At 53.1% G+C, this 124942-nt stretch overlaps 5 protein-coding genes and 1 long non-coding RNA gene across 14 annotated transcripts; 5 read left to right on the top strand and 1 right to left on the bottom strand.

Moving 5' to 3' along the window:
- The first annotated feature begins 4017 nt into the window (after positions 1-4017).
- MAJIN (membrane anchored junction protein) lies at positions 4018-37697 on the top strand. 4 transcript variants are annotated; one of them, XM_058438909.1, is made up of 12 exons: positions 4040-4239; positions 16245-16291; positions 17228-17345; positions 20629-20674; positions 25335-25410; positions 25902-26027; positions 27910-27941; positions 28265-28356; positions 29567-29630; positions 35285-35357; positions 36165-36270; positions 37353-37697. In XM_058438909.1, the coding sequence occupies exons 3-12, from the start codon at positions 17245-17247 to the stop codon at positions 37399-37401; spliced, it is 765 nt and encodes a 254-aa protein (XP_058294892.1). In that variant the 5' UTR covers positions 4040-4239; positions 16245-16291; positions 17228-17244; the 3' UTR covers positions 37402-37697. The 4 variants fall into 4 exon arrangements, with proteins under 4 accessions (XP_032009251.1, XP_058294892.1, XP_058294890.1 ...); XM_058438907.1 differs by having other exon boundaries at positions 28148-28356; XM_032153357.2 differs by lacking the exon at positions 16245-16291 and having other exon boundaries at positions 28148-28356.
- Positions 37698-40012: 2315 nt separating this feature from the next.
- GPHA2 (glycoprotein hormone subunit alpha 2) lies at positions 40013-41448 on the top strand. Its single transcript, XM_032153362.2, has 4 exons — positions 40013-40072; positions 40446-40548; positions 40735-40919; positions 41044-41448. The coding sequence occupies exons 2-4, from the start codon at positions 40446-40448 to the stop codon at positions 41143-41145; spliced, it is 390 nt and encodes a 129-aa protein (XP_032009253.1). The 5' UTR covers positions 40013-40072; the 3' UTR covers positions 41146-41448.
- On the bottom strand, positions 41444-50994 carry PPP2R5B (protein phosphatase 2 regulatory subunit B'beta). Of its 3 annotated transcripts, none has more exons than XM_032153355.2 (14): positions 50646-50994; positions 49740-50203; positions 48765-48961; positions 47771-47872; positions 47516-47608; positions 47255-47385; positions 45515-45574; positions 45307-45415; positions 44414-44467; positions 44290-44340; positions 44031-44150; positions 43005-43132; positions 42656-42757; positions 41444-42222 (listed from the first exon to the last, which is right to left on the bottom strand). In XM_032153355.2, the coding sequence occupies exons 2-14, from the start codon at positions 49936-49938 to the stop codon at positions 42075-42077; spliced, it is 1494 nt and encodes a 497-aa protein (XP_032009246.1). In that variant the 5' UTR covers positions 49939-50203; positions 50646-50994; the 3' UTR covers positions 41444-42074. The 3 variants fall into 3 exon arrangements, with proteins under 3 accessions (XP_032009246.1, XP_058294888.1, XP_032009247.1); XM_058438905.1 differs by having other exon boundaries at positions 41450-42222; positions 49740-50197; XM_032153356.2 differs by lacking the exon at positions 47516-47608 and having other exon boundaries at positions 41450-42222.
- Positions 50995-58760: 7766 nt separating this feature from the next.
- On the top strand, positions 58761-81794 carry ATG2A (autophagy related 2A). Of its 4 annotated transcripts, none has more exons than XM_032153353.2 (41): positions 58761-59031; positions 61458-61620; positions 61725-61877; positions 62035-62137; positions 62557-62692; positions 62823-62921; positions 63537-63633; positions 63707-63871; positions 63964-64104; positions 64671-64908; positions 64992-65139; positions 65238-65330; positions 65759-65914; positions 66029-66272; positions 66583-66679; positions 66800-66959; positions 68189-68331; positions 68415-68554; positions 68664-68824; positions 69264-69414; positions 69546-69745; positions 69906-69986; positions 70235-70341; positions 70428-70520; positions 72452-72522; positions 72748-72824; positions 73421-73585; positions 73728-73854; positions 73938-74140; positions 75327-75535; positions 75790-75925; positions 77585-77791; positions 78065-78166; positions 78257-78341; positions 78453-78588; positions 78684-78756; positions 78933-79015; positions 79810-79931; positions 80063-80217; positions 81226-81378; positions 81463-81794. In XM_032153353.2, the coding sequence occupies exons 1-41, from the start codon at positions 58861-58863 to the stop codon at positions 81697-81699; spliced, it is 5781 nt and encodes a 1926-aa protein (XP_032009244.1). In that variant the 5' UTR covers positions 58761-58860; the 3' UTR covers positions 81700-81794. The 4 variants fall into 4 exon arrangements, with proteins under 4 accessions (XP_032009244.1, XP_032009243.1, XP_032009242.1 ...); XM_032153352.2 differs by having other exon boundaries at positions 73421-73591; XM_032153351.2 differs by having other exon boundaries at positions 68640-68824.
- Positions 81795-83238: 1444 nt separating this feature from the next.
- On the top strand, positions 83239-88563 carry LOC131383421 (uncharacterized). Its single transcript, XR_009213428.1, has 3 exons — positions 83239-83277; positions 83861-84266; positions 87680-88563. It is a non-coding gene; the product is annotated as an uncharacterized LOC131383421 (long non-coding RNA).
- Positions 88564-97438: 8875 nt separating this feature from the next.
- On the top strand, positions 97439-123592 carry EHD1 (EH domain containing 1). The gene is made up of 6 exons (XM_058438903.1): positions 97439-97539; positions 98704-99130; positions 102873-102970; positions 117107-117519; positions 122201-122365; positions 122829-123592. The coding sequence occupies exons 1-6, from the start codon at positions 97521-97523 to the stop codon at positions 123351-123353; spliced, it is 1647 nt and encodes a 548-aa protein (XP_058294886.1). The 5' UTR covers positions 97439-97520; the 3' UTR covers positions 123354-123592.
- The last annotated feature ends 1350 nt before the right edge of the window (positions 123593-124942 follow it).

Raw genomic sequence — 124942 nt, 5'->3', positions numbered from 1 at the left:
CAGTTACAGAATGTGACAGTGTGACCAGGGCCCCTCTGAGAAGCCTTTCTGGGAGTCCCTGGGAGAAAGGGGCCAGGAGAGGGCCGGGCACGGTGGCTCACACCTGTAATCCCAGCACTTTGGGAGGCCAAGGCAGGCGGATCACCTGAGATCGGGAGTTCCAGACCAGCCTGGCCAACATGGTGAACACCCATCTCTACTAAAAATACAAAAATTAGCTGGGTGTGGTGGTGCACACTTGTAATCCCAGCTACTTGGGAGGCTGAGGCAGGAGAACTGCTTGAACCCTGGAAGCAGAGGTTGCAGTGAGCCCAGATTGTACCACTGCACTCCAGCCTGGGCAACAGTGAGACTCTGTCTCAAATAAATAAATAAATAGCCCAGGCACAGTGGCTCACGCTTGCAATCCCAGCACTTTGGGAGGCCGAGGTGGGTGGAACACCAGAGGTCAGGCGTTAAAGACCAGCCTGGCCAACATGGCGAAACCCCGTCTCTACTAAAAATATAAAAAAAATTAGATAGGCGTGATGGTGGGTGCCTGTAATCCCAGCTACTTGGGAGGCTGAGGCAGGAGAATTGCTTGAACCCAGGAGGCAGAGGTTGCAGTGAGCCGAGATCGTGCCATTGCACTCCAGCCTGGGCGACACTGGAGTGACACTCTGTCTCAAAAATAAATAAAATAAATAAATAAATAAATAAAGGGACCAGGAGAGGGTAAAGTAATCCCGCCTCCAAGTCAAAGGAGTGAGACAGTAGTCAAGACCAAGGACATTCCTTGAAGGGTCAGGTGGTCAGATGGTTGTGATAAAGCACAGGAATCATGGTCCCTTGAGAGTGTCCCCGCCAGAGCGTGATTCTCAGAAGCACTTGAACTGTACCCACAGCCACGTGTAGAGAATGTTTCATCCAAAGTTTATCTGAGTATGGTCCCTTCCGCCAGCAGCAGCAGCACCTGGGAACTTACTTGTTCAAAAGGCAAATTCTCAGACCCCCAGATCTACTAAATCGGAAACTTGGGGGCTCGGTCCAACAATCTACAAGCCCTCTAGGTAGTTCTGATGCATGCCCAAGTTTGAGAACTAATGCTGGTGTAATCTGACAGGACTCCAGAGCTGGATTGCCCAGTAAACTTCCTTCATTTGAAAATTCATCAACATTGGCCGGGCGCGGTGGCTCACGCTTGTAATCCCAGCACTTTGGGAGGCCAAGGCGGGCGGATCACGAGGTCAGGAGATCGAGACCACGGTGAAACCCCGTCTCTACTAAAAATACAAAAAAAATTAGCCGGGCGTGGTGGCGGGCGCCTGTAGTCCCAGCTACTCGGAGAGGCTGAGGCAGGAGAATGGCATGAACCCAGGAGGCAGAGCTTGCAGTGAGCCGAGATCGCGCCACTGCACTCCAGCCTGGGCGACAGAGCGAGACTCCGTCTCAAAAAAAAAAAAAAAAAAAAAAAAAGAAAATTCATCAACATTCATCAAACATGGATTAGCACCTTCCATGTGCTAGATCCCTTGTCAAGCCACATAAGAAGCCCAAAGTGGCCGGGAGCGGTGGCTCACACCTGTAATCCCACCACATCGGGAGGCCAAGGCGGGCAGATCACGAGGTCAGGAGATCGAGACCATCCTGGCTAACACGGTGAAACCCCGTCTCTACTAAAAATACAAAAAATTAGCCGGGCGTGGTGGCGGATGCCTGTAGTCCCAGCTACTCAGGAGGCTGAGGCAGGAGAATGGCGTGAACCCGGGAGGCGGAGCTTGCAGTGAGCCGTGATCGCGCCACTGCACTCCAGCCTGGGCGACAGAGCGAGACTCTGTCTCAAAAAAAAAAAGCCCAAAGTGGTGTAAATTGCAGTTCCCACCCTCCAAGCAGACTGGCCAGTCAATACAAGAACAGGCAAAAAAAAAAAAAAAAAAAAAAGGATCTGATCTTCTGGCTAGGGGGATTACAGAGGGCTTCTCAGAGGAGGTGGCATTTGGGCTGGGCCTTGAAGGATAAGTAAGAATAAATAGGCAGAAAATGAAAATGAAAATGAAGAAGCCAGGTTCCAGGAACTTTTTTTGGCGGGGAGGGCGGGCTCGATCTGTCCCCCAGGCCAGACTGCAGTGGCATGATCACAGCTCACTGCAGCCTTGAACCCCTAGGCTCAAGCAATCCTCCCCCTCAGCCTCCCGAGTAGCTGGGAATACAGGCATGCACTTCCATGTCTGGCTAATATTTTAATTTTTTTGTAGAGATGGAGTCTTACTATGTTGCCCAGGCTAGTCATGAACTCCTGGCCTCAAGAGATCCTCCTGTCTCGGCCTCCCAACGTGTTGGGATTACAGGTGTGAACCATCACGCCTGGCCTCAGGAATATTTTTCTGAAACCAAAATCCAACTTTTAAAAGCATCTTATTGCTGTAGGGATAAATTCAAGTACCTCAGCACAAGCTTCTTCGTAGTCTAGCCCGTGTCCCCCCTCAACCCTATCTCCTGCCACTCCACACCTGTTGCTTTCTTTCTTTTCTTTTCTTTTTTTTTTTTTTGAGATGAAGTTTCACATTTTTTGACCAGGCTGGAGTGCAATGGTGCAATCTCAGCTAACTGCAACCTCCACCCCCCGATTTCAAGTGATTCTCCTGCCTCAGCCTCCGAGTAGCTGGGATTAAGGTGCATGCCATCTCGCCTGGCTAATTTTGTGGTGTGTTTGTTTGTTTGTTTGTTTTAGTAGAGACAGGGTTTCACCATGTTGGCCAGGCTGGTCTCGAACTCCTGACCTCAGGTGATCTGCCTGCCTCCGCCTCCCAAAGTGCTGGGATTACAGGTGTGAGCCACCGCACCCGGCCACTTGTTTCTTATAGTTAAGTAACACTGAACTTCTTGGAGACAGACACACACAGCGGGCTATTTTTTGTTGCCAGGCTTTTGCCATGTGCTGGCTGGCTTGACAGATCTGGTATATATGCTTTGAATTCTGTTGTCATCTGCGAGCGTTGCTGTTGAAATGTTCCAGTATGGCAGGCTAAGTCTGAATCCATACAAGTCTCTTTAGCACTGTAAATTGTTTCTGAGTTAGGGTATAGGTTTATTAATTCTCAAGAATCCCAAGGGCCCATAAAAAGGTGCTCAACGTTATTAGTCGTTAGGGAAATGCAAATTAAATCTATAACTAGATACCACTACACATCTATTAGGATGGCAAAAAAATTTTAACTGAAAATATCAAGTGCTGGCAAGGATGCAGAGCAACTTTCACACTCTGCTGGCAGGAGTGCAGAATGGTACAGCCACTCTGGAAAACTGCTTCGCAGTTTCTTTCTTTTTTTTTTTTTTGAGATGGAGCCTCGCTCTGTAGCCCAGGCTGGAGTGCAGTGGCGTGATCTCAGCTCACTGCAACCTCCGCCTTCCAGGTTCAAGCAGTTCTCCTGCCTCAGCCTCCAGAGTAGCTGGGATTGCAGGCACGCAGCCACCATGCCCAACTCTAATTTTCGTATTTCTAGTAGAGACGGAGTTTCACCATGTTGCCCAGGCTGGTCTTGAACTCCTGACCTCGTAATTTGCCTGTCTTGGACTCCCAAAGTGCTGGGATTACAAAAGTGAGCCACCGCGCCCGGCACCCCTCTCCCCCCGCCCCCCGCTTTTTTCTTCTTTTTTGAGAGGGAGTTTTGCTCTTGTTGCCCAGGCTGGAGTGCAGTGGCGCGATCTCGGCTCACTGCAGCCTCGGCCTCCTGAGCTCAAGCGATCCTAAATTTGGGACATTAATGCCTGCTGCAGAGCATGTCGCCGAGGAATAAAGGAAGGTACCCTGCATAACGCCTAGCACACAGTAAGGACTCTGCAGTCGCTAGTTCCCGACCACACCACGCGAAAGCAGGCGCGAAATAAACAATGGGCTGGTAAATCCAGGAGGGACCTGAAGGCGCCAAGGCGTCCGGTGGGTGGGGCTGCGCGCGTCCTCCCGGCGTCGACAGTGAAATGCGCACGCGCAGACCGCGGCCAGGCCTTGGAGCTGCGCCCGAAGGGGCGGTGGGAAGCGCACTTGCGCGTGCGCAGAAGGCCTGACGGGTGCTCGGCACGAGCCCCGAAGTCGCTCAGGAGCGGGCGAGCCAGTCCCTCAAAACGATTTCGTTCGAAGTTGGCGCCCGCCCTTTTCAGAGAGCACTTCTTAGTGGGTATTCCGTCCGGTGCCACTTTTCTGAGGCCGAAGGACCCCTAGTCAGTGTGTGAGACATAGCCTGGGAACCACCTGGGGCTGAGGTAACGGCACACGACGGCCCCGGGCGCTCGGGAAGTTGTCTTCGCGTTTCTGTTTATTTCTGAGGGAAGTTTCCGGGCCGGGCCCCACCCACCGCCCCCGAAGTGCAGTCCCCCCTGCCCCCTGAGGTCCCTTTCTCAGCGCCGGGCTCCCGGGACACCCAGCAAGCTCGCCCAGGGTGCAGGCCGTGCCACTGCAGGTCTCCCACAGGGAGGCCGCGGGACTGGAGCGCGGGTCGCAGGTCGGGAGCGTGCGAGGGAGACCGGGGGGCTCCAGGCCTGTGTCCCCTCCCTCGGGCGAGTGACTGGCACAGAGTACGGGATTCCTGCTGTCGTCCGCCGACTCCAGAGACTGCCCTTTCCCCACTCCACACCCGGCGCCTCTCCCTCCTCCTCCTCCTCCTCCTCCTCCCCCGCCCCCCCCCCGCAACTCCCTCCCTCTTTTTTATTTTTTATTTTTTTTGAGACGGAGTCTGGCTCTGTCGCCCAGGCTGGAGTTCAGTGGGGCGATATTGACTCACTGCAACCTCCGCCTCCTGGGTTCAAGCGATTCTCCTGCCTCAGCCTCCTGAGTAGCTGGGATTACAGGCATGCGCCGCCACGCCTGGTTAATTTTTGTATTTTTGGTCGAGATGGGGTTTCACCATCTTGGCCAGGCTGGTCTTGAACTCCTGACCGCAAGTGATCCACCCACCTCTGCCTCCCAAAGTGCTGGGGTTACAGGTGCCCGTCATCACACCCGGCTAATTTTGGCGTTTTTAGTAGAGACAGTTTCACCACGTTGGCCACACTGGTCTCGAACTCCTGACCTCAGGTGATCCACCCGCCTCGGCATCCCAAAGTGCTGGGATTACAGGCGTGAGCCACTTTGCCCGGCCACACCCCACCTTCTTACCACAAACTTTCCCCAGGAACTAAAGGGCTCCTCTGGTCTATACCCACCCTCCAACCCCGGCCTAGCAGTTGCCATGAAAACAAGATTTTTTCCATTGAAACATTTCCTGTCACATCATGTCTTGATTTGAATGAGTTTCTGGCTTTCAAATGCCTGATTGCACCTTGCAAGTAAATATGAGTCATGGCACTGAGATCTCTGTGCCGCTCCCCAGAGCCTTGATTGAATCTTGGCATCTGGGCAAGTGGGCAGAAAGATGCCAGCAGGTATACTTTGCTGAACATCCTTTTCTTTTTCTTCTTCTTTTTTTTATGACAGTGTCGGCCGGGCACGGTGGCTCATGCCTGTAATCCCAGCACTTTGGGAGGCTGAGGCAGGTGGATCACGAGGTCAGGAGATGGAGATTATCCTGGCCAACATGGTGAAACCTCGTCTCTACTGAAAATACAAAGATTAGCCGGGTGTGGTGGCGGGCCCCTGTAGTCCCAGCTACTCAGGAGGCTGAGGCAGGAGAATCACTTGAACCCAGGAGGTGGAGGTTGCAGTGAGCCAGGATTGCACCATTGCACTCCAGCCTGGGCAACAGAACAAGACTCCGTCTCAAAAAAAAAAAAGACGGAGTCTTGCCCTTGTCGCCCAGGCTGGAGTGCAATGGTGAGATTTGTGCTCACTGCAACCTCTGCCTCCTGGGTTCAAGCGATTCTCCTGCCTCAGCCTCTCAAGTAGCTGGGATTACAGATGTCTGCCACCATAACCGGCTAATTTTTGTATTTTTAGTAGAGATGGGGTTTCACCATGTTGGCCCAGCTGGTCTCGAACTCCTGACCTCAGGTGATCCACCCACTTTGTCCTCCCAAAGTGCTGGGATTACAGGCGAGAGTCACAGCGCCTGGCCCATCCTTTTTTGAACTCTAGTTCCTTCATGTATGCATCTGCAGGTAGGAAGCCAGTTTCCAGCAGTCTTATCTAGAATCTCTCTTTGGCTATCTCATTGGCATCTCAAACTTGAGCATCTCCAGATACAGACTCAACATCTTGCCCTCAAAAATTTACTTTCCAAGGCTCCTATTTTCAGAAAATGTTGCTTTTACCTCTTCAGTTAGTTGCTCAAGCAACCAGGAGTCATCGCTCTCCCTCACCTTATCAAGTCACCAAGTCATTACTGAGGCAGGAGAATCACTCGAACCCGGGAGGCAGAGGTTGCAGTGAGCCAAGATCGCACCGCTGCACTCCAGCCTGGGCAACAGAGCAAGACTCCGTCTCAAAAAAAAAAAAAAAAAGACGGAGTCTTGCCTGCCTCAGCTTCCCGAGTAGCATCTTCCAAATCAGTCCACCTTTCCTCATCTTCACTTTTATCACTGTAGACCAGGCTACTACCAGCTTCTGCCTTGAGCTGTAGGAGGCACCTAGCTGGTCTCCTTTCATCTGTTCTTGTTCCGGATTGTTACCCACATTGCAGCCAGGAGGGATTTTTTTATTTTTATTTATTTATTTTTTTTTGAGTCACAGTGATCTGGTCATGTCGTTTTTTTATTATACCCTTCGGTGCCTTCTGATTGCTCTGACAATAGATTCCACAATCCGTAACCTGGCTTATAAGGAAGGCCCTCATCCCTTCTCTATAATTTCTCCCTGGATGATCTCATCATCTATTCCAGTAGTTTCACATACCATCTAAACACTGGTGACTCAAATGTATATTTCCGTCCTGATTTCTGTCCCTTACACACTAGGAGACTGCCTCCTCGGTATATCCACTTGGATGTCTCATAGGCCTCTTAGACTTGAAACACAACTACTAATTTTCCCTGCTCCCTCCCACCCCAAATCTCTTTCCCTAGAATTACTCCCCATCTCAGTAGAGTATGTACCATTGTCTACCTAATTGCAAAGGCAAAAAATCTGAGAGCCATCCTTGATTCCCACATCTAGTCCATTAGTTAAAGTATATCTCAAATCTAACTATTTATTAATTTCTAAAATCCCAAGTCCAAATCAGCAGCATCTTTCTCCTGGACAAGTATAGAAGCTTCTTAACTGGTCTCCCTTCTTCTCCTCCTGTCCCCTTACAGCTCACCTTCCTTTCAGTCACCAGATATTTAGATATTTTGGACCAAGCTTGGTGGCTCATGCTTTTTTTTTTTTGAGACAGAGTCTCGCTCTGTGGCCCAGGCTAGAGTGCAGTGGTGCAATCTCGGCTCACTGCGAGCGCCGCCTCCTGGGTTCATGCCATTCTCCCACCTCAGCCTCCTGAGTAGCTGGGACTACAGGCGCCCGCCACCACGCCCAGCTAATTTTTTGTATTTTTAGTAGAGATGGGGTTTCACCATTCACGGGATGGTCTCGATCTCCTGACCTTGTGATCCGCCCACCTCGGCCTCCGAAAGTGCTGGGATTACAGGCGTGAGCCACTACGCCTGGCCTGGTGGCTCATGCTTGTAATCCCAGCATTTAGGGAAGCCGAGATGGGCAGATCACTTGAGCTCAGGAGTTTGAGACCAGCGTGGGCAACATAGTGAAACCCCATCTCGGCAAAAATTATCTGGGTATAGTGGTGGGCACCTGTAGTCCCAGCTACTTGGGAGGCTGAGGTGGGAGGATTGCTTGAGCCTGGGAGGTTGAGGCTGCACTGAGCTGTGATTGTGTCGCTATACTCCAGCCTGGGCGCCAGAGAGAAATCCTGTCTCTAAAATAAAATAGATATTTAGATATTTATAAAGCATATATCAAATCATTTATCTCCCCTTTATAAAATCCTTAGCATAAAATCTGGACTTTTTACAATGGCCTACAAGCCTTACACGATCTGGTCCCTGCCTAACACCCCATCTTCATCTCCCTCCTCTCTGTCTTCATTCTCAATGTTCTAGCCACACTGACCTTTCTGTCCATTAAACTCATCACAGACATCTGCACTTGCTGATTTTTGTGCTTGGAATGCTTTTCCCCATGATCGTTGCTCCTTTCCATGAAGGCCTCAAGTCAGTTGTGTTTCTTCTGAAAGGCCATCACTGGCCATACTAGCTAAAGCAGCCTTCTAGTCATCCTAAATAAAACCACATATTATTTTCTTCATGCTATTTAGAGTACCTCAATTTATATTTATTTATTTATATGTTGAATGTTGCTCTCCACACCTCCTGAAATGTAAGCCCTTAAAGACGAGGGATCATGTCTCTCTTGTTACTTACCAAATTAGTGCCCAGAACAGTGCCTGATGCACTGTAGGGTCTCAGATATGTGCTGACTGACTCAGTTATCTGTATAGTCTCGCCTTGTAGCATTGTCTTTCTTGCCCACTGTGTTCGGGTTACTGTACTTCTCTCTTTTGAAAGTGCCATGCTTTTTCTCAACTGAGTACTCTTGTACCTGCTATTTCCTCTACCCACCCTAGACCCGCCATTCACTCTCCATTTGTGCCTCACTAGCTCATATTTTTCCTTTAGAAATTAGTCACTTACAGGCCGGGCGCGGTGGCTCACGCTTGTAATCCCAGCACTTTGGGAGGCCGAGGCGGGCGGATCACGAGGTCAGGAGATCGAGACCACGGTGAAACCCCGTCTCTACTAAAAATACAAAAAAATTAGCCGGGCGTAGTGGCGGGCGCCTGTAGTCCCAGCTACTCGGAGAGGCTGAGGCAGGAGAATGGCGTGAACCCGGGAGGTGGAGCTTGCAGTGAGCCGAGATCGCGCCACTGCACTCCAGCCTGGGCGACAGAGCGAGACTCCGTCTCAAAAAAAAAAAAAGAAATTAGTCACTTACTTTAGAGTGGGCTTCCCTGACATGTTACAGGGAAACCAGCACTTAGTTTCTTTTTCTTTTCCTTTTTCTTTTTTCTTTTTCTTTTTTCTCTTTTTTTTTTTTTTTGAGACAGAGTTTTTCTCTGTCCCCCAGGCTGGAGTGCAGTGGCGCGATCTCGGCTCACTGCAAGCTCCGCCTCCCGGGTTCACGCCATTCTCCTGCCTCAGCCTCCCGAGTAGCTGGGACTACAGGCGCCCGCCAACACGCCCGGCTAATTTTTTGTATTTTTAGTAGAGACGGGGTTTCACCGTGTTAGCCAGGATGGTCTCGATCTCCTGACCTCGTGATCCGCCCGCCTCGGCCTCCCAAAGTGCTGGGATTACAGGCTTGAGCCACCGCGCCCGGCCTCCTTTTTCTTTTTTTTTATATGATACAGACGAGGGCTCACTGTGTTGCCCGGGCTGGTCTCGAACTCCTGGGCTCAAGTAGTCCTGCCTCAGCCTCTGAAAGTGGGATTATAGGCATGAGCCACAACACCTGGCCAAGTATATCTTTCTATAAACCTAGCAAGTACATTTCTTTTTTTTTTTTTGAGACAGTCATTCTGTCGCTCAGACTGGAGTGCAATGGTGTGATCTCAGCTCACTACAGCCTCCATCTCCCGGGGTCAAGTGATTCTCCTGCCTCAGCCCCCTGAGTAGCTGGGATTACAGGCACTAGCCACCATTCCCGGCTAGTTTTTGTGTTTTTAGTAGGGACTGGGTTTCACCATGTTGGTCAGGCTGGTCTCGAACTCCTGACCTCAAGTGATCTGCCTGCCTTGGCCTCCCAGAGTGCTGGGATTACAAGGCGTGAGCCACTGCACACCTGGCCATGAGTACAATTCTTATCTCCTCAATATCTCACCAGAATCGGACTAAGGTTAGTAAAATTTGCCCTCTTTATATAAAAAGTCATTTTCTTTCCTTTTCTTTTTTTGAGATGGAGTCTCACTCTGTGTCACCCAGGCCGGATTGCTGTGGCAGAATCTTGGCTCACTGCAACCTCCGCCTCCTGGGTTCAAGCAATTCTCCTACCTCAGCCTCCCGAGTAGCTGGGACTACAGGCTTCCACCACAATGCCCGGCTAATTTTTGTATTTTTAGTAGAGACAGGGTTTCACCATGTTGGCCAGGCTGGTCCTGAACTCCTGATCTCAGGTGATCCTCCTGCCTTGGCCTCCCGGAGTGCTAAGATTACAGGGGTGAGCCACTGTGCCTGGCTGTATCAATTGTTAAAGTTGCTTTCTTTGTTTCCAGCTAAGGATATTCTCTCCATCATTTGCCCTTCTGAAACTACTGTTGCTGCTTTTTTTTTTTTTTTTTTAATCTTCTTCCTTACATGTACTGCTTCTGGGCAGCTCACCCAATGGTGTAACCAAAAAAATAAAATGGCCGTCCTTGCCTGCAGTTTTACATCCAAGTGCTTTTTGGGTTCCTGCGGTTGGTAGGATATTTAGAGTGCTGCAGTGAATTCAGCATGATGTGAATTCTTTTTTTTTTTTTTTTTTTTGAGACCGAGTCTCGCTCTGTTGCCCAGGCTGGAGTGCAGTGGCGTAGTCTCGGCTCACTGCAGGCTCTGCCTCCTGGGTTCACGCCATTCTCCTGCCTCACCCTCCTGAGTAGCTGGGACTACAGACGCCTGCCACCACGCGTGGCTAATTTTTTGTATTTCTAGTAGAGACGGGGTTTCACCATGTTAGCCAGGATGGTCTTGAACTCCTGACCTCGTGATCTGCCTGCCTCAGCCTCCCAAAGTGCTGGGATTACAGGCGTGAGCCACTGTGCCCGGCCGCATGATGTGAATTTTAATGGACAGGTTAATCTTCATGTAACAAGCCACAACTACTGGACAGGGTGGTGAGGTGAGACACTATTGCATTTCCAGAATAAGGAGCACATCCTGGACTTACTGGCCAAAGGTAGTTTTTCGTTAGCTGTTAGGATGGTTAAGGTGAAAAGGGAAGATGCATTTTTGTGCAAAGAGTAACTTAAGAGTAACTTAAGTGAAAAGAGTAACAGAGAAACTAAGTTAACTTAAGAGGTTAATTTAGACTCCTTTCTGGTTTATTGAGTTACCCACTGAGGCCTTTTCACTTCACTTCAGAACAGCTTCCTAATTCTCTGTTAGGTTTAGTTATCTCCCCTACCCCCAAACAACGTTTAGTTATTCCCCCTACTCCCACCAAACAAAACAAAATTAAGTCTGACACAGCTGTAAGGGCAAATCCATTCCTGCACAAATGGCATTTTAAAGGTTGCATCTTACCAGAAAGGGTAGGAAGAAACCTATGAGAAAACAGAATGACGTCAATAAACATGAAAGTATTCTGGGTAGTCTTATGTCATTAGTCTCTTCCTGTTCCATATTTTAACACTTATAAAAAAGACTTTATCCAGTAATCTGTGTACTAAGTACTAGAAAAAACAATTATACGTACATTATTTCACTAATCATCCTAATCACCGTGCAAGGTGAGAAAACAGAATAGATAATAGAGCTTTATGATAAACAAATGTGGATGTAACCCTTTATGTCCAAAATTACAATTCTAAGAACTTTTAATCAAAAAGCTTACATTAGGCCAGGTGCAGTGGCTCACACCTGTAATGCCAGCACTTTGGGAGGCCAAAGTGGGTGGATCTCTTGAGCTCAGGAGTTCGAGACCAGCCAGGCAGCAGAGTGAAACCCCATATCTACAGAAAATACAAAAATTAGCCAGGTGTGGTAGTGGGCGCCTGTAGTACAAGCTACTTGAGACGCCGAGGCATGAGAATTGCTTGAACCTTGGAGGCAGAGGTTACAGTGAGCTGACATCATACTGCAGCATGGGTGACAGAGCGAGACTCTGTCTCAAAAAAAAAAAAAATTAAATTTTGCTTTGATGTCTTTGTATCCATAATTAATTGCCTTTGTCACGCAGAGTGGTAAGCGTGACCAGGGTTACAGTTTGGTAAAATGACTGACCGAATGATATGTTGTAATGAAAAACGTGTGTGCCAAAGAAGTCAACAATCTTGAGGGGCTAATCCTGGATTATGTAACTTTGTGGAAGTCATTTCCTTCTTTGGAGAAGTCACTTCCCTGTCATCCCCACCAAAATGGAAGGCGTTTCCAGATATAGGCGTTCATGAGTCTCTAGTTGGACATACAGACTGAATCTACTTCAGCAAAGGTGGACAGACCTCTGAGACCAGCCAAGGACTTTTGAAAGTGGAAGGAGGCTGGGCGCAGTGGCTTACACCTGTAATCCCAGCACTTTGGGAGGCCGAGGCAGGTAGATCACCTGAGGTCCGGAGTTCAAGACCAGGCTGGCCAACATGGTGAAACCCTGTCTCTACTAAAAAAAAATACAAAACTTAGGTGTGTTGGCACATGCCTGTAATCCCAGCTACGTGGGAGGCTGAGACAGGAGAATCACTTGAACCCAGGAGGCAGAGGTTGCAGTGAGCTGAGATCATGCTACTGCACTCCAGCTTGGGCAACAGAGTGAGACTCCATCTCAAAAAAAATGTGGAAGGAGCAGCTAGTCATCTGTCCTCAATCTCATTTCTAAAACATGGGTGTTGGATTCATAGCATCAGATTTTAATATTATATTTTGTTACCTACACTCATTAATGGTCTTGAGATGGGGTCTTGCTCTGTTGCCCAGGCTGGAGTGCGGTGGCACAATCTTGGTTCATCACAGCTTCCACCTCCCCAGGTTCAAGCGATTCTTTTGCCTCAGTCTCCCAAGTAGCTGGGATTACAGGCGCCCACCACCATGTCCAGCTAAGTTTTGTGTTTTTAGTAAAGACGGGGTTTCACCATGTTGGCCAGCCTGGTCTCAAACACCCGACCTCAGGTGATCCACTCGCTGCAGCCTCCCAAAGTGCTGAGATTACAGGCGTGAGCCACTGCGCCCAGCCCAGTCACTGTATTTTGAATAAGTGCTTATGGAAGCTCTTTTATTTCTCAACACTGTGAAAGACTTTATCAACTGTCACCAGACATATTTAGTAGCAGAGTGCTAAATCATAAGCTCCTTTTGCCTCAGTAGTCAATATTATTATCCTCATATAACATTTGGCCCTGCTTCAGGTTCTATGTACTGACCCAGATGTTTATGTGAAGCAAATTACCAAAATCTTGAAAAATAATTTTCCTTCAAACATCAGTCCCTATGTGTCATTTACATCTAATTCTTGGGTATTTTCAAGGAAAAGTTCTTGGTTGGAATTTTTCAGATTTTGCATTGAGATTAAAGCTAATCAGTTTTGCACATGTGTGCTCTCTGTCTCAAGAACTGATTTCTTGGAAAGTACTGCTCTCTTGAATTTGCTTTTTTGTTTTTTGGAGTCTCGCTCTATCCCCCATGCTGGAGTGCAGTGGCACGATCTTGGCTCACTGCAACTTCCACAACCTGGGTTCAAGCAATTTTCGTGCTTTAGCCTCCCGAGTAGCTGGGATTGCAGGTGCCCCCCACCACGCCCGGCTAATTTTTGTATTTTTAGTAGAGGCGGGGTTTCGCCACATTGGCCAGACTGGTCTCAAACTCCTGACCTCGGGTGATCTGCCCACCTCAGCCTCCTAAAGTGCTGAGATTACAGGCGTGAGCTACCGTGCCCGGCTTTGAATTTGCTTTTCTAGTGAAGCATTTAGGGAGAAACTCTTCAAATCTATCATAAGGGCTAATGTTTATATAATACTCTGGAATTTACAAAGTAGCTACTTACAGCATTATCTCATTTAATCCCCACATTCCAGGGGTCGTTGGAATCCCCATTTGTAGACATAGAAACTAGGAAATGAAGAAGTTAAGTGTGACTTGCTCAGGGACTAATGACTAATAGAAGCAGAAGCAGGACTCAAGCCTTGGTCCTCCAATTCCAAATCTTACGTCTTTTGCACTATCCCATACTGCCTGTAAGTTTTCTTCCTTTGTTTTAAAGCCATGATTTGTGGTCATCTAAAAATGCGTGGAGAGTCTGACCCTTCATATGCAAGATCTCATCAACTTAATAATAGTTACTGGGACATAATATCACCATGGCCACAGTACTCAATGTTGGAAAATAACCCTGTGAAATATTTGAACCATTACTCCTATGTGGTTGTTTGGATACACTGTCTAATCTTTATTTTCAAATGAGGTAATTAGTGTATGGTGTTTGTTTCTGAATTGGGCAGCCAGCAATTAACAGGAACAGGCCCTAGCTAGAAGAGGGCTGTTTTTCCTTCTTTCAGACAGCCAGCTGTGGTACAGCACATGAAATTTCCTCTTTGGACTGTCATTTCCAGCAAATGTCCTTCATTTCCTTTGCTGTGATGCCCCATCCCTCTGTTGGGGGTGGGGCGGGAGGCAAGTTATTGCATCCTAGTAGAATCCCCTGGCCAGATGGCAGTGGCTTATGCCTATAATCCAGCACTTTGGGAGGCCGAGGCAGGAGGATCACTTGAGGCCAGGAGTTCGAGACCAGCCTGGGCAACATAGTGAGACCCTGTCTCCAAAAATTTTAAAAATTAGCTGGGCATGGTAGTGTGCATCTGTAGTCCTAGCTAGTCTGGAGGCTAAGGTGGGAGGATCCCTTGAGCCTAGGAGTTTGATGCTGCAGTGAGCCATGAGTATACCACTGTACTCCAGCCTGGATGGCAGAGCAAGACCCTGTCTCTTAAAAAAAAAAAAAAAAAAAAAGGAAAAGAAAAAAAAAAGCCAGGCGCAGTGGCTCACGCTATAATCTCAGCACTTTGAGAGGCCGAGGCGGGTGGATCACGAGGCCCGGAGATCGAGACCATCCTGGCTAACACGGTGAAACCCCGTCTCTACTAAAAATACAAAAAAATTAGCTGGGTGTGGTGGCGGGCGCCTGTAGTCCCAGCTACTCTGGAGGCTGAGGCAGGAGAATGGCATGAACCTGGGAGGCAGAGCTTGCAGTGAGCAGAGATCGCGCCACTGCACTCCAGCCTGGGAGACAGAGCAAGACTCTGTCTCAAAAAAAAAAAAAAAAAAAAATTGCCGGACGCAATGGCTCATGCCTGTAATCCCAGCACTTTGGGAGGCCGAAGCAGGCAGATCACCTGAGGTCAGGACTTCAAGACCAGTCAGGCCAACATGGTGAAGCCCGTCTCTACTAAAAATACAAAAATTAGCTGGGCGTGGTGGCGTATGCCTGTAGTCCCTGCTACTCGGGAGGCTGAGGCAGGAGGATCACTTGAACCTGGGAGGCAGAAGTTGCAGTGAGCCGAGATCATGCCACTTCACTCCAGACTGGGTGACAGAGTGAGACCATGTCTCAAAAAAAAAACCACCACAAAAACAAAAAAAGAATCCTTGTAAGAATTAAGAGTTAAATTTCTGTGGCAGCAATGTAAGTCTCACCAGGTGGGCTCACCACCTACTGAGAAGAGTCATCTGGCACTAAAACATCAAAACTAGCCTGGGTTCCTGCCATGCCTTTGGTGTGGGGCATCAGTAAGTTTTTTCTCAGGATATGATCAGTATTTCCCCTCTGGGGACTTTGCAGTTGGCACAATTATTTCTTTTCATTTTTGACTGCAATTCTAGTCTAAATAATCTCATGGACTCTGGCTCCAGTCTCATGTCATTCTAATCCCAAGCAGCCAAGATCAGACACTGGGGTATCTCTTTACTGGCAGCCCCAGACTTGAACTTTGGAAAATGTGGGAAATTCCATTCTTTGGGCACATAGAACTTGTGACTCTACCGTAGAAGAGTTTCTACCATAGAAGAGTTTTCCCTGCTGAGTAGAAATGGCATCAGAATAATGTGGAGAAAAGCATAATGAAAATAGTCCTTTATGTGTATATGATATTTTACTGCTTAAAAAGTGATTTTATGTTTATTATCTTGTTTTTTCTTCCTTATAACCCCAGGAAGCAGACTGGCAGAATGGTTAAGAATATCAATTCTGCATCTGTATTGCCTTAGTTTAAATTCAAATTCCAACATTCATAGCTATGGGCAGTTTACTTCATTCCTCAGTGCCTCAGTTTCCTGACCTATCAAATTTAGACTTATAGGCTTGTTGTGAGGATTAAGTGAGATTAAACTTAGAATAGGGCATGGCAAAAGTTGTTATTGAGAATTGTTATTGTGTAAGTAAGAAAACCAAGGCTCAGAGAAATTAAGGACATTGGACTGAGGTTCAAACTCAGATTCTCCTTATTTTGGGCCTGTTCTGTCGACTCCGTCTCAGCTGCCTCTGAAACCAATACCATGTATATTTGTATACTTGTACTGATGTATATAACTAGTTTTGATCCTTAGGAACTCTGGATCTCCTCTAATTATTTATTTTTATTTTTTCTATCTCTCCCCTTAACTCCCCACAGAGATGACCTTAAGTGGACAGAGATTCTAGAACAGGAGAAATAAAACAGTAAGTGCTAGGGGTATAGTAGGCACTCTTGGAACACAGGGAAGCCTCACAAGTGGGGGAAAGGAAGAGTAATTGATAGATCTGGAAAATAAGCCATTCCTTGGTGCCACTCAAAAACATTAGTGTACATCCTTATTTGCTACATTGGTTGTGGCAGGAAGTTGTAGTAATACCTTAATTTCATCTAAAATTGATACCAAACGTCCTCCTAATTGGCTTGTAATTGGTGTATCCTTTGGATTGTGTCATTATTTAACTTGCACCCTCTCTGTATCCACTGAGATTCCAGTGAAAGTGGGGATGGGAGAGAAGAACAGATTCAAGAGATAACTTGGGAGAAACATTTAATTCTAACAAAGATTCTGAGTCATCAGGGCAGATAACTAGTATCATTAGTCTTCTTTTTTTTTTGAGACGGAGTCTCGCTCTGTCGCCCAGGCTGGGGTGCAGTGGCGCAATCTCGGCTCACTGCAAGCTCCGCCTCTCAGGTTCACACCATTCTCCTGCCTCAGCCTCTCCGAGTAGCTGGGACTACAGGCGCCTGCCACCATGCCCGGCTAATTTTTTGTATTTTTAGTAGAGACGGGGTTTCATCGTGGTCTCGATCTCCTGACCTCGCAATCCGCCCGCCTCGGCCTCCCAAAGTGCTGGGACATTAGTCTTCTTGAAGAGAAATGATTTACACAAGGTCATAAATGATCAAACTTGAATTCTGGGCTTTTGACTGCAAGCATAAAGCTTATCCCAACACACTGTATTTTCCCCATGCAGGTAGGAGAATGCTACAAGTGATGATCCTGGTACGTAGGCAGTAGTGCTGAGTGCTGGACATTTTACTCACGAAGAGATGTTACAGATTGGGCAGCTTCCCTTTCCTGTAAATAAGGAACAATCGTTAGCTTTTTAGTAATTCTCTAATATTTCTATTTTATTTAGGCTATCGTTTGGGGGCAATGAGTTTAAAACCCTTTACCTACCCGTTTCCAGAGACGAGGTTTCTTCATGCAGGACCCAATGTGTATAAATTCAAAATCAGATATGGGAAGAGTATCAGGTAATTTCAAAGGTAGGAGGGTAGCCTGTGCAAACACCAGTTAGTGCTACTGCATTCCCACAGGTCACCTCTTCTTTACCTTCACCCAGTTCAGGAGACTGGTAAAGTAGCATCTTGCAGGGCTCTTTCCCAGGAATTTTATATTCAGTATATATATTATTCATATGAGTTTCTAAATTAGAGACAACTTTTTTTTTTTTTTTGAAGAAGCAGATCTCGCTATGTTGTCCAAGCTAGTCTCAAACCCCTGGCCTCAAGCAATCCTCTCACCTCTGTCTCCCCAAGTGTTGGGATTATAGGTGTGAGGCACCACACCCAGCCTAGGACAACATATCTTTGAAGCAGTGTTTCTCAAAATTTTACATCTCAGGGATGGGCATAGTGGCTCACACCTATAATCCCAGCACTTTGGGAGGCCGAGGTGGATGGATCACTTGAGGTCAGGAGTTCAAGACCAGCCTGGCCAACATGGTGAAACCCCGTCTCTACTAAAAATACAAAAATTAGCCAGGCATGGTGGTGGGAGGCTGAGGCAGGAGAATTGCTTGAACCTGGGAGATGGAGGTTGCAGTGAGCTGAGATTGTGCCACTGTACTCCAGCCTGGGCCACAGAGTGAGACTCCGTCTCAAAAAGTATATATATTTTTCATCTCGACTGCCTTGCAATTTTTCTTTCTTTTTTTTTTTTTCTCCCAAGACAGGGTTTCACATGTAGTAGTGTGATCACTGCAGCCTTGACCTGCTGGGCTCAAGGGATCCTCCCACCTCCGCCTCCACAGAAGCTAGGACTACAGGCATAGTGCCACCACACCAGGCTAATTTTAAAATTTTTTGTTGTAGGAATGAAGTCTCACTATGTTGCTCAGGCTGGTCTCAAACTCCTGGGCCCAAGGGATCCTCCCTCTTTAGCTTTCCAAAGTGTTGGAATTCCAGGCATGAGCCACCCGCACCCAACTTGCACTCTTTAAAATTATTAAGGACCCCAAAGAGCTTTTGATTAATCTGTCAATATTTGTCATAAAAATTAAAGCAAAAATTTGGCCAGGCACAGTGGCTCACACCTGTAATCCCAGCACATTGGTAGGCCGAGGCAGGCGGATCATCTGAGGAGTTTGAGACCAGTCTGGCCAACATGGTGAAACCCCATCTCTACTAAAAATACAAAAATTAGCGAGGCGTGGCAGTGGGTGCATGTAATCCCAGCTGCTTGGGAGGCTGAGGTAGGAGAATCGCTTGAACCCGGGAGGCGGAGGTTGCAGTGAGCCGAAATCACACTGTACACTCCAGCCTGGGCAACAAGAGTGAAACAACGTCTCAGAAAAAAAAAACAGCTTATATGTATTTGTAGTTTGGAAAGGTAGGACTATATTAGTAGCCCTCTCAGATCATTGTGGATATTCTTTGACCCTACGACAAAACTGGACAAATTGTAGTTTGGGTTTTTTTTTTTAATTAATGGTAGTTATTTTTAAGATTAGTTGCAATGTGGAATCTGAAATTATGTCATGAACTTTTTGAACTCTGTTACATTAAAATCCACTGGTCTTAGTTGTTCTTTGAATGGATGTTTGACCTAGGATGATTTTTGTTTTTGTTTTGTTTTGAGACCGTGTTTCACTCTTGTCACCCAGGCTGGAGTTCAATGGTGCGATCTTGGCTCACTGCAACCTCCACCTCCCGGGTTCAAGTGATTCTCCTACTGCAACCTCCCAAGTAGCTGGAATTACAGGCGCCTGCCACCACACCCAGCTAATTTTTTGTATTTTTATTTATATTTATTTATTTATTTTTTTGAGATGGAGTTTCACTCTTGTTGCCCAGGCTGGAGTGCAATGGCACGATCTCAGCTCACCAAAACCTCTGCCCCCCGGTTCAAGCAATTCTCCTGCCTCAGCCTCCCAAGTAGCTAGGATTACAGGCATGCACCACCACGCCCAGCTAATTTTTTATTTTTAGTAGAGATGGGGTTTCTCCATGTTGATCAGGCTAGTTTCAAACTCCCAACCTCAGGTGATCCACCTGCCTCAGCCTCCCAAAGTGCTGGGATTGCAGGGTAAGCCACCGCACCGGGCCTTTTTTGTATTTTTAGTAGAGACGGGGTTTCACCACGTTGGCCAGGCTGGTCTCGAACTCCTGACCTCAGGTGATCCACCCGCCTGGCCTCCCAAAGTGCCAGGATTAACAGGTGTGAGCCACTGTGCCCGGCCTGACCTAGGATGATTTTGTAACATGATGTGTTTCATTGGTCATTTGGAATATTTTGGTTCACTGAATTATGCACATCCTCCAAATATTGATACATTTCATTATACAGCATCAAAAAATATTTGTTAATATCACCACAATCTTAAAAGTGTTGACATATTTGGAAACTGTCAAACTCAAAATGGTGGACGGAAATTTTCCAAAATTTAAATTTTCACTTGAAAGCCCAAAATTTACTGTTGACAACAAGTATTGTCAGTTCTTTTCCTTGAGTTGACATGCCTATTTTATTCATTTTTAAGAAAGTGTCTGTCAAACTTCCAAGTATGAATAACAACCATAGTTTGTCTGTTAGCTGATCATTCAAGTAAAATATTCCATGAAGAAAAGCAGACAGTTCAGTTTGCAGCTTAAACAGTCACACAAGTGAGTTTCCCTAAAATAACTATCATATTTTGGTATGCAGCAGAAGTGCTTTGTGCATACTTCGTGTTTTATCACATAACATTTAAAGAGACGTGTAGTTGAAGATTGAGATTTTATAAAATGATTGCTTTTTTTTTTTCTGCTTCCTCAAGGATATTCAGTGAAACTGGATTTTTTTTTTTCCTATGCAGCAGTAAAGATTACTTTGACTGATAGTACAGCCTAGTGCAACTGGCTAGATTTGTGCTAAGGCACTGGCAATTTTGCCCACCATTGCTTTTGCAATCATGGTTACAAATATTAACACAGTGAGAAAGGCAAATAATACCTTAGTATTATGAAAATGGTTTTACCCTTGAAGACCCATTGAAAGGGTCCCCAAAGCACACTTAAAGTACAACTGTTCTAACAAATGATTAACTTTCACAGTGGGAATTTCAGGTCTTGGCAGGTTGAGAGAAGTCATTTTATGCCAATGTTTAGACCATACTACCTAGGTGATCTCTTCTTCTCCATGAGCACTGGGTCAGCATACACAGTTTTACTTATGTTTCTTTAGCTCAGTGGAAGTGTTATTTTTGCCCTAGTAGAGTCTACTCTCTCCAGAGCTTTCCTTCATGTCTTACTTGTCTCTTTTCTGTTTACCTTCTAGAGGAGAAGAGATAGAAAATAAGGAAGTCATCACCCAGGAGCTGGAGGTAGGGAAAGAAGCATACGACTTCTGGAAAAGTTACTCTTTCAGCTAAGGATGCATCCACATTCAGGTTTTAATTATTTCCTACATACTGAGTCACAACCTCCACTCGGTAACTTGGCTTCTTCCTGCTACATCTCTTTTGCAAAGGAACTTTATGTTTTTCCATGGGAATTTAAAACCTGTATTCTTGCTCAGTTTTCCTAGTTGAAGTGTCAGCACCTTTGAGGCTGAGAGCTTTTTGTTTTCAACAGTTTCCAGCCTTGGGCAGCTCTCTTTTGTTGCAGCTGGCATAGAGAAAGATTCCGGAGGACTGCCTCCTTCCAGGGTTCTGGGAAACGTCACCATCCCAACCACTGCCTGGTACTTGACGTTCAGGAAACTCGACTGTAAATACACAGACAAGGCTGCTGTGTCTTCATTTTAATTGGAAACATTTGCAATTGCCTTATTCTGACTTCATTTTCATTCCTTTCTACCCAGTTCCTCTAGCTTTAGGTTTTCCTACAGAAGAAGACTGAGCAGGTGATCAACTTTACAAATTGGTGGAAGCAATGGACAAGGAGTTAGGGTTCTGGGGGTTGGCCCTGGATTCCAGTCCTGGCGTAGCCACCACTTAGCTGTGTGACTATTGGCAAATCATATATCAACTTGGATCTTAATTGCCTCATTTGGAAAATGAGAGGTCTAAACTAGCTTTTCCTCTTCTGACTTCACAATTCAGTGATTTATGACTATTGTGATTTCTTAAGACATATGCCTCCACATTTCAAAGCAATTAAATACACTTAAACACAAAACTCGTGAAACCAAAACTGAGTCATACCCTTAAGAAGGTACCTCTTTGGCTAAGTGTTAAAAGATACATTAGGATCTTGCAGGACCCTCAAGGATATCATTATGAATAAGTTATTTTAACATAGGACCAAGAAAATGTTCTACCTGTTTTTGTTTTGTTTTGTTTTGTTTTGTTTGAGACGGAGTTTCGCTGTGTCACCAGGCTGGAGTGCAGTGGCACGATTTTGGCTCAATGTAACCTCCATCTCTCGGGTACCAGCGATTCTCCTGCCTCAGCCTCCCAAGTAGCTGGGACTACCGGTGTGCACCACCACGCCCAGCTAATTTTTGTATTTTTAGTAGAGACGGGGTTTCATCGTGTTGGCCAGGATGGTCTCGATCTCTTGACCTTGTGATCCACCCGCCTCGGCCTCCCAAAGTGTTGGGATTACAGGTGTGAGCCACTGCGCCCGGCCCTTCTACCTATTTTAATTATGAGCAGAGTAGGCTTTTTTTTTTTTTTTTTTTTTTTGAGATGGAGTCTCGCTCTGTCGCCCAGGCTGGAGTGCAGTGGCACAATCTCGGCTCACTGCAAGCTCCGCCTCCCAGGTTCACGCCATTCTCCTGCCTCAGCCTCTCCGAGTAGCTGGGACTACAGGCGCCCGCCACCACGCCCGGCTAATTTTTTTTTTTTTTGTATTTTTTAGTAGAGACGGGGTTTCACCCTGGTCTCGATCTCCTGACCTTGTGATCCGCCCGCCTCGGCCTCCCAAAGTGCTGGGATTACAAGCATGAGCCACCACGCCCGGCCCAGAGTAGGCTTTATTTCACTTTGCTTCAGTTAACCTGAGCAGTGAAAAGCTCACAGAAGCATAACAGAGAGGAGGGAACACAGACTTTAGAGCCAGTCAAACCTGGATTTGAAGTCTCCATAGTAGGATAGTGTCTAGCTTCTAATTATAATAGCTAATATTTATTGAGTAATTACTATGGGAAGTGTTCTGCCATTCACAGTTTGACTCTGGGCAAAATACCTACCCTCTCTGAGTCTGTTTCCTTACCTGTCAAATGAGGTTAATAAAGAAGGCCTGTTTCAAGACTGAGGATTAGAAATAGATGTCTGCAATGCCTGCCACACAGCTCAATAATTAGTAGCTCGAGGGTGTTTACATTCAACATATGTCATATTTCCAAGGTGCATTTGATATGCATATATATCTTTCTGTTATGCTCACTAGTTTGGGGTCAGATGTTATCATTCTCTTTTCTTCATTTAGAAAACACTTACTGAGGCTAGGCGCTGTGGCTCACACCTTTAATCCCAGCACTTTGGGAGGCCAAGGCAGGTGGATCACCTGAGGTCAGGAGTTTAAGACCAGACTGGCCAACATGGCGAAACCCTGTTTCTACTAAAAATACAAAAATTAGCTGGGTGTGGTGGCACATACCTGTAGTCCAAGCTACTCGGGAGGCTGAGGCAGGAGAATTGCTTGAACCTGGGAGGCGGAGGTTGCAGTGAGCCGAGATCGCACACTGCACTCCAGCCTGGGCAACAGAGTGAGACTCTGTCTCAAAAAAAAAAAAAAGAAAAAAGAAAACATTTACTGAGAAGCAGGCTAGCCTAGGGGTTAAGACTAGGAGCTCTGGAACCCCGCTGCCTTGGTTCAGGTCTTGGGCCCGCTAGTTCTAGTTATGTAACCTAGACTACATTTTTTCACCTCTCTTTGTCTGTTTCCCCGTCTGTAAAATGGGAATAACAGAATTGCCTATCTCACAGGGTTTTTGTGAGAGTTAAATTAATTAATATGTATAAAAACACAGCCAGGCTTGGTGGCTTACGCCTGTAATCCCAGCACTTTGGAAGGCCAAGGTGGGCAGATCACTTGAGGTCAGGGATTCATGACCGGCCTGGCCAACATAGTGAAACCCCATCTCTACCAAAAATACAAAAGTTAGCCAGGTGTGGTGGCAGGCACCTGTAATCCCAGCTACTCGAGAGGCTGAGGCAGGAGAATCACTTGAACCTGGGAGGCAGAGGTTGCAGTGAGTGGAGACCAAGCCATTGCACTCCAGACTCCAGCCTGGGCAAGAACAAAACTTCATCTCAAAAAAAACAACAAAAAAAGGCCGGGCATGGTCGCTCATGCCTGTAATCCTAGCACTTTGGGAGGCCAAGGTGGGTGGATTGCCTGAGCTCAGGGATTTGAGACCAGCCTGGGCAACATGGCGAAACCCCATCTCTACTAAAAATACAAAAAATTAGCTGGGCATGGTAGTGCGTGCCTATAATCCTAGCTACTTGGGAGGTTGAGGTATAGCACTGCTTGAACCCAGGAGGTGGAGGTTGCAGTGAGCCAAGATTGTGCCACTGCACTCCAGCCTGGGTGACACAACGAGATTCTGTCTCAAAAAAACAAAAAACAGTAACACTTCCCATAGTAATTACTCAATAAATATTAGCCAGTATAATTACAAGCTAGACACTGTGCTACTATGGAGAATACAAAGATAAACAAGACACAATTTCTTTTTTTTTTTTTTTTTTTTTGAGACAAGGTTTCGCTCTGTCGCCTAGGCTAGAGGGCAGTGACGCAATCATAGCTCACTGCAGCCTCGACCTCCGAGGTTCAGGTGACCCTCCCACCTCAGCCTCCCAAGTAGCTGGGACTACTGGCATGTGCCACTACACCCAACTCATTTTTGTATATTTTGTAGAGATGGAGTATTGCCATGTTGCCCAGGCCAGTCTTGAACTCCTGGGCTGAAGCAATCCACCTGCCTTGGCCTCCCAGAGTGCTGGGATAACAGGCATGAGCCACTGCGCTGGCCACAGTTTCTATCTTCTTTGAACACAAACATGAGAACACTGAAGCTTAAGGGTGAAATGACAAGGCTGGGACTGAAATTGAGACTTTTTTCCCCATAGAAATTTAGTAGTCTTTATGATGCCAAATTAATTAGTATAGACTAATAAGCATATAGCTTAATTAGGGACTAATCAATTAAAATTTAAAGTGAGTGAAAAAAAGGTTTGACTTAAACAAAAGCAAAATACTGTATATCAGTTAATACCAGTATTATTCATTCATTCAATGTACATTTAGTGAGGACTTGTTATGCATTATTCATGATGGTAGACACCATAGAAGGGATACTAAGATAAATCAGGTGTATATTCTACTTCAAGTAGATCTCCCGGTAAGGAATATAAAACATTTGTATGTGGAATGTAGTAAAGACTCCAGGCTAACTACTGTGAAGTTTGATACTAACAGTTAATTATAACTTGGTAAATCAGGGAAAGATTTCTGGAGGAGATGGCTTTTGAACTATGCCTGAAAGGATAGGTCAGATTTGGACAAGTGCTGATGGGTGGAAAGGGCATTTCAGGAAGAGAAATTCCCTTTCTATGCAAAAGCATAGAAACGGAGAAGCGGGCTGGGTGCAGTGGCTCACGCCTGTAATCCCAGCACTTTGGGAGACCGAGGAGGGCAGAGCACTTGAGCCCAGGAGTTCAAGACCATCCTGGGCAACATGATGAAACCACATCTCTACAAAAAATAAAAAAATTAGACAGGTGTGGTGATGCACGCCTGTAGTCCCGGTTACTGGGGAGGCTGAGGTGGGAAGATCACTTGAGCCCAGGAGGCAGAGATTGCAGTGAGCAGAGATCACGCAACTGCACTTCAGCCTAGCCCACAAAACAAGACTCTCTCAAAAAGAAAAAAGAAAGAAAGAAAAGAAATGGAGAATTAGAACACGTGTTAAAGGAACAGCAAATAGTTCAGTTTTGATACTGTATAGGGTATGTGAGTAGCAGTGACAAATATAAACAAAGATTGGCTGAGACTCAACAATGTTAAAGTCATTTCAAATATGTTTTTCAGGATTCTGTCCGCGTGGTCTTGGGAAACTTGGACAATCTTCAGCCCTTTGCTACAGAACACTTCATTATATTTCCCTGTATCCTTTTTTTTTTTTTTTTTTTTTTTTGAGATGGAGTCTTGCTCTGTTGCCCAGGCTGGAGTGCAATGGCATGATCTTGGCTCACTGCAACCTCAGCCTCCCAGGTTCAAGCGATTCTCTTGCCTCAGCCTCTTGAGTAGCTGGGATTACAGGCATGTGCCACTGCACCTGGCTAATTTTGGTATTTTTCGTAGAGGCGCTATTTCACCATGTTGGCCAGACTGGTCTTGAACTCCTGACCTCAGGTGATCCACCCGCCTCGGCCTCCCAAAGTGCTGGGATTACAGCCATGAGCCACTGCGCCCAGCCTATCCTTTCTTTTCTGGCTGGAAATGAGCTACAGCTCACATTTTAGACTCAAATGGAAGTAGCAAAACCATAGGCAGTTTGGAGGGTAGATCAGGGGAAGGAGAGAGAATCTCATCCCTAAAATGGTACTTAGGAATGCATACTGGCATCTTTCCTTACTCCTTAGCACCATTTTCCAGATAAAAGCAAATGGGAGAGAGTTTCCCACCTGAAATTCAAACATGGGGAAATTATCTTGATCCCCTACCCATTTGTTTTTACTCTATACGTGGAGATGAAATGGTTCCATGAAAACCTGTCACCTGGTAAGTGGAATGATGTGAATGTGGATGGCAGAGAAGAAAATGATTTAGCCGTGCCAGCTGGGTATGGCGAAATGGGCTACCAGATTGGGCTCCAGTCATACAGTGCACAGGTCAGGATCATGTGCTCCAGGCCAGAATGACCAGTTCAAATACTGGTGGTCCTGCCACTTAATAGCTGTGTGAAGTTAGATAAATTAATCTTTCTGTGCCTCCGTTGTGAAATGGTGAAGAATAATATTACTACCTATATCACTGAGTTGTTAAAAGGATTAAATAAATACTAGTAGATGAAAAGTACAAAGCCTGACTTAATCACTGAATGAAAGATAACTATTATATAAACCCTTCCATTAGAGAGAATTCCATGATTTTCTCCTTAGAGCTGTCTTAAAGGTATCTCCCAATTTTATTTTTATTTAGACAGGGTCTCACTCTGTCACCCAGGCTGGAGTACAGTGGTGTGATCATAGTTCACTGTAACCTCTAACTCCTGGGCTCAAGTGATCCTCCTGCCTCAGCTTCCCAAGTAGCTAGGACTATAGGTGTGTGCGACCACCCCCGGCTAATTTTTTTTTTTTTTTTAGTAGAGAGAGGGGTCTGACTGTATTGCACCGTTGGGTCTCAAACTCCTGGGCTCAAGCGATCCTCCCACCTCGGCCTCCCAAAACACTGGGATTACAGGCATGAGCCACTGTGCCTAGCCCAAATTTTTATTCTCTGAAGGCCATGGGCGTTTTTGTTGATTGAGGGACAAGTAAACACCTACCCTTTTGATTTGAAAAGGGGTGCAGGCTGGGCATGGTGGCTTATGCCTGTAATCCCAGTACTTTGGGAGGCCAAGGCAGGAGGATCACTTGAGGCCAGGAGTTCAAGACCAGCCTGACCAATATGGTGAAACCCCATCTCTACTAAAAGTAAATTTAGCCAGGCGTGGTGGTGTGCACCTGTAATCCTAGCTACTCAGGAAGCTGAAGCAGAAGAATCGCTTGAACCCGGGAGTCAGAGATAGCAGTGAGCTGAGATCACGCCACTGCACTCCAGCCTGGGTGGCAGAGCAAGATGACATCTGAAAAAAAAAATATATATATATATATGTATATGTATATGATGTAGCCCGGCATGGTGGTGGTGCATGCCTGTAGTCCCAGCTACTCTGGAGGCTGAGGGAAGAGAATTGCTTGAACCTGGGAGGCAGAGGTTCTGGTGAGCCAAGATCACACCACTGCACTCCTGCCTGGGCAACAGAGCTAGCTCTGTCTCAAAAAAGGAAAAAGAAAAAAGGGGTGCAAAGGCCTTGCCTCAAAATATCTCCCCTTTTCATTTGTCACAGGTAGCTGAAGTTCTACTTTTTTTCTTTTTTAGTAAGGATCGTCCCCTTCCTTTTCAAACCCTTTCTAGCTTGTAGATTACAATCATTCTGAAATGGGAGGAAGAGAGTTTGAAGACACTATTTTTAGGGAAAATGGTACCAGGTAGAAGGGAGAAGGGCACATGAGGAGTCTGTGTCTGGGGTCAGTTCCAAGAAATAAATAGTAGCCAGAAATCCAGGTAAAACAGCATTGTGGCTAGGCCTGGTGGCTCACTTCGGGAGGCCAAGGCAGGTGGATCACCTGAGGTCAGGAGTTTGAGACCAACCTGGCCAATGTGGTGAAACCCCTCTCTCTACTAAAAATACAAAAATTAGCCAGGTGTGGTGGCATGTGCCTGTAGTCCCAGCTACTCGGGAGGCTGAGGGAGGAGAATCGCTTGAACTCAAGAGGCGGAGGCTGCAGTGAGCCGAGATCGCACCACTGCACTCCAGTCTGGGGGACAGAGACTTAATCTCAAAAAAAAAAAAAAAAAAGTCTTAAATCTATTATGACACTCAAATTTCCTATTGTAGGGAAACCAATAAGTGACAGTCCTCTTGGGTTGGTAAGTTTACCTTTTCCGTACAAAATGAAAATTGCCTTTATCACCTTCTTTTGTCCAAAAAGTCCTGCTCTTGCCTCTTCCCCTTACTTTGCCCCTCAGTTGCTGCCCAGGTCCAGTCAGAATTGTAAACATAAGACCGTATTTTCCCCCTTGGCTAGATTTCTGAGACCATGTCTGTAATAGAATGTCTATTCTTACTTGCAAAGCTGGTGTTCAAAGTTGCCTTTGGCAGTTTAAGGATGGGGAGTTTTCTTCACTGTGCCTTCATGAACTGTGAGCAACTCTGGAAAGGAGGAGTCACAGGCATCTGCTTCCTCCTGAAGGTCCCAGCTGAGAAGACAGCAGTAGGAGCTGTGATGAGGAAACGAAAACACATGGACGAGCCCAGCTCCCCCAGCAGGCCAGGGCTGGACGGGTCAGTGGTGCGGGGAGAGAGGCTCGCTCCTGCGTCCTAGTTAGGCTTTGCCAGCTATTACTGTTGGTTGATCCTGTCCTTGGGCGAGTCACTTTCTTTTGCAGGACTTCATCAGTATCTGCCTATTACAGTGGGTGGACTAAGGAAAGGGAGCAAGTTAATATTTACAATATAATTTGAACACAGTCCCTTTTTCAGCAAAGTATGATTTTTCTTTTCAAGATGAAGGCTGAGAAGAAATACAATCTGATCTAAACAATTGAATTCAGCACATTCAGTAATACTATGTTAATGTCACCAGAAGGCACAAGACTTATGAAGTCTCAGAATATTTACAAAAACATAGGGAAACTCTTGAAAGAGTAAGAACAAATAAAATATAATTCTATTTTACCCAGTGAGCAGTTAGCTTTTGGAACCTTAAGATGCAGTCCAGACTAAAATATAAATGTTTGCAAGAGGGTATGTATCAATCATTGGGTGGAGTGCTGTGATATTAGGGGGAATGTTGAATACATCCCTAACATATTGTGGAGGCCACTTATGTTCTTCTTTCAATTCTCTATCAGGGACAAAATGAGTCAGTAAGACAATTCAGTCATTCTTATTAGCACCCTAGAAAGCTAATAACAACGCTGCTGGAATAATCCAAGGTGTGGTTTGTTCTCTAGCCCAAGATGCTTCCACCCTGGGCCCACAGAGAACAGCTACCCTTTTCCTGGGACTCTGTGGACCCCTAGACATACAGGAGAAATAAGGTAGACCACTAGGAAGCTGACCCCATGCTCTCCAGATGCACATGTAGGTGAAGAGGTAGGGAGCTCCTTTCCAAGCTAGGTGGAATGTGAGGGTACTTGGAGGTATGAAGCTTTGCTCTGTTCCATTCGACTGAATTTTCCATGCAAATTAGGTCTCAGATCTTCCCTTTCTCTGGGTTTTGATGCACAATCAAGTATTTCAAAATCTGATACCTGCTTTCAATCACATTTTCACTTTCTCAAATCCCAGATCCCTAAGTGTCTCAAACTGGGATTCTGCTGTGAAGTAAAGCAGCACCCAAAGAAAATTTGGCCACCCAATTTATTCTGCCAGCCAGGAGTAGTATAAAAATAGCCAACCTGCTGAAATATTCATTTGGGCCACATTTGCTTGAATGTAGTGATATTGCCTCTGCCAGTAACATTTCCTGCATATTTTCCCCCCACCTCAGGGCCAAGATAGGGACTTCCGGCCAAGGACCCAGCAAAAAGAAGCCCCCTGTGGAAACCAGGAGAGTAAGTACTAAAATGGAGCCTTAGAGGCTGTTAGCTATTCCTGTTCCATTACAAGTCAGGATTCCGGTTACCAGCACATCTTGGTTTTTCGTGCAGATTGAATTGACTGAACTCATTCTTGGATTTCACTGTCTGCAGAATAACATTCAACTATTATGCCCTTGTCACAACGCATCCCAAAGTGACTGCATAATACATGCATCGATGAATTTTTTTGTTAAAAAGTCCTCTCTTTGCCTGGTACGGTGGCTCATGCCTGTAATTCCAGCATTTTGGGAGGCTGAGGCGGGCGGATCACCTGAAGTCAGGAGTTCAAGACCAGGCTGGCCAACCTGGTGAGACCCAGTCTCTACTAAAAATATAAAAAATTAGCCAAGTGTGGTGGTGGGCTTCTGTAATCCCAGCTACTCAGGAGGCTGAGGCAAGAGAATCTCTTGAACCCAGGAGGCAGAGGTTGCAGTGAGCCGAGTTTGTGCCACTGCCCTCCAGCCTGGGCAACAGAGTGAGACTCCATCTCAAAAAAAAAAAAAAAATCCTCTCTTCTCAGCTTAAAAAGCTACTTGTACTCTGCAGTTGAAATAAGAAAATATGTCTGTATAGAATTAAGGTGGGATCCAGTATAGAATTTTCCCTTTAGGAAACTTTGCCTTCATCTACACTGGGGTCTGAGTCTGGGAACATCTAGTTTGTCTTTTTGTTTTTTTGTTCTTTGAGACGGAGTCTCACTCTGTCACCCAGGCTGGAGTGCAGTGGTGCGATCTTGGCTCACTGCAAGCTCTGCCTCCCGGGTTCACGCCATTCTCCTGCCTCAGCCTCCCGAGTAGCTGGGACTACAGGCATGTGCCACCACGCCCAGCTAATTTTTTGTATTTTTTAGTAGAGACGGGGTTTCACCATGTTAGCCAGGATGGTCTCGATCTCCTAACCTCGTGATCCACCTGCCTCGGCCTCCCAAAGTGCTGGGATTACAGGCGTGAGCCACCGAGCCCGGCCAGAACATCTAGTTTTAACAAATGAGCTAGGCATGTATCAGCACTGATAACTGGTAAGAGAAAACTTCTAGAGCAGTGAAGGGCTGGCCCCTGATGGAATTAGATTTCATTTATGGGGTATGTTTCCCATTTAGATATTCATATATCTGATACCCTTCCTCCATTTCAGGACTTCTTTTCTGTATATTCTCTAAAATAGTGACTTTTTCTTGTTCTCCACTCTTTAAATAGCTGTTAGCTGGTATCCATGCCTTAAAGATCCTTTCTTTTTTTCTGTATGTCTCCAAAGTTGCTGTGACCCTAAGTATCCAAACACAAACAACTCACTTTCTTCACCTTCCCAGGACTCATAACATGAGCAGTTATCGAGTAAACATTTACATATGCATTCATTCAACAAATTTTTTGTTTTGTTTTCTTTTGAGATGGAGTCTCACTCTGTCGCTCAGGCTGGAGTGCAATGGCGCGATCTCGGCTCACTGCAAGCTCTGCCTCCCGGGTTCACACCATTCTTCTGCCTCAGCCTCCCGCGTAGCTGGGACTACAGGCGCCCGCCACCACGCCCGGCTAATTTTTTGTATTTTTTAGTAGAGACGGGGTTTCACTGTGTTAGCCAGGATGGCCTCGATCTCCTGACCTTGTGATCCGCCCGCCTTGGCCTCCCAAAGTGCTGGGATTACAGGCGTGAGCCACCACGCCCGGCCTTTTTTTTCTTTTTTGAGACAGGGTCACACTCTGTTGCCCAGGCTGGAGTGCAGTGGTGCAATCTTGGCTCACAGCAACCTCCACCTCTCAGGCTCAAGTGATCCTCTCATTTCAGCCTCTAGAGTAGCTAGGACTACTGGCATGTGTCATCACACCTGGCTGATTTTTGTATTTTTTGTAGAGATGGGGTTTTGCCATGTTGCCCAGAATGCATTCAACAAATTTTCATTGAGTGTCTACTATGTGCCAAGTACCAGGGATACACCAACAGTATACAGCTAGGCAGACAGTTACTGATAGATGTGTCATGTGCAGGGGTAGAAGGAAGCACAGGATACAAAGGGAGCATAAAGTGGCCAGGAGGGAAGGATTCCCAGAATAGCTTAAAGTCCAGTGCTGAGAAATGTTACTGGAGAAGTCCGAATGGACTGGATCATGAAAAGCCTTGAGACTACCTTCAAGATCACAGGAATTCTGTAAAACATTTTTAAGTAGAAAAATGAAGTTATTTTCATTTCTAAAGGATTGTTCTGTCTCTTGCTCACAAGGCATTGTGTTGGGTGCTGGGGCACACACAAACATATGTAAACCCTGATTTCTTTTTTCTAGGAGCTTGTAATTTAGTTGGGGAAGGAGTATATCCTTGGGGATTTATACCTCTGCCTCTGTGTGCAGAGGAAGAGTCCAGGGCCCCAGTTGTGCTGTGGCCAGCTGGCCCACTGAGTGATTTTGGGCAGATAGTCAACCCCTTCTATGCCTCCCATCCTTTAGGGGGTAAGAAAAAGAAATGAGAAAGTACATGCGGAGTACTTGAAGCTCTGGAGAACAAAGACACTTTATACAACCAAGATAATTACTATTAAAGGAATATTTTCCATGCTCTCTACCCTTTGTATCTTCCTATTCTTAGTTTGACACATCATCTCCCTCAAGAACAGTACCCACAGCTTCTTACTCAACATAATTACCTTTTCAACCTGATTCTGGCTTTAGAAAAAACTCTAGTAAAAGGAACATGTTTATTGATTTTGACTCAAGGCCCAAAGACATTCACCATCATGGACCCTGTTCCCAGGAAGATGATTTCTCCTAAATTAAGGTGATCACAGTGACTCTCAGTGTAAGTCACTTGAGCTGGAAAAATTGAATTTGCTCCTATGGTCCATTGCTTAATATGTTCTGCCCCCTTTGCAGGGAGTTAGGGTGTAGGATCACAGTCACTGTGCATGTGCGTGTCTGAACACATTGGGAGCCTGTGTGGGGAAAGCTTAGAAGAATACAACACGTACCTCTGTTTCATAAGAAGTGTTTAGGGAGAATGCGAAGGAAGAGAAAACCCCCTTGCCTTTGTTACTTCAGGTCCCAGATCTAGAGATCCAGACTTTGGAAGGATAAAAAATGGGAGGGAGCAGATGAATGGCCCAGAAACGAAACAGAGTAACTGCACGTCGCATTTTGTTGTTGTTGTTGTTTTGCTATATCTGTTTGAACTGCACTTCTAAACAGATCTGGTCCTGAACATACGGAGGACAGTCTTGCATCAGGTTTTCAGAGTATTATGTTCTGATAGAGGTCCAAGATGATACCTTCAGTCTGAATTCCAGCTATAATATTTTTCCTCTCTTAAGACTTTTTCTTGAGAAGACATCTCTCAAGATTTTGAGAGATCACAAAAAGGCTACACTGTCTTGTGAGGAGACTCTTCCCTGGTTCAGAGGTAGGCTGTACCTCTGTCCCAAGGCCTTTGCCCTCCTGTTCCTCCTCCCACCCTTAATAGATGCTTTCATTAGGGCTACTGTATGCAGCAGAATTAAAGCCCCAAACCATAGTTTCATTAAATTTGTAAGAATCATTCCCTCAAGCCAGAAACCAGAGCTTGGCCCTCTAAATTCCATCTCCACTCTCTATAGAAAAGGTAAGAATGGTCTCCTTCCTCCCCAGAGTTCCCTGTTGCTTTTATAGGAATATGACTTCGGTGGCTGCCCATGTGGTCTGGGATTTGAGCGGTTTGTGAAGAGGCTTAGTTCAGAGATATCTGCCATTCTAATCCGAAGTTTATTCTTAGGATGGGGGCTAGTCCTAGCTTTTCTAGAGACTTGCCATGCCTCTGCCTCCCAGAACCTACCTTTACAGTCTGCAGCCCCTTGCTCTAGAACTCTTCGCCATGGGAGCTAAGCTATGAGGTTGCAAAGCCTTAAGAATGATACAATGGACTTTGGGGACTTGGGGGAAAGGGTGGGAAGGGGGTGAGGGATGAAAGACTATACATTGGGTATAGTGTACACTACTTGGGTGATGGGTGCACCAAAATCTCAGAAATCACCACTAAAAAAACTTATTCATGTAACCAGACACCACTCACTCCCCAAAAACCTATTGAAATAAAAAATAAATTTTAAAAAATGGGAAAAAAATTCACAGAACTGCACACCCAAAAGAAAAAAAAGAACTCTTCACCAGCAAAACAGCTTGAGGAGCTCCATCACTGCTGGGTAAAGCCCCTAGTTTCTGACTGGGTGAAGAGAGTAGTAGCCAGTGGCAGAGATTCCCAAAGAAAATATAATAACCATATTTCTATATGGTTCTATATAAAGCAGCAGCACATGGAGAAATAATAAGATTGTGTTATATTGTGCTGGTTGCTAATGCCACAGTCATGTTTCTACCATGCCTGGCTCTAGCCATGCTGATCCTATTTATTCTTTAATGGCACTGTGCCCTCATACATCATGTCCCTGTCTGGAATGCCCTGCTGTGACTGGCCACCTCCTCACCCCCATTATGACAACATCCCACTCATCCATCAAGGCTCCATTCAAATTTCACTTCCCCTGTGAAGCCTTCCTTGACTAATGCCACCTGCTCCATTAATGTCCTTTCAGCAACCACAGCACTCTATATGGATTCGTTGGGTGGTCTTATTACACTCTTTTTTTTTTCTTTTTCTTTTTTTTGGGGATGGAGTCTCGCTCTGTCGCCCCAGGCTGGAATGCAATGGCGCGATCTTGGTTCACTCTGCCTCCTGGGTTCAAGCGATTCTCCTGCCTCAGCCTCCTGAGTAGTTGAGATTACAGGTGCCCGCCAGCATGCCCGGCTGATTTTTTTGTATTTTTAGTAGAGACAGGGTTTGACCATGTTGGCCAGGCTGGTCTCTAACTGCTGACCTCAGATGATCCATCCGCCTTGGCCTCCCAAATTGCTGGGATTACAGGCATGAGTCACCATACCCGGCCATCACACTGTCTTGACTTAGTTTATGTCCATTTTGCTCCATAGATTATACATTTCTCCAAGGTAAATTTAAGGTCCTCCTGATTTCTGAAACCTCAATGTTCTGTCCTTGGTAATAGTAGGTACTCAGTAACATGGGATGATAAGTTAATCCCAGCTTGATTTATTCTTGGCTCTTAAATCTTATGGTTTTAGAGGGACAGTTGTTTGGATATTGAGATGAAAAAAGGACAGTCCTGGCCGGGCGCGGTGGCTCACGCCTATAATTCCAGCACTTTGGGAGGCGGAGACGGGCGGATCATGAAGTCAGGAGATCGAGATCATCCTGGCTAACACGGTGAAACCCTGTCTCTACTAAAAATACGAAAATTTAGCCGGGTGTGGTGGCGGGCGCCTGTAGTCCCAGCTACTCAGGAGGCTGAGGCAGGAGAATGGTGTGAACTGGAGAGCTGGAGAGGCAGAGCTTGCAGTGAGCTGAGATGGTGCCACTGCACTCCAGCCTGGGTGACAGAGCGAGACTCAGTCTCAAAAAAAAAAAAAAAAAAAAAAAAGAAAGAAAGAAAAGAAAAAAGGACAGTCCTATGGAAAGAAATATAGAATCTGTCTAGGCAGTCAGAAGCCAGGCCCCAGTGCTGATGTGAAATCAGTTCACCAGCAAATAGCATTCAGATTGCCAGGCAGTGTAGGAGGAAAGTTTAAGACTTTTCTTGGTCTTCTTTTTAACAGAATAGGGAAAGAAAAACCCAACAAGGATTGCAGGAGACTCTGGCCTCTGATATCACTGATGTCCAGAAACAAGGTAGGTCCTGGGAAATTTCCATTTATTCTCCTTTAATAATCACCCTTTCCCTTGTAGTTCTCTGATATGTAGAGCAGCACAGAGCTGAGTCTGGGTACCCTCAGTGGGTAATGTGCCTTGCTCCCGTGGAGGTGCTTGGTTAGCCATCCTCTGGTCTGGGGGCCTGTCCTAGAGTAATAGAAGCCCCCCAGCTCCCAGAAGGAGTGAAGGGAGGTAGTGCATGCCCTTCCTCTGCTTCTGATAGTGAAGTTATGCTCTCACTATTTCAAAACATTTCCGAGTGAGGTGATAAACTTTATAGAAATGTTGAGAGGGATGTGTTTCCCTTTTCTGTACTGTTGGAGAATGATCTCTTCCCTTTGAGGCATTAGAGTTAATATTGAAGTTACAAATGGATGCTTTGCAAGGGCTGGGAATGCATGTCGAGCTATTGCCCTCCCTACTTGCTGATCTTTTACCCAGCACGAGGATTCAATGTGGACTGCAGTTATCACAGAAACAGGGATGTAGGCCAGTGAGTCCTTCAACAACTTGTCATTTTATGTGAAGACATACCAGCCGGAGTGCATGGCTGGAACTTGAGCTGTGTAAATATCCCAGAAGCTTGACTGAAAATACTCTGAGGTCAGAATAGCATCTTACTGAGCTGAGATGAAATTGGGAAGGTCAGAACAAACAATTCACCTGACTTTAAAGAACTCTTGGCGTGAGACTGCCTCTGGCTCATACTGAGTGTTTTGCCTTCTACTCACATGAAAACGGCCTATGGACAAACATCTTGCTCCTGCCTGATTGTTTTCCTTACAGATTCTGAGTGGGAGCACAGCCTGCCAGGGCGAATTGTCCCACCCCTGCAGCACAACTCACCTCCACCTAAGGAGCGAGCAGCCAGCGGCTTCGTTGGGTTTCTAAGGTAAGACAGCTTCTGTGCGGCCATCAGACTCAAGATCCAGCTCAGAGTGGCTCACTGAGTCTTTCAGGGAAATTAGAATAGAAAAGAAAGCAGATTACTCACAGAGGCTTCTCACTTATGTCTAGGATAGATGATGGAAATGAGATTAAGAACAAAATCCCTAATTGTGCATTTAATAAAGACTGTGTTTTACTTATTTTTACACAACCCACCTCCACCCTGATGTGTCCAGGATAAAGCCAAGCTCATAAACATTAACTTGGGCCAGGCTGGGTGGCTCACACCTATAATCCCAGCACTTTGGGAGGCCAAGGCAGGTAGATCACTTGAGGTCAGGAGTTCAAGACCAGCCTGGCCAACATGGTGAAGGCCCATCTCTACTAAAAATACAAAATTAGCTGGGCATGGTGGCACATGCCTATAATACCAGCTACTTGGGAGGGAGGCTGAGGCAGGAGAATCGCTTGACCCTGGGAGGTGGTGGTGAGGCTGAGGCAGGAGAATCTCTTGAACCCGAGAGTTAGAGGTTGCAGTGAGCCGAGATTAAAAAAATAAAATAAAATAAAATTAGCCAGATGTGGTGGCACAATCCTATAATCCCAGCTACTAGGGGGTGCGGAGGCAGGAGAATTGCTTTAACCTGGGAGGCAGAGGTTGCAGTGAGCTGAGATCGTGCCATTGCACTCCAGCCTGGGCAACAGAGCAAGACTGTGTCTCAAAAAAACCAACCAAACAAAAACATTAACTTGAACAAAGTCTATTCTTAGTTTACTTGAGCCATTCAGATGATTTGGTTACCAAACATTTCCATTCTCCCCTCTGAATCTAGGTTGTGTTTGCAGAGGACAGTTAGCAAATGTCTCTCTCTCTCTCTGCCATCCCATTGCAATTCTTTTTCTTTATTTCCCCCTCCTGAGTATAATCTAATTTGGGTACCTTTTCAAATGCGATTCCAGTCTTGAATTTCCATTCAGTGGTTCCCCAGAGCAAAAATGCCCTAGCTAGTGAAGCACTAATGGGAAATGGGGAGAAGGGAAGGAGACCTCATAGAGTCTCAGCCTACTCTGTTCTCATTCTTGCAGCTCTCTCTTCCCATTTCGATATTTCTTCAGGAAGAGCAGCCATTCTTGAGCCTTCCAAATGCAGCGCTGGAAAGAGGATCATCTCTTGCAGTGACTCCTCCCAAGCCATTCTTCCTCCAACTCTATCCTTTTCTTATGACACTTCAGTCGCAGGGAATGAGGTCCCCATGCTGAGTCCTCTGTGGTTTTATCCTGTCCTTTGCCCCTTTATAATAGATTATTTTTCCCCAATTTAAAACATTAAGAATGGAACTTTCTAAAATGTTCATGTCCTGAGGGCCAGTTTAGGCCTTTTGTCTTCGGCACTTAGGATCCTAATGACAATAAATTATTTATGAAGAGTTATTGATTGAATTTAGTGGAATAGAGTAAAAGAGAACAAATTCTTCCCTGAAGATACAGAGAAAATGCATGAAACTTCCCTAGGTCTACCTGGTTACTATTCACAGGATCACTTTGGGTAGGTGCCAGAGGTTAGGGAATGGGGTCTTTCAAGACTCACTGTCCTGAGCACTGCTCACCCAAGAGACCTCTTCCCCAGTTCCAGTTTGGCCCCAAATGGTTGCCTCTCCATAGACAAAATGTTTCCCACCTCTCTATCCCTCTGTCTGACAGCAATACAGATTCGTTTATCAGATTAACTGGAAGTCAATCCAGGTTGGCACCCCTGGAGAAGGCCTGGGCACCTGAGCTGCCTTCAACTAAAGGACTGATCTGTAACAGACACTTTAGCCTTGTGTGGCCGTGGAGAACCAAAATGATCTATGGAAATGTAGGGAAACTCATTTTAGCTCACAACAAAGGAGTCACTTTTTACCTGTTAGAGATGTCCAATGTTAGAGTGGGCTACCTCATAAGGTAATGAGCCTTGTCACCCAAATGCTTTAAACAGAAGTCATCATCTGTCACATGCCAGAGGGTGCCCCTCATGAGTGGGAGAGTAGAGGCGGAACTGCTGAGTTCCCGCTGCGTCCTGTTGCTATGCTGCCTGCACCCTTGGTGGGGAGAAGAGGTGGACTGCTGTGGAGGACCTGGCAAACGAGGACCCAGGTCTTGAGGGGATGGGGGCTGATGGGGAAACCGTAGGGTGTGGGAATTTAAGGATTAGTGACATTAGTAACATCAATTCCTCTCAAATTGTGTTTACAGCCTTTACTCGACTGTCCCAAACATTGCCTGTTTTACAAAGCTGCTAAGAAGCACAGCTCCAAATCTGGAGCTGTGAGTGCCCGCCCTGACTCTGACTAGCTTACAGTGAAGCTTTAGGAAGTTGTTTTCCGCTGAGCTCTTATTTTCTCATCCAGAAAATGAGGGGGTAGGATTTGGTGAGTTATAAAGTGCCTTCTAGCTCTAGCAGTCTGTGACTGGCCCTGCTCTTTCTGAGCAGACCAGTGAGGCAATGACCCCGAAGGGGGCTGCCCAGAATCACCACAGGCTTCCTTTGGCTCTCCACCTTGCCCCAACCCCTCTGGCCACTGCTGCCTAGGGGTCTTTCTCCAACTTGCCACATTCTTGCTCAAGTGTAGTTTAGCACCATGGATGGACAGCAGATTTGAATTTGAAATCAGCCCCAACATTAACTAGCTGGGTGACTTTTAGTAACTTTCCTTCTTCGAGCCTTAGTTGCCTCATCTATAAAACCAGAGCTGGACAAATAGATCAGCTTTGCTGGGGTTGATAACTTCAGGCCCTTCCAGGAGGCAGGTCCCTGTTATTCCAGGGCTAGGGGAGCACTCCAGCTCAGAACGTTACTCTGTAGCACAGGATGCAAATCATCCACTGACACCATGGCCATGCAGCTCTGAAACAGACAGCAACCCCCAAACCCCCGGCCCTGCCACCAAGCGCATCTCAGGAGACCTCCACTGGTATAATTTCCTTTGTCCCTAAGAATCTCCTTCTCCAGTCCCTTTCCTTTGCAGTTAGAAAAAGGCAAGCAGGGCTGAGTTTAGTGGTTTTAAAATTAGGGGTGTGGCCAGGCACAGTGTCTCATGCCTATAATTCTAGCACTTTGGGAGGCCTAGGCAGGCGGATCACTTGAGCTTAGCAGTTCAAGACCACCGTGGGCAACGTGGTGAAATCCCATCTCTACAAAAAAATACAAAAGTTAGTTGGTCTTAGTGGTGCGCCTGTGGTCCCAGCTACTGGGGAGGCTAAGGGAGAGGATGGCTTGAGCCTGGGAGGCTGGGAGGTGGAGGTTGCAGTGAGCCGAGATAACACCACCACACTCCAGCCTAGGTGACCGAGCCAGACCCTCTCAAAATAATAGTAATAAATAATAATAAAGTTAGGGGTGATCAGGCCCTGAACAGGGAAATGTTCTGTCCAAGGTCACAGAGCAAAGAGAACCCAGGTGCCCACAACTCAGCCAAAAGTCTTGACCCCTGTGTCAACTGCACACACGCTGCACACTCCACCAGCTCCTAGGCTTCTCTCCACATCTGACTTTTCCAGGCCTGGGCTGTGGGTAGCTTTTTGGACAGAAAGAAGCAGAAAGCAGCAGGAGCTGCTCTCCGAGGACCGCACCTCAAAGAGCAAGATCCTCCAGGTGGGATCGCTCTGAGGCTTCAGGCAGGGGAGGCTGTTTTGAAAGCCGATCTCCAAGAGGGCGTGGCTCCAAAATGCTGGCAAATAAAAGCCTGGAGAGCCAGCACCAAGCTGGAGACCAGCAGGAGGCACAGGAAAACTGCAAGCCGCTCTGTTCCTGGGCCTCGGAAGTGGTGAGCTCGCTGAGGCAGGAGGAGCTCTGGGGAGGGTCTGGGAATGTGGACGAGGGCCCTGCAGGCCAAGATGGGGCAGATGGAGGGAGGAAGATGTTTGCGCTCCAGATGGTGAAGGAAATTCCAGGGAAGGGAGAATCACTGCACAGAGGGCTGACACACAGGTCCTTTCCAGAGACAGCTGCTCACACTCACACCCATACACACACACACACACACACAAAGGCAGATACAGGGAAAAGGCAGCACCATTCAGGCACACCTCACCTGTCAGACCAGCCAGCCCTGGCTCGCTCACCTGGAATGCAGTATTTAAAGAACTCGCCATACCACCTGCACACCCACGTAGAGACATCTCCCCACTGTGTTCCAGATGCCTATGGCGTCCCCTCAAACCCTGGTCCTCTGTCTGCTGGTCCTGGCAGTCACTGAAGCCTGGGGCCAGGAGGCAGTCATCCCAGGCTGCCACTTGCACCGTGAGTACCTCTGAGACCGGAGGGCTAGGAGGAGTGGAGGTTCTGGGTGGGAGCGAAGAGCTAATAGAGTGGATGGTGAGGCAGGCAGCACCCTAGACGGCCCCACACTGAGGCACAGGCAACAGGAGCTGGGGGGAGGCAAACCTTGGCAGAGGCGCCGTCTACTGCTTGCCTATCTCCTTCTAGCCTTCAATGTGACAGTGCGAAGTGACCGCCAAGGCACCTGCCAGGGCTCCCACGTGGCACAGGCCTGTGTGGGCCACTGTGAGTCCAGTGCCTTCCCTTCTCGGTACTCTGTGCTGGTGGCCAGTGGTTACCGACACAACATCACCTCCATCTCTCAGTGCTGCACCATCAGTGGCCTGAAGAAGGTGAGAAGGGCCCGAACCCAGTGGATGGATGTTGGGGTCGGGGGAAGACCGGGGAGATGGAGATCTAAGACAGCCCTGAGAAAGGGGACTGCAGCACGGACTCCCGGACTCCCGTCTCCCGCAGGTCAAAGTACAGCTGCAGTGTGTGGGGAGCCGGAGGGAGGAGCTCGAGATCTTCACGGCCAGGGCCTGCCAGTGTGACATGTGTCGCCTCTCTCGCTACTAGCCCATCCTCTCCCCTCCTTTCTCCCCTGGGTCACAGGGCTTGACATTCTGGTGGGGGAAACCTGTGTTTGAGATTCAAAAACTGGAAGGAGCTCCAGTCCTGCTGGTTACTTGCTATGGAGTTTTTTTTTAATAAGGGGAGGGTTGTTCCAGCTTTGACCCTTTGTAAGATTTTGTGACTGTCACCTGAGAAGAGGGGAGTTTCTGCTTCTTCCCTGCCTCTGCCTGGCCCTTCTAAACCAATCTTTCATCATTTTACTTCCCTCTTTGCCCTTACCCCTAAATAAAGCAAGCAGTTCTTGAATTTCTCTCTTTATTAAGACTACCCCCAGCCAGGGAAAGAGGGGTAGACCATGATTACTGTGAACCCCCCCTCACCCCAGGACACTGTGAATCTCTTCTTGCCTGTGCCCTCACCCTCCCCCTGCCCAATAAATAAAAAGGGGACAAGGAAGTACACAGCGAGGGAAGGGAGGAGTGTGCACCCAGGACAGTGTCTGTGTAGAGGGTGAGCTGGGCAAGAATAAATAGACCATGGACCCCATGGTGGGGATGAGGAAGGACCTCGTGTTGGCCGAGGCAGGGGCAGGCGAGGCGCTGAGTGCCCTTGCCCAAGGCCAGAAGCAGAGGGTGGGAGCCCGCCTGCAGTCGGAGCCCAGCTTTGTGGGGCAGGGGAAGATCCCTGATGGCAGCTTCCTGGTCAAGCTTGCCCTTGTCAAGTCCTGCCACGAGGGGCTGAGCATTCTGTTGCCAAGACCACCATTGCCTCTCCTTGTCTCCCCCCAGTGAAAGCTGGGCTGGGCAGGGAGTCCTCAGAAGCCACTCTGGCAAGGCCAGGGGTAGGTGTGTTTCTCTCTGGGCCCCTGGACAGGAGAAGGGATAGAGGGACTGACAGCTCTGGGTTTAGCTTCTCCCCTTCTGAGGTGCTGTCTAGCTCTGACCCCCACTGGTGGCCACCTGGGGTGTAAGCCGCTGGAGGGGGGCCTCCTTGGCCCCCTGGGTCCCCTGTAGCCGGCGTAGCCGCAGCTCCTCCAGACCTTGCCATAACTCCTGACGCTCCTGGGCCTTCTGCTGCTCCCTGGGGAGAGAGGGTGAGGCAGCTCCCTTTCCTGGGGCCCCCCACAGTCCAAACTCCCTCACTACCACCCCACCGGCAAAGGGAAGGCATGGAACCATTTTTGTTCTGTGACTCCATAAAAACCCTCTACTGAGGGAAGACAGCAGAGGACAGACAGATCCCAGCCTGCAGTCACGGAGAAGATGATGGGTGGGGCCTGAGTGGTTCTGGCTTCTGTAGGAAGCTACAGGGAGTCAGAACAAGTCTGAGCTACTCGAAGAATGACAGGAGGATACAGGGGCAGACAGTCAGGCATAGGATGGCAGGAGCATGGACAGTCTTGCAGCATCTGATCAGACAGAGTTTGGGGTGGTCCTCGGGTTCCCTCCAGCCATGGGGGTCTGATTCCTCCCTGCTCATCTCCCTTCCCCCACGCCCAGCCCCCAACACTCACTGCTGCTTTTCCAGCTTGTAGGAGGCTGTGAGCTCATCAAACAGCTTCCCATTCATCTCCATGAAGGTCTTGAGCACATTGTAGATCAGTGATACGATGGTTCTTGGCAGGGTCAAGGAGGGACGAGGAGATGAAACAGCTTCGGTTTTCCCACCTCTCCCTTTCCCTGCCCTTCACATACAGCATTCCACCTGAACACAAGCACTGCCCACTTTCCTGTCCTTTTCACCACCCCTGGGCCATCTTTTGATGCTTTCTCTGATACTCTCCAGCTAGGAGTAACCCTAGGGTCTGGACTGGCTGGCCCTGGTCCCAGTTTCTGTGAGTTAGGTCATGGCCTGGCACTCACTGGTTCCAGTGCTCCTTGGAGACTTGGTAGAGGGTCCCAAACACAGCAGGCAGCACAGTATGGCAGTTGTCCTCAATGAGGCTTAGGATATACTCATTGTTCCAGAAATACAGAGCCCGCTCTGCAACCTGGGGCAGACAAGATGGCAGAGTGATTAACTGGCAGTGGCTTCTCTCTGTGTGCAAGGTCTGGTGTCCATCACTACCTCAATACCCAGGCCCCCTGACCTTCACACACCCCACCTTCAGGGCTTATCTGAGCCCTGGAGGAAGCAACGTTGTTGAAGGGAAAAGAGTACTAGATACGGAATCCAATGCTGCGGGGTGAATCCTAACCACTACAGACTCTACTACGCCATGCGACCTTGGGAGAGGCATTTAACCTCCCAGCCTCAGTTTTCTCATCTGTAAAATGGGCTAATAATACCTATCTCAACAGGATGTTATAAGAATCAAATGAGATACTAGACTTTTAGGTGTTTAATGAACCGAAGTGCCAGAATCACTTTGAGGAAGACTTGACTTCCACTGGGTTATGGCCCATAAGAACAGGAGGAAGTCTGCACATGCTTGCAGCAGAACATGAGTTAGAGTTAGCTGGGATGGTGCGGGGAAGCCTGGCTGCATCCCAAAGTGAGTCTAATGAAATCTAAGGCCACTAGCAAAAGGGGAAAAGCGATAACAGTCCTCCATCGCATTCTGGAGCACACTTCAGTTTACCAAACACGTTTACACTCACAATCTCTTCCATCCTTATCCCCACCCTGTGAAGAGGTCGTTGGCCCATTTTACAGCTGCGGAAGCTTAATCAGAATCAGAGCGGCGCAGTGATTTGCTCAAGGCCCCTCAGCCAGTGGAAGGCAGGTCCAAGGCTTCACCCTAGGTCTCCTGACCCTAAGTCCAGCATCTCCCCATTACCAGACCCGGGATTGGAGGAGAAACTGAGGGCAAAGGGAGCTTTATTAGGTCAGCTACCCAACCCTTCCAGGCCAGCCCTGCTCCCATCCCCGCCTGTCCTGCCTCATACCTGGAAATGGGGGCTGGAAACACAGCGAGCCACCTGCTTAAAAAGGGGCTCCTGGATCTTCACAAACTGGGAGGGCTCGATGACATCAAGAATCTCTTCCATCTCCCCCAGAAACATCACCTGGGTGGGTTGGGGAGGGGAGTAGGGACAGAGGGGCAGCAGCTCACATCTCCCCCTACACATACACACACCTGACTGCCTTCTAGAGGCCGAGCCCTCCCAGCCTCCCTCTGGTGGGCATCAAAGCCCTTCTTCATACCTCCTTCTGGGTGCAGGTTTTTGGCCAGTATTTGAGCAGCCCCCGGATCACCTGTGGGAGGTGAGACAGAAAAGAGTCACGCCTGCAGAGGTGAGAGGCTGCCTTAGCCCCCAGAGGTACTCACGTGCTCCGTCAGAGTGGCATCCTTCTCCAGGAACTGCACCACACAGTATGCCAGCTGCAGGGGGTGACAGGTGGAGGGAAGGAAGACAGGTCAGGAAGGCACCAGGTGCCAAGGACTTGCTGCCCAGGACAGAATGCCAAACACTGCTCACCCACGGCCTGTTACTTTCTTACTCACCAAGCATTTATCACCTGCCTAGGATGTACCAGGCATCACACTCAGTGTGCTGGGAATACAACTATGATCTCGCGGGGAGTGGGGACAGTCAACAAACTCATCTTTATAAGTTTTGCAAAAGATTCCATAATATGGCTAGTGTGGTGGCTCATGCCTGTAATCCAAGCACTATGGGAAGCCGAGGCGGCAGAATCACTTGAGCCCAGGAGTTTGAGACCAGCCTAGGTAACATAGCAAGACACTGCCTCTACAAAAAAAATTTTTTTTTAAATTAGGCATGTGGCGTACATCTGTGGTCCTAGCTACTTGGGAGGCTGAGAAGGGAGGACTGCTTGAGCCTAGGAGGTAGAGGCTTCAGTGAGCCATGTTCCTACCACTGCTTTCCAGCCGAGGCAACAGAGTAGGGTTTTGTCTCAAAAAAAAAATTTGTGTATCAAAATCTCCCATAATAGATTTGTGTATCCAAATATTTGGGATATAGAGGGAGAAGAATGTAATTCTGCCAAGGGAGGGTAGAGAAGAAAAGCCTGGCTTCACAGAGCTGATATCTGAGGTTAGCCTTAAAGTGCCAGTGGGAATTTTCTAAGGTAGATGGAACAGAATTATAAAGACAAAAAAGGTGAGATAGGATCCCTGGAGGATCTGACCTCCAGGACCCACTGGCTGCCCTGACTGTCTGGAGCTCCTGCTGCAGCAGGGCCAGGCCTGGGCCTCACCTGGGCATGGAAGACAGACAGCGACTTGACAGAGTGCAGGGGGATCAGGACGCGAACCAGGAACTGCTTGTGCTCTGTCTTCAGGGGCAGCGCAAAGCCATTGATGATGCTGAGGAGGAGGCAGAAGAGAGGAAGAGGGCTCAGGTGACCTGGCCCCAGTCCCTCCTTCCGGAATCCTGAGCTCCAGCTGAGGCCCAGGGAGAATCACCTTCCTAGGATCTCCAGCAGCTCAGCCACACCATTGAAGTGCTCGAATTCATAGATGAACCTGCAAGAGAAGAACGCAGGTGGGTAGGCCCAGTGCCCCCTTAGGCATCCTGCCTTCCCACCCTCACCTGCACAGCATGCTCATCCAACTCTCCCCCAACCCAGAGGCCACACTCCCTTCCCAACATCCCAAATCAGGCCCCATTGAGGTCCCCGTCCCTCCACACTGAAATGCCCTTCTCAGCCCAGCCACCTCTGCACTGAGTCCCAAGCTCAAGGCTCTCTTGCCAGTCAACCAAGAGAATGACAAACAGCGCATCTACTCTGTACCATGTAAGTCTCAAAATTATCCAGGGAGATGGGGCTTATGAAATCCATCACATGGATGAAGAAATCAAGACTCAGCAGTTAAATAAAACAAACCCAATGTTAATAGGGAATCTAATGGACTCCAAGGTGCTGGAGGACAGGGATCATGGCTCACCCATTTTGTAGCTAATAACAATAACAACTAATGTTTCAGAGTCCCAGCCTCAGTCCAGGAGCTATGCTGAGTGCTTTGGAAGCAAGGCCCCATGTCACCTTGATGATGGTCCCTGAGTTAGTACAAGCAGCATCCCCATTTTTATCTTATCTTTGAGATGGAATCTCCCTCTGTCGCCCAGGCAGGAGTTCAGTGGTGCAATCTTGGCTCATTGCAACCTCCACCTCCCAGGCTCAAGCGATTCTCCTGCCTCAGCCTCCCAAGTAGCTGGGATTACAGGTGTTTACCACCACACTCAGCTAATTTTTGTATTTTTAGTAGAGACGGAGTTTCACCACATTGGCCAGGCTGGTCTCGAACTCCTGATCTCAAGTGATCTGCCCACCTCTGACTCCCAAAGTGCTGGGATTACAGGCATGAGCCACTGCACCCAGCCAGCATTCCCATTGTAAAGACGAGCAAACTAGGAGAGAGCTTAAGTAATTTGCCAAAGTTCACCCAAACGTTGGAACCAAACTCAAATGTAGGCCATATAGCTTCAGAGCCATGGTCTCAACTACAAGGTCACGTGAGCCTTGATGCCCAGTGGGTGCTGGTGCTCAGTGCATGTTTGCAGAAAGAATCTCTCTCTGGGTCCTTATGGCCTGGCATGATAAGGGTCAAATGATTTAGCTCCTAGGCCCCTGGACTGACCCAGTCCCTGCAAACCATTTCATCTCTCTTGGCCTCTACTTTCTCGTCTCTACGATGGAAATAAATACCCATTCTCTGTCAACTTCACAGGCTTTGTATAATCAATATGTAATACGTTACTGAGAAAGGGCTTGGGAAACAGAAGTTCCACAAGGGCCCCTGCAGCCCAGGAGCCTTTGCTGCAGTCTTCTTTTTTTTCTTTTCTTTTTTTTTTTGAGACACAGTCTCCCTCTGTCGCCCAGGCTGGAGTGCAGTGGCATTATCTCGGCTCACTGCAACCTCCACCTCCTGGGTTCAAATAATCTTTGTCTCAGCCTCCTGAGTAGCTGGGATTACAGGTGCCCACCACCATGCCCAGCTAATGTTTGTATTTTTATTAGAGATGAGGTTTCACCATGTTGGCCAGGTTGGTCTCAAACTTCTCACCTTAGGTGATCCATCCACCTCAGCTTCCCAAAGTGCTGGGATTACAGGTATGAGCCACCACACACGGCCTTTGCCACAGTCTTCTAACAGCCCTCTCACCCTCCCCAGGTCTCTACTTGGCAGGTAGCAGCCACTCACCGGAGGAAGATGTGGTTGCACTGTTTGCGGATGTAGGCCCGGAGACCCAGGAACTTGCCGTAGACCCGGTGCAGGATGGTCTTGAGGTACTCACGCTCCCGGGGGTCCTCGCTATCAAATAGCTCCAGGAGCTGTGGGAACCAGATTCAGGGTCAGGGTCAGGGGAAAGGTCCATCCCAGGTTGCTTCCATCCTATCCCTGGCCCCTCAGAGAGTCTGCCCCTGCCTTGTGGTACCACCCAGCCTGGGCTCCCCACTTCACCATCAGGACAAACTTTTGATCCACATATCTCTTGGCCACGGAGGGCTGGAAGTCTGGGCTCTCCAAGAAACGCAGGAAAAACTCATATACCAGCTGGGGGAGGGGGACAGACAAAAAGGTGAGTTCAGTAACAGCCTCACCCACTCATTCCACCCTATGGCCCTCATCCAACTGTCTAGGGGCTAAAGAGGCCCTCTCCCCATGCCTTGGATCTCTTCTGAAACTTGGATCTCTGTCTTCCCCAACCCTTCAGACCTGCAGGTGTGGCCATGAAGGCTCAAGGTTGGGCTCATCCTCTTCAGGGTCAAATTCAGGGTTCTCACTGGGCGGCAGAGTCCGGAAGATATTCACTGAGATCTGAGTGGAGAGTTGGGGTTCATTAAGGAAAAGCCCTTGAAGCCAGAAGCCAGGGAGTCCCTCATTCAAAGTTCTTTTCTTTTTTTTTCTTTCCCAAGACAGGGGCTCGCTCTGTTGCCCAAGCTGGAGCGCAGTGGTGCAATCTCGACTGACTGCAACCTCGACCTCCGAGGCAGGCTCAAGCGATCCTCTCACCTCAGCCTTCTGAGTAGCTGGACTACAGTAGCACACCACCATGCCCAGAAATTTGTAAATTTTTGTAGTGATGCAGTCTCACTGTCAGGCTGGTCTCAAACCCCTTGCCTCAAGTGATCCTCTTGCCTCGGCCCAAAGTGCTGGGATTACAGATGTGAGCTGCTGCTCCTGGCCCTCATTTAAAGTTCTAATGGGTTGATTTCAGCATCTGCCCCAGCAAGCAGTTCATTCCTTGGGCAGTCATCACCTGAACGCCTAGTTCGTGCAAGCTCTGGGCCAGGGGCTGGGAACCCAAGGGTGAATGGGACACATCACTGCCTTCTAGGCAGGTGCAGTCCAGTGGGGAGAACAAGGCTAGAAGCTGTGAGGTCTATGGGCAGGAAAAGGGAGATTTCCTGCTTGGGTATTGAGAATGGCTTCTTGGCAGAGGTGGCACCTGAGCCAGGCCATGGATGGTATGGGGTGTGGGGCAGGGCACTCCAGGTCTCAGGCAAGCATAAGCAAAGGTGTGGAGGTGGGGGAGGCCAGGAGGCATTCAGTGGGTGTTGGGCAGCAGCGGGTCGGGGGGAAGGAAGACGTGGACTGAGGCCAAGCCAATGAGTACAGGGTTATTCTCCACGCAGGGGTCCTGTGGACAGGAAACGGGGCTCACACGCCCTCTCGGCCGGCCCTCGGAGCCTGGGTGGCAGGTGCTCACCATGCGGATGATGTCTGGGTAGACGGGCTCGATGAGGACACCCCGGGTGCTCCCCACACACTCCACCAGCTCATTGAGGGCTGCCCGCTTCACCTCCTTCCCCTTGAGGTCGGCCACACAGTCCAAGAAGTCAAACATCACCCCACACTGGGCCAGCTTCCGGCTCAGCAGCTCGTGCAGCTCCGAAGCCGGCACATCTGGGGAGGAGAGGGCATCCTGAGCCTGGGCCCCAGCTCCCCCAGCTGCCCCAGCTCTGGGTGGGGCAGACCCTCCTAATCTCCAGGGCTGCCTCTGCTGCCCCCAGGCCCCATGCTCTTGTGCCATCTCCCGCTCCTTGCAGACAGCAAACAACTACTATCCCTTCCTCCATTCCTGGGGGTCGAGGGTTGCTTTTCTTCCTCCTAATCCAGGCTCAGAGAGTATGATGGCCTGAGTTTTAAAGGAAGATCACAAGTCCTGGATGCAGCAGCTTTCCACAGGTGCCCCAAACAGCTGCTGCCTCCCTCTCAGGTGGCACCCTGTTCTAAGGGACAGAAATGGAGAGGGGTTCAGGGCCAAGGATCTCTACGGTGTCCTTAGGCTTGGCCAGTCTGGCCCTATGGCCCAAGGCTGGGGAAGGGAGCTATGTGGTGATCCCAGGGAACCCTGCCAAGTGCCTGCTCCAGGGATCCGGCAGCTGGCTGGGCTGATAGTGGCCCCCTGGAACCCAGGTTATGGGCCCCACCCTTGGCCCTGGTCTGCCCCTAGGGTGGCACCACCTTCGGATGTCCCACCTCCAACGATGACAGGCCAGTCAGGCCATGCGTCAGCAGAGAGGGCTGGAGAGCTGGGGTCAGTTCTGATGGCGGAGAACCTAGCCTGGAGGGGTATCCAAACTCCCTCTCTTGGCAGCTGCCCGCTGCCTCCCACCCCACCCCCCGGCCCTGCTGGTCCCCTCGGGGGTTCGGTTCCCCCAGTGGCCAGCGGCCAGCTCACCTTTGAGCAGGGGCAGCGGCGTGAGCTCCTGCTGGTTGCTCTGATAGCGGAACTGAGAGGAGCTGTGGGAGCGGCGGGGCCGGGCTCTGCGGAGGGAACGGCGGGAGAAGCCGTCCACCTTGTCGGGTGGGGGCACAGGCGACAGCCCGGGGGAGGAGGGGCTAGTGGGAGTGCTTGCAGGGGGCAGCTTCGTCTCCATGGCGGTCAGGCAGCAGGTCAAGCTTTCAGAGCCCCGGGGGTTCTCTCTGGGCCTGGGAGGTGCTGGGTGAGACTGGACAGACTAACTTGGTCCCATCCTGTCCAGGCGTGGGGGGGGGGGGCACAACCACAGTCCTGGGCCCCCCCCCAGGGCCTCCTGCAACTGCCCAGTCCTGGGGGGCAGGCAGGGTAGAAAGGAGGATGGCTCAGGCCTCAGATCCTTCCTGGGGGTCCCGAAGAGTCCAGTTAGGGTTCCCACCCTGGCTCTTTTGAAAACGAAGTCAGGCAGAAAGGTCAGCAAGAAAGAGACAGAGAAAGCCCATCAGTTCCTCAGGAGAGCCGGGAGGCTGCGTGGAATGCCCAGGTCTTTTCCCTCCTATCCTTGCCCAGACCCTAAAATAGGGGTGCAGCCCCCTCCCATCCTGGACATGTCCCTCCCTTCTCTCAGACAGAAAGGCTCCAAAACAACCCCTCCCAGAACAGGGCCTATCCCCTAAGCCAGCCCCGACTCAGAATGGAGCCCCGATCGTCATCCCTGCCCCTTTCAGAATGGAACACATCGCTGCTCCACTAAACCCGGCCACTTGGGACAACCCCAAGACTGGAGGTGCTGTCCCGATGCCACCCCGCTCCTAGAACCCGGCACCCTCCCCCACCTCAGCTCCTCCTTCCTGGCCCCCCAAACCTCATGGGGTGGGGGACACTCACTTCTCGAAAACCCAGACTTCGGTCGCCAACCCCCGGGGGCTGCCCGTAGGGAGGACGACGGCCGTTCAGGGCCCCTTCGCAGCGGTTCCGCTCGGGGCGCTGGGGCTGGGCGGCGGCGCTCCTGGGTTCTCTCCCGGGCTCCGCGGGGGGCTAGAGCATGCCCCCAACTCAGCCCCGGGCCGGGACTGGGCGCTCGGCGGGCTCTGCACCGGCCGTCGCAGCGCGCGGATCTCCGCTGAAGTCCGGGGACTCCGACCCAACGCGGTGCAGCGCAGCGGGAGCCCCGGCTCGGCTCCGTGCGCACCGGCACCCGCCGCCCAGCTGCTCAGGATGACATCAAGTCACCTCCCCCCGCCCGGCCCGCACCTCCCCGCGGGCTGAAAGGGGGGCTGCGTCAGGAAGGCCCGGGGCCGCTGGGAGATGTAGTCCCCGCGCCGTTTAAAGTGAGCTGCCAGACCAAAGGGGACACCCTTGAGGGCAGACTCGGGGTGAAGACCGAAGCTTTTGCAGCCAGAGAGCAGAGTGGGATGGCCTCTAGCCGGGGGCGGGAAGCCTGGATTCTAGAAGGGAGGCTGCATAGGGAAAGAGGAGGGCTTAGGAGTTTGCACCAGGAAAGTGGGGTGATGCCAGGACACTGACAGGAAGGAGTCGCAGCAAGCTATGCCAGGCCCACAGATTTGGCCTGGGCCTTCTATGCCCTAGGCCATCACCCCAGGAACCTCACCCTCACCCCAGAACCACCAGACACTTCAGAAACCCCTTGGAAACCAGCACCGGACTAGTTAAAAGTCTGCGATGAGTCAGTGCTTGCTGGGAGGGGTGTGGTACACCCAAGCCTGCTGGGAGATGCAGTCCATCCTCAGGCCTGCAGTCCCCCTCCCATCCCTTGCTGTCTATGGTGACATCATGGTCTCCGGTTTAAAGGGCCAGTCCTGGAGTGGCAAAGCCCGAGAGGAGGAGGTTTTCTCCTGGAGCTGCCACCTCATCCCAGGCAGCCTGGCCTTCCCGGATGGACCTTTCAGCCCCCCTGGACCCTAAGATGGGCTGGGTGGGACAGTGCCTCTTGCTCAAAATCCTGCTGCTGGTATGCAAGGCACAGGTGGGAGTCTAGGAGTTTGGCATGCTAACCAAAAGTTCCCAGCCTGCAGTCCTGGGCCCCCCTCCTAGGATCCTGGACCCCAACATTCTTTATAGCCCTGAACTCCATCCTGCTACACTGCTGTGAAATCTCCACCCTGAAATGTTGCCTGGATGAGCAGCTGGTCCATGGTGAGCAGCAGGAAAGGGTGATGAAACCAGATAATGAGGTCGGGGAGGGGACTAGGGGCCTTTTCAGAGTCTGCCCCATCCTGCTTTGGGTATTGGTGACCACTCAGTGCTCCAGCGGAACCACCCAGCCATCCTCTCGGTTGCAGAGGAAGCCTGGGTGCCCAAGAAGTGCCCGCCTACCAAAGCAACAGAAGGCAGAGGCCTGCACCGAGGGCCGCAGTTCACCAGGCTGGGGTCCAGGACTCCGGCACTGGAGACCCAGCAAGTGCTGTGCTTGCTCAGGAACCTCCGGCAGGCCTTGCCCATCCAGCCCTTGGTGTCTCTGTCTGTCCAATGGGAATCCATGATCTCCCTCCTTGCCCACCTCCCAGGCTCCTCTGCATCCCTGAACAAGCTGAGGGAGGGCAGGCCCACAGAGCCTCTGCAGCCAGGCAAGGACCTGGAGCCAAAGAGAGGAGAAGCGCCTTGCCCGGTGTCACACAGCGTGTCATCAAAAGTTCGGGCCAGGGGCCAGGCTTCCACCTCCCAGCTGGCTACAGCCCACCTCCACAAGCCCCCTGGGTACCAGTGCCCTGGTCTCAAGCTAGACTGACCACACAGGACTGGTGTTTTATATAAAGGAAGTGCTAAGGCCAGGTGTGATGGCTCACACCTGTAGTCTGGATACTTTGGGAGGCTGAGGTGGGAAGATCACATAAGCCCAGGAGTTAGAGGCTGCAGTAAGCTGTGATTATGCTGTCGCATTCCAGCCTGGGTGACAGAGATCCTGGCCCAAACACAAAACAAAAAACAGAGATGTTCCATTTGAGAAATGGGGCACTGAAGAGTAGAGGAGAGGGATAAGACTCCTGGAAGAAAAAAAAAATTTTTTTTTTTTTTTTTTTGAGACGGAGTCTCACTCTGTCGCCCAAGCTGGAGTGCAGTGGCACAAACTCGGCTCACTGCAAGCTCTGCCTCCTGGGTTCACACCATTCTCCTGCCTCAGCCTCCTGAATAGCTGGGACTTCAGGCGCCCACCACCAAGCCCAGCTAGTTTTTTTGTATTTTTAGTAGAGACGGGGTTTCACCGTGTTAGCCAGGATGGTCTCGATCTCCTGACCTCGTGATCCGCCCACCTCGGCCTCCCAAAGTGCTGGGATTACAGGCGTGAGCCACCGTGCCCGGCTGAAAAAAGAGACTTCTGAAGTGGTGGTATTTGAACTGGGTCTCAAAATAGGCACAGTGTCACTTGGGGGATGCAAGGTTGAACATTCTTTCTTTTTGTTTTTGAGACAGAGTCTCACTGTGTCACCCAGGCTTGAGTGCAGTGGCACCATCTCAGCTCACTGCTGCAACCTCCACCTCCCGGGCCCAAGCAATCCTCCTGCCTCAGCCTCCCAAGTAGCTGGAACCACAGACGCACGCCATCATGCCAGGCTAATTTTTGGTTTTTTGGTAAAGACAGGGTTTCGCCATGTTGCGCAGGCTGGTCTCAAACTCCTGAGCTCAAGTGATCCATTCGCCGCAGCCTCCTAAATGCTGGGATAACAGGCGTGAGCCACTGCACCCGGCTTTTTTTTTTTTTTTTTTTTTTTTTTGCAGTGGCGCGATCCTGGCTCACTGCAACCTCTGCCTCCCGGGCTCAAGCAGTCCTCCCACCTCAGCCTCAGTCCCGAGTAACTGAGACCACAGGCGCATGCCACCACTCCTGGCTAATTTTTTGTATTCTTTGTAGAGACAGGGTTTTGCCGTGTTGCCCAGACTGGTCTCTAACTCCTGGGCTCAAGTGATCCTCCCGCCTTGGCCTCCCAAAATGCTGGGACTACAGGTGTGAGCCACCATGTAGCTTTTAAAAAAAGCACCATGTGGCTTTTACCACAATTTAAATGAAATGCATTACATTGTGTTATATGCAACGACAGATGTATGTTCAAAACAAAAAAAAGGTCACCCATTTTAGTTGTACAATTCAACAGTATTGTATTTATAGATGAAGTTCCATGTATTTATAGATGAAGTTTGCTTTTTCAGGTGTGTCCAGATCCCCCTGTTCTCCTGGTGCCCCTGAGCTACCTGGAGGAGCTCCTCTGGCCTGGACACCCAGTTCCCTGCCATCTGCCTAGGATCTCCTCCCTCCAGCTCCACCCATCCTTGAGGGATGGCCTGTCTTCCTCCATGAAAGCCCTTCCCTCTGATAAAACCCAAGCTCTCCACCCAGGACAGAGTCAAAAGCCACAGCCCCCAGGCCACCTCCGTGATCCCTTTCTCACCCCAGAGGGTGGGCCATCCCTGGGGGAAGCGAGAGACTCCTTCAGGGCCCCTGAGACCTGAAGCACACAGTTTGCCTGATGAATTTTCACTTAATCTAAGGTGGGAAGGATGCCCCCCGGCCTGGGCAAAGCCTGGCCCTCCCCATTTTCTCTCTACGGGGAGGAATCCTGACCCCAAACTTCCCCTGACCTCTTGAGTTGACTGGAATCCAGTTGTCCAGTAGAGGAAGCCCCTAAATGCAGTGCCCAGGGCCAGTGTATTTGTTAGAACTGCTGGACCTAGGCCAGGTGCAGGGGCTCACGCCTGTAATCCCAGCACTTTGGGAGGCAGAGGCAGGCGGATTGCTTGAGCCCAAGAGTTCAAGACCAGCCTGGGCCACATGGTAAACCTCCATCTCTACAAAAAATAGAAAAATTAGCTGGGCATGGTGGCATGAGCCTGTAGTCCCAGCTACTCGGGGAGGCTGAGGTGGGAGGATTGCTTGAGGACGGGAGGCAGAGGTTGCAGTGAACTGTGATCATGCCCCTGCACTCCAGCCTGAGCAAGAGTGAGGTACTGTCTCAAAAAAAAATTACATATATATCTATATATATATACAGAACTGCTGGACCTAAGGCTGGGTGCAGTGGCTCACACCTGTAATTCCAGCACTTTGGGAGGCTGAGGCAGGCAGATCACGAGGTCAAAACTTCGAGACCAACCTGACCAACACAGTGAAACCCCATCTCTACTAAAAATAGAAAAATTAGGCAGGCGTGATGGTGTGCACCTGTAATTCCAGCTACTCAGGAAGCTGAGGCAGGAGAATCACTTGAACCCTGGAGGTAGAAGTTGCAGCGAGCTGAGATCGCGCCACTGCACTCCAGGCTGGGAGACAGAGCGAGACTCCGTCTCAAAAAAAAAAAAAAAAAAAATAACTGCTGGACCTAAAGTGGGGCTTGGGGCTTCGTTGCAGAATGCCCCATGGGGTTCCCAACACCCCATTTCCTCCCAAGAGAATATCATCCCCTTTACTGTGCAAGGATTTTTTGCTCACTCCTTTAGCTCCTCCTCTGAGGCCAGGTTGGAGAATGACTGTCTCTGGAGCTGGTTTTCTACTGAGCTTGTCTGGGGAAGTATCTTTGCATCCTCTCAGTCCTGTCTAATCTTCTGCTGTGGCACACACACGGCACTGGGAACTGGGGCTCAGGAATGGACCCGCAGGCACCAACTCTTAAGAGACGGATGTGCCCACCAGTTAAGTTACAAGAGACAGATGTGAGTGCAGCCTGACCCTGGGGTCTCCCTCACTGGAGGAGAGCAAACTTCCAGAGTGGCGCCAGGGGCCTAGAAAGGACAACTTTTCTTGGACCAAGAGAATATCCCCTTCTATCCCCACTGCCTTTGGAAGGAGGAGAAGTGGTGTTTTTTCTTTTTTCTTTCCTTTTTTGTGTTTTTGAGATGGAGTCTTGCTCTGTCGCCCAGGCTGGAGTGCAGTGGTGCAATCTCAGCTCACTGCAACCTCTGCCTCCCGGGATCAAGTGACTCTGGCCACCTCAGCCTCCCAAAAATGCTGGGATTAGACGCATAAGCCACTGTTCCCAGCCTCTTTTTTCTTTTTGTGATTTCTGAATCTTAATGCTTTTTCATTCATTCGCTCCACAGCATTTAGGCACGTAGCCTTGGTCTCCTCTCCCTTAAGAATGGGGATATTAATAGAACCTCCCTCATGAGCATATGGTGAACAGCAGAGCAGATGAGATCGTGCACGTAAAGTAACAAGCCCAAGGCCTAGGACATCACACAGGCTTAATTCAGGGCGGCAATTCTATTTACTATTAATTTTTTTTTAGACAAGATCTCCGTCTGTCACCCAGGCCGGAGTGCAGTGGTGCATTCATAGCTTCACTGCAACTTCAAACTCCTGGGCTCAAATGACCACAGGCACACACCACCATGCCCAGCTAATTTTTTGAAACTTTTTTTTTTTTTTTTTTTTTGTAGACCCTGGGATTCAGCTATGTTGCCCAGGCTGGTCTCAAACTCCTAGGCTCAAGCGATCCTTCTGCCTCAGCCTCCCAAAGTGCTGGGATTACAGGAGTGAGCAACCCAACCCGGTCTATTATTATTAATGTAATAATCAGTTGGTGAGCACAGTACTGCCCCCGGCCTGGCATGGAAGAAGGCAGAGCTCTCGATTCCTTCCACAAGCAGTTTCTTTTTTTTTTTGAGACGGAGTCTCGCTCTGTGGCCCAGGCTGGAATGCAGTGGCACAAACTCGGCTCACTGGAAGCTCCGCCTCCCGGGTTCATATCATTTTCCTGCCTCAGCCTCTCGAGTAGCTGGGACTACAGGCGCCCGCCATCAAGCTCGGCTAATTTTTTTTGTATTTTTTTAGTAGAGATGGGGTTTCACCGTGTTAGCCAGGGTGGTCTCAATCTCCTGACCTCATGATCCAACTGCCTGGACCTCCCAAAGTGCTGGGATTACAGGCATGAGCCATGGCGCCCGGCCCATAAGCACTTTCTGAATGGCTGTCCTATCAGCCTGCCTCCCTGAATGGAGCCTGTTCCTTCCAGGTAATGAACTATCTCCACCTACTAACCCAACCCCAGTTACAGAGGATAAAACTGAGGGTCACAAGAGGAGAAGAAACCACCCATGGGTGGGACTGGAATACAGGTCCCTGCCCCATGGGCCAGGGCGGTTGCCCTTGCTTTAGGCTGAGTTTTGGCATTAGAATGTAGGAGTCCAGCTCCCAAGTAAGATTAAAATAGAAACAGGCTAGGCGGGGTAGCTCACACCCATAATCCCAGCTACTCAGAATCCCTTGAACCCAGGAGGCAGAGGTTGCATGAGCCGAGACTGCACCACTGCACTCCAGCCTCAGCAACAGAGCGTGACTCCGTCTCAAAAAAGATAAATAAATAAAAATAAATAAAATAGAAACACAGGCTGGGCGCGGTGGCTCATGCATGTAATCCCAACACTTTGGGAGGCCAAGGCAGACTGATTACCTAAGGTCAGGAGTTTGAGACCAGCCTGGCCAACACAGCCAGGTGTGCTGGTGCATGCCTGTAATCCCAGCTACTCCAGGAGGCCAAGGCAGGAGAATCATTTGAACCCAGGAGGCAGAGGTTGCGTGAGCTGAGACTGCACCACTGCACTCCAGCCTGGATAACAGAGCAAGACTCCGTCTCAAAAAAAAAAAAAAAAAAAAAAATAGAAACATAGGCCGGGCATGGTGGCTGATGCCTGTAATCCCAACACTTTGGGAGGCCAAGGCAGGCTGATCACCTAAGGTCAGGAGTTCGAGACCAGCCTGGCCAACACGGTAATTAGCCAGGTGCGGTGGTGCACGTCTGTAATCCCAGCTACTCCGGGAGGCCAAGGCAGGAGAATCATTTGAACCCAGAAGGCAGAGGTTGCAGTGAGCCAAGATTGTGCCACTGCACTCCAGCCTGGGTGACAGAGTCTGTCTCAGAAAGAAAAGAAACATAATTACCTGTGGCTGTTCCTGAAGTCGCCCACGATGTAAGAGGTTTTGTGTGGCCGCCCCCTACAGAGCAGTGGTTGGCAAACTTTTTCTGTGAAGGGCCAGAAAATAAATATTTTAGGCTTTGCAGGCCTCTGTCTCAAGTACTGAATTCTGCTCTTGTAGCAAGAAAGCAGCCCTGGACAGAACTTAAGCAAATGAGCAAGACTGTGGGACACTAAAACGTTAAGTATAAACACTGGAATGTGAATTTCATATGATTTTCACATGCCATGAAAAGTTCATTCTTCTTTTGATTTTTCCCCTAACCACTTAAAAAACATAAAAACCATACTTAGCTCAAAGGCTGTACAAAAACAACGCCCCCCTGCTTAAAGGAGGCAGAATCCACTCTTTGATTTTAGGACTAGAGATATGAAAAGCTATTATTATTCCAGAGAGGGGCCCAAGGCCTGACCGACGGCAGAGAGAAGGGAGGGTCAGTTAATCTCCCTCTGAGCATTCTGGGGTGAGGAGGGAAAAAAAGACCTTCCTTGGTGATGGATTCAGAGCCTTTATTTATTTTTGTTTGTTTTTGAGGCAGGGTCTTTCTCGTATCTAAATCTGTTTTTCTTACCTGTAAAGCGGTGGCAATAATCCCTACCTTGAACGATTGTTAAGAGGGCTCAATGAGATAAAGGATGGTAAAGGATTTTGCAAAATGCAAATGTTTACTCACTTAATTGTTTCCACAGATGCGCGCTTAAGATCGCGCACTGAGTTTACTCCTGTGGGGAAGGCTTCTACGAAGTTTGATGGGACACTGTCCCTTTAAATCCTCCCCAACCACTTAAAGTGGTTGGACGAATCAGCACATGCGCATTCCTTTGAGGGGCCGGCACCTGGAGCAACAGCCTTCCCAGAGCCTGTAGAGGGGGTTAAAGGTCCTCCCACACAGTACTTTACGCAAGCGTAAATCATGACTGAGGGCACTATATCATGCAGAGAGCCCAGTCCCTTTTTCGCGCCCGAAGGCTCCTCCCCGCGCAGCCAATCAGTAGGCCTCGCCCTTTGCAATAGCCAATGACAGTGAGCGTAGGGGGCGTGGCTGGGCGTCCGGGGGCGCGGCCTGGCGCCGAGAGAAGCGGCGGGGCGAGCCGGGGGCTCTAGTGAACAGCGGAGCCGGACGGGGATCGCCGGCGGGCGGCAAGCGGAGGCGGCCCAGGCCCGGCAGTCTCCGAGATGTCACGATGGCTGTGGCCATGGTCAAACTGTGTGAAAGAGCGGGTCTGCCGCTACTTGCTGCACCACTACTTAGGTCACTTCTTCCAAGAGCACCTCAGCCTGGACCAGCTCAGCCTCGATCTGTACAAGGGCAGCGTTGCCCTGCGAGACATCCACCTGGAAATCTGGGTGAGGAGCCAGGCCCGAGTCTAGGAAGGTGCGGAGGGTGGGAGCGCAGCGACCTGAGGCTCCCTGCGGCAGGATCGGGCTGGGGGATCAGGCACCGAGCGTAGAGAGGCCAGGGGAATCTTGCCCTCTCCAGGCGTCAGAGGCACCCCGGCTGGCCTCTTCAGTTCCTTACCAGAGCCAGAAACTGAGCGGGAAGGGGTTTCTGTCTCCACGGGAGGAGAAACTGAGGCTGGAGAGGGCGAGATCACCTGTCTGGAGAATGCAAGACAAACTCGTCGAGTTTGGAGGCTGAGTTAAGGAGGGTGGCTCTCGGGCTGAGGAGGGGCTGGGGAGGGAGCGTACGAACAGAGCTGGGCCAGGGCAGTGACAGACTTGGGCCTGCGCAGCTGGTGGGGGAAGCTGGTAGGGGTCTGGAGCCCTGGCGAGGACACCTGTGGATCATGTGCCCTGACCTCTTGACCCCACTGTCCTGGGCCCGTAGGTGGGATCAACAAACCACCGGATGTGTATGTCAACAACCGCGTCAGTACCAGTGTTGATCAACACCTCGTGTGCCTGGGTCGCTGCCTACTTCCTGCTTTTGGGAGAGTGGGATGGGCCAAGTGGGTGTCTAGGGAGGGACTGGATGGCCCCCACCCACATTTCCCACCGACCTGCCAGCTCAGTGTCCCTGCCTGGAGGGAGACCCTGGAGGAAAGGTGGGGAGATCTGGCTTCAAGCCGGGAGGAGGCCAAGGGAGATGCTAGGGAGGCCAAGAGGTGTGAGGTCAGAGGCTTGAGGCTGGGAACGGTGAGGAGCCCTGACGCACAGCTCAGCTGACCTGGGGAGCTTTGAAGGAGCCACCAATTAGAGGCGCGTCCTGGTCAATCCACCAGGTCCAGAGCAGCAGGGGTGGGCATGGAGGCAGGGACTTCCCAGTTTTGTGGCTGGACTCAGGGGTCTGCTAATCTGGGCAGAAGAGCTAGGCTTTGGGGGTAGGCCAGGCCCTGGTGAGCAAATGTGGGGTAGGATAACCCTGGGCCCTGAACTGGGGGCACCCCCCAGTGGCCTGCTGTCTGTGAATTCTGGTGTAGGAAGCCCTCTCTGACCTCTAACCTTAGCCTCTAGGGCCATTTCTAGGCTGCCTCTTTATTTTTATAGAGACAGGATTTCGCTATGTTGCCCAGGCTAGTCTTGAACTCCTGAAGGGATCCTCCCACCTCAGCCTCCCAAAGTGCTGAGATTATAGGCGTGAACTACCATACCCAGCCCTAGGCTTCCCCTTCTTACTTTCAGCTCCAGAAAACACCCTACTCCTGTTCCCTGCCCTCTTGTTGGGGATTGAATTGGCTTCTCTAGGGCCCTGGTGGAATGCAGGCACTTTCTTGATAACCAGCCCCTCCTCCCAGTTCAGCTTGCAGGCCCCGCTTTGAAGGCCCCCAAAGAAACTGAGTATCTGGGGCCTCTGAAGTGGCATAAGGAGAGAGAGGCCCGGATCCCAGTCTCAGTCCCTGTTGTATACTGGGTGACTAGATTAGTCCTGTCTCTAGGCCTGTTTCCCGAGCTGTGGGTCTCTGGGTGAGGAATTTGGACTCCCATCTGCCCTGCCATGTGCTTTTTTATTCTTGGATCCAACCAGTTTACTGAGGCCCTTTCTGGGTGGACCTGGGGTCACGGGGGAGGTAGATGGGGTACAGCCCTCCAGGAGCTTCCAGGTTGGCAGGGGTACAACTCCAGCATGGACATTTTAGCCAGGGGCTCAGCCTTGTGCCTCACAGAGAGGTACAGCTACACTAGGTGTTTGTGGTTGGGGGGTCCCATCTGGCATCAGGTCAGCCCCTCTCTCGGACACTGTCCCTTTGAACTCTGCTCACCCAGGGTGAACATGGGTATTCCGGACTCTGCCACACATATGCCCATGTTGTTCTGGGCACGCAACACACCACCTTCTACCAGCGCCTATTCCCCCCTCCCGTTATTCTTCAGCTTGCCCCTCCTCTGACGGCCCAGGCTGGGTTAGGCGTCTTCCCCACGGCTCCCCCACCGGCCCCCTCACCACCTCCCAGCACCTGCTCACCTCTGAGTTTCATCCTAGTTGCTCTGAGTCCCTGCCTGGAGCCTAGCTTGGCTGGGGAATGAAGACATTTTGTTTACCCATCTAGTCTCAGTGTCAGCATGTAGAAAGTGCTCAGTAAATATTATCTTGAATTAAGTGGTGAGGGAAACATTTGCTCTGGCTTGAAGGATTAGGCACCTTTGGGTGATGGGGTAGGGGGGCTAGCCTGTAGTAGGGGACAGCATGAGCATAGGTAGGACCTTGTAGATAACACGTGGAGGGACGGGCAAGCCAAGGGTGCTCTCCAAGGCACCATGGCCAGATAAAGGCTGTGCCAGCCTGTGGGATTTGGGGTTTCCCTGAGCTGGTTTTGTCTCTTGCTTGCTGCCAGTCTGTGAACGAGGTGCTGGAGTCGATGGAGTCACCGCTGGAGCTGGTGGAAGGCTTCGTGGGCTCTATCGAGGTGGCCGTGCCCTGGGCTGCTCTGCTCACCGACCACTGCACAGTGCGCGTGTCCGGCCTCCAGCTCACCTTGCAGCCCCGCCGGGGTCCAGGTGAGGGCAGGGCGAGGCTGGGGGCAGGCAAGTGGGGAGAGTGGGCCAGGGCGTCCAGGACCTGACTGGGCCTGCCTGCCTTGAGACCTCGTTTCTCCCTACAGCGCCAGGGGCTGCCGACTCACAGAGCTGGGCCTCATGCATGACCACAAGCCTGCAGCTGGCCCAGGAGTGTCTGCGGGATGGGCTACCAGAGCCCTCTGAACCACCACAGCCCCTGGAGGGGCTGGAGATGTTTGCCCAGACCATTGAGACTGGTGAGCAGGCCCCTCCTGGCCGCCCTGTCTCCTGCCCTTCAGTGGCACACAGAACAGGGGCTCCAGACAACGGCATGGCCACCCTGGTGCCCAGATGGGAAATTCTACCTCCCTTTTGCTGCTCCACCTGACCTGAGACCCCTCCCCGACTCCTCAGTGCTTCGGAGGATCAAAGTGACCTTCCTGGACACTGTCGTGAGGGTGGAGCACTCTCCGGGTGATGGGGAACGTGGTGTGGCCGTCGAGGTCCGTGTGCAGAGGTAAGGGCAGGCTGATCTGGCGTGGACTGGTGTGAAGATGGGGAGTGGGGGCTGCTGGATGGCCCCCACCCGCTGCCTAGGTTCCTGGGAAGAGGCAGGGTGGATCTGGATGGGCCTCGGTGGTGGTAGGGTTGGGGAGGTGGGCTGCATCGTGACCCTGGACTGGTGTCCAGAGGCCAGGTGATACCGGCCCAGAGTGGCCGAGGCCCCAAGAACCAAGTTAGATGCTGAGGGTCTGAGGAGCAACGGCTGGCCTGAGCCTCTGGGCTGGACATGGCGGTTCAGGACGGCCTGGGGATGATGGGGCAGCTCTGCAGGCCAGGCTTCCTGAGCCCGTGCCCCTAGAACAGAGCACTGTGTGGAGAGAGGGGCTCCAGGCCTGGGGTGGCCAGGGCACGGGCTGACCCTACACTCTCCAGACTGGAGTACTGTGATGAGGCAGTGCGGGACCCAAGCCAGGCGCCGCCGGTGGACGTGCATCAGCCGCCTGCCTTCCTGCACAAGCTGCTGCAGCTGGCAGGGGTCCGCCTGCACTACGAGGAGCTCCCTGCACAGGTGAGTGGGCTCTGATTCCCACAGCCCCTGTCTCCTATCCCTTGAGCCCACTGACCCCCCTCCCATCCTTTCTGACCATCTCTGACTCTATTTTCTCAACGTTCCCCTCTTGTATCCTCCCGCCTCCCAGGAAGAGCCTCCAGAGCCCCCCTTGCAGATCGGCAGCTGCTCAGGGTACATGGAGCTGATGGTGAAGTTGAAGCAAAATGAGGCCTTCCCTGGCCCCAAGGTGGGTCCCCAGGCTCCTGGGGACGGGGTGAGTGCCCCATCTCAAGACTCCTCCTCCTCAGCAAGGCTGATTATCTGCAGACCAGAGTGGGGGATGTCAAGTGGGAGATTTACTTCCTTCTTGGCAGCTAAAGAAACTGAGGCTGTAGGTCAGACGCAGGGTTCACGCCTGTAATCCCAGCACTTTGGGAGGCCAAGGTGGGTGGATCATCTGAGGTCAGGAGTTCAAGACCAGCCTGGCCAACATGGTGAAACCCCGTCTCTACTAAAAATACAAAATTAGCCAGGGATGGTGGCACATGCCTGTAATCCCAACTTCTTGGGAGGCTGAGGCAGGAGAATCGCTTGAACCCAGGAGGCAGACGTTGCAGTGAGCCAAGATTGCACCATTGCACTGCAGCCTGGGCAACAAGAGCGAAACTCCATCTCAAAAAAAAGAAAAAAAGAAACTGAGGCTGAGAGGGCAAGTTGTGGCCCGGTTCATACAGCTAGTTGGTAACAGAGTTTAGCTTGGCAGCCAGCATCCTGCTTTCCCAGGGCGAGGGCCGGCGGGTGGTAGCTCTTAGAGGAGCTGGGTGGTGGGCCTAGGCTCCATGGCTGCCTCCTTGGCCCCCAGTTGGAAGTGGCGGGACAGCTGGGCTCCCTGCACCTGCTCCTGACCCCGAAGCAGCTCCAGCAACTTCAGGAACTGCTCAGCGCCTTGAGCCTTACAGGTGAGGCCTCTGGGTGGCATGGGGGTGGGGTGGCTGGGAGGGCCAGCCCAGACTGAAGTCTCCTCCCCTGCAGACCACGAGGGCCTGGCTGACAAGCTGAACAAGAGCCGCCCGCTAGGTGCCGAAGACCTGTGGCTGATTGAGCAGGACCTGAACCAGCAGCTGCAGGCAGGGGTGGTGGCTGAGCCCCTCAGCCCAGACCCCCTTACCAACCCCCTTCTCCACCTGGATAGCACTGGTGGGTGTGGGGTCAGACCGTGGTTGGAGGGGCAGCTAGTGTGGGTGCAGGAGCCTAGGGGCTGTCCTTGACACTCCTCACTTCACCCACAGACCTCTTCTTCTCCATGGCTGGCCTCACAAGCAGTGTGGCCTCAGCCCTCTCTGAGCTCTCCCTCTCCGATGTAGACCTGGCCTCTTCTGTGCACAGCGACATGGCCTCCCGCCGGCTCTCTGCCCAGGCCCACTCAGCTGGTGAGTTGGAGCACCCTGGGGGTAGTCCAGGGACAGGAAGGACTGGAAGAGGCCTTAGTGCCGTGGGATGTCAGAGGCACACAGGAAATCCCCAGCGATGCCTGGATATCTACCATCTGTGACTTGGTTCCCTGGGGACCAAACGAGGTGGGAGCTGGTGATACAGTGGACAAAGCCTAGGTTTTTCAGTCATTGATCTTAGTCAAGCACTTAAACTCTCTGAGACTCAGCTTCCTCTTCCATAGGAAGAGAATGGTGAGATCGGCCTTTGCCAGGCTGTATATTTGGGTTCATGTTTATTGAGAGCTTATTGTGGGTGGGTGCTAGGCTGGGTGCTTTATCACATCCTATCCTTCCAGCACACTGTGGAGGGTTCAATTGAGCCTGGGCAGAGGGCCTGGCCTACTGGAGGCACCGGTGTCACCCCTTCCTGACCAAGCCTTCTGCCAGAGCCACATGGTGGGGCAGACTTGGCCTCCCAACCCCCAGCCTGGTGGCGAACTATTGCTCCACCTGGGGTACCCAGAATCTCTTGGGAGCCCCTGATGAAGCCTCTGTCCCCTCAGGCAAGATGGCCCCCAACCCCCTCCTGGACACCATGCGCCCTGACTCGCTGCTGAAGATGACCTTGGGGGGTGTGACCCTGACCTTGCTTCAGACGTCTGCCCCATCTTCCGGACCACCTGACCTCGCCACGCACTTTTTCACCAAGTTTGATGCCACCAAGGATGGGCCCTTCGGTTCCCGAGACTTCCACCACCTTCGACCATGCTTCCAGAAGGCCTGTCCCTGTAGCCATGTTCGGTATAAGCCCGAGGCCAGGGCCTGAGGAGAGACCATCAGAGCCCCCTAAGTGCACCTTTTGACGCCTGTCCTCTTCCCCGCAGGCTAACGGGCACAGCCGTGCAGCTGTCCTGGGAGCTACGGACGGGCAGTCGGGGCCGGCGGACAACCAGCATGGAAGTGCACTTCGGGCAGCTGGAGGTGCTGGAGTGTCTGTGGCCCCGGGGCACCTCCGAGCCTGAGTACACGGAGGTGAGGGCAGAGGCAGAATGTGTGCGAGGCGGGGTCTGGAGGTTTGGGTGGCTGTGGGGCCAGGCCTGACCCTATGTGCCTCCCGGGTCCCATCCCAGATCCTGACCTTTCCTGGTATGCTGGGCTCCCAGGCCTCAGCTCGGCCCTGCGCCCATCTGCGCCACACACAGACCCTGCGCCGTGTGCCTAAGGTAACCCACCTGCTCCAGGCCACCAGGCTGTCGGCTGCTCCCCATGGCATGTTGACCCCACCCTGGCCTCTGCCAGGGCCTCCTCTGCTGCCCAGCCCTGTCCCTCTTCCCCTGTGCTCCACATCTCACCATGCTGGGGCCCTCAAATACCTGCCTGGCCCTTCCCATGCCAGTCTCTGAGCCTGGTCATGCCCTTGCCCTGTCTCAACATGGCCCCCTGGCTGGCCTCTGTGGCTAAGAGTGGCGCATGTCGGGTGGCTTTTACAAGTAAACAAGCACATTTTGTGCATCGGGCAAAGGTGGGGCAGGCCTCCTTAGTGCCCTCGTGGCCCCTGCCCCAGCTCTTCTCCCACTACCAGAGAGGGCCTTCCTGTCCCACCCCCTGAGTACCACTCAGCCCTCACTGACCTGAACGCCCTCGCCCTCAGAGCCGACCCCGGCGCTCAGTTGCCTGCCACTACCACTCAGAACTGGCCCTGGACCTGGCCAATTTCCAGGCGGACGTGGAGCTGGGGGCCCTGGACCGGCTGACCGCCCTGCTGCGCCTGGCCACTGTACCTGCCAAGCCTCCAGCCGGCCTGTTGGTGAGAGGCCCCGCCAGGGCCAGGCCGGGGGTGGGTGCAGGGCCTGGGTCCTTCAGCTCTTGGTCACAGTGGGAGGGGCTCCGATGGCGGCTCTGACCCCCAATCCTCCTGCAGACAGAGCCCCTGCCGGCAATGGAGCAGCAGACGGTATTTCGGCTCTCTGCACCCCGGGCCACGCTGCGTCTGCGCTTCCCCATTGCCGACCTGCGGCCTGAGCGGGACCCCTGGGCGGGCCAGGCCGTGCGGGCTGAGCAGCTTCGGCTGGAGCTGAGTGAGCCCCAGTTCCGGTCAGAGCTTAGCAGTGGGCCTGGTCCCCCAGTCCCCACCCACCTGGAACTCACCTGCTCCGACCTACATGGTAAGAGCCCCCGAGTGACAGAACTTGGGGCAAGAGGCCTGGCTTCTGGGAGAGGTGGGCTTGGGGCTATGGAAGGGGCCCAGTCACAACCCGAGCAGCCCCTGGCCCAGGCCTTTACCAGCTCTTGGGGTCCCAGCACTGCCTGTCCCTGGCCTCCTCGCTGACAAAGGGTGGACCCTTTGTCTCTGGCTTTCTCTGCCCACCAAGGTGTGTGTGGAGTCGGGGGCACAGCTCTGAGCCGACCCGGGCATTGGGGAAGAAATAGGAAAAGGCAGCAGTGAGACCCCCCTAATTCCCCATCTCCCTCCAGGTATCTATGAAGATGGAGGGAAGCCACCTGTCCCCTGCCTGCGTGTCTCCAAAGCCCTGGACCCCAAGAGCACTGGGCGCAAGTACTTCCTGCCCCAGTAAGTAGGGGCTCTGGATGGGGCCCAGGAGAGGAGGGTTCTGCTGGGGGTGGCAGGGGGCCAGTTTGGAACTGGGTGCCGGGGGCCCTGCAGGCCAGTGACAGGCCTGTGCCCCGGCAGGGTAGTGGTGACTGTGAACCCCCAGTCCAGCAGCACACAGTGGGAGGTGGCCCAGGAGAAGGGAGAGGAGCTGGAGCTGTCAGTGGAGAGTCCCTGTGAGCTGCGGGAACCTGAGCCCTCGCCCTTCTCCTCTAAGAGGACCATGTATGAGACAGAGGAGGTGAGACTTGGCCCCACCTCTTCCCAGGACCCCCTCCCGCCCACCGCCCGGGTTCCTGCCATAGAAGCCACCTGTGTGGCTGTGGGCCAGGGCAGCACGACCAGCTGGGGTGGGCATGAGCTGACCCAAGACCAGTGAGGATTTCGGCTCTTCCATTCTTTCCAGCCAATCAGAGTCTTTCTGAAAGGGCACTGGTGAGGGCAGGCCCCTCGGGAGCATGGGTCCTCAATTGGAAAGATCAGGTCCCGCTCCACCTGACTGGTCGATCAGCACTGTACACTTGGAGAGGCAGTTAAGGGCCAGGCTCTGCCACTTGGTGACTGTGTCATCACCTTGGGGAGTTACCTGACCTTGAAGAGTTACCTATAGATGAGTTTCTTCCCCTGGAAAATGGGCACCATGACCTGTCTCTCTTTTTTTTCTTTTTTTTTTTTGAGATAGAGTTTTGCTCTGTCACCGAGGCTGGAGTGCAGTGGCACGATCTCGGCTCACCACAACCTCCGCCTCCCAGGCTCAAGCGATTCTCCTGCCTCAGCCTCCTGAGTAGCTGGGATTACAGGCACGTGCCACCATGCCTGGCTAATTTTTATATTTTTAGTAGAGACGGGGTTTCACCATGTTGGCCAGGCTGGTCTCGAACTCCTGACCTCAAATGATCACCTGCCTCAGCCTCCCAAAGTGCTGGGATTATAGGCGTGAGCCACCGTGCCCGGCCTAATTTTGTATTTTTAGTAGAGACAGGGTTTTACCATGTTGGCCAGGCTGGTCTCAAACTCCTGACCTCAAATGAACGCCCGCCTCAGCCTCCCAAAGTGCTGGGATTATAGGCGTGAGCCACCGCGCCTGGCCTAATTTTGTATTTTTAGTAGACACAGGGTTTCACCATGTTGGCCAGGCTGGTCTCGAACTCCTGACCTCAAGTGATCTGCCCTCCTCACCCTCCCAAAGTGCTAGGATTAGAGGTGCGAGCCACTGCGCCCAGCCTAACCATGACCTGTGTCATAGGCCTGTTGTGAGGATGAAAGGAGTTAACATACCTGAAGCCCTTAGAACAGCACAGGTGTGCCATCAGCACTGTATCCATATGGCTATCATGCATCCCCAGTAGAGAAGGGCTCCTATGAATGAATGAATGATGAACGATAGGAGGGCAGGACTGAGACCAGAGACGGGCCCCAGCCAGCATCTCTAAGATGGCCCTCCTGCTCTTTCCACCTCACCCTGTCCAGATGGTGATCCCTGGAGACCCTGAGGAGATGAGGACGTTCCAGAGCCGGACCCTGGCACTGTCCCGCTACAGCCTGGAAGTGATCCTGCCCAGTGTCCACATCTTTCTGCCCAGCAAGGAGGTCTACGAGAGCATCTACAACAGGTGGAGACGCGGGGCCAGCAGGGCGGGACTGGACACGACGTGGGCCTGGCCTCCCTTACCTGCTGTCCACCCGCCTGTCTCAGGATCAACAACGACCTGCTCATGTGGGAGCCCGCAGATCTGCTTCCCACCCCTGACCCCGCCACCCAGCCCTCGGGCTTCCCCGGCCCCTCAGGCTTCTGGCACGACAGCTTTAAGATGTGCAAGTCAGCCTTCAAGCTGGGTATGAGAGGTGCTAACGCAGGGCTAGAGGGAGGACCCCCAGGTCTGGGAAGGGCCAGGCTAGCCCTTCGCGGTCTCCTTCCCAGCCAACTGCTTTGATCTCACCCCAGACTCGGACTCGGATGACGAGGATGCCCACTTCTTCTCAGTGGGGGCATCAGGCGGCCCACAGGCCCCTGCCCCTGAGGCCCCAAGTCTTCACTTGCAGAGCACCTTCTCTACACTGGTGACAGTGCTGAAGGGGCGGATCACAGCCCTCTGTGAGACCAAGGTGAGTGCAGCCCTGGGCAGGTGGGCCCCAAACTTCAGAGCTCCCATTGGCGGCAAAGCAAGACCAGCACGAGCAGCTCCAGGTCAAGAATGTGGAGAGCAGGAGGCCTGAGTGGGCAGCGCCAGCCCACCCACGCCAGCCTGCCCACCCTATCACAGCCCATCAGCTCCTTCTGACCCCCTGCTGTATGTAAAGCACCATGCTAGGGGTCGGGATGGGCATGGAGCACCCACCGTTCCCACTCTGAGGGGGCAGACCCGGAAGAGATTATTTTTCTCCTGGCAGAAGAGGCAAGTGCCATCCAGGGCCTCCAGCAGCGTCCATGGTGGAAACTGGAGCTGACCCCCTTAGGCCAGGGCTCCAGGAGCCGCCAACCCCCCAAGGGCTTGAGGGTTGCTGAGTGCAGTTGGGGAAGCCAGGCCGTGTGCTCCTTCTGCAGGATGAGTGTGGGAAGCAGCTGGAGGCTGTGCATGGGGAGCTGGTGCTGGACATGGAGCATGGTACCCTCTTCAGTGTCTCCCAGTACTGTGGCCAGCCAGGACTTGGCTACTTCTGTCTGGAAGCTGAAAAGGCAACACTCTACCACCGAGGTGTGAGGCCTGGGGGCGGGTCACCACTGGGGCCCAGGGTTGGGGGTGGGGGGCTTTCAGGACAGATGTGGGCCCTGGGTGGAGTGGGTAGCCAGTTGGCTTGGCAGGGGGCTCATGAGACCCCTCCCCAGCGGCCGTGGATGACTACCCGCTGCCCAGTCACCTGGACCTTCCCAGTTTCGCTCCCCCGGCTCAGCTGGCCCCGACCATCTACCCATCGGAGGAAGGGGTGACCGAGCGGGGAGCCTCGGGCCGCAAGGGCCAGGGCCGAGGCCCCTATATGTTGTCCACTGCTGTGCGCATCCACCTGGACCCCCACAAGAATGTGAAGGTACGGGCTTGCCTGCCAGATACCCCTCCTGCTAGCCTGGGCTGTGGCCCCGGTGTGCGGTGGGACCCCAGTGTGTGGTGAGGCCCCAGTAAGCGATGAGGCCCCAGTGCGTGGTGTGGCTGGCCTCCCCACTGCCCTGACTGTGCCCCCCCACCCCCAGGAGTTCCTGGTGACACTGCGGTTACACAAAGCCACCCTGCGCCACTACATGGCCCTGCCCGAGCAGAGCTGGCATTCCCAGGTGAGTGTGGGTGGTGGGCAGCCACATGGCCCAGTGACTCTGGACTTCTCTTTTGGGCAAGCAGGTCTCTAGGTGGGAGGAGGCCAGTGGGAGGAACATGGACTGGGCCACAGCTGACCTTGGCCGGAGCTCCTGGGCAAGGGGTGTGGCAGACAGCTAGTGGGCAGGAGGTGAGGTGCCAGGCAGGGGTTAGAGGAGGGAAGACGCCACCTGATCCTCACTGCTTCCTCCTGCCCTGGCCTCTGAAGCTGTTGGAGTTCCTAGACGTGCTGGATGAGCCTGTGCTGGGCTACCTGCCCCCGACAGTCATCACCATCCTGCACACACACCTGTTATCCTGCTCTGTGGACTATAGGTACCAGGCTGGGTGGGCCAGGGGCTGGGGACGGGGATGGGCTCTCAGGTGTAAGGAGCCGGCCCCAGCCTGAGTATCACCCCCAGGCCACTCTACCTCCCCGTGCGTGTCCTCATCACCGCGGAGACCTTCACTCTCTCCAGCAACATCATCATGGACACCTCCACCTTCCTGCTCAGGTATGCCGGCCACCCCGCACCGGGCCATCCCACCCTCACCGGCTGTCCATCCGGGTGATAGTCCCATTCTCAGGAATGTGGATTGTTTCCGCCTTTCTAGAGGGCAGTTGGACCCTCCTGATCAGAGCCTTATAAGCATTTGTGCTCTCTGACCTGGTAATCTCATGTCTGGGGGTTGTCCTAGGATATGAGAATAAGAGAGGTGGAATTTAATGCTTATGTAGTATAAGTTAAAACAGTCAAAACGTATCAATTAAGTCACAACCCTCACAACCTGAGCAAATAAGCATGGCCCACCTAGTAGGTAGAAAACCATGCAGGGATTAAGGTGAAGCTGAAGAATCACTTCAAAATATAACAAGATGGAGGGTGCAGTGGCTCACACCTGTAATCCCAGGTGTGAATCCTTTGGGAGGCTGAGGCAGGCAGATCACAAGGTCAGGAGTTCGAGACCAGCCTGGCCAATATGGTGAAACCCCGTCTCTACTAAAAATACAGAAATGAGCCGGGCGTGGTGGCAGGCGCCTGTGGTCCCAGCTACTCGGGAGGCTGAGGCAGGAGAATCACTTGAATCCGGGAGGCGGAGGTTACAGTGAGCCAAGATTGCACCACTGCATTCCAGCCTGGGTGACAGAGCAAGACTCCGTCTCAAATAAATAAATAAATAAATAAATAAATAAATAAAATAGAAGATGCCACAGTACAGTGTTTACTCAAATAACATTGGATACAGGACTACGTATGTTTTAAAATCAGTTTATGAAGGGGTGTTTATATATGTCTTGGTGTGCAGCTGCAGAGAAAGTTTGGAAGGAGATGTGTATGGTGGTTTTCTCAGAATTAGGGACTAGGAATGATGAATGATTTTTATTTTCTTTATTCTAAAATATCTTAAAGGAGTTTTCATTACGTTACCCTTAAAATAAAGACTTTTTTTTTTGAGACAGAGTCTCGCTCTGTCAGCAGGCTGGAGTGCAGTGGTGCAATCTCAGCTCACTGTAACCTCTGCCTCCTGGGTTCAAGCGATTCTCCTGCCTCAGCCTCCCAAGTAGCTGGGACTATGGGCACCCACCACCACACCCAGCTAAGTTTTGTATTTTTAGTAGAGACAGGGTTTCACCTTGTTGGTCAGGCTGGTCTCGACCTCCTGACCTCGTGATCCGCCTGCCTTGGCCTCCAAAGTGCTGGGATTATAGGCGTGAGCCACCATGCCCAGCCCTCATTATTATTTCTTTTTGAGACGCCAAAAAGAAGGATCAACCGGATCCTTCCCCCAGGTGCTGGGGCTGGAGCTGGGTGGAAGGGGGCCACAGGACCTTACTCTCGCCTCTGCTGCAGATTATGTCTGTGTCTTGGATGTCGCCCAGGCTAGAGTGCAGTGGTGTGATCTAGGCTCACTGCAACCTCTGCCTCCCTAGTTCAAGAGATTCTCCTGCCTCAGCCTTCCAAGTAGCTGGGATTACAGGCACCCGCCACCATGCCCAGCTAATATTTGCATTTTTAGTAGATACGGGGTTTCACCATGTTGGCCAGGCTGGTCTCAAACTCCTGACATCAGGTGATCTGCCTGCCTCAGCCTCTCCAAGTGCTGGGATTACAGGCGTAATCCTGTACGCTGCGCCCAGCCAAAAATAAGGACTTATTTTAGAAGAACCACAAATGCAGTGGGGAGAAAAATGGACACCCCTTCCCAGGACTGTCGTGAGGCCCCATCGAGGTGTCAGAACTGCAGGCACTTTGAGAGCTGCAAGTGCTGCCCACCTCCTGCTGCCTGCTGTCTGGGCCTTCTCCCTATTGTGCAGGCAGGAACGCTGAGGCTGGAGGGGCCTGTCCATACCACTTCCTGTGGGCTTGGGACCCCTCTGCTCGGCTCCCGTGGAGCTGCCGCCTGCAGCGGTGCCCGGGCCCTTCTCAGCCCTGTTCCCCCCCAGGTTCATCCTCGATGACTCCGCCTTGTACCTGTCCGACAAGTGTGAGGTGGAGACCCTGGACCTGCGGCGAGGTGGGCAGGGCCGGGACTGGGCTCCCTCCCCTCTGAGGGACCACCGCCCCGGCCACACCCAGAGCAGCCAGGTGTCTCCCAGCAGCTGCTGGCCGGGTCCTTAGCTCCCACACGTAGCCCGCACAGCAGGGACTACACCTGGATCAACCGGATCCTTCCCCCAGGTGCTGGGGCCGGGGCCGGGTGGAAGGGGGCCACAGGACCTTTCTCTCGCCTCTGCTACAGATTATGTATGTGTCTTGGATGTTGACCTCTTGGAACTTGTGATTAAAACCTGGAAAGGGAGCACCGAGGGCAAACTGGTGAGTGAGGCTGTCACTCTGGCTCCTGGAGCCAGAGCAGGTGCGGGGGCCGAGGAAGTCTTCAGGGGCTGCTGCTCCCTCATGTGCCCGGGCTCCATACGCAGTTCACACCTGCCCTTCCTGGGCTGCAGTTAGCACCCCTCCTGCAAAGGGCCACAGTACAGCCCTGGGGGGGAGGTCCCTCGATGCTGGCTGAATGAATGAATGGGTTTCAGCCCTGCCACCAGAGGACGCTGCAGCCAGCGCACCAGCGAGGCCTTGGGAGTCAGCCACCTTTGTGGGTCCCCAGATTCATCTCCTGTAAGATGGAGATAACCTGCCCTGCCTCATGCAGAGCCCTGCACGGAGAGTGGGGTAGGGTGGGTGGGCACACTCCTGCTTCCGTGGATGGCCCTGGGCCAAGCCCCTTTCACCCTCTGGGCTCAGTTTGCTCATCTCTTCAGTGGAGTTACTGGGCAGGTCATCCACTCCAGGAGAGACCATCCCTGTTCTGCCTGTGGCAGGGTCAGAACTGCAGTGCCCTCCCAGCGAGTGGGTGGGGCCAGCAGGCAGTGGCCCCTGTGTTCACATAACTGCTCCCCCCGCCCCGCCCGCAGAGCCAGCCGCTATTTGAGCTGCGCTGCTCCAACAACGTGGTACACGTGCACAGCTGTGCCGACTCCTGTGCCCTGCTGGTCAACCTGCTCCAGTACGTAATGAGCACAGGCGATCTGCACCCCCCACCCCGGGCCCCCAGCCCCACGGAGATCGCCGGCCAGAAGGTACAGGTGAGGCCTGGCCACACAGGCTACCAGAGCTCGGCCAGGCCCCTCCCCTGCCATGGCCCTCGGGCCTGGGGTTGGGGGAGCCCTGGGGGCCGCCCTCGTCCTGTCTCACTCATTGCTCCTCCCCTGCCTGGCCCAGCTCTCGGAGAGTCCTGCCTCTCTGCCCTCATGCCCCCCAGTGGAGACGGCCCTCATCAACCAGCGCGACCTGGCCGATGCCCTCCTGGACACCGAGCGCAGCCTGCGGGAGCTGGCCCAGCCTTCAGGTGGAGTGGGGGTGCTGCGGGGACAGCAGACACAGTCAGGCACCCACTGTGGGCGCCTCTCCAAACTGGCCTCTCTCCTATAGGTGGCCACCTCCCTCAGGCGTCACCCATCTCCGTCTACCTATTCCCAGGTGAACGGAGTGGGGCCCCGCCCCCTTCACCACCTGCTGGCAGCTTAGGGTCGTGCTCAGAGGAGAAGGAAGATGAAAGGGAAGAGGAGGGTGATGGAGACACCCTGGACAGTGATGAGTTCTGCATCCTTGATGCTCCCGGCCTGGGCATCCCGGTGCGTGGTGGGAGGGGTGGACCAGTTTGCTGTCCAGGCAGGTGTGTTTGGGGTGGGGACGGAACACTCAGGGGTGGTTGCCTGGCCATCTGGAGCTCCTGTGGTGAGAGAAGCAGGCAGGAGGTGGCCGCCATCACTTGGGGGGCGGTGCTAGGTCTGTGCCACCCTAGGGAAGCAGCCCTGATGCTGGGCTTTGATGGAGTGGGTAGATTTCCAGAGGAAGAGGAGGCCTGGTGTTCTGGGCAGAGGGACTGGGACATTCAAGGGATGGAGGAAGAGGAGAGGGCAGTTAGCAAGAGGGATGGAGAACCATGTGGCTGCAAGGGCCGGTGGGAGTATCTGAACTCACCGAGGTCTTAGGAGGCAAGGCTGGCAGGAGCCTGGGACTCTCAGGCTCCTCTTGGACAGACCACTCAGGCATAGACTCAGGGGACAGCAACCCAGAAGTGTCATCTTTCATCAAAAACAGGGAGGAGGCCAAGCATGGTGGGTCACACCTGTAATCCCAGCAATTTGGGAGGTCAAGGTGGGAGAATTGCTTGAGTCCAGCAATGAGAGATTAGCCTGAGCAACATAGTGAGACCCTATCTCTATAAAAAAAAGTAAAATTGGCTGGGCGCAGTGGCTCAAGCCTGTAATCCCAGCACTTTGGGAGGCCGAGGAGGGTGGATCACGAGGTCAGGAGATGGAGACCATCCTGGCTAACACAGTGAAACCCCATCTCTACTAAAAATACAAAAAATGAGCTGGGCGCGGTGGCGGGCACCTGTAGACCCAGCTACTCAGGAGGCTGAGGCAGGAGAATCGCTGGAACCCAGGAAGCGGAGCTTGCAGTGAGCCGAGATTGCGCCACTGTACTATAACCTGGGCGACAGAGCAAGACTCCGTCTCAAAAAAAAAAAAAAGTAAAATTAGCCAGATGTGGTGGCACATGTCTGCAGTCCCTGCTACTCAGGAGGCTGAGGTGGGAGGATCGCTTGAGCCTAGGAGGCAGAGGTTGCAGTGAACCGTGATTGTGCCACTGCACTCCAGCCTGGGTGACCGAGCATGACCCGACCCTGTCTTTAAAAAAAAAAAAAAAAAAGGAAAAAGAAGTGAGGCCAGGGGAGAAACAGGAGCTGGGGCTGGGGGCAGCTGGGCTGGATCGAACATCTGTGTCACATGTCTCTACCTGGCCTCCTTGCAGCCCCGAGACGGGGAGCCTGTGGTGACACAACTGCATCCCGGCCCCATCGTTGTGCGGGATGGTTACTTCTCACGGCCGATCGGCAGCACGGACTTGCTGCGGGCACCTGCCCATTTCCCAGTGCCCAGCACTCGGGTGGTGCTACGTGAAGTCTCCCTTGTCTGGCACCTCTATGGGGGCCGAGACTTTGGCCCCCACCCCGGCCACAGGTGAGGAGGAGTGGGTGCAGGTGGCAGCTGGTGAAGGTTGGGGCTCAGGCTGGTCCAGCTCTGACTTTCAGCAGCTGGAGACCTTGAGCCCCATCCACCCCAGGTGGGCCTCAGTTTCCTTGTCCTTCCTTATCCCGCCTGCCTCCCAGGACTGGGGCTAGCGGGGGTCTCTTGTCCCAGGCTAAAAGGCCTGCTGAGGACAGGGAGGGAATGGGGTTCCTCTGAGTCAGCTTGGCCCCTGTCCCTCTTCCCAGGGCAAGAGCTGGCCTCTCGGGTCCCAGGAACTCCCCTTCCCGCTGCTTTGGCCCCAACCGGCCCCAGAACTCATGGCGCACGCAGGGGGGCAGCGGGCGGCAACACCATGTCCTCATGGAGATCCAGCTGAGCAAGGTGAGTGGGGTGGCGAGTGCCTACTGCACATGTGTGTCATAGACCAGCGGGCCTTGTTCTCGATGTCACGTGTAGCAATGACTAATGCAGAGGAAAACCCCTGCCTTTGTAGTGAAGGAAGCCAGGCAGGGACCAAGATGTATCGAGTGTGTCCGATGGTGAAGAGTGCTCAGGGGAAAGTCTGCAGGGGTGGAGGAGACAGGTGTGCTGGGGAGGGTCTGGAAAGTCCTCTTCCAAAGGCACCGTTTGAACAAAGACCTGAACAAGTGGGGATGTGAGCCAGGAAGAGTTTTCAGGCAGAGAGGACTGCGTGAAAGCCACAAATTGGGGCCAGGCATGGTGACTTATGCCTGTAATCCCAGCACTTTGGAAGGCCGAAGCGAGCAGATCACCTGAGCTCAGGAGTTTGAGACCAGCCTGGGCAACATGGCGAAACCCCATTTCTACTAAAAAAAAAAAAAAAAAAAAAATTAACCAGTTGTGGTGAGGTGCACCTATAGTCCCAGCTACTCAGGAGGCTGAGGCAGGAGAGTTGTTTGAGCCCAAGAGGCAGTGGTTGCAGTGAGCTGAGATCGCCCTACTGCATTCCAGCCTGGGCAACAGAGTAAGACTCTGTTTAAAAAAAAAAAAAACAAAAACTGGAAGCATCCTGGCGTTTCCAGGAGCAGCAGAGCCTGCGCATAACCAGCGACCCAGAATATTTCTTTTGGGTCTTACAAGAGACGAACCCCTCAGGGCTTTTGAGGAGAGGCCTCTGTGGGGCTGGGCTGTGCAGCAATCAGGGAGGGCTAGTGAGCAGGTTCAGGAGAGCCTAGATGGGGGCTGGCCACAGGTTCAGCTGCGGATGGGGTGTGTGTGAGATACAGAGAGTGGTGCAGGGGGTTCAAGGTTTGGGCCTGGGAAATTGACCGGGGCAGGGCAGTCCCACTTGCTTAGAGTGAGCCAGGCCAGTGCTGGGCTTCCCAAGGAGCCGCTAGAGGCAAAGGGCAGACGGGCCTCAGGCTGCTCGGGTTGGTGGGCTGTGCTACAAGAACTTGGGGGAGATGAGTGTCAGAGCAGGGCACCAGGGGCCTCTCTGAGACCTGATGGCCAGCCGGCGGGTGTGCAGGAAGAGGGGGAAGGAAGGCTTTCCACGGAGAGGGGCTACGAGAGCAAAGTCCTGAAGGCAAAACAGGCCTGGACTCTTTGAGGGGCAGAGACCAGTGCAGCTGGCATGGGAAGCAAGAGCAGGGGCAGGTCTGGAGGGAGAGGCAGGTCCCTGCTGGGCATAGAATAGAGAAGGGGTTGGGGCCGGGCCTGGTGGCTCATGCCTGTAGTCCCAGCACTTTGGGAGGGCGAGGCAGGAAGATCACTTGAAGCCAGGAGTTCGAGACCAGCCTGACCAACATTGTGAAACCCTGTCTCTACTAAAAGTACAAAAATTAGCTGGGTGTGGTGGCACATGCCTGTAATCCCAGCTACTGGGGAAGCCGAGGCAGGAGAATCACTTGAACCTGAGAGGCAGAGGTTGCAGTGAGCCGAGATCGCGCCACTGCACTCCAACCTGGGCGACAAAGTGAGACTCTGTCTCAAAAAAAGAATAGAGAAGGGGTCTGGGGCCAGCCCTTCCCACCCTCTTGGGGCCCTGTTTACCTGGCCAGGCCTCTGTCCACCCCACAGGTAAGCTTCCAGCACGAAGTGTACCCAGCGGAGCCAGCCACAGGCCCCGCGGCCCCCAGCCAGGAGCTGGAGGAGCGACCGCTGTCCCGTCAGGTGTTCATCGTGCAGGAGCTGGAGGTCCGAGACCGGCTCGCCTCCTCCCAGATCAACAAGTTCCTGTACCTACACACGAGTGAGCGGATGCCGCGACGCGCCCACTCTAACATGGTATGAGCGACCTGCACCGTCCACCCTGGGGCAGGGCACAGGACCGTCGGAGACACATCTTCACACATGCATGGATTCACACACATACACGCATTCCCACACAAACACCCAGGTTGTTTGTGAGCCTGGGAGGAGGGCAGAGCTAGGGGCTGTGTTAGCGAAGGGAACAGCGTGTTCAGAGGCAGGGTGGCTGGGTGAGCTGTCAGGGAACAGCTGGGTGAGCTGCTGCCCCAGAGGCCCAGCAGGCGCCCAGAACTCACCCTCTGCTCCCAGCTCACCATCAAAGCGCTGCATGTGGCCCCCACCACCAACCTGGGTGGGCCTGAGTGCTGTCTCCGCGTCTCGCTGATGCCCCTGCGGCTCAATGTGGACCAGGTGAGTGGTCTACGTGAGGGCAGAGCCTAGGGTGACCCCACTGTCTCCAGGCCTCTGAGTCTGATCCACATCTGGACCTCTCCCTTGCAGGATGCCCTCTTCTTCCTCAAGGACTTCTTCACTAGTCTGGTGGCCGGCATCAACCCTGTGGTCCCAGGGGAGACCTCCGTTGAGGGTGAGAGGCTGGGCTGGGGAGGGGAGCATCTGGGCCTTCTGCCTCTCAGGACAACCCAGGTTCCCAGTCATCCCTGGCCCCATCCCCAGTCTGTGACCTCCCCTCCCCTAGCTCGCCCCGAGACTCGAGCCCAGCCCAGCAGCCCCCTGGAAGGACAGGCCGAGGGCGTAGAGACCACTGGTTCGCAGGAAGCCCCAGGCGGTGGACACAGCCCCTCCCCTCCTGACCAGCAGCCCATCTACTTCAGGTAGGCTGCTGGACTGTGGGCGGGGGTCCCTGGGCCAGATTGCTGGGGGCCAGGCCAGTGAGCAAAGAACCCCCTCTTCCTGCTCCCCTACCCAGAGAGTTCCGCTTCACGTCTGAGGTCCCCATCTGGCTGGATTACCATGGCAAGCACGTCACGATGGACCAGGTGGTAAGTGGGGCGGTAGGATGGGGTGGCCACATGGGGTCAGCTGTGGCTGAGTCCCTCTGGGGGCCAGGTCTTGCATCCAGGCACCATTAGCAGCCAGGGCGCTCTCCAGTGGCTCCCATGGGCTGGCTGGCTCCCTGAGTCCCATCGGGTAAACCTGGACCCCCTCCCTCTCCCAGGGCACTTTCGCTGGCCTCCTCATCGGCCTGGCCCAACTCAACTGCTCCGAGCTGAAGCTAAAGCGGCTCTGTTGCAGGCACGGGTGAGTCCCCAGCACCCCAGCCTCTCTCCAGGGTCCCTGATCTTCCCTCTGTTCTGGTCCTAACTGGTTGTGTGGCCTTCGCCAAGTCATCACCCTTCTCAGGGCCTCAGTTTCTCCTCTGTAAAAAGGACGCAGTTGGCTGGGCATGATGGCTCACACATTCAGGCATTCAAGACCAGCCTGACCAACATGGTGAAACCCCGTCTCTACTAAAAATACAAAAATCGGGCGGATCATGAGGTCAGGAGATCGAGACCATGGTGAAACCCTGTCTCTACTAAAAAATACAAAAAATTAGCTGGGCGTGGTGGCGGGCGCCTGTAGTCCCAGCTACTCGGAGAGGCTGAGACAGGAGAATGGCGTGAACCCGGGAGGCGGAGCTTGCAGTGAGCCGAGATTGCGCCACTGCACTCCAGCCTGGGCGACAGAGCGAGACTCCATCTCAAAAAAAAAAAAAACAAAAAACAAAAATCAGCCGGGCATGGTGGCATGCACCTGTAATCCCAGCTACTCAGGAGGCTAAGGCAGGAGAATTGCTTGAACCCGGGAGGCGGTTGCAGTGAGCCAAGATCGCACCACTGCACTCCAGCCTGGACAACAGAGCAAGACTCCATCTCAAAAAAAAAAAAAAAAGAAGAGGACGCAGTCCCTTTGCACATGACTGGGTGGGACCACAGGGAGAGTAGGAGTGCCCACAGTACTTGCCACAGGGGTACTGAGTCCTCTTGGCCCCACAGTCCCTCCATGTGTGGCTCTACCTCACCTTCTGCCTCCTCACCTCCCTGCCCTGCCAGGCTCCTGGGTGTGGACAAGGTGCTGGGCTATGCCCTCAACGAGTGGCTGCAGGACATCCGCAAGAACCAGTTGCCCGGCCTGCTGGGAGGCGTGGGCCCCATGCACTCGGTTGTCCAGCTCTGTGAGTGTCTAGGTTTGGAAGCCCTCGAAACTGCTTTTACCCTTGGGCAACCTAGAAGCTGCCATTGGGAATAAGAGGAGGAGGTGGGGGCAGGGCAGCCTCGAGTGTCTCTGAGCGCTCCTTCCCCCCAGTCCAAGGGTTCCGGGACCTGCTGTGGCTGCCCATTGAGCAGTACAGGAAGGATGGCCGCCTCATGCGGGGGCTGCAGCGAGGGGCTGCCTCCTTTGGCTCATCCACAGCCTCTGCCGCCCTGGAACTCAGCAACCGGTTGGTACAGGCTATCCAGGTGAGTGGGTGCCCTGCATCTGGGCTGTGCAGGACAGAGCAGCTGGAGCCCTCTGCACCACAGCTCCCTGGTTCTGTCCTCAAAGCTCTTCTGAGAGTGGGCAGTCTGGGTATGACAGCCCTACTTCATAGAGAAACAGCCACGGAGAGGCTAAGTGACTTGCCTGGGGCCTCCAAGCCAGGTCTCCCGAGGCCCACAGGGGCTCCCGTGCCCCCCCAGGCCTTCAGAGCCCACTGTGTCTCCTGCTCATGGCATGTCTTATACAGGGGGGTGGAGGACGGCTGTGTTTGCAGACTAAGAATCTGAGGCCCAGAGGCTGCCCTGGTTCATTCAGGCCATGCACTTCGCTAGGCCAGAAGGACCCCAGGGGAGCTGGGGAGCCAGTCTCGTGGGCAGTTGTCAGATGAATTCTGTAGGGGATCGATGGTCCTAGTCGGCTAAGGGGTGAGTGCAAGTGCATGGTGCATTCTGGAACCTGCAAGCTTAGACCCCAACAGGACAGTGGGCAGGGCTCCAGGGTAGGTGGGAGGGATGCATGGGCACCAGGGAACCCCCGGGAGTGTTCAGTCAGGTGGGAAAGAGTGATGGCAGGTGAGATGCTGGGCAGAGGATCTGGCGGACAGCAGGAAGGATGGGCCCCTGACCATCTGGCAGGGGCGTCTGGGGGGCCAGACAAGGAGCGGTCAGTCTCAGGCGTGCAGCTGCAGCAGCCATGCGGAACCTGCTGAATGTGGCGGTCAGCAGGAAGAGAGGTTTGGGTTGAGAAGACTTTAGGAAAGTCCCCTGAGGAGTCCCATGTTCCTAGATTCCCTGAGCAGAGTGGCGGGTGCCTAGGAAGGGGAGGAGAAGTGGGAGGAAGTGGGGAGTGAGGCTGAGCAGGACCCCCTAGGCCAGCACAGTGACAGGCAGGGAGGCTGAGGGCTGGTGGGGTCTCAGACTGTCCTGGGGGCCTGGGGCTGATGTGTGCCCCAGCCAGCTGTCCTCATCCAGTGCTCCCATGTCCCCCAGGCCACAGCTGAGACCGTGTATGACATCCTGTCCCCGGCAGCCCCTGTCTCCCGCTCCCTGCAGGACAAGCGCTCTGCGCGGAGGCTGCGCAGGGGCCAGCAGCCTGCCGACCTGCGGGAGGGTGTGGCCAAGGCCTACGACACAGTGCGAGAGGTGACCAGGTCCCCGCCCTGCCCCAGTCCCCCATGCCCATCTCCTCACATAGACCCCACCCGCCCTGACCTCTGGCTTCCACAGGGCATCTTGGATACAGCGCAGACCATCTGTGATGTGGCATCGCGGGGCCATGAGCAGAAGGGGCTGACAGGCGCTGTGGGCGGCGTGATCCGCCAGCTGCCCCCGACCGTGGTGAAGCCGCTCATCCTGGCCACGGAGGCCACGTCCAGCCTGCTCGGGGGCATGCGTAACCAGATCGTCCCTGACGCCCACAAGGACCACGCCCTCAAGTGGCGCTCGGACAGTGCCCAAGACTGAGCCAGGGGTGCTCAGTACCCACAGAGTGCTGCCCACCGTGCTCCTGAGCCTCCCAAGGGCTGCAGCCCACGATCCCGGCCCGGCCTGGCCCTTCAGGGGATGGCCACTGTGAAGGATGCCTTCCCGGCCTGCCCGTTGCCAATCTGCTGTGAGAGGGGGGCCTCCCTGCCTTGGGGCCTTAGCCCTGGCTCTGCACTTTTCCTCCGGGGAGAAAGGACACTGCCCCTCCCCCACCTGGGCCCACACCGCTGCCTTCTCCCAGGACGGAGGCTTTTGGACCCTCGGACCCCATCCCACTCAGCCAAGTGTCTTTCTGTGTCTGGGGGGAGGAAGGGATGACATCCGTGTGGTTCGATGTATTATTTTTAAGCTCCGTGAGTGCGTGGGTCAGTGTCTGCATGAAGTGGAATAAACTGCCCACCGCCAGCCCCCCTCTCAGATCCTCTGTCCCTGTGAACCCTGGCCTCAGCCTTGACCTTGGCTCCGCCCCAGATCCCACCTCTGCACCCAGCACCTCCCATGTCACCACCAGGGGTCGCCACGCCTCCTGGCCTTGCCCAGCAGATCAGGGCACAGGGGGACTCAGAGGCACCCAGCCCTGCACGCCTTCGCCTGGCTCTGGGCTCTGCCTTGCCCCTCCCAGAGGGCTGCCACTCCAGCCCCACTCCTGATGTGGCAGGAGCTACGTGGGGCTGCCAGGGGAGGGAGGGATGGTGCTTGGAGCCCACCTGCCCAGCTGACCCTGCCTGGTTGTCGCTTGAGGCCACTCGGGGAAGGCTGAGCCCGAGGCGTTCTAGATGTTGCCGTCACCATCCCTAGTGGGGGCTTTTGGGGTGGCTCAGGCCTCAGCCCCTTGGCTTCCACTCTGTTCTGGGGTCCCAGCTCCAGCACTTGGAAGGGGAAGGGGTGCTGGAGCAGCGCTGCAGCCGGGATCCCAACCCTCACTGCACAAAGCTTTACACGGGACCAGGGAGTGCCCATTGCCCCCCACACATCTTGTTTCTTGTGAGCAAAAAAGGAGCTGCTGCCATTGTGTTCCTCCCTGCCTTGCTTCCCAGTGGTGCTGCACAGAGGTGGGCGGGTCCAGGGGGAAACCAAGGCTTGGGTTGGGAATCGGGACCCTCACCTTGCTAGGTTCCGCAGGCCTCCAGGGTTAGCAAAGATCCCCCAGCCCTGCTCTGTGGCCCCTTCTGAGTGGGGGAGATCTGGGTACTGGGAACAGAGCAGAAGCTTTGTCCCGAGGGACCCTGGGGTCCTGGGTGCCCACGGACACCTGGGGCAGCAGGCTGGTAAGAGATCAGGAGGGCAAGGCCCTGGAGGAGACAGGGCTGTGGACGACTGGGTGCTGATGCCACCCGAGAGGCAGATGGGGCCCAGCCTGATGCTTCCTGGACCCGCCCCACCCTGCCCGGGCACAGTCCAGGGCTTCCTGCCCTTCGAACTGCACTTGTGATCAGTATTGACGGTGGTGGGATAATCATTAACCACCACCAGGGGCTGGGTCAACGGCTCAAAAGGCCCTGGGCCCAGGGTGTCCCCACTTCCTCCTTGTGCCCCGAAGGCCAGCCCAGCACTCAGGTAAGAGGCTTCCTGAATGGTAGGACCCCTGCCGCACTGCCTGTCCTAGGAGGCTCCTGAGCCCAGGCACCTCTCTGAAGGGTGGCCAATCCTGAAGAAGAAAGGGACCTGGACAGCCATGGGGTGGCCGGGATGAGCCCCTTCTTCTCTGTGCCTTGGTTTCCACTGTGGGATGAGGGGGCCTTAGCATCAGCGCTCAGAGCTGTGGAGCCAGGATTCCTGATCGGGCACTACCTCTGCCAGGCCAGGGCACTTGGACACCACACTGCAGGAGGCTGGTCTCGCCCAGGCCTCTGTGGGAAGGGCCGCCAGGCTGAGTGGAGGGCCAGCCACCAGCTACAGTGTCTTCCTTCGCAGGTCTGTCCCCCCAGGCAGAAGGATTCCAGCCCAAGGATTCCCCATCCCACCCTGACTGCATACCGAGAGGGGGGACGCCACTTCAGGAAGGTTGTTGGGGCAGCACAGGCTCTGGGGCCCTGCTCTGTGACCTTGGGCAGCCCCCTCTGTCTCTCTAGGCCTGTATCCACCGCTGGCAAAGGGGGCAGGGCCCAAGTCTACTCTAAAAGCTCCCCTTTCTCTCCAGAGGCTTTGGAATCTCCCCAAATGCCTGCTGGGTCTCTGCAGGACTGGCACCTGTCACCGGAACCTGTCTGGGAGGGACGAGAACACGCTTTGCAAGAGGAAGCTCTGCCTCCCAGAGCCCTGGGCTCACTGGCGGACCCTGGCCAGCAGCTGCTTCCTCTCCCCACAGTGGAGAGAGACCCAAGGGTCCCAGGGGGGATGCTTCCCACCAGTCCAGTCCAGCGTGCAGGGTGGCCTCATAAGTCCTGATTGACATGGACAGTGGTTCAGAGCGTAAGAGTGACCTTACGCTACTTGCTCAAGGTCATCCAGCTCCCAGGCCCCTGCTGTCTTCCAGGCCACTGAGGTCCTAAGCATCCTTCCAGGCGAGCCACTGCTCACAGCCTGTTCCTCACGTTCTGCGGCAGGTTTGTGTATCTACATCTTTTCTAGTTCCCTGTCGTCCCCCTTCCTACACCTCGTCATCCACTGTCCCTGTTTATTTTCTCTGTTCTTTCCAGTTCTCTACCTGCGCCTCTTATTTTTATTTGAGACAGGGTCTTTCTTTGTCACTGAGGCTGGAGTGCAGTGGCACAATCTCAGCTCACTGGAGCCTCGACCTCCCAGGCTCAAGTGATCCCCCACCTCAGCCTCTTGGGTAGCTGGGACCACAGGCATGCATCACCACACTGGGCTAATTTTTTATTTTTTGTAGAGATGGGGTCTCACTGTGTTGCCCAGGCTGGTCTTGCACTCCTGGGCTCAAGAGATCCTCCTGCCTTGGTCTCCCAAAGTGCTGGAATTCCAGGTGTGCACCGCCATCCGAGGCCTTGCCCTTTTCTTCCTCTCTCAGCCCCTCTGCCTCACTATCCCTCTTTCTGTGCCCCCCCCCCACAGCCCCCCACACTTCTTCTCAGTCTCATCTTCAGCTTCCCATATGGGGCCATCCTCATGAAATCGGGCACTGGGAGGTCCCTGGGGACTGACAAGTGCCAGCTCTCCCTTGCTGTCCCTCTGCCCCATGGCTGCAGCAGGGAGGGTGGGCAAAGGGCAGAGGTGACAGTGGCCAAACCTAAAACTGAGGCCCAGCTCTGGTTGGGAAAGAAACAAGGAAACAAAATAACTTGGGGACAGAGGGTGTGGGGTCATCAGAGTGGGCAAAGGCTGCCCAGGAGTTGTAAATCAGAGCCGCTCCCGGCTTTATGAGGCCGATTTGGGGTTGAGCCTGAACTTCGCCCAGGAAGGAGTGCTGGCAGCACACGGGGCGCCAGGTGTGGGCCCTGGATGATAAGAAGCCTCGGTGAAAAGACCATGGACCTGGGGCCACGAAGACTGGGGCGCCCAGGTGAGCGGGCGTGGGACACTCTCCAGAGCCCTGCCCAAGGTGGATGCCAGGCAGGGCCCCGGCCTCCAATTGGCTCCCGCCCCCTGTAACAGCAACTCCATGTGGAAGTGCCCACTGGTTCCAGTGGGGCTGCTGTTATCTGGGGCGAGGGCCGGTACCCACGAAGAAGGAGAGGCAGGTGCTGCTCAGCAGACCAGCCAGGACTACCGTGGCGACGCTGCCAGGCCAGATGGTGGCGGGTGGTGAAGGGCTGTCGGCGGGCTGCCGAGACCGAGTGCACAGGGCTCTGACCTATGAATTGACAGCCAGTGCTCTCGTCTCCCCTCTGGCTGCCAATTCCATAGGTCACAGGTATGTTCGCCTCAATGCCAGCCACCAGGACCTGCAGGGATAGGAGCGGGCTGGGGGTTTCCAGCAGTCAGCAGAGACCCTGCGACCCCAGTGCAGCACCCATGGTCCCACCTCCTTCTGTCTCATTCCCCGCGATGAGCCTGAACAGCTTCAGTCCCGCCCCTGCCCTGCCTGCCCTGTGGCACCTCAATGCTTTGCCCATGTGGTTCCCTTGGGCTGCAACACTCCTCCTAGTTTATTTGCCAGGCTCACTCTTACTAACCCTTTCAAGCTCTGTCCAAGCATTTGCTGCCTCCAGAAGGCCTTCTTGGAGCTTCTAAGTCCCCACCTGGGCACCCCCACACTGTGCTGCCCCAGAGCACTGCCCTCTCGGGGCCCCCGTGCTGGTTTCTGCTTGTGTCTTGCTCCTCTCCCCATCTGTGAGCTCAGTTCCCAGCCCAGGTGCGTGCTCAATAAATGTTTGCTGAACCAGTCCTGAGCCTCTGTCTTGCACCCTGAGGAAGCACCCACTGACATGCAGTGTGGCCAAGGGGGGCTGAGTGCTCTGGGCCCAGTGTTTATGCTGGAGCCCCCCCACCCAGGATGGGGCCCTGAGCCAGCCTCCCCACCTGCTTCCTGCTCTCCCCTCCTTTGCCAGTCTCATCTCCCTGGAGCACAGCCCTGTGGTTGGTGGAGCAGCTTCTCCAGCCCCTAGGATTCCTAAGAGGGCCCAGGACCCCGGCTGCTGGTAGAGGAAGAGCAGCCAACCCAGGACAGGACAGCTGACCCCACCCCTGTCCCACCTCCCACAGCAGCCTCATTTCCACCTATTTCTTTGTGGTGTTTGTTTGTTTGTTTGTTTGTTTGTTTGTTTTGAGACAGAGTCTTGCTCTGTTGCCCAGGCTGGAATGCAACAGGCTTCCTCCCAGGAGGAAGCCTCCCCTCCTGGCGTGATCTCGGCTCACTGCAACCTCTGCCTCCTGGGTTCAAGCGATTCTCCTGCCTCAGCCTACCAAATAGCTGGGATTACAGGCGTGCACCGCCATGCCCAGCTAATTTTTGTGTTTTTAGTAGAGACTGGGTTTCACCATGTTGGCCAGGCTGGTCTCGAAGTCCTGACCTCAGATAATCTGCCCACCTCGGCCTCCCAGAGTGCTGGGATTATAGGCGTGAGCCACCGCTCCCAGCCCCACCTGTTTCTTATACAACGGGGTTCTGAGGAAATTTTCCTTTTTTTTTTTTTTTTTTTTTGAGACAGGGTCTTGCTCACTCTGTCACCCAGGCTGGAGTGCAGTGGTACAATCACAGCTCACTGCAGCCTCCACCTCCCAGGGCTCACACAGTCCTCTTATCTCAGCCTCCCAAATAGCTGTGACTACAGGCACGTGCCACCATGTCTGGTTAATTTTTTTTTTTTTTTTTGAGACAGAGTCGCGCTGTCGCCCAGGCTGGAGTGCAGTGGTGCGATCTCGGCTCACTGCAGGCTCCGCCCCCCCGGGGTTCACGCCATTCTCCTGCCTCAGCCTCCCGAGTAGCTGGCACTACAGGCGCCTGCCACCTCGCCCGGCTAATTTTTTGTATTTTTAGTAGAGATGGGGTTTCATTGTGTTAGCCAGGATGGTCTCGATCTCCTGACCTCGTGATCCGCCCTCCTCGGCCTCCCAAAGTGCTGGGATTATAGGCGTGAGCCACTGCGCCCGGCCACGTGGTTAATTTTTGTATTTTTCGTAGAGATGGGGTTTCACCATGTTGCCCAGGCTGGTCTCAAATTCCTGGCCTCAAGCAGTCCTCCTGCCTCAGCCCCCCAAACTGCTGGGATTACAGGCATGAGCCACTGTGCCCGTCAGAATTTTTCATTTGAATAAAAAGGTTTCTGGTACTACAAAATAAAATTTGTAAAATGGGAAATAGAGACCTAGGAATAAATGTCAAATTGCTTAATAACAGGCGTTGGCTATTGAGCCCTTTCTGTCTGCTGTGCACACACATCCAGGACCTGGTTCCTCCTGGCATCCATCATGAACCTGTTTGGGACAGGAGGACAGGCTCAGACAGGGTGCACATTTGCTGAAGTCACAGAGCAAGTTGGACCTTCTCCTTCTGGGGACTGTAGGTAGCCAACAAACATCTGGCCCCTAAGACACTGTCTCTCTCCCCTTCCCACAGGCAGCTCTGCTCACGCTGTCCTGGCTGCTCTGAATCCCTGGGCCCCGATCAGCCCCTGCCGTGGCCCAGCTCAGCAACCCCTCCCTGCAGACCATCCCATGACTCTGCAAGTGCTGCTCCCCTCTGCCCACACCCCGGCTTCGTGGGCCTCTCCCGCCACCCTTATCTCATTCCCTGCAGAGTTAAGGAGCCCTGTGTGCTTATCTAATCCTGTGCTGGTTTCAGACTCCTTGAGGGCAAGGTCCACAACTTACTCATCCTCCCTGGCTGCTTCCCCTACCCACCAGCATAGTAGGTGTTCAGGATACATGGGCTGGACGGTGGGGCCCTGGACTCTAACCCCCTTGGGGCTGTCAGGCCTCAGACCCAGAGCACTGGCTTAGGGTGAAAGGGGTGCAGACAGCGGGCACGCTGCCCTGGGGGTCCTCCTGCATCTGCCTCTGCAGAGCACTGTGATCCCACAAAGGCCTGCAAGCGTTATTGGAGACCTGTTCCAACGCGTGAGCAAGGCAGATCCAGCACCCTCCCCCTTGCTCGTTGATCCCCCTGACCTGTGTCCTTTACCCAGCAGGCCCTGGGCCCACGCACATTTCCCTGGCCTGGGTCTCACCTCCAACCCCTCTCAGAACTCCTCAAGACCTGCCCAAGGGTCACTCCTTCCCGTACACCTGCCTGGCCCCCCGCCCCACCCCCCATTACCCCCACTCACTGGCTCCCTGGATGCTCTGTGGCTGGGATGTTAGCGCCCCCATCACGCCCCATCACCCACACCGGGCTATTTCCCCCACCAGCCTGAGAGCCCCCAGGAGTGGCGGCCACTGACTTTTTTCCTGTAGCCTCAGAGACTCAAAGGAGGCACTTAATAAATGCACACAGAAGGACTGGCCTTGTGCATGAGCAAAGTTGCTTAGGGAGGGAGCCTAGACACAGCCGGGCGGTCAGCACAGGGCTGGCGGTGGGAGGCCTCAGGAGTACTGTCTTTGGCCCATCGTCCACACCACACGTGTGTGAAACGCTACGCTGACAGAGGCCCTGAGAGGTTGTGCAGATTGACTGTACGCCAGCCTCAGAGAGAGAAGGCCCAGGCGGGGAGGAGTAAAGCCTCCCTGGGAGAGGTGAGTGTGAGGTCGGCGTTTGCTGAGGTGAACCCCAGAAACAACAGGTCGTGAGCACTGGAGGAGGAAGGAATGCCAGGGGCAAAGATGCAGAAAGGGGACGGAGGCGCGGGGCGGGTGGGGACAGCTTCCTCTTCTGCAAGGCTTACTCCCGGTGGCCACCACCAGGGGGCACCCCGGGCACCCCTCCCAAGCGGGGCGGGGCCAACCGTCCCCACCGCGCAGCTCCCAAGGCCTGGGGGAGCAGGCCCTGGGTCCGCCTTTCCCGGGCCGCCTAGAACTGCGCCTGGCCTGGCCAGGGCACTGTCCTGAGCCGAGGGCACAGCCCAGGTGCCAGCGTCCTACACACAGTTGCGGGTCCCAGGCGCGCACTGCCTTTCCCAAGGTGGCCCTGGTGGGGCTCTTCCCGCTGTGGTGTGTATAAAACATCACTATATAATGTATATTTATAGAATTCACAATGAGTCCCCATGTAACAACCTGCAGAGCCCCCAAATATGCCTTTCTAGGTGCCCCCCGCCCATGGTCAGCACAGTTCTGAGTGTTATGGTAATCACTTCCTCTTTTTTCTCTGGGATTTACTACCCCGTACACTGTCCCAAACAGTCTGCGAGCATTTTGTCTGGATTTGTTGTTATTAATGTAAATGGAATCACGGTGCCGTGTCTGGCTGAGTCTCATGCAGTTGATGGAGCCGAAACTTCTTCACTCTTGTTCACTGCTGTATAGTGAAGAGAACACTTTGATTTATTATGAGCGCTGTTATTATGAGCACTGTTGGGGTTATAATGAGTATTGTAATGCACAGATTCTACTGTAGAGTGCTTCTCCAGCAGGGACTGCCAGGTCATGGAGTGGTGGACCTAACACTGGACCAGGCCACATGGCGCCTAATAAAGGATAGCTGGGTACAGGCCTTTTTTGATTTTGTTTTTCCTTTTTTTTTTTTTTTTTTTTTTGAGACAGTCTCATTCTGTTGCCCAGGAATGCAGTGGCTCGATCTCAGCTCACTGCAAGCTCCGCCTCCCAGGTTCAAACGATTCTCCCACCTCATCCTCCCGAGTAGCTGGGATTACAGGCACCCACCACCACGCCTGGCTAATTTTTGTATTTTAGTATTTTAGTAGAGACGGGGTTTCACCATGTTGGCCAGGCTGGTCTTGAGCTCCTAATCCCAGGGGATCTGCCCACCTCAGCCTCCCAAAGTTCTGAGATTACAGGCGTGAGCCACTGTGCCCGGCCGCCTTTCTGTTTTTCTTTTTGACAATGATGACAGCTTCAGAAAAGTTGCAAGAAAAGCACGAACAACATCCATATACCGTTTATTTTGATTCATTGACAGTCAACACTTTGCAATTTTATATATATATATATATATATATATATATTTTTTTTTTTTTTGAGACGGAGTTTCTCTCTTATTGCCCAGGCTGGAGTGCAATAGCACTCACTGCAACCTCCGCCTCCCAGGTTCAAGCGATTCTCCTGCCTCAGCCTCCCGAGTAGCTGGGATTGCAGGCATGCGCCACCACGCCCGGCTAATTTTCGTATTTTTAGTAGAGACGGGGTTTCTCCATGTTGGTCAGGCTGGTCTCGAACTCCTGACCTCAGGTGATCTGCCTGCCTCGGCCTCCCAAAGTGCTGGGATTACAGGTGTGAGCCACCATGCCCGGCCTGCAATAATATTTGCACCCTTTTCTCTCTCTCTCTCTCTTGCACCCACATACACACATACACACACACACATAGTTTCTGAACCATTGGAGAGTAAGTTACGTAAGTCCTAGCCCTTTACCCTTAAATATTTCAACATGTATCTCCTAAGAAAAATGACATTTCTTACGCAACCACAAGACAGTTACCAAATTCAGGCCTGGTGACAGTGATGCAATGCTATTATCTAACGTACAGTCCACTTTCAAATGTCCCTGATTGTCCCAGTCTGCCGGGACCATGCTTCACATCTGATGTCAGCTGTCCTCAGTCTTCTTTAATCCAGAACTATCCTCAGCCTTTCTTTGTTTTTCAATACCTTGGTAGTTTTGAAGACTCTAGATCAGTTGTTTTGTAGAATGTTCCTCATCTTTTTCTCTCTGTTTCCCCCCAATTAAACAAGTCAAGTACACCATTATATATATTTGGACAACATAGAAAAGTAAATAAAAATTGCCACAGTTCCTACGTTGCAGGGATAGCCCCGTAGACACTTCCTGTAAGCACTGAGTAAGCTGACTCACTTGTTCTACGCACTCTGTGCACGTGAACTCATGTCATCCTAGGAGGCAGGTGCTTTTGTTATCTCTTGAGTGCCTTGCTAAAGATCATATGGTCTGTAGGATTTGATCCTGAACAGTCTGCTCCAAAGCCCATGCACTTGGTCTTTATGCTACACTGCTTCTCAATAATGGCCAGCCACATGCGTGCGTGCGTGTGCGTGCGCGCATCAGGATGCCTCAGCTTCTGCCCTGTTGGCATTTCGGGCAGGGTAATTCTCTGCTGTGGGAGTGCCCTGTGTGTTGTAGGATGGTCAGCAGCAGCCTTGTCCTCTGCCTAGTAAATGCCAGCAACAATCCCCAAAATAATGATATCAAGAATGTCCCCTGGGGAGCAAACTCACACCCAGCTGAGAATCACTGTGTGGGGTGTGTGTGTGTGTGTGTAGCCAGGTGATGCTGTATTCCCTTCTGAAATCTATCCCAGTGATTGGTACTCCATGGTCACTTTTGGGTCCTTCCATTTTCCTCTCTGGTCCCATGTCTAGTGGCTGCCAGATGTTGCCTGTGAAGGGACTCGTGGATTGACAAAAAGACAAATCTATTGCGGTAGCTACCTTCTATTGCTATACAACAAAGTGCCACAAACTTTGTGGTTTAGAACCACCCCCATTTATGAGCTCCTGGTTCTGCAGGTCAGAAGTCTGGGCCCAGTATGACTGAGTTCTCTTCTCAGAGTGTCAGACGATGAAGGAGGGTGGCAGCCAGGCTGCACTATCACCGGAAGGCAGGGGAAGGAATCTGTCTCCAAGCTCATTCTTGTTGGCAGAATCTGGTTCCTTGCATCTGTAGGACTGAGGTCCCCGTTTCCTTGCTGGTGGTCTGCTGGGGCCCCTCTCAGCTCCTAGAGGTCACCCACATTCCTTTCCACGTGGTGTCCCCCAGGCTGGAGTGCAGTAGCACGATCATGGCTCAAAGCAGCCTCAACCTCCCTGGCTCAGGTGATCCTCCCACCTCAGTCTCCTGAGTAGCTGGGACTACAGGTGCATGCCACCACACCCAGCTAATATTTTGTATTTTGGATAGAGATGGGATTTTGCCATGTTACCCAGGCTAGTCTTGAACTCCTGGGCTCAAGTGACCCACCCCCTCGGTCTCCTAAAGTGCTGGGATCACAGGCGTAAGCCACTGCACAGCCAGCTCTGCTTTCAGAGGGCTCAGTGAGCAGGGGGGGCCCACTGGGATTGTCTCCCTTTGTACGGTGGACTGCACCATCTAACACCGCGTGTCATGGAGTAAGTCACCAGATCCGCATTCCCAGCATTACACTGGGTATGTACACCAGGGTTGGAGGATCTTACAGACATCCTGAAATTCTGCTTAATGATGACCAAAGGGCAAGAGAGGTGTTTCTGGGACAGGACATGGAGCCAAGGGGCAGGGGACCAGGTTGGGTGAGCAGGAGACAGAGGCCTGACCCCACCTCTGAGAGGGTCCCACTATATTCCTGCCCTCAGGGACACCCCACCATGTACCTCTAGGAGCAAGCATGGCGCCTGGGCAGACGTGGGCCTCAGGGAAGGGTTCTGGCCTCCAGTCTCCTTGCAGATGGAGCGTCACCATGTTCTGAACTTAAGGGCAGAGTGAAGAAGCTGCAGGTCAGAGGAATGTGGCGGCTGGGCCACAGGGTGGGGAGGGAGACTGAGTGTCGGCAGACAGGTGGGCTGGGGGACCACCATGTACCACTCCAAGTGACCTACAAAGAGACTTTAATTTGGGGCGATGGAGGAGGGAGGTGTTAGCCCAGCAGAGGGGTCAGGAGGGTGGCCTTGGGCACGATGTCTGACTCCTGAGGTGTGGGAGTGAGGGGCTGGGCCAGAGGCCAGAGGAGCTGGGCTTCTTGAAGATGGGCTCGGCTCTGTGCCCTGGTGGCTGAGTGTGACACACAGCTGAGGACAGAATTACCCTCCAGCCCCCAGCCTATGAGCCCATGGTGAGGCTCAGGGCCACAGGGGGCCTGCAGGGCGAGGCCAAGGCAAGGGAGAGGCAGCTGGAGCAGAACTTGGGCAGGCTCGTTCTTGCACACATGAGACACACTCCAGAGCCCCCTGGAAATGCAGAGGGGCCGTGTGCACGGCAGCAGCCTGCACTCACACAAGGGAGGCTAAGACCATGCACCTCACTTGTACTCTCAGGCTGGGGGACAATGGGGTTACATTCACCATTTCATTACTGTGGGGCAAGGGAGACCCCAGCACCCTACAAGGGACCCCTAATGTTGTCACCACAGAAGGAGATTGCTCATGTGCCAAATAATAAGCCATTTCCTGTGGAGGCAAAGGCCTGGGCCCTCCAATAAGTTTAGGGTAAACCCTACACCCTGCACTCAGCGGCAGCCCCGGCCTCAGAAGCCCGAGCAGCCCCAGCAAGGCAGGACCAGAAGCTGCAGGGACTAAGACACACACACAGAAGACTGGCAGGTGAACTAGAGCTTTTACTGAAAGTGCTCAGAGACCTATAAGTCTCAGCTCTGCAAAGCACCGTGCGGTTATATGTGTACATCATCCCGATAAATTTGTAAGCCTGTCCCCCAGGCTGCAGAGCAGCAAAGGGGCTAGGAAGGGCTGGTGAGCTTCAGGGCAGAGATTCACTTTAGCCTGCATCTGGGGAAGAGGCTCTTGAAACCCTCTTTCTCTGCTTTTCCACCTGCCCGTCCTTGCAACTTCAAGTGGCTAGAGTGTAGAGAGGGCGGTGTTAAGATTCAGAAGGCCCTGGCCAGGCATGGTGGCTCACACCTGTAATCCCAGCACTCTGGGAGGCCGAGGCGGGCAGATCACAAGGTCAGGAGATCAAGACCATCCTGGCTAACACGGTGAAACCCCGTCTCTACTAAAAATAGAAAAAATTAGCTGGCGGGCATGGTGGTATGCGCCTGTAGTCCCAGCTATTCAGGAGGCTGAGGGAGGAGAATCACTTGAACCCGGGAGGCGGAGGTTGCAGTGAGCCAAGATCGCGCCACCGCACTCCAGCCTGGGCAACAGAGGGAGACTCCGTCTCAAAAAAAAAAAAAAGATTCCAAAGGCCCAATTCTCATTCAGTCTGGGCTACTTCGAGCAGTCACTGGACATCCTGGGCCTCAGGCTCTTTCTCACTGGAATTTGAAAGCAGCTAAGATTCTGACATGGTCACCTCCAAGTTGGGCCATGTTCTGGCTGCCAGATGCCCTCAGAGCCCTCTGGAGCCCAGCAATCTCCACAGAGCCATCACCCAAGGGCCATAGCTGCTGCAAGAGAAAGGCCTCATGGTGTGGAAAGGACACTTCTTGCCAGTGTGGGAGACCCGGCATTCAAAAGAACAGTCCTTCTCAGTTCCTTACCTTATGTTGGCAAAATTGATTTGTTGCCCAAATCTCATGACTGTGAGAACAAAAATCTGTGCTGATATGCAAACTCTCTCAGTGGAAAGAATGAACCACTCCTCATCCCAGGGAGAACCTATGTGTTTTGGTTTTTCTCAGCCCGATTTTTCTGCCATATTTGGAGAAAAACTTCTTAAAAAAAAATATCGGCCAGGCGCGGTGGCTCATGCCTGTAATCCCAGCATTTTGGGAGGCTGAGGTGAGTGTATTACTTGAGGTCAGGGGTTCGAGACCAGCCTGACCAACATGGTGAAACCCCATCTCTACTAAAAATACAAAAAATTAGCCAGGCATGGTGGAAGGCGCCTGTAATCCCAGCTACTTGGGAGGCTGACGCAGGAGAATCGCTTGAACCCAGGAGGTGGAGGTTGCAGTGAGCTGAGATTGCACCATTGCACTCCAGCTTGGGTGACACAGAGTGAGACTCAGTCTCAAAAAAAAAAAAGGCCGGGCGCGGTGGCTCACGCTTGTAATCCCAGCACTTTGGGAGGCCGAGGCGGGCGGATCATGAGGTCGGGAGATCGAGACCACAGTGAAACCCTGTCTCTACTAAAAATACAAAAAATTAGCCGGGCGTGGTGGCGGGCGCCTGTAGTCCCAGCTACTTGGAGAGGCTGAGGCAGGAGAATGGCGTGAACCCGGGAGGCGGAGCTTGCAGTGAGCTGAGATTGCGCCACTACACTCCAGCCTGGGTGACAGAGCAAGACTCCATCTCAAAAAAAAAAAAACAAAAAAAAAAACTCTGAAACAGTTAATTATATAGGTGAATCCTGGTCCCTGTGGTGGGCTTATTGGTAGGATTTCTGGTAGCAAGCATAGGTACCAGGGCCTCTAACGTTTTTGGATTTGCAGCAATGGGGGTCAGCTACTGACAGGGTCCGGTCATGCTGGATGAGGATGCCTCTGGTCCTTTTGGAAGCCTCATCCATTTATTTCCAGTAATAGGCCACTAAGGCTTTGGAGATGGACTGACGGATAGCATAAATCTGGGTCACATGACTACCACCCTTCACACAAACATGGGTGTGCATGTCAGCAAATTGCTCCTTGCCCAGAGGCAGAACTAGTTCCAGCAGCTTGAATTGCAGCGCTTGGCTCCATCATCTCCAGGGGCCACCCATTCACCTTGATGAGGCCACTGCCATGTTTGCAGTGGACTGCACGGACTGCAGCTGGCCCTTGGATGGCATGGCCAAAAGCACAGATAAGAGCTCCTCACTGCACGGCACTGCAAATGGAAAAGGCACCTCTCTTTTTTTTTTTTTTTTGAGATGGAGTCTCCTTCTGTTGCCCAGGGTAGAATGCAGTGGTGCGATCTTGGCTCACTGCAACCTCCACCTCCCGGGTTCAAGCGATTCTCCTGCCTCAGCCTCCTGAGTAGCTGGGATTACAGGCGCACGCCACCACACCTGGCTAATTTTTGTATTTTTAGTACAGATGGGGTTTTGCGATATTGGCCAGGGTGGTCTTGATCTCAGGTAATCCACCTGCATCGGCCTCCCAAAGTGCTGGGATTACAGGCATGAGCTACTGCATCTGGCCTTTTTTTTTTTTTTAAGTTGTCTCTAGGGACCTCGTAGATATTTTCCTAGATCAGGCCATGACAGGAACAAGCAGACCACTTAGAGAGGAGGTAAGGCCCCTTTCTGCTGGATGAGGGCGTTTCTGAAGAGAGCTAGGGGGTACCTCAAGGCCCTGGGTTTGCAGGGCATGGATTTATTAACTGAAGAATAAAACACTGGGAGTGGGGGATGAAACAGTTTCTGAGATAAAATGAAAATACTTGAACCCTCCATCAATCTGCCATGGGCTCAGACAGACAGGCAGAAAGTGAAACAGCAGAGAAACCAAAAGTGAAATGGTTCATTCACATTTTATAAAACTTTCCCACCAAACAAACTGCCCTACTCAGAAAACACGAAAGAAAAAAAAAATTAGGACATTTTCAGTGTGGGGCATGACAAGATAAGGAAGCCGCCTGGAAGCTCGGTGCCAACTCCATGAAATTGGGGGAACTAATTCGTGGCCACGTGGGCCTCACCAGGGTGACAGAGATCCCTTCTTTCAGTCCTTTAAGCTCTTTGGAGAAAGTCAAGTGGCCATACATAACGACAGGGTCTGGGTTTCGTTTATAAATAACCCAGGAACATTTTGTTGTTTTCAGTTTTCTAGGGCTGGGTTTTCCCAGCACATAGGGCTCTGGGGAGATTTGAAAACCATGGCGCGTCAATGAGAATGCTGCCGGGGCGCCAGTTTGGAGCAGCCTCATTCAGACGACCGAACAACTACTTCATTCAGGCTCCTCAGCCCTGGGCCCTTCCCTAGATCAACCCAGAAACTACATCTCCGGGGTGGGTCCCTAACAGTGCTGAGTAGGAGGCAAACCCTTTGGCTTCTAAGGCTGACCCGGGAAGTCTGGACTGGGCCCGCCGGAGGCTCCTCGTCACCAATTGGCATGCAGCCTCGGTGACAGCTCTGCCTAGGAGCCTCAGTATCTTCTTTTGAGAATAACACCAAAAAAAAAAAAAAAAAAAAAGTGGCAGTAGCTTGTGTGCTTTACTATGATGAAAAGAATCAAATCAAATCAAAGCACTAAGGGGCGTAAGATTGCAGGCAGGGCTGGAGTTACTTATCTGCTCTCCAATGGTTAGGGAGCAAGAGGGGAGGGCAAGGGAACTATCTATTCCCTCGGAAGGGATCTTACAAGCGGTAGGCGAACAAACCTCTCATCCTGTCCTCTCTAGATTCCACCAGACTCAGTTCCCCTGAGATATCCCCCGTTCTCAGATTTGAGTTCCTGCCTCTTCCTCTTCGCCTACCAGCCCGAGTTATTCCCTGATACAGGCCCCTAGCCCTCCAGGCTTCCACATCTCACAGAAGCGAGAAAGGTGGACCCCAGGCTTTCAAACTCACAGGTTCAATTCAGATCTCTTTAAGAGCCCCCAGGGTCCTGCTACCACACGTTGGTGTCTTGATACTGGTGACATAACAATCAGTCCCCAAAGCTCTGACATCACCCACTGAAGATTCTCACCAGCCTGGACAGCCAAAGGGGTCTGTGTGTGGCCGGGGAGGATGGCGGGGGAGTGAGCCCCATGGAACAGCCAGGAACTGGTAAGGGGAGGTAGGGCACAGATCCCAGTAAATGATGGTAAATGGTGGTGACCCCGAAAGGAAAGCGGAAGTATTTGGGTTTTTAAACTTCCCCCTAAATTCCCACAAGATTTCATTGTCGCCCCCACACTTCCCCTCTTCCCCACAGAGGGAATTTCCGATTTCACTTCCCAAAACGCAAGTGGCCAGAAGGCCTCAACTTCCTCCTTATGCCCTCCTGCCCTGCCCCAGCTGTAGCCTCTGTGGGGAAGCCTTCTCTTCTCCCGCGCGCGTCCGGTGTCACCCATGTCCTCCCTCGCTTGCGTCCCTCTCCCATTCCCACGCCGTCGGCCTGAGGGGAGGTCAGGCCTCTCGCTGCCGGTCAGTTTACCCGTGTGCCCGCTTCTCCCTGCCCATTTTTCTTTCCCCAGTCACCACCCCGCCCCGGATTCTCTACTCCCTCAGCTTGCTCTGCTACCACTTTCCTGTCTCTCCCTCTCCTAAAGCAGATAAAAGATGAGGGAACAAAGACAGTGTGTGTCTGGGAAGCTGGGCTGAGAGGAGGAGGTGCCGCGGCCCGGGGGTACTCCGATGCTTCCGGGGATTCCGAGCCAGCGGGAGGACCGCACGTGGGGAACGGCGGGCGCGGCGCGTAGTCAGGGATCAGGGAACCAGGGTGCCTGACTGGGTGTCGCGTGGAGCCATCCCCCGGGGGTGTGGGGGGCCCACGGTGCCGGAAGGCGCGCAAGCCCAGAGACCGTCTGCGCCGAACGCCTGCTCCTCGCCTTCCTAACCGCAGCACTTTCGCGAGCCTCCCCACGAGGGGCGGGGCGAAACAGGTGCGGTTGCCACGGCACCCGGACCACAGCCTCGCGAAATTTGGAATCAGCCAATGGGGGCGGGGGAGGGGAAGACGTGGCACGAGTCGGAGGGGCGGGGCTGGGAGGGGCTCCTCCCTACCCCTCCCAATTCCGCCCTGCCCCCGCCGCGGCGGCGCTAGCCGCCAGTGAGGGACCGACCCTATAAAGGCCGCTCCGCGAGGAGCACGCTGTACCCGGCAGAGGGCGCTTCGGCGGGTTGGGCTGTGCGCCTGCGCAGTGTGGGTCGCTCCCCATTCCCTGCCCCAGTCGGCCCCGCTCGGCTCCGCGCTCTGGCCCAGCTCTCAGCCGCCGCTCTGCCCCGCAGCAGCCAGCCCCGTGTCCGGCAGTATGTTCAGCTGGGTGAGCAAGGATGCCCGCCGCAAGAAGGAGCCGGAGCTCTTCCAGACGGTGGCTGAGGGACTGCGGCAGCTGTACGCGCAGAAGCTGTTGCCCCTGGAGGAGCACTACCGCTTCCACGAGTTCCACTCGCCCGCGCTGGAGGACGCTGACTTCGACAACAAGCCCATGGTGCTCCTCGTGGGGCAGTACAGCACGGGCAAGACCACCTTCATCCGACACCTGATCGAGCAGGACTTCCCGGGGATGCGCATCGGGCCCGAGCCCACCACCGACTCCTTCATCGCCGTCATGCACGGCCCCACTGAGGGCGTGGTGCCGGGCAACGCACTCGTGGTGGACCCGCGGCGCCCCTTCCGCAAGCTCAACGCCTTTGGCAACGCCTTCCTCAACAGGTACCCACCCATCACTCCAGGGGGCGGGGGGCGCGGCCGGAGCACACCCCTCACTCGGAGCCTGACCTTCCCGTGGTTGTCGCCCCGCCGTCCTTTGTCTCCGAGGCCCCAGTGACACCCTCAGTGACCACTCCCTGGTCCAAGGGCCCTGCCCCTTCCCAGAGAAAACCCACCGGGGGTCTAAGAGTGGGCGTTGTCGGCTCCCCCAGCTTCTGTCGTCCCCAGAATCTTCCAGGTTAACCACCAAGGCCTTCTGCAGATCCCAGCCCCACTCCCCTCAGAACCAGGGCCGCAGTAGGAAGCTGAGCCATTCCTGCGCTCCTTTTCTTGGTCTCCACCTCCTTCCCGCAGGCTGGACGCACCTAATTCACGGAAATCAACCCTCCCCTCCCTGTCTCCTTAAGTGTCAGTAGCAAAACACAGTGAAACTTTTAGCCATTGCCTTCTCTGGTGCGGTGTGGGTCTGCTCTGCCTCCCCTGGGACGGTGGTTTTGTGTAGGAGGGAGGAGGAGGATCTGCTGTGGCTTGCTGACTTTGGGGCAGCCCCTTGGTGGCAGGGGACAGTTGAGGTTTGAACACTTCTCCCAATGGCAGCTCTCAAGAGGTCAGTGCTGCCTTGAGGGGTTTCAGGAAGCAGGATGAGGTGGTGGCAGTGGGAGCCCTGGAATGAGATTCTGGCCCTAAGCCCTTCTGTGCACTGAGGGACAGAATCTGAGGTTCCTTCACCCACTTGGACCTCACTTTTCCAGTTAAGTGGCCTCTGCACACAAGGAGAGTGGTCTCCAGGACTCTGCCTGTCTCAGTGCTGTGAATGAAACACAGTGCTCCCGCCGCTCAAGGAGTGCAATGCCCAGGCTCACTTTTCTCCAAAGGAACTCGAGACATCACCGTCCCAACCCCCAGGCGTCATACCAAAGTACTTCACAGACCCTGCCCTCCCTGCCACCCCACGTTCACGGACTCCACATGCCTTTCAAATTCTGCACCAGCAAAGAGTCTCTGAAGGAATCTTTGAATCCTGCCTTCCAGGTCCCCGCCCTGCACGGTCACATTCCTTTCCGTGCATGGCAGCTTGCCCTAGAGCCAAGCTGGTGGCCAGGCCTACTCCAGGCACAGAGCTGACCTTCAGCAGGGTCTGTTGCCACTTCCAGGCATTTCAGCCTGCCCTCCTGTTTTACGGCTGTTGATGTTTGTCTGTCAAGGCCAGGTTGAGTGCAGCCGTTTGGGCTAACGGTCCTGAAAAGGTGGAGTCCTCTTGCCCCAACCTTACCTCATTTCAAGATTTGTGCGCTGGTAGAGAAGCGATTAGCTGAAACCATTAGCTGGTGGAAGCCATTCGACCCTGTGGAAAGTTTGGCAGCTGCGCCAGAAAGTCCAAGCGTTAGGTCTCTGCTTCCATGCAAAACTTTGGGAAACCATGGGAAGGGTCACTGCCCCTGCTGCCTCTGCTGTCCTCAGCTCTTCACTTTCCTTGTGAGGGCACACCTTTTTTGAAAGGAGAGACGTGGCACAGGACCAGTTTTCTGAATTTGGAAGCCTAGAGTTTCAGAGCTGGAAGGATCTTAGACATCATCTTGGCACCCCCCACCTCACTGTTTCAGGAAACCGAGGCTCAGAGGGTCCGACTGATGTGTGGAAGTCACCCATTAGGTCAGCCAGCACTGACTGCCTGGCTTTTGCACAGCCAGTTACTGCCTTCTGCTGCTTCTACCCGAAAAAGAGCAATTCAGGATTGCTTTGTCCGAGACCAGTGCTTTGATGACATTGGTGCCACAGGATCTGAGAGGTGGCACACGTTTATTTCCTTCTTGCTGCCACCTCATCTCCAGAGGATCCCTGATCACTGATGGCCCTGCCGAAAGGGCCCTATCAGCCTGCGCTGAGGCCCTGAGCTGTGTCAGGATGTGTAGTGTGGGGAGTGTCCCCAGCGAGGAGGGTGCAACAAAGGGGGCTTTTCTCTGGCTGATACAGCCTCTCCCGGCTAAGTCTTAAAGAGACTCATTGAGTCGTGAACTTGACTTTCTGGCCTTTTCCCCCATGTGGCTGCTCTAAGAATAAAATCAGCTGGAGCAGACCAAGGCAAGGGGCAGTCAGGGTGTCCTAAGAGTGTCTTGCAAAAACTCATTGCATAACTGGGACTGCCACTTGTGCGAGATGAAACCTGTGTGGCCTTGGTGAGATGGAATCGGAGGCATCTTTGCTGCTTGCTCCCTTTCTTGTTTTCTGCCATATACCCTGGGCTCTGCAGAACAACTGGTTTCTGGGTCCTATAGATATTAACTCGCTTTCTGGGCTCATTTATAAGGCATTTTTATGTATGTGACTTCCCAGAGCCAATTCTGCTTCCCATCCTTCTATTCTGTAATCATCTCTCCAGCGCCTCCTGTCCCCAGCAGGAAGGCCAGGCCTGGCCTGCATGCATTGCTGCTGGCACTGGCGAGAGTGAGGCCCACGTTTTGCTTGCCCTGCAGGTCAGCTGGTCTTGCTCTACTGCCTTGCAGAGCACCCCTTGCCCTGGCCAGCTGCCCTCTGCCTGTGGGCCCCTGGTCGCTGGGGGATGGGGCCAAAGGGAGAAGCTGATGGGCTCAGAGTCCTCCCGTCTGTTGGAAAGGCAGCTTCAAGTCTGTGTCCTACAGATAACGGGTCAGTCTTTTCTTTGCTCTCACTAGCTTTTTCAGAGAAGTTTTTTGTTTGTTTGTTTGTTTTTTGAGACAGAGTCTCGCTCTGTTGCCCAGGCTGGAGTGCAGTGGCACACAATTTCGGCTCACTGCAACCTCTACCTCCTGGGTTCGAGCAATTCTCCTGCCTCAGCCTCGCGAGTAGCTGGGACTACAGGCGCGTGCCACCATGCCCAGCTAATTTTTCTGTTTTGGGTAGAGATGGAGTTTCACCATGTTGGCCAGGCTGGTCTTGAACTCCTGACCTCAAGTGATCCGCCTGCCTTGGCCTCCCAAAGTACTAGGATTACAGGCGTGAGCCACCACACCTGGCCTTTCAGAGAAGTTTTTAAATGAGCTTTTTCTGTGTCCAGTGAAGAATCCCTGCTCTCAACTGAGACTGCCCCTTGCCTTTCTGGGCTGTTCTAAGCTTAGTGTGAAACTCAGATGTGCATAGCTGAGCCCTGGCCCGCAAGTCGCCAGCCTCTCCACGGCTTTGTTCATCCTCAGCCTGCTCTGACTTTCAGAGAATGGCGTGTCTGTGCTTCTCCATCCCACCGTCTACCAGCCTGTGTGGTCCCCAGCTTTTGCCGGCCGTCCATTTCAATTCCCTCACCCAAGCGGCTGGTTGAAAGGGCAGGGCCGGCCCTAGCAGCAGTAGGAAGCGGCCAGCTCTCTTCAGTGTGGCGATTTAGCCAAGTGGTGGAAGATTCTAAGACGGGATTTCAGCATCCGAGTGTGACCTTCTGCTTCCCCTCTGAATTGAATGGTGGCCTAGGCTTGCGCAGTTTTCGCTAACAAGTCAGCAGCTTGAAAGTTGACCTCTCAAACTCTAGGGGAAAAGTGTGTGAGGAAGTGCTGATCTGGGTCAGTTTGAGCCTGCTGGTTGCATTCCCAGTTGAGAAAGTCCATATGATTTGCCGGCCACCGTGGGAAACTAAGACGATAGAAAACCACCTATCAGTTCCCCGCTTCTGGAGAGGAAGCCAGAGATGGAGCGAAGGAGTACAGAGAGCCCTTTGTTGTGTCCGGAGCAGCGATGACTATGTCTTGACGCCTCTCTTCTGGCTCTTGCTCTCATGTAGGTTCATGTGTGCCCAGCTGCCCAACCCCGTCCTGGACAGCATCAGCATCATCGACACTCCCGGGATCTTGTCTGGAGAGAAGCAGCGGATCAGCAGAGGTAACCAGCTCCGACCACAGCTCGGGCCGCTGGTGTTGTTGCACATCCTTCTCTCTAAGATCTGCAACCTGGTTCAGATGCTGCCCTTCAGATTTCTCCATTTTTTTTTTTTTTTTTTTTTTTTGACAGAGTCTTACTCTGTCACCCAGGCTGGAGTGCAGTGGCGCAATCTCAGCTCGCTGCAACCTCCGCCTCCTGGGTTCAAGCGATTCTCCTGCCTCAGCCTCCTGAGTAGCTGGGATTACAGGCATGTGCCACCACGCCTGGCTAATTTTTGTATTTTTAGTAGAGATGGGGTTTCACTATACTGGCCAGGCTGGTCTCGAACTCCTGACCTCGTGATCTGCCTGCTTGGGCCTCTCAAAGTGCTGGGATTACAGGCATGAGCTGCCGCACCCAGCTGCCCTCGAGATTTCTTCCAGTCTCAGCCTTTCTTAAAAAAAAAAATGTGGCCAGGCGCAGTGGCTCATGCCTGTAATCCCAGCACTTTGGGAGGCCGAGGCGGGCAGATCACGAGGTCAGGAGATTGAGACCATCCTGGCTAACACGGTGAAACCCCATCTCTATTAAAAAATAGAAAAAATTAGCCGGGCGTGGTGGTGGGCGCCTGTAGTCCCTACTACTTGGGAGGCTGAGGCAGGAGAATGGCGTGAACCCGGGAGGTGGAGCTTGCAGTGAGCCGAGATCACGCCACTGCACTCCAGCCTGGGCAACAGAGCGAGACTCTGTCTCAAAAAAAAAAAAAAAAAGTGTCCAAGTAAGAACTCATTTTACATCAGCCTCCCATCTCCACAGTGCTCTGTGCACTGAGAGGGCGGGAGCTGCTTTCTTCCTTGGCTCCCTGGGCCCAGGCAATGGGAGCAGCCATGGTGAGACCACAGCCAATCTTATGTGGCTGTCATGCTTTTGAACCCCTGGGGCATGCTGGAAACAACAGGATCAGAATCAGGCCATGCTGTGAGGGTGCAGGAAGCATTGCTGACTCTGAACAAGCCCCTGGTCCCCAGAGCTTATTAGCTTTAGTCTGTGTTAAAAGCCTTTGCCCCCCAAAGCCATATACATTCCTCATGAGTCCAGCAGGACTGAGAGAGAGCCAAGCAAAAGGAGAAGCTGGTAGAAATTCATGAAACAGTTAGGGGCTGGTGGAAATTTGCTTACATTTGCTTAGAGGTTGATAGTCAGCAGCCTCCCTGGCTGAGGCCTTCATGCTGTGCAGTAGTGCGCCATGCCCATTCCAATTGTGTAAACTCCTGCCTAGATTCTGCCAAGCTCTTTTGAAGATCTGGTTCAGGATGAGCCTGAACTGGGTCCTCCATCTGTCACTGCCCCTTTTTCACAGAAGGGTGGGGCGCTTTGGGGCCTGATGCTTTCTGGGAGGAGCTTGAGGGTAGGCTGGTACCTGGCAGGTGAGGAGTGGAGTCTACAGCTCCAAATGTGAAAATGAAATAAGATCAAACTCAAAGAGGAGTTGAGGACAAGTGGACAAGTTTGTTGATGATTAACTTGCAGATCCTTCCCGTGTCCCTTACCCTCTGGACTGGCCTTTGCTGGATAAGCCTTGCAGTCAAAGCCGGCAGCTAGGATTTGGGGTGCACATGTCTCTCTGCTAGGGCTCTGAGGGCGTGGGGACTCTGTTCTTGGAGCTGAGAAACCTTGCTTCTCTTTCCTTCCAGCCTTGCAGGCCTTGCCCGTGTGGGACTGCATCAGAGCATACTGAAATCACTGGCCCTCATCTGGTTTCAGAGCTACCAGTTAGGCTGTTAGATTCTCCCACCCCTGGTGACAGTGATGCACCTAGGAGTTAAGGGAGTAGATTTGGAGACCCCTTCTAAAAAAAAAAAAAGCGAGGGCTAGTATTTTTATTTCTTACTGCTATTGTTGTTCCAACCTAGTTTTAGTAAATGCCGGATAAGCAAAAGCCCTGTCATTTGCTAAAGCAAGGTCAGAAAATCTGAATAAGTTACTCTTTTTTTTTTTTTTTGAGACAGAGTCTCGCTCTGTCGCCCAGGCTGGAGTGCAATGGCATGATCTCGGTTCACTGCAACCTCCTCCTCCCTGGTTCAAGCGATCTTCCCGCCTTAGCCTCCTGAGTAGCTGGGATTACAGGTGCATGCCACCACGCCTGGCTAATTTATATATTTTTAGTAGATACCGGGTTTCACCATGTTGGCCAGGCTGGTCTTGAACTCCTGACCTCAGATGATCTGCCCGCTTCAGCCTCTCAAAGCATCATGACTGCCTTGAACTCCTGGGCTCAAGTGATCCTTCCACCTTAGTCTCCCAAGTAGCTGGGCCCACAGGCACGGGCCATCATGCTCGGCTGGGGTTGTATGTCTTGTGTTGCTTGCTTTGGCCCCTGTCCTCTGAGATGCTCCCTCCCCACCTCCCACTCCCTCTGCTTCCTTTCCCTGGTAGGAAAGAGGCAGGCAGAGGTGTCTACACTGGCTGTCTCTGGGACAAACACCAAAGTGTATGCTCCATATCAGTGGATCTGCAGACACAGCATGGCGTTTTGATTGGGAGCAAGGGGTGGACGTGGGCGTTGCCTTGTGGTCCCCGCCCTGGAGTTGCCTGTGCAGACAACAGGTTGGAGGAGCAAGCCAGCAGGACACGAGGCTGCTGTCAGTGTGCTGCCCTGCTCTGCCTGTGTGGCCTCCCTCTCCTGTCCAGGTGCAAAGTATGGCCCTTCTGCATCCCTGAGAGGCCAGGCTCCCCTATATCCACAGAAGGTCATCTCTACCCATCATGGGCAGGAAGGAGCCGGTGGCTGAAAGAGAAGTACATCACTCTGATTGGAGGAGGGGTTTCCTGCTGTGAAGTAGCAGAAGATCAAACCGATTTTACTAGACCATTTCTTTTCCTCCATAGCCTTAGAGGCCTTGGTTTAGATGTGTTTTACTAAAAGTTACCTGGTTAGGGTTTGAATGATGTTGGTGTTTTGTTGTCAGGAGAAAGACCATCGCTCAGTACCTCTTGGAGGTGCTGGGTGTAAACTCCAGGATGAGCCCCGCTAGGTGGACACAGGAGGAGTGGATTTCTGTTTCCTGGAGGCCTCGCCCATCAGTCATGGAAAGGCCCGTGTGGCCTGTCCAGCGGAGGAGGTCGGAGTGGAGCAGTGCGTTCCCGGCAGGGCTGGCCGCCTACTACTGCCTTTGCTAGTGGCGTGGAAAGCAGGTGTTTCCCTCTCAGAAAAATAGGGCTGGCAGAGCACACACCAGGGCCCCAGCGCGACACGCCTCCCCTGGCCTGCCAGCCCGTTCCCTGGAAACATGTCCTTGTGCAGGCCGTGGATGGACATTGGGGTTGCTAATTGCATTTACTTCCATTTCCCACCCCTCTGGCCCCGCCTGGCCCCTCCTGACTTTTTTCCCCCTTTCCCCATGGTCCTAATGTGTGCAGGAAACACGGTCTGGAAAGATAAGGTGGGCTGGTGCAGGCCCAAAGCAGTCAGGATGCAGCCAGGCTCTGTCAGGGATCCCTGAGGACTGCCTCAGGGACGAGAAGGGGGCCGGGTTGGGGTCTCTCGGGCTGCCTTTGCCTGTGTGCTAATCTGAGTGACTTTAAAGATACTATTCTCCTGTGTCAGCAGAGAAAGGTGGCCTCTGGGGGCTGCGTTCGTTCTTGAGTGCTGCCTGTGTGACTGATAAGGGCATTCCAAAGGGCAGCTGAGCCTGGCAGGGGTGGTGCCCTTGGCTCCAGGGGCTGCCGACCAGTTGCGTGGTCCCGGCGGTGCCTCATGCCAAGTCATCCCCTGGCGGGGCCTCTGTGGGCAGCCCGGCCAGTTCGTTCCCTACCGTGGTCACTAGGCAACGGTGAACTAAGCGGGAGTTTTTGTGCCTCAATCTCCCCATGAAAGCTGTATCAGCAGGGTAGTGTTGTTTCTACTTGCAGTAGCAGATCAGAGACCTGGCCAGCTTTGTGTCTGACTTTCTGCTGGCCACTGCCACGTCAGTGAGTTCCATTGAGTTATCACAGCAGCTGCATCTAGGAGGAAGCTCCTGCCTTTCAGAGGAGGAAGCAGAGGCTTAGGAAAGTTGAGTAATTGGCCCAAGATGACAGGCAGGCCAGCAAGTGTCGTCACTAGGATTTGAACCGAGGCAGGGGCTGTGCTTCTACTATGGCGGAGCTGAGAAGGGTGCCTTGGCATGAAGGCTGTGGGCGAAGGAGTGCGGGGAGCTTGGGTCAGACAGATCTTTGCCCCTGTTGGGTCATTACTGTGGAGGCCTTCTCAGCCCTCCTGAGACACACAGAGGCCACCCTCTGTTTCTCTCCCGCCCAAGGTTAGACTCCAGTCCTGAAATGGACCTGAGGTCTGGGGCTTTGAACAGCAGTGCTGGTATTGTTTTCCCTGTTCTCAGCCATAAATGACCCCTTGGGGTCTCCAGCCATAGATGTCTCCAGCCATAAATGACTCCTTGGTCTATCCAGGGAGCCTGGTGGCCTGGGCTCTCGTTTGCCCTCTGATGGTCTGCAGGCTCCCTCTAAGCCTGGGAGCTGTCCTGATCCTTAGTGGTTGGATGGGGCCTCCCTGCCCACACTCCCACCTGTGTGTCCTGAGCCCTCTGGCCCAGAGGCGGGCCTGCGCTGTGGGCCGCCCCCACTTCCTGCCGACACCTCCTGAGATGGAGATGCCGCTGCCAGCAGCGCCCCCAGGCCGGGGTTTCACCAGGGTGCTCCGAAGACCATCAAATGCTCCCAGGGGCGGCCCAAAGGCCATGAGCCAGGCCAGGTGCTGTGTCCCTCTTGGATTCAGCATCCATAGCACAGCTAGATCAGAAGGTTCAAGTCCCATGTCAGTACTTGGGGAGCTGGGTGGCTCTAGGGAGTTGCTGTAGTCCCTGGGAGACACATCAGTCCATCAGGAAACACCATAGCCTCTCCAGTTATTGTAGATTACCGGAATTTACATGTTAAGCTCTTGCCCTAGTGCCTGGTGCACAGTTAAGTGTTCAAGTGTCAGCTGGTTCATAGTCAAGAGATTGAAAAGCCCAGGGCTTTCCAGACTGTGATCTGAGTAACATCCTGGGGAGTATCCTCAGGGAAGTGCTGACTCAGCCGGGGTTTCCCACTGGGTTCCAGGCCCTCCTTTGCTCCCAGCTCCAGGCCTCCCGAAACCCTCTGCTCGCCCCACCTGGCTATGGCCTCCCTCTGTGGCCCAGCAGGCCAGGATGCCAACACAGCTTTTGGCCTCAGCCTTTGCTGGGGGCGTGCAGGCTCTGCCGCAGAGGAGACGTACCAGGCGCTGCCCGCGCTCAGCACCTGTTCCCCAGGCTGCGCGCTGGCGGTGGGCTGGGGAGCAGCTTGGCTGAGCGCCTGCAAACATTCCGTTTATATTTGGGGGATGAGGCATTCTTCATGCGTTTGAAGTCCTTGCCTACACACCCATCAGAATCTGAGCTTCTTAAGCCCAAAATACAAATCCTGCTAGTAAATAAGAGCAAACATTTACTCCTGCTCGCAGTGTGCCAGGCTCACTCCATCCTCCCGCGGCCCTCCGAGCTGGAAACCTACTGCTTTCATGTTACAGACCGAGAAGCTGGGAATCAAGGCTCTGAGAGGCCAGAGACCTGCTGGGTCACACAGCTGGTTGTTGAGTAGAAGGTTCAGGATGGAAATGTGGGCCTGATTCCAGAGTTCCTCTGCCCCCTCCCGCCCCTCTTTTGCTGCTTCTGTCTGATTTGCTGGGGTCTACGTTGTGTGTAGTGAAGTCCACCCTCCTCAGGCGCCCTGCTGTACAAAGCATTCCTGGGCTGCCACCACCATGACAGAGAGTATTCCCATCGCCCGAAAGTTCCTGTGCCCCTCGTAGTCACTCCTGGTCCCAGGCAGCCCACTGACCTTTGTCTCTAACTTTTGCCTTTTCCGGAATATCACCTAAATGGAATCATACAGGATGAAGCCTTTTGCTTCCACCTTCACTTAGCAGGATGCTTCTGAGCTGCATCCATGTGTTTGAGAGCCCCCGTGGCCCGCCCCTCTTTGTTGGGGGTCCTTGTCCCATCATAGGGATGCACCATCCGTTGTCATCCATTCACCTGTTGGGGGCGCTTGGGTTGGTCCACCTGGGGCAGTTTTGAATCAAGTTCATGCTTTGTGTGGGCGTGTGCTGCTGCTGCTCTCAGGTAAATGCTGAGGAATGGAGGCGCCTCTGTGCTCCACTGGAAAACCCTTCCAGAGGAGCTTCAGCCTGAACAAGCCAGGAACGAGGCCCAGCACGCGTTGGAAACCTGTGTGATGGAGAGCTAGGGTGAGAAATACTGAAGCCCACGCAGCTTGAATGACAGGAAACAAAAGTCGATTGGAGACAAACCCTCTATTGTTTCGTGTTCTAGAAATCTTTGGAATGTATAAAGCAGCTTTTCCCCCTGCGGCTGGAACTACCTGTGTTTTGGAGGCTACTGGGGTAGGGCGGGGAGGCCTGAGAACCTCCCTCTTCCCCTTCTGTGCTGGCGGGAAACATGGTCCGGCTTTTCTCAGGAAGGCAGATCCTGTAAGGCCAGCACCTGGAGAGGGGTGCCCCAGAGCCACAGTGGCCTGGAGGAGGCTGGGTGGGACGTGGGTCGCCATGAGAGGCACCTGCATGCACGCTACCCTGAGGTGCCACGCCTAGCTCAGCCTGGTTGCCCAGAGCCACTCTGTTCCATCATCCCACAGCCCCAGGACTTTTCATTTTCACTTTTTAAAAATTGTGATAAAATACACCTAACATATAATATTTACCATTTTAATCTTTTTTTGGGGGGGTGGGGGCGGAGATGGAGTTTTACTCTTATTGCCCGGGCTGGAGTACAGTGGCACGATCAATCTCGGCTCACTGCAACCTCCGCCTCTGGATTCAAGCAATTCTCCCGCCTCAGCCTCCCGAATAGCTGGGATTACAGGTGCCTGCAACCATGCCCAGCTAATTTTTGTATTTTTAGCAGAGACAGGGTTTCACCATGTTGACCAGGCTGGTCTTGAACTCCTGACCTCAGGTGATTCGCCCACCTCGGCCTCCCAAAGTGCTGGGATGCTGGCATGAGCTGCCGCGCTCAGCCTTTTTTTTTTTTCTTCTTTTGAGACAGAGTCTTGCTCTGTTGCCCAGGCCGAAGTGCAGTGGCGCGATCTCGGCTCACAGCAGCCTCTGCCTCCCGAGTTCCAGCGGTTCTCCTGCCTCGGCCTCTTGGGTAGCTGGGATTACAGGCGCACGGCACCATACCTGGCTAATTTTTGTCTTTTTAGTGGAGACGGGGTTTCACCATGTTGGTCAGGCTGGTCTCGAACTCCTGACCTCAGGTGATCAGCCCGCCTTGGCCTCCCAAAGCACTGGGATTACAGGTGTAAGCCACTGCGCCTGGCCTCATTTTAACCATGTTTTTTGGTCATGGGCCCCAGAAAAGTAGATTTTAACTATTTGTAGGTGTGCATTTCACTGGCATTTAGCACATTCTTCATTGTTCAGCCGTCACCACCATCCAGCTCCAGAGCTCTTCAGTTCCCAAATGGAAACTCTTCCTGTTCAACACCAGGTCCCCTCCCGGCTCCCTGCACCCCGCAGCCCCTGCACTTCCCATTCTATATTCCTTTTCTGTGTACTTGATTACTCCTGGTATCTCCTGTAAGTGGAATCCTACAGTGCCGTATCTGTCCTTTTGTGACAGGATGTTTTAAAAAAACTTTTAGGTTCAGGGGTACATGTACAGGTTTGTTATACAGGTAAATGGAGTGTGGTGGGGTTTGGTGTACAGATTATTTCATCACCCAGGTAATAAGCATAGTATCTGATACGTAGTTTTTATTTTCTTTTTTTTTTTTTTTTTGGAGACAGGGTCTCTGTCACCCAGACTGGGAGTGCAGTGTCACAATCACAGCTTACTGTAGCCTCAACCTCCCGGGCCCAAACAATCCTCTTACCTCAGTGTCCCAAGTAGCTGGGAATACAGATGCACAGATGCATGCCACCACACCCAAATTCTTTAAATTTTTGAAGAGAAGGGGTCTTGCTATGTTGCCCAGGCTGGACTCAAGCAGTCCTCCTGCCTCAGCCTCCCAGAGTGCTGCGATTACAAGCGTGAGCCACCATGCCCAGCCTGCTAGGCAGTTTTTCTGTCCTCACCCATTCCACCCTCAGGCAGGCCCTGGTGTCTATTGTTCTCTTCTTTGTTGCCATGTGTACTCCATGTTTCACACCCACGGATGAGTGAGAACATGCGGTATTTTGTTTTCTGTTCCAGTGTTAGTTTGCTGAGGATAATGGTCTCCAGCTCCGTCCATGTTGCTGCAAAGGTCATGATCTTGTTCCTTTTTATGGCTGCATAGTATTCTCTGTGGTATATGTACCATGTTTTCTTTATCCAGTCTACTGTTGATGGGCATTTAGGTGGATTCCATCTTTGCTATCATGAATAGTGCTGCGATGGACATATGTGTGCATGTGTCCTTATGGCAGAATGATTTCTCTTCCTTAGGGTTTATGCCCAGTAATGTGATTGCTGAGTCGAATGGTAGTTCTGTTTTAAGTTCTTTCAGAAATTGCCAAGCTGCTTTTCACAGTGGCTAAACTGGTTTACATTCCCACCAGCAGTGTATAAATGTTCCCTTTTCTCTACAACCTCACCAGCATCTGTTATTTTTAGACTTTTTAATAATAGCCATTCTGACTGTTGTGAGATGGTGTCTCATTGTGGTTTGATTTGCATTTCTCTAATGATTAGTGATGCTGAGTGTTTTTTCATATGCTTGTTGGCTGCGTGTGTGTCATCTTTGGAAAAGGTGACAGGCTTACTTCATCACTTAGCATCACGTCTTCTAGGTCCCAGGATTTTCTGAGCCAGAGCTTCCTGGTGGCTTATGATCCCTTATCAGAGGGGGCTCTGGCTTTTACTCACTAAAACCGCTCCCTCTGCAGGCGGGCCTTTCTCTCCAGCCCACCTGCTTGGGCCATGTTTTCTGTATCCTTTTGCTAGGTGTCAGTTCTGTCACTCCCACCGGGGCCTGAGCTAGTCAAGCTAACAGCAAGGCCCCTACCTTGGTGGGTTCCAAAGCCTGAAGGCTTGTTGCCTTGGGCAGTGCCGGGGGTGCTGGCAAGCCCTGTTCTGTACTTGTCACCGGCCGTCCAGCTCTGATCCAGAGAGTGGCTCGGTGCTACCACTGTGCGGTGTAGCCTTTGGCACCTCTTGAAACCCGGCATCTTTAAGGCTGAGTGAGGTGCCTTTGAGGGCAGTGAGGGTCTAGTGGGCTAAGGAGCGCCGGTGGGCCTGGTGGGGCATGCAGTTACGTGGTCACTGCCTGCATGGCACAGGCCCGAGTGCTGTGGCCCTTTTTGTCACCTGTGGGTGTGGCTGGCCAGTCACTGTGTTTCCCTCACAGCAAAAGCACATTTTCTGTAATAAACAGGAAATTTTAGTCACCTGCAAAGAAATGGGCTTACCTCTGTTGACTCCAGCTTGAGATGACGGCCAGTAACTGGGTTTCAGGGCAGGTGGGGCCAGGCTTCTGGGCTTCTGGACCTGGGGCAGGGAGTTTTGGAGTGCTCACTCTTCCTTCTTCCTTCCCCTCCTTTTTCTCTCTTTCCCCAGGGCCCCCCAGCCATCCAGGGGGAGGGGGGAGTGGGGCCTTGCTGGGTGGAGTTTGGGAGGGTGACCTCAGCTCCCCAGGCGCCGTCCTGACTCCCAGGCCAAAGCTAACATGGGCTGAGCACAGCCCATCAGGGCGCCCTGGTTCCCAAGAACTCGGTTTTGGCATCACAGCCTCCCCAGCTGTGTGAATTCTAGTTTCAGCTTGTGGCAGGCTGAAGACAAATGATTTGACAAGGGGAGAAGTTGGGCCCCCTTTCTGCTGAGCGAGGAGCCTCAGTCCCTGAGTCATCGCCTTTTCAGTACTGACCTGTGTTCCCAGAGCTGGCCATAAAAGGCTGTGGGCTGCGGGCCCCAGGCAGGCCCTGCAGGCTCAGCTAGTGTGGCCTCATCCCCTGGGGGCAGAGGCAGCCTCTCCCTGCCCCTGCTTCCCTCATGTTGCCCTTGGCCTCTCTTTCTGGTTTTCTACCGAGACTTCACTCTTCGGGCATCCTCTCCTGTGGAGCTCAGAGCCAGCTGCAGGGAGTCCGGGTGCTCGGGGCCTTGTACTTTGGAAGCAGGAGCATGTGGTGGCATGAGGTGCCCTGGCGCGATGCCCTTCCACACCTTCTGGGCACAGGGAACCTGGCAGCTCTGCTGTCTCCGACCATCCGCCTGAGTCTCTGGAAGGCTGATCGGGCCTCTCCGCCCAGGCTGGAGGCCAGGACCCTGGCTCCCCTGCACTCCTACCCTGTTAAGAAGCTTGGCCCAGGGCTGTTTCTGGTCAGAGTGCTCTATTTGCTGTTGGGCTGGGGTGAGGAACGGCTGCACATCACCTGTGGAGAGGCTGCCGAGGCTGTGTGGCTGAAGCTGTGGATTTGGGATTTTCCTTACATTTTGGTGACTTTGCTCAAGGATGAAAGTCCTTGACCGGTGATGGGTCCAGGCCGCTGGCCCCTTGTTCCCACAGAGCCCTGGCTTCCCCTGCCCCGGCCTGCCGAGGAGGCTGTCCCTGCTGGGTCCTGGGCTGGAGGCCCAGTGCTCCCACACGCCCTCCTCCCTGCAGCGCCGGCCGAGGAATTGGTATTTAAATTTCACAGATGGAGAAAGTAACTGAGAAGTTAGGAAAAGAACTTCAGGTCACAGAGTCAGTGGCAGGGGGCGGGAGTGGAGTGCTGAGCCATCTTAGTTAGTGGCCCGAGTTCCTTCTGGGAGCGCCAGGTGTGGGGAGGGGCTCCACGCCCCTGTGGCTTTGGGCTCACAGATGGCGCCAAGCACGCTTGGGCCTGGGGCCAGGGCAGGCGGCAGGCGTGTTTATCCCATGAGCGAGCTTGACTCCGCATACCCCGTGGTGCCATTTATCTTGGCGCGCTTGTGCGTAGAGGCAGCCTCTCGAGAGCCCGGTCTGTAGACCTGCCTTTGTCCTAGAGGGCTTTGCAGGGTGGGAGCAGCGGATGCCACCAAGGGGGAGCCTGTGTAGTGGAGGAGTCAGCAGCAGCTCCCACTGGGGGACGGCAGGGCTGCCCTCCCATCACCTCGGGCGACCCTGTCCAGCTGCTGCTTTTCCTTAACGCTTTGTCCTTGGAGTTCCCCCCTCGCTGCTGTTTTTCTGCCCCCTCAGTCTAGAGAGTGCCCGTCTCCATCCTCAGCTTGGCAAAAGGGTGGTGAGTGTTTTTCTTAGAGATCCCAGGAGCAGGCGGTGGGCTGAGGACAGGTTTGGGCTCAAGCTATGCGACTCTCAGACTGTTGTGTGCAGGAGTGGCTTCTCCCGCTTATTTCCAGAGCCTGACTGCTCTCTGGGAAGTACTTGGTGCTTCTGAAGAGGGCTGGCCTACGTTTGGGTGGCCTGGGACCTGTGGGAAGACTGAGCCAGGGACATGGAGGCTTGCCCAGAATCAGGCAGAGAGGATGTGCCCCTCGGGGGTGGGGCCCAAGCTCCCCAAGGACTCTAGGCCTTTGTTTCCACATGGCCCGCCTGTCACTCCTTACCCTTCCTAGACCGGGAGGGACAGAAGTTTTACTCTAGGGGCAGAGGAAGAGGTGACGATTTCTTTTGTTTTGTTTTTGAGACAGGGTGTCTCTCTGTCACCCAGGCTGGAATGCGGTGTCATGATCACGGCTCACTGCAGCCTCAACCTTCTGGGCTCAGGTTATCCTCCTGCCTTAGTCTCCCAAGTAGCTGGGACTACAGGCCTGCACCACCTTTGTAGAGTCGGGATTTTGCTATGTTGCCCAGGCTGAAATGGAAATATTTTGAAGAGGCCTAGTTGTCATATAGGATTCAAATTAAACCGCTGTTACGGAGACCTAAAAATCATTGGCTTAAGTCAGATAGCCTATAGTTTATGTGAAAAACAACAGTCTAAGGCCATTCTGAACATGCAGCTTTCATCTCTGAACCGAAGGTGCTTCCTCCAGCTCCTCCCATCACATCAGCATCCCAGTCCTCAGGAGGGAGAAAACAGCAGAGGGCTGATGCACCTTTTCTTGTTCATTCTGCTGAAGGAGGCTGGGAAATGCAGTCTCAAGCTGGGAGGCCATGAATCCAGCTGAAACTAGATAGTTATATCTGGTTCCTTCTAGGAGGAATTTCAATTAGCAGTCTCTGCCACAGGCGACAGAATTCACTTTAATTGGTGGTCCTTAATTGGGCCATAATGGATTGGTGGGAAGCAATATAGAATAGAGTTTAGAATCCAGCTGCGGTGGCTCAGGCCTGTCATCCCAGCACTTTGGGAGGCCAAGGCGGGAGGATCTCTTTGAGCCCAGGAGTTCAGCATAGACAGCATAGTGAGACCCCCATCTCTACAAAATAAAAATTTAAAAATTAGCCAGACATGGTGGCACACGCCTGTAGTCCCAGCTACTCGGGAGTCTAAGGTGGGGGGATGGCTTGAGCCCAGGAGTTCAAGGTTGCAGTGAGCCAAGATTGTGCCACTGCACTCCAGCCTGGGTGGCAGAGCAAAACGCTGTCTCTAAAAAAATGAATATAAATTTTTTTAAAAAAGAATATAGAGCTTAAAGCTGGAGTCTGTCCAGTCCAACCACTTTGTTTTGGAGAAGTGTTTAAGACCTAGGAAGGGGAAGTGGTTTGTAGCACTTCCTGGGCTTCTTGTAGAGCAGAGGTCAGCAAACTTTTTCTGTAAGGGTCGGATAGTTAATACTTCCAGCTTCGCAGACCTTATAGTTTCTGTCACAACGACTGAACTCTGCTGTGTTAGACAAAAGAAGCCATGGATAATACAAATGAGCATGGTTGTGTTTCAGTAAAACTTTATTTATACAAACAGGTGGTGGGCCAGGTTTGATCCCTGAGCTGTAGTTTGCCAACCCTTGTTGCAGAAAATAAGTGAGATTCCTGCAAAATGGGGAGCCTGGCACATCAGCACTGAACAAGTAGTAGCTGCAGTTACTGTTGCAGGCGCCTCTTGTCACTACCGTCCCAGGGCACACAGCTGGCAGGTGGCAACACTGGAGTCTATGTTCTACCCTCTGTGCTGTGCTGAGCACAGTGCTGGGTCTCCTTCTCACTCTCGCCCTCGTCTGATCCACCTTAGAGCTTGCACTGTGGGATGACTTTTGCATTAGCACCTGTTTATGCCAAGTGCTACATGGGTTGGGGAGTGTTATGGTGGGGGCAGGAATAGGGGAGATAATGCTGCCCTCAGGGTGCTGTGCTGTCTAGATGAACACCTTATAGGAATTTTTTTTTTTTTTTTTTTTGAGACGGAGCCTCGCTCTGTCATGCAGGCTGGAGTGCAGTGGTGTGATCTCGGCTCACTGCAACCACTGCCTCCCAGGTTCAAGCAATTCTCCTGCCTCAGCCTCCTGAGTAGCTAGGACTACAGGCATGTGCCACCACACCCAGCTATTTTTTTTTTTTTTGAGATGGGGTCTCGCACTGTTGCCCAGGCTGGAGTGCAGTGGTACGATCTCAGCTCACTGCAACCTCTGCCACCCAGGTTCAAGCAATTCTCCTGCCTCAGCCTCTCGAGTAACTGGGATTACAGGTGCCCACCACCAAACCTGGCTAATTTTTGTATTCTTAGTAGAGATGAGGCTTCCCCATGTTGTCCAGGCTGGTCTCGAACTCCTGACCTCAGGTGATCCACCCACCTCGGCCTCCCAAAGTGCTGGGATTACAGGCGTGAGCCACCGCACCTGGCCCTTTCTACGAATTTTATTTTATTTTATTTTATTTATTTAGAGACGGAGTCTCGCTCTGTTGCCTAGGCTGGAGTGCAGTGGCACGATCTCGGCTCACCACAACCTCCACCTCCTGGGTTCAAGCGATTCTCCTGCCTCAGCCTCATGAGTAGGCTGGGACTACAGGCTTGCGCCACCATGCCCAGCTAATTTGTGTATTTTTAGTGGAGACACGGTTTCACTATGTTGGCCAGGCTAGTCTGAAACTCATGACCTCGTGATCCTCCCACCTTGGCCTCCCAAAGTGTTGGGATTACAGGCATGAGCCACCACGCCCGGCCTATAGGAATTTTAAAAATTATCTCAGGCTGAGAAATACCAGGCCAGGTTGGAGATGAGAGCCATCAGAGCAGCAGGTCCCTTGGTGCCCCTGAGCTCTCCCTTCTCTTCCCCCCAGGCTATGACTTTGCAGCCGTCCTAGAGTGGTTCGCCGAGCGTGTGGACCGCATCATTCTGCTCTTCGACGCCCACAAGCTGGACATCTCTGATGAGTTTTCGGAAGTGATCAAGGCTCTGAAGAACCATGAGGACAAGATCCGCGTGGTGCTAAACAAGGCAGACCAGATCGAGACGCAGCAGCTGATGCGGGTGTACGGGGCCCTCATGTGGTCCCTGGGCAAGATCATCAACACCCCCGAGGTGGTCAGGGTCTACATTGGCTCCTTCTGGTCCCACCCGCTCCTCATCCCTGACAACCGCAAACTCTTCGAGGCCGAGGAGCAGGACCTCTTCAAGGACATCCAGTCTCTGCCCCGAAACGCCGCCCTCAGGAAGCTCAATGACCTGATCAAGCGGGCGCGGCTGGCCAAGGTAGACCCTGGGGTGAGGGGAGCAGCCTATTGCCAGGCAGGGCCGTGGGGCTCTGAGACTGGCACTAGGGCCCCAGGCTTGCCCTAGACCCTTCCCAGCTCACTTCACAGGCAGACCTGCACTGCGCCGTTTCCCTCTATAGAAACCGGTCTTTGGTCAGCACTCGCGTGCAGCCTGCTCTTAAATGAGATTCTCTACCTGGCCTCCCTCTAAACCTGTTCTGTTTGTGGTTTATACCCCATCTAATTTCAAGAAGGGTTTGACTATGCTTACAACACAGAAACAGCACACAGGAAGTTACCACTGAAGCAAAGGAGGCAGCCTCAGAAATGGGGTGCTGGGGGATAGAGCTCTGAGGCTTGTTGGCTTCCCTCTAGGGTTTTGGGTTTTTTGTTTTTGTTTTTGTTTTTGAGGTGGAGTCTCGCTCTGTTGCCCAGGCTGGAGTGCAGTGGCATGATTTCGGTACATAGCAACCTCTACCTCCCAGGTTCAAACGATTCTCCTACCTCAGCCTCCCGAGTAGCTGGGATCACAGGCACGCACCACTATGCCCAGCTGATTTTTGTATTTTTACTAGAGACAGAGTTTCACCATGTTGGCCAGGCTGGTCTCAAAATCCTGACCTCAGGTGATCTGCCCACCTCAGCCTCCCAGAGTGCTGGGATTACCCCTCTGGGGTTTACTGAGCCTGAAGTGCACTCAGCACAGTGCTGGACGCCAGGGACATGGCGGGGAGTGACACACAGCCCCTGTCCACTCCTCAGCCTTCATGGGGAAAGCAGAGCACGCAAACAAAAAATAAACATCAGTTATTTGTGTCGTCTCGGAGTGAGCACAGGCTGCTGTGGGAGCTGGCGTTAGGGGCTGTCCCAGTGGAGTAGAAGGGCTGGGGGAGGCCTGGCAGGAGCTGAAGCTTAAGCTGTGACAGGAAGCAGCTCGTGAGGAGACAGGGTGCCAGCCTGCAGCCTGGGAAGCACTGGGCATGGAAGCCAAGGTCACGCTGAGGCGGTGTCAGTCCAGCAGGCCTCGCAGACCATCCTTATGTCTCCTGGCAGCCCAGGCCTGGTGGCACCTATCAGCAGCCTCTGAATGGCCAAAGGGTTTGGAATCTCAGTGTATGACCAAGTACTTGAGTGACAGCCGGCGTGGCTGGGGCCAGGAAACGAAGGTTAATGCCACCGGCGGGCCCTTCCAACACAGAATGACAGAACACATGCCCTTGGGGTGTCTGACTTTGGTTAGCACCCTATCGTGAGCCGGCCTAGACGAGTCACCATGAGTGACAGTCCCGGCTGTGGTTGGGGTTGACCCCGTGGACAGGAGTGTTTGACACAGATTGTCTGAACAGCTGAGAAGTGACCAAGCCCACATTTGTATCTCAGCAGGGCACCTAGCTATTCTTTCAGGCTCTTAGCACAGGGCTCAGTTGTTTAAGAAATAGGCTCCAGCCAGGCATGGTGGCTCATGCCTGTAATTCCAGCACTTTGGGAGGCCAAGGTGGGTGGGCGCATCACCTGAGGTCAGGAGTTCGAGACCAGCCTGGCCAACATGGAGAAACCCCATCTCTACTAAAACAAAATACAAAAATTAGCCAGGCGTGGTGGTGCGTGCCTGTAATCCCAGCTACTTAGGAGGCTGAGACAGGAGAATCACCTGAACCCAGGAGGCAGAGGTTGCAGTGAGCTGAGATCACGCCACTGCACTCCAGCCTGGGCGGCAGAGCAAGACTCTGTCTCAAAAAAGACAAAAAATAGGCTCTGGCCAGGCATGGTGGCTCACGCCTGTAATCCCAGCACTTTGGGAGGCCAAAGCAGGAGGATCCCTTAAGGCCAGGAGTTAGAGACCAGCCTGAGCAACCTAGTGAGATCCTGTCTCTATTTAATTTAAAAGTTAAAAAAAAAAAAAAAAAAAGGGCCCTTGCTGTAGCTCCCATCTCCAGGCCAGGCCAGAGCATGGCTGGGGAACTGTCCTGCCTGCCGAGCCAGGCCCTTTGGTGATATGTCCCCAGTTCTTCAGTGAGACAGCACAGAGAGCAGGGTGCTTGCCCCCACCTCGTGGCATGCAGGGGGTACCAGGACAGACATCGTGTGGGCATTAAGGCTTCAGTGACAGCTGTGCCTGTGGCCAGGGTCACAGTCCCCTGATCTCCAGAATGTAACTGAAGACTGAGGACGGGCACTTCCTGGGGAGCCCATGCGCCTGCCTGCTCAGAGGCATGGAGACTGCAGGTGTTGAGCACAGTGGGCCTCATACCCACTCTGTCTCCAGGCCAGATAGTCAGAGGGCATGTGGGTGCTACCTGGTCGGAGCAGTGAGAACTGACCCTTCATCCTTTGCCACCACTGTCCTCCCCTTGTGCCCCAAGTACTCTGGGGCCCACCTCACCCTGCAGATGAGGAATTCTCATTCTGGCCTGAACCTCCATGAGCTGTATACACGGGCGTGGGTCAGTTGCCTGCTCTGGAGGACACAGGGCTGCGTGTTTTTCTTATTTTTAATTTTATTATTTTATTTTTTGATTTTTTGGAGATGGAGTCTCACTCTGTCGCCCAGGCTGGAATGTAGTGGTACAATGCAGTTGACTCACTGCAACCTCCACTTCCCAGGCTCAAGCCATTCTCCTGCCTCAGCCTCCTGAGTAGCTGGGATTACAGGCATCCGCCACCATGCCCAGCTAATTTTTATATTTTAGTAGAGACCGGGTTTCACCATGTTGTTCAGGCTGGTCTCGAACTCCTGACTTTAGGTGATCCGCCTGCCTCGGCCTCCCAAAATGCTGGGATTATAGGCGTGAGCCACTGCTCCCGGCTGGCTGGATGTTTTTCTAGATATCTCCCTTCTGGAGCCTCCCTGTGAGTGGAGCCAGCTTTGAGAGAGGAACCCATACAAAAACCCGGGTGACTGACCCCGGCCTCAAAGGACAAAGGACGTCCTGAGCTGAGGGGTGTGGGTGTGGCCCTAGCTGAGGCTCTCTCTTTGCAGTGCAGAGAGAGCTCCCCTGCTCAGCCACCTTTGAAGACAGACAGGACAAGGGACAGGCATGAGCCCCTGCCTGGTTGTCTGTGAGACCGTGTGTGACCGCCAGGCTCCAGGCACACTGAGTCACCGTATCTGGACAACCCTGTGGCCTCCAATGTTGCCTCACACCTGCCACTTCCTTTTCCTGGAGTGAGTGGTGCTCTCTGTGGTGACTCCCACCGGCCTGGGATCTGCCTGCCACAGTGTCCCTGGGGAGACCCTAGATCCAGACCCACATGGCACCGGGCTGCCTCCCTCAGGCAGTTCTCAGCCAGGCCCCCGCCCAGGGCACACAGGCTCAGGCTGAGTGGGGTGGTGGATAGGCTGCAGCCAGGCAGAAGGGCAGCGAGGCTGGCTGGCTGCAGCCCTCTATGGCTGGACACGACTTGGCAAGGCCGAGGGATCTGAGGGCTGGGCTGCCAGGTTCCCAGCTTGCTGAGGGGGAAATGAAGGGGGTGCCGCCCTGAACTGGCACATGTCTAAGCAAAGTATTGACGCTTGGATAAAGCTGGCAACCGCCAGGAGAAGCCTTTGTGGGATTTTTCGAATCCTTCGTCATCCGAGCTGTGATGATGGAGTGGAGCGTGGTACACGCCCATTGGAGTTCTGTGGGCTCCGTCGGCCCTCGGCAGGGATTTGGACATGCGGGCGGGTGGGCCCTGCAGGAAGCCTGCTCCCTGCTCTGCTGCATGGGAGGGGGCAGCTCGGGGGAAGGGAGCTTGCAGAGAAACAGAAAGAACATGGGCTGTGGGGCACCTTCAGCAGCCCTGGGTTCCAATCCCAGCTCCTCTACGTGGGAGCCAAGCGCCCCAGGCAGCCTTTCCCAGCCTTGCTTAGGGCCGGGTTGGGAGAATCCCACCTCGCAGGGCTGCGGTGAGGGTTGAACGGAGGGTATGTGGTGTGCGGTGAGGGTTGAACGGAGGGTATGTGGTGTGCGGTGAGGGTTGAACGGGGGGTATGTGATGTGCGGTGAGGGTTGAATGGAGGGTATGTGATGTGCCCAGCGGTGCACAACAAATGGCCTTCTTTGGGTTGACAGACTTGGTTTTACTATTCCTGAATCATCACAATGATCCGTGCAAGGCCAAGGCTGTTGTCTTCTGTTTCTTTTTTTTTTTTTTTTTTTTTTTTTGAGACGGAGTCTCACTCTGTCGCCCAGGCTGGAGTGCAGTGGCACAATCTCGGCTCACTGCAAGCTCCGCCTCCCGGATTCACGCCATTCTCCTGCCTCAGCCTCTCCGAGTAGCTGGGACTACAGGCGCCCGCCACCACGCCCGGCTAATTTTTTGTATTTTTAGTAGAGACGGGGTTTCACCGTGGTCTCGCTCTCCTGACCTCGTGATCCACCCGCCTCGGCCTCCCAAAGTGCTGGGATTACAAGTGTGAGCCACCGCGCCTGGCCTGTTGTCTTCTGTTTCAAGTGCGTTTTCCTGTCCTGTCCTCTGTCCTGCGGCAGTGAACAGCTGTGGCTCTTGCCAGAATGTGTCTGCTCCTAGGCCCGTGGGAGCCGGTGGTGGTAGCGGCCTTGAGCTTGACCCATCCCTCCTGCTTCCCTGTTCCTGAGCGAGCACCTTAGAGTATCCTTGGAGTGTCCTTGGAGGCTCTGCTCTCAGGGGCAGCCTGGGCCAAGAGAGCGCCTGATGCTCACCCCCTGTCCTCACAGGTTCACGCCTATATCATCAGCTCCCTCAAGAAGGAGATGCCCAATGTCTTTGGTAAAGAGAGCAAAAAGAAAGAGCTGGTGAACAACCTGGGAGAGATCTACCAGAAGATTGAGCGTGAGCACCAGATCTCCCCTGGGGACTTCCCGAGCCTCCGCAAGATGCAGGTACGGCTGTCCCGAGGCCCCATGCAGGCTGGTGGCCATCAGGGCAGGAGGAAGGCCCAGGGCACTGGATTTGGAGGGAATCCCATCTCCATGGGGAAGGGCCTCCCTGAACGGAAGCAGCTGGGTTAATCACCAGCACCCACCCAATTCAAAGTTGACCCAGGCGGTGACACTGCAGAGGGGAATGTGGTGACTCACCCTTCGTGGCGGGAGGAGGGCAGGGTCATGCCAGGCGCTCTGGTGCCCTGTCCATTAATCCTTGCTGCAGCCCTGCAAGGAAAGAGCTGGAGTTGCCTCCTGTGTACAGGTTAGAGAGCCAAGGGCCAGATGGGTTTGCTGAGTCGCCCCTGCTAGTGTGGGGGAGCAGCACTTTCTGCTTGTGAAGCCCTCACTGGAACCACTTGGCCTGGAGTCTGGGAGGGGCCACCCTTCCCAGCCCTTGTCCTTCCTCCCCCGCCCACAGGAACTCCTGCAGACCCAGGACTTCAGCAAGTTCCAGGCCCTGAAGCCCAAGCTGCTGGACACGGTGGACGACATGCTGGCTAACGACATCGCACGGCTGATGGTGATGGTGCGGCAGGAGGAGTCCCTGATGCCTTCCCAGGTGGTCAAGGGCGGTGCCTTTGACGGCACCATGAATGGGCCGTTCGGTCACGGCTATGGCGAGGGGGCCGGCGAGGGCATCGACGACGTGGAGTGGGTGGTGGGCAAGGACAAGCCCACCTACGACGAGATCTTCTACACGCTGTCCCCTGTCAACGGCAAGATCACGGGCGCCAACGCCAAGAAGGAGATGGTGAAGTCCAAGCTCCCCAACACCGTGCTAGGGAAGATCTGGAAGCTGGCCGACGTGGACAAGGACGGGCTGCTGGACGATGAGGAGTTCGCACTGGCCAACCACCTCATCAAGGTCAAGCTGGAGGGCCATGAGCTGCCTGCCGACCTGCCCCCGCACCTGGTGCCGCCCTCCAAGCGCAGGCATGAGTGATGGCGCCCGGCCCTGCACCTGCCATCTGCATGCCCGGCCGGGAGGCAGAGACGGGTAGGGGAAGGCTCACCGTTTCTCAAGGTCCATAAAGACTGAGTGGATGTTTCCTCGCCTCTCAAAAAGGAAAACACCGTCTTTCTTTTAAGGCTGTTCCTGGGCCTGGCGGGGGAGACAGGGGTGAGATGATGGAATTTTGTGCACAAGAACTATGGCTATTTTAATATATAACGTTAGAGGCAGCGTTCTTTGTCGCCGCCTCCCCTGTGTGACAGCCCTGTGTGCACGGCCTCTGCCCCCCGGCCTTTGCTCTGGCTGGAGCTGGACAGTGCAGCGACTGCGACCGCGGGGGAGCCAGGTCGCCCTTTTTGCAGGCCGGGGCTGCATGGACAGGAACACCAGGCACCCTCCGTTTGCTTCTGAGCTGAAGTTGCTTCACAGGGCCGTAGCTTCCTTCCTCACCCGGCTCTGCCTCCCCCGTGCTCTCGGGCGAAGTGGGTTCTTGTGCCTTCCCCTCCTGGGTCCAGGCTCCCCGTGCGCGGGCCCTGCCCTTTTCCTCCCGCGCCCCACCGGCTCCGACGTGCCACCCCGCTCAGCAGTCACAGAAGCAGGGCCCAGCCACCTTGGTCTTTTTTGGGAGGTTCAGGGGAGTAGGAGAATGTCTTCCAGAAAAATACATAAGCTAGTTTCTGTTCTGTAAAGTGACATCTTTCATACTTGACCAAATTTCCCAGTAACTTCCCAACCACTGTTCAAAAGCTGTGATTTTTGTCTCCCCTTCCCACCCTCCAGCCAAGGGGCAGCCCTGCCCAGGGGGCATTAGATGTGGGTACCCGGGGAGCACCCCGTTCCTGGACCCCAGCGTTGCGTTTCCTGGCTGAGGAAGGGTGGTCATCCCAGCTCCTGCCCTACCCTCTCACTTAACTGGAGCTTTGGGACGCATCCTCCACAGTGGGAGGTGGGTGGTGGGTGGGGGTGGCGGGGCCTCAGGACAGCTTGGTGCTGGTAAGAGGAAGCCCATGGTTCTGGCTAGGCTCTCATGTCCAGACAGCGGGGACCAGGGGAAAACGCAGCCCCTTCTCCTGTAATCCCCCCTTCATTTCCTACCTTCCTTCCTCTGTTTAGCAAAGGAGGGCAGCTCATTTGGATGTCCTTACAACGCCCCTGGCCCCAGGCTGAGCAATAAGAAACCGGAGCCTTGCGGCCCAGTGGCCTGGGCCAGTTCAGGCCGCCTCCCCCTCCTCTGCCTGGGGCCATTGAGCCCAGCCTCCAGGACCCGGGCGCACTTGCAGGCCAGTGGCCACTGTCCGGGCTGTGACAGTACCAAGGCAGGTGGAGCACCGGGTGCCACACAGCTGGGCTTCCCACCAGGCTCTCCCCGCGGGGGTCTCAGGGAGCTTCTCCCCAGCGCTGCTCGGAGTCTGCAGGAACTGGCCTTGTTCTCCCTAGCCCGTCACTCCATACAGTATTAGGTGAGGATGGATGCGGGCGCTGTCCTTGCCGGGAAGTCACTGTTGAAGTTGCAGTGGCTTGTTCACACCTGTGGGAAGAGAAGTGAAGACTTTCTCCTTGCATTAAAAAGTCTGAACTGT

This window comes from Hylobates moloch, unplaced genomic scaffold (assembly GCF_009828535.3).
Source record: "Hylobates moloch isolate HMO894 unplaced genomic scaffold, HMol_V3 SCAFFOLD_5, whole genome shotgun sequence".
Lineage (NCBI taxonomy): Eukaryota > Metazoa > Chordata > Mammalia > Primates > Hylobatidae > Hylobates > Hylobates moloch.
The sequence above is the reverse complement of the archived record's forward strand: the minus strand, read 5'-3'. Positions and strand labels throughout refer to the sequence as shown.

What these genes read in the sequence shown, in the direction of transcription:
- MAJIN (XM_032153357.2), top strand. Translation starts at nt 17,245, where the DNA reads ATGAGTTTAAAACCCTTTACCTACCCGTTTCCAGAGACGAGGTTTCTT. An exon ending in TCATCACCCAGGAGCTGGAG is followed by an intron (nt 20,675 to 25,334) that starts GTAGGGAAAGAA and finishes TATGTTTTTCAG; the next exon opens with GATTCTGTCCGCGTGGTCTT. An exon ending in AGCAGGCCAGGGCTGGACGG is followed by an intron (nt 28,357 to 29,566) that starts GTCAGTGGTGCG and finishes CCCCCACCTCAG; the next exon opens with GGCCAAGATAGGGACTTCCG.
- ATG2A (XM_032153350.2), top strand. Translation starts at nt 58,861, where the DNA reads ATGTCACGATGGCTGTGGCCATGGTCAAACTGTGTGAAAGAGCGGGTC. An exon ending in GGAGCACCGAGGGCAAACTG is followed by an intron (nt 72,825 to 73,420) that starts GTGAGTGAGGCT and finishes CCCCGCCCGCAG; the next exon opens with AGCCAGCCGCTATTTGAGCT. An exon ending in TCGCCGGCCAGAAGGTACAG is followed by an intron (nt 73,592 to 73,727) that starts GTGAGGCCTGGC and finishes TGCCTGGCCCAG; the next exon opens with CTCTCGGAGAGTCCTGCCTC.
- EHD1 (XM_058438903.1), top strand. An exon ending in GAAGCAGCGGATCAGCAGAG is followed by an intron (nt 102,971 to 117,106) that starts GTAACCAGCTCC and finishes TCTTCCCCCCAG; the next exon opens with GCTATGACTTTGCAGCCGTC. An exon ending in CGAGCCTCCGCAAGATGCAG is followed by an intron (nt 122,366 to 122,828) that starts GTACGGCTGTCC and finishes CCCCGCCCACAG; the next exon opens with GAACTCCTGCAGACCCAGGA.
- PPP2R5B (XM_032153355.2), bottom strand. Translation starts at nt 49,938, where the DNA reads ATGGAGACGAAGCTGCCCCCTGCAAGCACTCCCACTAGCCCCTCCTCC. An exon ending in TCCAAGGAGCACTGGAACCA is followed by an intron (nt 42,758 to 43,004) that starts GTGAGTGCCAGG and finishes GACCCTGCCAAG; the next exon opens with AACCATCGTATCACTGATCT. An exon ending in TACAAGCTGGAAAAGCAGCA is followed by an intron (nt 42,223 to 42,655) that starts GTGAGTGTTGGG and finishes CTCTCTCCCCAG; the next exon opens with GGAGCAGCAGAAGGCCCAGG.
- GPHA2 (XM_032153362.2), top strand. Translation starts at nt 40,446, where the DNA reads ATGCCTATGGCGTCCCCTCAAACCCTGGTCCTCTGTCTGCTGGTCCTG. An exon ending in CCCAGGCTGCCACTTGCACC is followed by an intron (nt 40,549 to 40,734) that starts GTGAGTACCTCT and finishes ATCTCCTTCTAG; the next exon opens with CCTTCAATGTGACAGTGCGA. An exon ending in CCATCAGTGGCCTGAAGAAG is followed by an intron (nt 40,920 to 41,043) that starts GTGAGAAGGGCC and finishes CGTCTCCCGCAG; the next exon opens with GTCAAAGTACAGCTGCAGTG.